At 37.7% G+C, this 141181-nt stretch overlaps 1 protein-coding gene and 1 long non-coding RNA gene across 3 annotated transcripts; one reads left to right on the forward strand and one right to left on the reverse strand.

Moving 5' to 3' along the window:
* Window positions 1-6365: 6365 nt before the first annotated feature.
* DIAPH3 (diaphanous related formin 3) lies at window positions 6366-115097 on the reverse strand. The gene is made up of 28 exons (XM_088139512.1): window positions 114786-115097; window positions 110788-110820; window positions 103290-103466; window positions 100136-100240; window positions 99472-99602; window positions 93121-93195; window positions 92958-93027; window positions 91137-91273; window positions 90125-90230; window positions 87828-87938; window positions 87456-87574; window positions 86901-87017; window positions 84586-84704; window positions 82894-82958; window positions 81201-81305; window positions 77890-78222; window positions 76810-76924; window positions 74287-74379; window positions 73092-73186; window positions 72438-72539; window positions 70035-70274; window positions 68297-68426; window positions 66562-66687; window positions 61561-61724; window positions 60382-60517; window positions 57338-57433; window positions 55793-55852; window positions 6366-7758 (listed from the first exon to the last, which is right to left on the reverse strand). The coding sequence occupies exons 1-28, from the start codon at window positions 114912-114914 to the stop codon at window positions 7496-7498; spliced, it is 3552 nt and encodes a 1183-aa protein (XP_087995638.1). The 5' UTR covers window positions 114915-115097; the 3' UTR covers window positions 6366-7495.
* Window positions 15276-74011, forward strand: LOC148216169 (uncharacterized). Of its 2 annotated transcripts, XR_015795919.1 has the most exons (5): window positions 15276-15348; window positions 26014-26174; window positions 53392-53516; window positions 71234-71395; window positions 73779-74011. It is a non-coding gene; the product is annotated as an uncharacterized LOC148216169 (long non-coding RNA). The 2 variants fall into 2 exon arrangements; XR_015795920.1 differs by lacking the exons at window positions 71234-71395; window positions 73779-74011 and adding an exon at window positions 69089-69225.
* Window positions 115098-141181: the final 26084 nt, after the last annotated feature.

Consider the following 141181-nt stretch of genomic DNA (forward strand, 5'->3'; position numbering starts at 1 on the left):
GGCAAGAACCTGCTTATTACCAGTAAGACTGCACTCTTCATATCAAAGGCAATTACAAAGACGACAGATTATTTAGACCACATTGGTGTTGACTGTAGGGGTGATGGTTTGATATGAACTTATATCATAGTTTTACTTATATTTACTAATTCTTATCTGTATGTTTACAATGGCTTTTTATTTTATTTCCTTTATACTTGATATGGTCAATAGACTAAATCAATAAAGTTAAAAAAAACAAAAAACAAAAAAACCCAATGATCTCTTCATCCCATGACCCATCTCTTATCTATAAACAAATCCATAATGCATCATCATTTCAGTCCTGGTGTCAGCAAAAGTCCATTAAGAGTTGTCAGAAATAACAACATATCTATTTTAACCTTGATCAAATAAACCAACTTTATATTCCTTCCTTTTACTTCTAACAATCTTAATCTTTAGTCCATTCAAATACTGTTGCAGAACTTGATTTCTTTTGATTTCTTTTTTACTCCTCACAAGATTCATCCAAGTTTTAACAAACCTCTTTTATAAATATAAATAAAAGAATTATCCACATCACTTTCTTGGTTTATTATTTGTTATTTTCTTTTGATTTTTAAAGCATCAACCAATTTCTTTTGTACATCCAATGAAACATCTTTGTCCATGTCATTCTCGTAGTCTGTCATTTGTAGATCCACTTTTGATGCCATCTCTGTCTTGTCAGATAAAACTTGTTCCTCTTTTTCTTCTTCTTTGCCATTTCTTCCAAAACATCTTTTGGACACAGTCTATCCATAGAAGCAAACATCACTATTGACATTGTTGATATTAACTTCTGATTCAATTTTTCAAAAGTATCCTTCAATATTTCCAACATTATATTACTGTAGCTGTTAATCAGGTTTATGTATTCTTCTCCTTTAATTAAAATCTTTAGTCCCCTCTAGTGGCCATTTTTAAAAATTGTTTATCTCTTTCTTTTATGTCTTAGAAAAAATTCAGAACAAGTTGGCTTTCCCAATGGAAGGATTCTTTATAATTAATTCCAAAATCTTATTTCAAATTTATCTGGACCCTTAATCCATTGACAACTTTTAAAAATCAAAGTCTTAATTAGCTTTTTGCTGTTTATTTCATTTTTTCCCCGTTCTTAAGCTTATAGTTAAATTTTTCTTTCATTAAGGATTGAAGGCAGACTCACCTGGTGTTTTCAGACTTGTTGATTAAAAGGTTTCTAATAGCTGAAAAGTAGTTAATGAGTAATTTCCAAGTGTGATTAGAAAAGGAAGTATGATAACCCAGTGTCCTTTTAAAGGTGCTAACTGTGGTTTGAGCAAGATGGCTATTCCCTTGTCTCCCAGTGCTCAAAACCTGCCAGAGACCATTGTCTTGCAGTCTCCTTCCAAGGAGCAACTGTCTGGAGTACTTGTGGACTCCTGTCCTCTCTTTGTCTAGAGAGGTTCAAAGAGCCAGTCTACTCATTGGTTCTTTGTTCTTTGCCACGGTTGTTGGCTCCACTTTTCACACAGCCATTTTCAGTCCACCATTTCTTCCTCCAGAAGTCCAGTTGCCCAAAGTTCTGAAACATTACTAACCATACTGATATTGCAATGTTAACTGTCCTTTTAAAGTTATGAAAATAACTCTTCGCTGTTCTCTGGGGAATGCTGCATTGAGTTCAAAAGGAAGTGTGCTCCAAGGATATCAGCATCCACAGGAGACATACCTGCATTGCATTTTGTAAAGTTAACAGAATGTTGTCACTGAAACAAGCCATATATTCTGTTAAAGACACAGAAGGCATTTGCATCTATTCTTAATTACTCAATAGCAAGTACAGGAGTCCCAGTTCAGATTGCAATCACTAGATATGTGCAAAACATACCATTTAAGGAACTGAACACTTGTTGAGAATAAGATGACCATAACAGAACTGTTACCTAGTCAAAGGGGCTGTAACATTTTTAAAGTCCATAATGTCCAGATAACATTCAGAAGCAGCTCAGGCAGACTCCTCCCTAATTCACTGGAGTATAAGAAGAGGGAGGAGCTACAGCACAATCAGACTTGCAAGAATTGTTTATTATAGCCAATTTCAATAAAAGTAGTTTGATCCTTCCTGTGGGAATTGATTTCCTGGTCTGGTCCTGATTTGACAATGCTGGAATGTCCATTTCTGTGTTAAAGCACACCAGTTTAGTATCTGCAGGAGCAATCCAGTGATTTTCTGGATGTGTATCTTCTGACTTGGAAACAGTGTGTCCCATTCTGGATCATGGTATTCTGAATGAAATGGGGTCAGAGCATGACTAAAATATCATGAAGTGTGCTGTTTTGAAAACGAGCTTGAAGGAAAATGCTGGGCCACCTCTGTAGCAATGTGGTTTACTTGGCCCAAAAGAGTAATGGAATGGTCTGGAATTGTCCAAAAAATTAAATATTAGATACTCAAATCAGTAGGCTTCTCCAGGTAATCCCTAGAAAGGATTTTAAAAAATAGCACATCCCTCACTTCTCTTCCATAACATGATGGATGGATGGATGGATGGATGGATGGATGGATGGATGGATGGCAGGCAGGCAGGCAGGCAGGCAGGCAGGCAGGCAGGCAGGCAGGCAGGCAGGCAGGCAGGCAGGCAGGAATTGGTGCTAATAATGGTTCCCATCTCGCATATACATATTTCTATGGAGTAGGGTATTGATTCTGGAAGGAGTAAGTGGGTAATTTTAAATCTTCCATGCTTATGCACAATTTCAGCCATCTTTCTGCACTTATTTATGGATATGAACGGACTCTTCAGTTGGGGGAAGCTTGTGATCATATTGCTGTTCTAAAAGCAAAACCAGAACATATCACTTCTTGTTCTTCCTTTCCTTATTATTGGAAAAAGAAATCTGTGGATTGCAGCCTTTGTGGCCTGGCAAGCTATAGAGAGAAGGTTAACCTTCAGGAGAGATACCATCAGTGAAGATCCTCCTCCCCATTACCACCAAGCAGGATCTCCCCCAAAGATCATAAGTTACCAGGACTCTGATGTAATTGAAACATTCTTCACAGTCACTGGTTCCAAATGCTTTGTGTATTAATATCAACAATTTGAGCAACTAGGAAACTTCATAGTTTTTCAGATTATAGAACAAGAACAATAAATTACTTAGACCTTTTTCTATTGAGAAGCAGTGCCAGGACAATGTAATCTGAAGCACAGAAAAGATGTGCTATAAGAATACTCTTAACCTTTCTATTTCATTTCAACTAGAAAGCCGAATCACCTGGTCCATTTATCCCCACCAATTATTACAGTTCCAAGCACATGCAGACATCTTATAACATAGCAGCTATTGGAGATCTAACAGTGAACAGATCCTTTTCTCATTTAACATACTAAGGTTATTTACCTAGAATACATAATTTAAAATTGCGTAGGATTCATTCTTATTGTGGGTTGAGACAGCCTAAGAATTTTGAAGGAATTAAATATATAAGTGGAGCAATGAACATGGAACTTCAGGAGGCAAAGAACCATGCTTTTAGATCTATGATATCAAAATCTATACATACTTGCTCTATACAGCCAAGTCCTCATCAAGTTTTTCTAATTCCATGTTTTATAGCTGGACAAAGCATAGAAATTCTGAACAAAAGCTTGATTAGGTGTCCTTAACTGAAACAATTGTGTTCTAAGGTTGACTGGAGTCGAGATTTCTGCTATAAAAATTATTGTCAAACTTCTTTGTTAAGTTGGTGCAACTTTTTTCCAGCAACATTTTTTAGCTCATTATAAGAGGTATTGGTACCCACATCACAAATCAGTCTCCCCTTCCTTATTAATAAGATTAGCTTTAAAATTTCCCTTTGATTTTACTTGTTTTCATGTGAACATTCTGATTCTGTTCATGTAAATCATAAGGTGCTTCAGTGAAATCCCTTCACAACACATTATAATTTAATTAAGCTAGCTGCTTGTATGCAGTATTTGTCCCTGAACAGAAGTGCAAGATCAGAAAATGATAACTTACCATTAATTCTTATTCTTTTATGTCATGGAGGGTGTTACAGTACCCTGATGGAGGGAGCATACATAATCTAACTTCTCCAGGGAGAAGTTTGGTGTCAATCCTTGAAGTGGAATGGAAGAGCAAGATAGCAATTCCACTTCAGATGAAGGAAGACTTCTTTTGAATAGAAGGTTCTAACAAGTGAACTTGATGAAAACGGAAGAATTGTAGAAAAGGGTAAAGAAAGGGAGAACCACTCCAGTGTTAGACTGATCATCTCCCCCTATGGTATAGTTATGACAATAACTGAAGTTTATTGTGTTTCATTTTAGACTGAATTAATATTATGTTTACATGTTGATTTTGATCCTAGAACCAAATAAACAAAAGCGGGGAATAAATTTCCATTGTTACCAAACTATTCTTCAGTAACTTGTAACTTCTCTGGAAGCAACAAAACTATACTATCAGAGGCTTTCAAGAAACAAAAACTGCTCTTCTACCTTAAGCTGGAACCCAACTAGGAATGTTAATGATAGAAACTGAATTTCTAAACTGAGATTCCATATTTTCCTTCTGATTCAGTTCTTCCTAAGTTAGTGGGGATAAATGTCTTTTCACTTGATTTTGCTCAAACCGATACCACTCTTGGGACTTTTCAATTACAGTAATTTAAAAGGCCAGTTGACAACAGACTAAGGAGATAACTCGGTAAAGGGGATGACCCTATAAAAGCTATAAAACCCAAATTTTATAGGAAAATTGGACAGGTAGATAAAATTAAAGGTATTAATCTTAATCAAATTGAATATGTGGATGAGTGCAAGAGGCTTTTTTATGCTACTTTCTGAAACCTTCAAGCTTAGAAAGATGAGAAAATGCGGTTAATTTTTCTTTGCATTTAAACACCTCCCTTCCTGAAGACATGGAAGAAAGCTTTCTATCACATATTTTGTACTTCCTGAATACAGATTTTTTCACTGATTCTACTTGAATCCAGGGTTCAATTTCCAAGCTCTCATTTAGAAGATCTCCAGATTCAATGAAGGAGAGAGTCTCAATGACAACACCTCTAGGAGGAAGCATTATTGGATATAGAATTTTCAGTGCATTAGATTCAAGAACCTTCTTCCAAGGAAAGGAAAATAAATAATCAGTATTTTCAAGATGCAAAGAGGTCTATAATGGTCTTCCCTGTCCCTGAACAATCATTTCCAAGTAATTATATAAACAACTTGATTTGCTTCATCCTAAACTGCTAAATAAAAAATTTAACTGGAATACAAAATGTAGATACACAATTTATTGCTCACTACAAATCTTCTAAGAAGTGTTCCAGTTTAATATGGAGATAAAAATTTGCATATTCTAATAAATTGATGTTTTCTTGTAGAATGATGATTTGTCAACCCTGGCTACTTATCTACGCTACAGTGGGGAATGAATACATTCCAGGTATTTTGTATCTGTTCCAGAAAGCATCCATGGAAAACCATAGATTTGTTTGAAACTCAACTTTTTTGGTAGGTGGATTTGAACCAAACCACCTTGAAAACCCCTTTGACATGCAAAGAGCACAGAGTACACAAAGAACCACAGAATGCAATCCAATTTTGAAGACTGTAAACTGTAAACAAACAAACAAAAAACCTAAGAAGCAACACAATCTCACAGAGATTTGGCAGGTTACTACTATAGCTTGGCTAACTGCTGGAGACAGAGAGAAAACAATAGCTCCATCCCAGAAGAAAGCAATGTTAATCTACTGCTCATAACTGCCTGTGAAGCCATCATAACTGGAGTTTCACTTGAAGGTGAAACTGTACCCTTTTACTGTACCCAATCGTAAGAGACAGGAGTGATTTGGAACAATATCACACCATCCTTGCAAGCATCTTCTAATGCTGATACACGATGTGACACCATTGTTTTAACTCTCTTATCACTGCCTTATTTCATTGTGGTTTACAGGATACAGGAAAACTCTCATCATAATGGCACATGGTCATTTTTAGAAATTACACTTCTATCCGTGTTTTTCAAACTTGGAAACTTTAAGATGTGTGGACTACAACTCCCAGAATTCCTCAGCCAGCAGAACACTGACTTATATAAGCAATCTTTTAGTATAGAATAGCCCAGCAGGAAAAATGTACAACACTTTTTGTTTTAAGAACAAACATTCTGGACACTTCCAAAACATTGTTTTTCGTTCTGACCATGGCAAATTCTTGGAATTTCTGGACAAAATAGGCCAGAAAGGTAAGCTTTGCACACACAGAGGCAACAGATTCTCCACATTCACAGACTTTTTCAAAAGCCTGTTAGTCTGTTTTTATACAATCAAGAAATACAGTAATGAATTAGTGTGGCAGATAAATATATTTAAATAAAATAAGTTTCAGCATTCTTTTATTTGTTTAGAAATAAATATGGCAAAGAAAAAGCTTAATAACGGCTTCAGTACAATACTTTGACTATTTGGTGACTATTCAATGTCACCAAATAACCTGCAATGGAATGCACTTTTACAACAATGATTAGCCATCTCTATAGAGTTGAGCAATTGACAAATGAATTAGTAAATATGCCAATAATAATTCACAATGTAAAAGTTTGTTGTCAAATCCAACAGAACTTTTCACAAGGCAAAGATATGTGTGTCTTCCAATGTGCAAACTGAAAAATTAAGGTTGTTATATGAAAATAACCAACAAAATTGCTTTGGTACTTATATTTGTGCTGTGAGCATTTTATGCTTCAATTTGAATAGCAGCTATATGTTGAATATAAATTTCAGGTTTATCATAGAAATAACAATACATTTTACATAAATGTGCATATTACCTATAGTGAATGCAGCCATCCAGCAAACACTACAAAATATTTATAAAACTTTATAAGATATATCATATTGTATTGCGTTTTTCTATTAAAATTTCAAAAAGCTAGTAAAATTGTAAACATATATAGCTTGATTTTCATTTTTAACATTTAACCAATAGCTTAAAATGTTGTATGTGAAAAAGCATGTCAGTTAATAAAAGGTGAGCAATAGAAAAAAAATCCATTTTCGTTGTTTTAATTGCCTCCCAACCAGTGCAAATTATGAACTCCATATATTATAGTAATACGACAATTTTAATTCAGACCCAATGCATTTATGAATCTGCATTTCAAAATGTAATGACAAATGTGCAGCATGCAAAGTGTATATATACTTAAAAATATGTAAACGTCGTGAAAATATTATTTGTGATAGCAATTAAAGGTTTTAAAAATATATTTTACCAAGATAGTGTCATGTCAGAAAAACAGTGGAGACTGGGAGTTTTAAATTAATAAGGAATACTTCTCCCTGAATGTTAGGAATATGCTAATATGCTACTTGCAGGTATTTATGATGTGAAGAATCATTCTGAACTGGTACAAAGTTATGAATAATGTAACCAAATGTTTTCTTGAATGTCTAAAGGACTCCACATTTTTATTCAATTGGTTAAAATATTTACAGCGCTCGTAATCTCGCGAGTAAAGCCTCCACTTCAGGAATCACTTCTCCTTTAGAAACAGAACCACCAAGTCCTATTTCGTCGCTTCTGTTGGTTCCTCCACTCATGACTTTCTTTTTTCCAACAGTGTTTCTCTTTTCCACTGATGAATTGACTTTTATTTCATGATGGGGGTCCTTCCTCACTGGGTTTCTGATTGAAGTTACATTTGTACTGTGGTGAGGATACAACTTTTCTCCTGTTGGTGGATTTTGATTTTCTGTATGAAAGAAAAGAGACTTTTTTTTTTGCTGTACACAACGGTGAAGGGCATAAAACAGACTTACACATTTACAACATTCTTAGAGCTTATCCTTATGGCCTGGCTGCCCCATCACCAGAACAGGCAGACAACTGTTTCTGAAGGGCAGAAACAGATGCCCCCACCCTCTATTAATCCCCACTCCCCTTCAAAGCAACCTCAGGGAGCATTTCTCTGGTTCATTTTTGAAGCACACTTGACCCTGATATATTACCTTGACTACTCTTGTTCATTTGGGCTAGGATGCTTCACTTAGTTGCAGGTTAACCACAGCAATTCATTGGTCACTTTGCAAAAGAAGGATCACCCCTTCAACTGAGCCAATGATGATTATGCACACAGAGTGTCCATGCCTCACTTTACCAGCATTGGTGAAATAGCATCATGGTTAAGATTTTTGCTTAGCCTAGAGAAGGTTGTTCATTTAAAACTCTACAGAAACCCTACAAAAACAATTATATTTTTTCTTCTTTTGGGTAGTTTTCCCCAGTGCGTGAGTGCATGTGTCCTTCTTTCAAACCCAGAAGTTTACCATTTTTTCCAGATCAGAGGTAGAAAAGTCACACCTCCAACTCCCAGATAGCCCAATGGGGTTCTGAGCAGAGAAACTACTCAAGAAAAGGAGAGGTAGAGAAACTATCAGAATGCATCCTGGAAAAAAATGGTATTTTTAAGCTGCTCGTTATCCCTAGATGTATCTACATTTTAATGCTTTTACCTAGAATATATAAATATAACATCTTTTCTGTGTTTGTGTGTGTGCACAAATTCACAAAAATATTTGACAACTGCTTTCCTGGAAAAGAACAATAGGAGGGCACAGCAATGGGGAAATTCTCTAGTGGGAAGACATGGCAGCTGGCAGTCTGGTGTGAATAATTTGCAAGTTGTTGCCAACGTGTCTTAGTTCAGACAGGATTTTTTCAAATCAGCTTAGAATTAAGCTGGCCTGAGCACAGGGCCAGAACAGCTTAAATGTAAGTGAGGATATGCACTTAGGTATAAGAATATAGTTTTGACTAGAATCAAAAGGAAGGAAGAATGTTTATATCCCTTGATTCATGCAATGGGTACAATATATTTTGGATCCTTAGTGGGTTTTGCCTATGTTGATATATGTATAATCCATTCAAACAGTTTATAGAAATTCCTGAGATATTGCACTGAAGGAGCTTAAAGATCTTCTAGAAGTATTGTAGGGATTTGAACAATTCTTCTCACCTTGCACACTAATAAAAAAGCCTGCTACATGTCTGCTAAACTAAAAGTACAGCAGCTAATGCTGGATTTGGCTGAAGCAATTCAAACAGCTGTATGGCAAAGTACAAGTCTGAACATACAGTAAATTTCTATAGCCTAAGCAGTGTGTTCTCAAGTTAACCTATGTCACAGTTGTTTTGAAGAAAATTTGGGGAAAATGCATCAATCTCTGAAAGACAAATTGAAAATGAGGCAGAGGCTGTCTTCAAGCAGAAGAAACTGAGAAACTTGTATATGATGGCTGATCCAACTGGCATCAACTGCCCTGAGGACAGTAACTATTGGGGCTTGATGTTTGTTTTATCTGGCATTCTAGAAGATGAGTAAAGCTTATTTTAGCTCTATGTGGAGTGAACAATCCTTTCAACTGATTTGTCAGTGTACAGCAGTAACAGCAATTGAAAGAAATGTTTGCTCAAATAAGTTTACAAATGTGACAGTGAGTCAATTAACAGGATTACCCAGTTCATAGAAAAGAGAAATTGAAAACACAAATAAAGTTATATTGGGAATGAAGCTACTGATGAGATTTTATGACATTAATTATGATGTAATGATAGGGATATTTTTTTCTTATTCCAATTCCTTTTTCAGATATAATTTAGTCTCCTACCAGTTAAAAAGTGATACTTCTGTACAGAATCTGACTGTGTGCCAGATCAGACTAAAGCTTCATCTAGTCCAGTACCATCTTCAAAAGTGCCTGTGCTGAAAGTCCTAGAAATGTCATTGTCTAACCCTTGTTTGTTCCCAGAATGTGCTAAGCAAAAAATAAAAATGAACTGCAGATTTTAACTTAAAACATGAGACCTTAAACAATGAGTCAATTCAAACTTCAAACAATCAATGCACTCTTCTATGATCTCCCTTTTTAATGAACCTTCTGAGAGATCTCAAACTTTTTTAAAAAGGAATATTCAATATTCATGTAACCTTGAACAAGGCTTGAAAATGGCTTCAACAAACTTGACATGACATTTAGAGTTTTTTGGTTATTCGCTGAAAGATGTTCCATCATCCCAATTGTAATGACTTTGGAGCACAGGCAGTCACTCATGACAGTGTGTTTTATGTGACTGCTGAAAATCCCTACCGAAAACAGCTTGTACATTAAAAGGCTGCTGCTGAAGATATTTACTGCACTGTCAGTCCCTGACCAGGGGCTCACAATGATGGATGAGTTTTTTACACAGTTTCTTGGGCAATCTTGACGAGGAAGTATGATCACCTTTTGGCTGTTAGGAGAAAATAAAAACTTTCTTCTACAGCTTCCTTTATCAAGGAGGCAGTTGTTACTTAAAATCTAATAACAGAGGAGCAATATTCATTTAGTTTCATTTACTGCATGATAAAATAACATAAACATATTGCCAGGATTAAACCCACACAAAACTGTTAGATGATGTGCCTTTCTGAATGTCTATAAATGTGTAAATGTTTTGTGAGTGTGTATGTGTGTGTTGTGCATGCACAGGCACACACAATTTCCTTCAAGAGAGAAAATATTCTGGAATGATCCTGTTAGCCTGAAAAATAATAGGTATATAAGAAGCAATTGGCAATTCAAAAACTTCATAAAGGCCCTGGATATGTTCTTGGGGAAGGAAACTGTCTTCCTGCCATGTAAATTCTCCATATGCAGAAAGATTTTGACGGGAGGGTATTTTAAACCTGCTACGTATGTAATACGTAATGCTGTGGTTCCTTTTCTTAAAATATAGGGGACAGGTAGTTCTGTGCCAATGCCACTTGCCCTTTGTCTATTTTTTAGAGTTTATTAAAAGAATGTTTGAATTTGGGTTTACATTACCCCAAATGTGACAATTCTTACTTAACGATGTTTCCTTTAGTAACAATGTTTCCTTAAACTAAATATAACTATGGAAGTATTACTCAACTTCTCTGAACAGCTACAGAAAAATATTGCTCTACATTTGAGTAGCACTTCGAAACATCCATAGGAATTTATCCATTTATACCCACTCCATCCTAATTTTATCCTTACAATAAAGCCGTGTGTTTGTGATACAGAGACAGGATCCAAGATCCATCTTCTGAACATCATGGATGAATGGGATCATGGACCTGGAGCTTCCCAGTCCTCACCTGATGCATCAGCCATCACCGTCTAGCAGTTTATGCTGGCTTGGAAGTATGGCTGTACATAAATAACATTTCTCTATAGCCATGACCCTGGAACATTTGGGGGGGAGGGTTGCCTTCAAGTCAGTGTTGACTCTTGGTGACTGCCGGGACTAGTTACTAGTTTTCTTGGCAAGATTTCAGAAGTGGTTTGCCATTGCCTCTTTCCTAGGGCTGAGACAGAGACTGGCCCAAGGTCCCCCAGCTGGCTTTGTGCCTAAGGCAGGACTAGAACTCAGGGTCTCCAGGTTTCTAGCCTGGTGGCTTAACCAGTACACCAAACCAGCTCTCTAACATGTTTTTAACTCTCCTTAATTACCATGTTTTAATATTGAATTAAACACACCATTTTTCTGGTGGCATTATTTAGACTTAATTAAGATGTGTTAGTTAAGATTTATTTGGCCTAAGTATTAGTGCAAATCACTCTCTAAAAAGAGAGCCAGTTTGGTCTAGTGATCGAGATGCTGAACTGGAAACGTGCCTGAATCATGTAAGCTAGCTGGGTGACTTTCTAGGACCTCATAGCCCTAGGAAGAAGGCAAACCACTTAAGAAAATGCTGCTAGAACACTGCAAGGACTTGTCTGTGCAGTTGTCAGGAATCAATCTAACTAATTCAAAGGCAAAAAAGCCATGCCTTTCTACAAGTCTAAAATACATGTCAGACATTACGTGTATTTGGAAATTGCAGCACTTGATGTGAGCCTTGAACTTTGCACTGATGGCGGAGCAAATCCAAATTCTAGTTAGACTAAATTGAATTTTCTTAGAGCTTTATTAAACATGATTGTAGGTTGTACATATCTGTTGTATTTCTTCTTTGGTAGCAATCTGAGCATTGGCAGTACTAGTTTTACTTCTAAATGAATATTACTTGCATCCCAAAGTTGCCTGTTTAGAACTAGATGAGTTGAGTTCATCAACTTACTGTATACATTTTCTGATGACTTAGTATCTTTCTTTAAACACACACACACACACACACAAAACAAGCACTATTTTCAGTTCCTGTTCTGCTGTTAAACTTTCAAGGTAGACTTGGCAAATTTTATCCATTGGCTGAATTGTAAGACGACTGCTGTTCTAGGCCCTTTAAGAATCAGAAAACTATAAAAGCAATAACATTATTATTCTTTTTCTCTCTCTTTTTAAAAACAAAATATTTGGTATGCCATTTTTCTATTTTTCCCCTTCCAAACAAATAAGCCATAAGGATCTCCAATAAGGAAAGTCTTCCATATTTAGCATAGCTGATACAATTTGCTGTATAGCTAAGAGTTTTTAAAATGATTAAAAATAAACAGGTATATATTCTTTAAAGAGTTGAAGCTGACGATAAATCCAAGCTGAATCCATCAAAATCTGAACATGCCTTAAGAGAAATGTCTACAACTAGCAATGGCAATCTTCACGTGCCAAAGTGGTATACATTCTCTCCATTTTTTTTCCCAATAATAATCAAGAAAAAAAATATATTTCTGGTCCTCAGGTTCTCCACGTATAGCTAGAATTAAGAACTCATATTGCAATATAGGTATCAAATAGCACTGGCTTGATCTGAGAATTTAATTGTTAATGGCAAATGATAAGGTCTGATTTTTCCATTTTAAGTCTGACGTGCATCATCTTTGAGAACTTCCAGTTCACCATAGTATATTTGGTTTTTGTACAGAATTTTATTTCCCCTAACCCTAAACCTGCCACTTCACTTTTGATTGCTAGAAATTGTGTCTGAAAAGGTTTTCTATATGGCTCAGAACTGATTCACCTTGTTTTTGTTATCCTTCTGATTTGGATATAATTAACCATGTCAAGAAGGGAGTGTTAAATGTTATGTGCAAGACACCGAATATTTTTCTTCCAGTATATGGATTAGGAAAGAGATAAATGTAATACTTTCCTATTTCCTTTAGAGAAATATATATTTGTTGAGTCATATGTTCTATTTTGCTAGCTTGCTTTTTCCACAGAAATGTTAACCATTTTGTTAGGAAAAGTAAAGTAGTTCTCCAACAGCAGGTGTGCCCATGTCCTTGTTCATAAATTGAAGTATGTGATGTCCCAAGCCCTTCCATAACATAAGCATCATTCCAAAAAATGATTTTTAAATAACATCAAATTTCCAGCAAGCCTATTAGGATTCAATTTTATATAGAGCACGCTGTGGGTTTAATGCCAGTCAAATTCCGTTACGTAAGCCACTCATCATCTTGTTTTTCAGAATGTGAAGGCTGAGCCCACATTTGCCCTAAGAGATGGCATGGGCTCTCCTGCCAGTGTTGCTTTCACAGTCTTCCATCAGGACAGCAGAGGATTTCGCCATTTTGGAAACAAGGACCACCAATACCACCCTAACTACTGCTTAGCAAACTAGTCCACCAACTGGGTACCTTTGCCCGGGGGCAGTGAAACAGCTGCTTTTTACCGAAGTTGTTTTTCTCTACAGTGGCAGTGACTTGATTGTGTCCTGCTTGTGCTGAGTTTACTACCTGCTGATTTAGCTCCTGTTGATTCAGGAGAAGCAGCTAGAATGGCCCACGAGGCACCTCCCTGTGAAACACCCACTTACCTACAGGCTGTTGGGTACAGAAGGGGGAGGGGAAAAATTATGCAATAAAACACTTAAAAATAAACTTCTCTTAATGTTCTGAGCTGAGCCAATCAATCTGTTCATTAGGCAGATCCCATTTGGGAGCCAGGGCACACTGTTCCTTTAGGACAGGTCAGATTTTTTAAAATGGAGATGCTCTTTCTGATTTGGGCAATGCCCTCCTCACTTAATGACCACAATTGGAACAGGAACATTGATCATTGAGCGAAGTGGTCATTAAGCGAGGCACCCACGTGACTGCTTCGCTCAATGACCACAATCCAGGCACACCTGGTTGCAGTCGTTAAGCAATCTCCCAGGTCCTTAAGTGACAGAGTGAAAGAGCTGCATGCTGAAGGATTTCAGCTCCACATTAAATCCTCCTGACAGGCAGCCCTTTCACTCTCAAATGTTCCTGAAGCCCACAGAAGGATTTCAGCTTCCCTCCCTCCCCTCCGCTTGCAACCTTCCCTGCCAGCTTCCCCATTGAGTTTCTAGGGAAGTCAGCAGAGAAGATTACAAATGGCAATCACATGATCACAGGGTGCTTGGCAACCAGTCATAAATGCGAGCTGGTTGCCAAATGCCTGAAATGCGGTCATGTGACTGCAGGGGGGGGAGTGCAACATTTTATGACAGCCATAAGTGCATTATGGGCCGTAACCACCCTTTCCGTGGCCATTGTAACTTTGAATGGTTGTAAAACAAGCAGTCGTAAGTAGAGGACTACCTGTAGAGAGCCTGAAGTGAATTCTATTTGAATGGATAATCATACATTCATTGATTAGACACATCCCAGACTCAACTGTCAGTTCCTCTTGCCCCCAACCACTGTTTCAGGTTTCTCAATACATGTTTAATGATAAACTATTCAATCTCAACTATCCTATAGTATTCCAGCACTCTAGCAGTAACAAATACTGGAAAAGAATGCATACATTTGTCATATCCAAGTTAAGGTCTATCTCTTATCATCCCTACTTTCTTCCACTTTAAATAGTGAGGAAGAGAAACAAAGAAGGTGACCAGGGTAAAGAAAGACAGCATAAGCCAGTGACTGCAATAACAAATAATAGGATTTTTCAGCAGCCAGCTCTGCATAACAAACTACGTTTACTGAAGCTCCATCTTTTATAGAACTATCATCTGGTCATTCTGGAGAAAAATGTAGAAGCCAGCCAAGTATGATATAAAAAACAAACTTTAAATAGCTTTCAGGGCATACTTAAAGGTATATATGGACTTGAATAGAATGAAGTTTACTGCAGCTGTATATAAGATTGTAATGTACAAGTTAACAGTTGCATGAACACTTAATATTGTAGCTGTAAGTCTGATGTCAGGTCAGTGTAAGCAACCTTGAAATGTTAGCACAAACCTCTTTCCCTAACACAACATTCTTTCTACATTGCTCACCAATCACCCTTCACCTAAACTAAGCAGATATGACAGAGTAGGTCACATTGTCAAAGCATTTCAAGGAAGAAGCTTTGCAAACTGTTGACAGAAAGAAGGCAACAGAATCAAGGTGGTAGAAATAGAGAACATGAAAAGGTGAGAGACACCGTAAATGGAAAACAAAATATAAATGGGATTCTAAAATAAGAAATATGTAACAAAACTAGCAGGAATAGGGGTAAAGCAAGCAAACTAATAAAGGCAGTAATGCAGATACAATAGTAATATGTGCTCTTGACAATGTGAAGGCACATTTGCTCAATCATAGCCTTTGATCAGTAGAAATGCAGGCTCAGAAATTATGGCAATTACACTGTAGTAAGCCATTCAGAAAAATGTACATACTTGGTTTTCTGTTTAATAATGTGATTGACAGTGAATTAATACCAAAGAGCATGACTCACGTACAATTTTAACTTATTTTCAGTGGCAATCTGCTTGTGGGATTCCATATTTTATTGGCTTGTGTGTATATTTTTGGCTTTCCTTTCAAGACAAATGAAGTTGAACAGTTTATGAGAAGCTCTCTTCCTTCCTCTTTTTCTGAACAAACCTATGTAGTAGGTAGGACTGGGGTTATAACTGGCTCAAAGTTCCTAGCCCTATACTTTAACACTGCTTGGAAATTATATGAATGCTGTAATAAATAAACGGGGTGAGTTATAATCCATAACATCTGAAGAGCATCCACCGGGGAAAATCACTGAACCACATATTTCCTGTCCTATTGAAAATCTACACAGACTCTCTCACCATCATAACAGCTGTTATGGCACAGATTTTTTTTTTTCTCTTTGTAGATTTACAGTGTTAGCCATGCAAAACATGTATACATAGTACCCAGTCTGTGGTCTTAGAGGAGTTGATGCTTCAAACTAATATTGTTCTTTAGGTACAGAATTCATTCAATTCAATTCTGTATCAACCATTCTCGTACGCAACTAACAAACCAACTTAAGCTTAATTCAAGATGGGCAGTTGCCTTTATAGCCTTATGTGTAACTTAAACATGTACTCAAAATAGCATCAGGGTAGCTTTCCTCCAGCTATTATTTATTAGCTGCATTTCAAGGGCTCCCGGGAAATATGATTCCTAGAAAGGATCTGCTCATAGGAGAACAATGATTTAAACAGAAAAGAAACTAGTTCTTGGAAACCATCAAGCCCTCCAATAAAGGACAATTTGAATAGGTTGAGTCTGCCTTGAGCAGAGCTCAACTTTTGGATGTTGCATGGAGCTGTTCACACAGTTTTCTCTCCAACAGTATAGAAGTCTTTCTATTGCCTTCTTCTGGTATATTTATTGAATCCCTTAGTCTAGCCTACAGTCCTGGGATTTTCTGGAAATCTCCTACCCAAACACTGACCAGTACTGAGCCTGCTCTGTTTCTAAGCCCAGAAAAGGTTGGCTAGGTAATTATCTAGTTAGGCGCCTCTGAGACACAATCAACTCCTGTGTAATCACACCGACACATCCATGTAGCTTTTGTTTGCAGAGCTATAGGAGTGGCTTATCACTGTCTTCTTCTGATATGATTTTCAGACTTCCTTCTTCAGCCTACAATCTGGAATTCCCCAGTGGTCTCTAGCAAAGTACTAACCACACCTGATTTTGCTTAGCTTCTGAGCTACACCAATTGGCCAGTTGTAGCCACTTAATGAGACAAATGTATGTCTTCATGGGATGCTTTGGGGGCTGCAAGATTGGTGGTAAATGACCATGATGCCAAATGTCATCAAGGAAACACTGTTCCCTCTCCTACAGATGCTTTAACGTAGTTCCTTCTCAACCCTTCTGTCCTGGGATTGTTAGTGGGAGGAGGAGAACATGAAAGTCTCTCTCCTTATTGCCAACAGTCATGATGAGGCCACTGGAGAAGAGGACAGAATGTTAAAACTTGCCTCTCCCGACATGGACTTCAGTATACCAGAGGGATCATGTAAATAAAGATTTCCTTTCCAATAACCCAGTGTCAGAAGCTCCAGCAATCAATCTATCCCCTCATTAGTTGCTTGCTTCGTTTCTGCCTCTTGTTTAGTAGGGGGGAGGAGGGAGCAAGGAAGGTGAGACTGTTAACCCAGATGGACTGTTATCTAAAGCCAGGAATGTATAAGGTTGCACCAACATGAGAACCCAGGACTGGCTGAGAGGAAGGAGGGGTAAACAGGAGGGTAAAAGTAGAGTGGGAAAGCACGGGCTTTTAGTTTCAGCAATGCTTTGAAGCTGCATGTACATCTCAATAAATGAATTTCTTTTTGAACCTAACTTGGGTTTCAAGAGATTTTTCTTTGTTGAGATTTGAACATCGTAGACCTGACACCCAGATGCAAACCATATAAAATGTTAAAGGTAATAACTGCAAGCTTGTACCTTGTCTAGAAATAAATACATTTTTTCAGCAGTGGTATGGCACTATCTCATTACGTCCTTCAGGAGACTAACTTGACTGCTGAGTTTTATACTAACTGAGGTTTCCAGATGAGATACAAAGATCGCCCCTAGTAGATAGAGCACATTATAGTAGCCAAACCTAGAGGCTACCAACACATGCCTCATTGTTTCAGGGCAATTTTCTCCCAAGAGGGGATATAATGGCATATCAGCTGAAGCTGATAAAATATGCTCCTGGCCATTGCTTATATCTGGGAAATTAGAGAAAACTCCAGGAACGCATAATCCACTTTCCTACTTTTTTGGGGCAGGATATTATCTCACACAGAACAGGGAGTTCTGCTACTTCCCTGGAAATGTGATTCTTCCATTTTGTACAGATACACCTTCAACTTATGATCCGTTATTCAATCATATCTTGTGTGCAACCCAATCATAGCTCAAACCACTCAAATGCATTATTAATAAAGCTACAATACATACTGGACAATGACACCATACTTTCTCAGGCACTGAGAAAGATCCATGCTTACATAAAGACAATCTCAGATCCATGCTTACATAAAGACAATCACCCAATTGGAACAGATTCTCATAAGCAACCAGAAACAACAGATCAGTTGTGTTAACGTAAGAACCAGACGGTGCAACAAATCCAGTTGTTAATTTCTCCCTCACATTTACACCAACAGAACCATCACAAATCCCAACAACTTTATATATACGTTTAGAAACACCTTCATATGTCCTTTCTCTACTGTGATATATGCAATCATCTGCCAGAATTGGACAAACAGGACAGCCTTTGTGCAAAGGAATTAATTGACACAAATCCGAGACAAGAGCTCAAGACAAAGACTAAGTAATATCAGAGCAGTTTACCCTCCTAGGTTGATGGGCTCTCCACTTACTACCTCATGCAGGCAAACATTCAGGACAGCCAGATTACAGCCTGAATGCAGATTTGGGTGTCATCACCATGCTCACAGGACCCAGCTCCAAAACTCTTGACAATTTACCCAGCAGTTTCATGTGGATGAATGAAAAACACAGGAACTATATAATATTCCCTTTAAGAGGAATTTTGAGATAGCAAAAACAGTGTACCCTGTTTCAAACTCCCAAGCAATCCAGAAAAGTATTATGATAAAAAATGCTGATGCTGGGCATTAAAAAAAAGTGGTATTTGAAAAGCCCCTCTGAAATCTGGTGTGGTTCTTCCACTTAAAAGATTCACAATTTCTTGCATATTTCACTTCATTCTGATAAAACAAAACAAAAGAAAAATAGCTTGGGTCAGGTGGTCCTTACATAGCCTATTTGCCATTAAGTGAAGAACAGGCAATGGCAGTTTTGATGTATTCTTCAACAATGTGATAGTTCTTTGCAAACTGTACTCATTTTCTGTTGCTTACTAATTATTTTACAGTTTCCAATTATTGGCCCATTTAGTATTATTTTTCTTCTTGAGTTGTATATGCCATAAAATATGATAAAATGTATAACATTTAGGCTGAACTAATACTTATTTAAAGAAATGGTTTGGGTCATTTTTGGTTCATCTAATGTGCTATATTAGTTAAAATTTTGCAATCACAATAATTAATGCTGTGATAAAAGATCCTTATAAGAACCTTTGAGCCTCCTTCTGAAGTTATGAAAGTTGCTTTTAGAGGAATAGCATCTGCAGCAAATTTGCTGACATAGCCTGGAACTTTTACACTGCAATGCAAGATTTAAAGCTTAAATATTTAGAGGATAGAAAATATTATTTCAAATAGGATATCAAATTAAGAATAATAAACACTTGAAGAGACACACAGACACACACACAAACACACACATCTGTGACTTAATTCAGACGTATTTTTAGCTGTTAAAAGAGTTCCATGCAAAATTTATTCAGTTTGAATAATTTACTAACTGCATTTCCATAACTACCATAAAAAGCGGTACCTAATATAAACACCATAATCATCCTATTGTCTTCCAGCAAATCACAGCTGCTGCTTTCTAACTATTAACATTATTATATTCTGAAAATTAAAGTCCTACTTGAACATTAGCCATGAATCATAGCTTCATTCTAACATATGCAATACCTTTGCCTAATATTCAACAGGAATAATCTAGACAACTGTTTGGGATTATTTTTATAAGAATACACTTGCACACACAGAGAGAGAAATAATAAAATTTAAAAAAGCATCCTTCAATGCAGAAAATGCTTGAATATTTATTTATTTGATTTATATCCCGCCTTCATTTTTGGTCAACTCAAGGCAACATATATACATATCGCTCCTGCCTCCTGTTTTTCCCAGAGATGGGTTGGGCTGAGAGAAAGTGACTGGCCCAAAGTCACCCAGCCTGCTTTCACCCCTAAGGGAGAACCTGAAGTCACAGTCGCCTGGTTTATAGCTCCATTTTCTTGATCTAGTTTGTTCCCAATAGCAAATTATACCAAGTTTCTAAAACTTATCAGCCACCCTTTGGATTGGCAGTTTTAAAACCTCTATCGCATGCAGTTTAAAGTTTCAGCATACACCCAACTACTTTTGAACAGCGTAACCTTAAAACTCACTAAAAATTGGTCCTGTACACAGTATCATAATAAAAAAGATTCTGTCGCATCACCTTCATTAGGCACAAACTTCTGCCACCCTAATTAAATTGCTCGTGTTGGACACAGCAGGTAGTTATTTAACAGCATAACTAAGGCAAGTATCTGTCTTTGCAACATAAAGAGATAAGACCCAGGTGTTTCAAGGAAATGATGCATTAAAATGGTCATAATGAGCTATTTGTCAGATACTGCCATTTCTAACCAACTGAATGTTTGGAACAGACAGACATTTTTGGACTTTTTTTTCTTTTAACTGTTTACTGCTGTATCTCTGTAATGACCTATGGTTTATTCTTTTGCCCAAAACTGTATATAGCTAATGGAATAAAGCTGACCATAGCCGAGTTTTTTACTGAAAAACTCAATTCAGGTGGTTAATACTGAAATGCAATATGGCGGTTTGTTATAATGAGCAATATCAATCTGTGATATTTGCTATTGCTTGTTAGGTAGCATTTTAGTGAAGGTCAAGGTTGTTCTTCCCTTAAAAATAACAAAAAGGATTTGACAACATAGAAATACCCCTTATCTGAAAGAAAATTACTGTTTGAACTTGGGCTAGCAATTAAAAAGATATGCACTAGTACGCTTCAGTATTTGAACTTTTTTTAAAATAAAAAAACACATTTCTTAATGTGCCTACGCAATAAGAGTGGTAACTTTTTTTAATTTTAAAAAGCAAACTGTATTTTAAATGACATGAAAGGCCTTGAATGTTAAATAAAGGTGATTTTCCATTTGTGATTACAACACAGTTTTGCTTTAATTGCCTTTAGGCTAATTGACTTCTTCCTGTGTAGATAAAAATGTCCTTTTTAGCAACTCTAATTGCTTTTAAGGTACCCCTCAGGAAATAATGTCACAAAAATGATGTATCAGAAGACTTCTTTGTTTAGAGGTGCATTCACCTGAAAACATAAATTGCATTTATATTTATGTAAGTATTTGGCTGATTACCTCCAGAATACAAGACAGCTATTACTTCAATATTATTAGAGGTTAAGACTGAGCATAATTTTAAAAGATGTCAGTTGGTGTTCAGTTTCAAAACATAAAGAATTGTTATTCAGGACAACAGTGACATGTTCCGTTATGTCAGAACTCTGTTGGGCTTTACATAAACACAAACAAACAGGAAAGCTACTATTATGATAGAGAGGATGAATATCTGCAGTGTAACTGAATTTCCTGATGGTGCGATCATTCATATTTATAATACATCTGCACAGTTGATGCAATCACTTCAGGCCGCACCATTATTTCAAACCAATCTATAACAGAAAAAAGACAGGCCGTTGACAGGAGTTAATGTGGGTTTTATTTTGCTTACAATTGCTTTCTAATCTACTAAATGGCTATGAAAATTGATGCACTGTTTGAAGTGCTTTTATACATTCCTATAGATAAAAGGCTGTGGTGCTATTCTAATCTCCGTCATGGTAAATTGAATTTGACCAAGTTCTTTGTTTTCTTGGTTTTAATGTAAACAGCTAAGCTTGCTGGTATATATGTTCAAATTAAATTAAAGTGTAGCACACTAATTGAAATGGAGGCTGGAGACTACTGACATGAGGATACTTAAAAAAAAAAAAAAAAAAACTTTAGATCCACAATCTATGCACAATAGGGACAGACAATTACTGATGCCCATACTGAATCAAAACCTATTACCAAACAAAACAAAACAAAAACAAAAACAAAAAACCCTAACTAAAAAATGCACAACAATACATTTTGATTCCCAGGAGCACCGTGCCTTGTGCATTAACTTTTTATATTTTTAAAAGACTCAATTTTAGGTACCATTTAATGCTATTCTAAAAGTGACTCTTCAAGACTGCAGGACAGCGTTGTCTCCAACTGAAAGATTCATCTTTATTGCTGCAATTTTCATCTGCTCTTATGAATCAGGCCTACCTAAACCCAGGACAGGACAGGACAATATGCCCCATTCTACAGAAAGCATTTCACATCTTTTCTTTTACATTCCATCAAACCACAGCTTTGCCTGGTGCTGGTGATTAAAATTAGAGCTAGAGGCGATGGGGGAAGATGTAAAATACCTTCGCCAACTAGATGTCTATGTGTGTGTCAAACTACGACTCCTACCACCAGCAGCCAGCAAAGGGATGATGGGAATTGTGAACAATATGCCTGTAGGGTACCAGATTGGAAAAGGCTGATTTAGAAGCATAAAAATTAGCCAAGAGACCTCAGCTCAGAGATACTCCAGCTTCCTCTGGGTATTTTCTAGTGTATACAACTGTGATAATTCTGCTTCTGAGCCAAGAAATCTGTACTTTGTTTATTTTTATTAATGCGCTTGGGAAAATGACTGCTCTGCCACTTTGTTAGAAGCATCAGGGGAAGAATAGAGGTGGAAAACTTCCTTGGACTTCAGGCCATCTCAATTTGCTTCTAAATTGTAAAGTAGCTTCTAAAAATATATTGGCACTATAAATTTTGATGGGTAGAAGACTTCAGATCTTCTCCTTTGTTTAAATGACAAGTAAAGGAAGTGGCAGACTCTCCTTTGGGACTGGCTCATATCTCAGCAGGGATGATCTATTCCATAAACTAGAAAGGGAAAGAGCACACAGAGGGAATAACAAAACTGGAGTAAGAAGGTAATGTTTATATGTATTAATCTAGTCAGCATTCCCATTACTCAACATTTTCTGTTTATAAAATACATCCAAGATGACATGCTGAATTTGCTCTTCACAGCTGGCTGATTCCCCCCCCCCCCCCCGTTTTGGGGTCTTCCCAGCCAATTTCTAGTTCTTACTCTTTTAGGCAGATCTACTAGCTTCTCTTCCACCAAATGGATGAGATGGCTTTGGACCCAAAGATTTCTCTTTCATTGGAGAGGTCTCTAACTATTCCTGCTTGGAATGAACTTTGCTTGCTGGAATCGAGAGGAGGAAAGGCAACACAAAGTGATGTTCATCTTCTCTGTTCACACTTAGAAATGCATGACTTACATTTTCTGCTATCAGACTCATAAAGTCAAATTTTAAAAAAGATCCTATTTTAAATTCCTTAACCCAAATTTAAACAATTGGATTAAATTTTCTAAACAATGATTTAATTGCTTTAATTAGGTTTATTATACGAGTCATTCTGATGGGGGGAGGGCACAAATCTTTATTTCTGAAAATGTGCTATTTAAAGTTTCCTGACCTCTTGCAGCATGGCAGGAAGGGAAAGCATGGTGTAGACATTCAACTCTGAGATTGTTCAGAGGTTGTTTCCCCTGCCCCCCTCCCAATCAAGATTCTGGTTGAAATCAGTTTGGATTTCCAAAATCTCTCCCAAATGCTTTGTTGTTAAAAACGAGAGAGAGAGAGAGAGAGAGAGAGAGAGAGAGAGAGGGAGGGAATGAATGAATGAATGAATGAATGAATGAATGAATGAATGAATATGAGCTAGGTAAAACCTATGGGTTAATCCTGTTAAAAGGAACTTAGAACAAGCCAAAAGGGGTCAACAGACCAAAGGGAAGCAGCTTCCTATTGACTGAAATAGAGAAATGTCAAGAAGCATGTAAGACTTGTAGCCAGCAGAAAGTAAGCTATGAAAGCAGGAAGGAGACTGCTAAAAAAAAAAAGTCGAAGAAATATGGGTTGTTCTTTTCTTATTCTCATACAGTTAACTTAAAAGAGACAGGCACATCCTCAGAAAGTGTAAAAGATAAATTTAAAGACGACCTATCTAAGATAGCCTAGCAGCCAATCTTCCTTTGTTTAAAATTTAAGTTTGAAAGGAGTTGTAAATCTTCCATATCTGTTCAAGATCCTAACCATTGTTTGCTTCCTTAATCTTCTGAATACCAGAAATTTAAGTTAGAAAAGTTAGAGTTTCTTCTACACAACTGTAATAGGAATGAAGAAAAATGCTTGTTATCCTATATAGTAATTTTGAATTGTTATAAGGAATCCTCTGTGTTTAGAACTTTACTTCATATGGAATTCCAAAAGAGGGATGAAGGGTCTCTTCCTATTCTTTCCATAAAAATCCTGACCGCTTATTTCAGAAATGGGAAATTCACTTGGTTTCTGGGAAGGAGGAAACTGACAGGCCACCAGTGTCATGAGCCCTATCTTCATGCAGTGGATCCCCTTCCTCCCCTTGCCCTCACATATACAAATATCCCCAAGTCCAATACATAGCATCTACAAAAAACAAACCACAGATTATAAGGCAATAAAACCTCATATTTTTTCATTCTCAGTGGAAAAATAATATAAATTTCTATGGTCATGTCAATTAATGAGCATTTATCAAGTTATTTTAATAAAACATTCACTTGTATATGGATGTAAATTTATGAAAATAAGAAATTACTTGATTTCACTGCATGAGTTATGATTGCTTGAATCTAGAATTAATGGAGATAATTTACAAAACATGCAAACTGCCAGGATTCATATTATTCTGGATATACATAAATGAAATAAATAAAATGAAATGTTGACCTTTGTGGCAAGAAGTATTATGGCTGAAAAGCAGACAAACTGAAGAATTTCTTCCTGAGCAACTTCAAAGTTTGTATTAGTAACCAGATGTGGGAAGGTGTCTGGAGTCATCCAGAATTAAATATATAAACTCTGGAACTGAATGTCAAGTTGAGTCCAGGTGATGTGTATAACACAGTACTGTTTTCCTTTGAGATTCCAAGCAACTTGACCTTTCTTCTTGATGTCGGTTTAAATAACCCAAGACATCATTCAGACATCTTTGGCAATTCATTCAAATAGCCAGGAACAAGTGGCAATAAACTCTCATTTCCCTCCATCTTCCAAAAGTGAATTAGAGTTCACTCTGTTACCAGACAAAAACCACTTCACATTAGTATTTTTGAGATGCGTTAATGAAAGTGTCAGTAAAAAATATGACAAACCCAACAAAGAGCAGAATTTTAGCTGATTCACGTCAAAGTTCAATATTATTACAAGAGTTTTCTATCATTAAAAATGTAATTTGCCACTGAACATATGGCATTGCAATGGATTTGACAAAATCCTCTAAAATTTAAATTGAACCCAGTCTTAAAATTGAGTTAAAATTAATAATATTTATTAACTTTAAATAGATGTTTGAAGACTGACAAAAAATAATACCCGATTGAGAAACACAAAACTTTTATTTTCTATTTAAGAGGAGACTCTACATTTATTAAAATAAGATCTGGAATTGACGGGTAGAAAGTAGCAGACAGGTAGTTCGCATTGGAAAGGGCCCAGAGTACCAAGAGTTGGTTCTTTCCTGGCACACTACTGGCATGCTGAAGAGAGAGAGAGAGAGACTGGTTCCGTCATTGTAAGCAACCAAGTTCATACCCAAGCCAAAAGATGGTCAGCTTCATTGGCATTTTCCATTTGTTGATTGTATATTGCTTTTCTTGTTTCCTACTTGGAAGATGGGTGTTTGGGTGAAAAGGCAGCCTATTTACTCAGAATGAATGAATGAATAAATATCCATTATCTACAAATCCCTGTTATTTTTATGGTCACGTCTATAAACACTAATTTGTCTCCTATATATTAAGACACATCATTATGTTAAAAAGCAAAATCTGGTAAGAAAGCAGATATAAAAGATATATTTTATATCTTTTATATATAAAATATATATATAATTTATTATATCTATATGTAATATAGTTTATTATATTTATTATAATATAATTATAATAAATAATTTTATATATGTATAAAAGATCAAATTTGCTTTTCTGTAGATGAGGTCCAGTTTGATTTGGTGAACCTGCAGTTCCTGTTCTTCATAAGACTATCAATCTTCCTTTGGAGAATTGATTAAAATGAAGGTCTCCATTATAACCAAGCTGGACCTGCAATTGTCTCCTGCCATGTGTCCCTAAGTCAGAAGTATTCATCCCAGGTTTGTAATACTGCACCGGGCAGTACATCTTGGGGCAGGAAAAGGCCATTTTATTGCTAAAAATTGAAGAACATAAGGGTGCACAGGGAATGGCAAATGAGTTATTTTCCCTTTCCTACTTCTTAACATCCTTGAATAATTCAAAGAAGGGACTTTAACTACATGGTCTATCTTCCCCAAACCGAATTCCTCCCTTCAGAAGAGAGGATGTAAATGGTCTTTAAACATAAAAAGGTTTATTCCTACAGCAAAGGTAAAGGGGAAAAAAATGTCCACTTCTTCTCTAGCTGATGAGTGTATGGGAATATTAAACCATTAAAATGAAAGTATTTTCTTTCTTTTAAAGTGCTGTAGGAAAAACCATGATACCTCAAGTGACATAGCAGATTTACTAATAAACACATATGAAAAGTTGTATGCTAAACAGGGTGCTTATATACATTGATAAATAAACTAAAATAAAATAACAAATGTGGAAGCAATGGGATCTTGACTTGCAAGATCTGTATTGCAAGATCCAATAATAGTAGCTATTCGAGAAATTAAGCTTTTTTCCCGAAAATGCTGAAAGATGGGGGGAGGGTGAAGAAAACCTGATGAGGCAGAATATGTCTTTTCAAATGACATATTTCTTTCACTAAAGCAATACAATACCAATTTATCCATCAAATCGGTTACCAAGATGTTACCATTTTATCATACCGTCTCTCAGACTATGTAAAAGAGTGTCATACGGTTGTTCAGAGGGTTGGACAAAAAGAATTACTAATTCTGATGCCAAATGGATAGATGAATATGTATAGGAAAATCGTTATTGAACAACACTTGAACCAGTTTATTGTTTTACAGCAAAGGATACTAAATTTCTTCATCATACAAGGAAATATATAGCCAATGCACTAATTCCAATTAGTACAGGGACAAGTATCAGACTTCAGGACAAGTAAGACAATAAAGCTTTATTCTTCCAAAAGCCCAATCCCCTACAGAATTTAACAACAGTAGAAATGTCAAGGCTTTGATTCTGCTAGATTAGTTAGTTCCTTTACTGCAAACAAGAAAGAAGCCGTACATACGCAGAGCATTTGCCTGGTGCAGAACAAACGAATCAAGCCTTGCATGTTATTTATTTATTGGACTTATTAGCTGCTCTAATCAGATGATTATCAGCAGTGTACAACTCCCCAAATAAGTAATCTGTGATCTGCTACTGTAAATCAGGTATCATTCAATATAATAAAAAATTGATTTATCACCTGGACAGATAGTCATAACAGATCAGCCCCGTGGGTTGGTGAAATAAACAGATTGTCACCAATTTTCTAAACACCAGAAGGGAGGGGACTGTTCAAATATCTGAATTTTGGTTTCATTTTTTCAGTTCAGAAATCTCTGATTCTTCAGCACAAAATTTCACAGAAGATAATTTTTTGCTGTTCATGACACTACTATGAAAGTGGCTAAACCTTTTGGATGAAAACCGGTATTTCCCCTCGTATGTTAGAAGGGATACTACATAATACATTTGCCATAAGGAGTCTCAACATACCACTCCTGATTATTAAGAATGGAACTGGAAGGCAGTCAGCTCAAAGCAACAAAAGTGAAACAGGCTAATAATGACCCAAAATCTGTTTCTCAGGATCTCTTGCTTCTGGAGATTAAGTTTACTTTTAGAGAAAAAGAATATAGCACCAGTAGTTCTGAGTTAGGCTTAATTCAGTGTGAAAATCTTGTAAGCAGTAACAATGAAAATGGACCTGTTCCAATACAACCTGAGCAAAAGAGTTCAGCTCTGAAACAGATGAGTGGTTGTCAACATATCATGCACATTTCTTTGGGTTCCGTTTTTTCCCCCAGTATCTTCTGTTGTCCCCTTCCCCAGCAAATCAAGTAAGTCCAGATATTTACACTAAAAATGGGTATATAACATTACTGGTAGGACACTGGGACTACATCATGATAATCAGAAAGAAACTACACATGCTAAATTAAACAACTCTCTGGAACCTTAGACATTTTTCTGAATCCAACAGACAATTTTCTTATCCAAGTTAGGTCCATCCACCTCTGGGATTTTTTTTTTTAATCTTTTAAATTAGTATTGTGGAATTTCTGTTTAGAAAACTTCATTTGCGCAGTTAAATAGATATATAAATTCTTTTTCACCTTTAAATCCTCCTAGAAGTAGAGATTAGCTAGGACCCACTTTTGCTACTGACAGGCTAGTGTCTTAGGAGTCCCTGTTCTAATGGCAGCATTTTCTGCCAGGGACAGATATCCTTTTCTCCCAAACCTCAAAACTTCTAATTCTGCCATCAGAACAGAATCTAATGCAACCTATCCGTATTTTGGTAACATTTGTGCTGAACTAATGTAATATATTATACATATGGAAACCATCTAAGATTCAGTTCAAAAACAGCATTTTGTTGAAAAAGAATAGTTGTATGAAATACAGGAATCTAAACCAGATTATTCCCCACCCCACGCCCGCTGTGCTAAAACTTTGATACAAAATCTGGATCATTATACCTTATTTTTTTTCAAACTTGACAATGGCAGCTGACATTAAACCTTTGAATGAAATCTCAAGTAAATAATTGTTTAATTCATATGAATAAAGATGCATGCTTTACGGCAGAAGTAACTGTGCATTTACTAAACTATGTATTTACTAAAACGAATTTATCAGGATATAACACACTTTTTTCCTTAAAATTTGGGGCTGAAATCCGAGCTGCGTGTTATACACCGATACTCAAGCCGCAGGGCCAGGAGAGTGGAGCCTTCATTTGAGCCAGGGCTGTAACCGGGCAGCTCCAGAGGTGAGAGGCGGGCGAACGAGCGAAAACCGGTGCTCCCCGGTGAGCACTGGTTTTCGCTCGCACTGGGGAGAGCAGTTTTCGCTCACGCGAGGTGGGGAGCGCCGGTTTTCTTTGTTCAAAGCGGTGCTTTTCCTTCCATATTACGTATTTACCTTATAAGTGGTATAAATATTAATAAGCAAAAAGTTCAGAGCTCCCTTTACTTTGCTTCCAAGTCATTTATTTTAAATTTAAGTTTTTTTACTCAAGCTTCCTTCTTAAAATTAAGGTGCATGTTATACGCCTGTGCGTGTTATAGGCCGATAAATACGGTATTTTACAATTGTTCATTGGGCTATGTATCACTTTATTTAGGAATGGCATGGCGGTGATAGGCCTACAGATAGCCTTAGACTGTTAGGAGCCTAAGAGTTAGGAGTTCAACTGGATTAGTTTTTTCAAAAGCTAAACACGTACACACATGTATTCCTTTTTTTCCCCCCATGCTACTCTCAGGCTGCTGTTTAAAGTTATACTATAAGAACATAAAGGCAGTTGCCTTTCTGGATTAAACAGAAGGCCTGTAGCTAGTTCAGTGTTTCTTTCCAACAATGATCATCCATTAGAGAAACCACATCTGTGCTATGAAATCCAGATGTGCGCTGGAAGGCAGCACAGAGTAAGATCTCTCTATGACCCCTCACTGCTACCCAATGGGTCACTTAGGATTCTGCAACTGAGATACAGCAGCTTTATATGCATAGAGCAGAGTAAGTTTACAGAGAGACTTTAGTATCGGTGCTTCACCATCTACCTGTAATCACAAAACCTCCTCTGGCTTACATTAAGCATCCACCAGCAGACTTAACTTCCACAGACTGCACGGGAGGGGCTATTGTATAAAAGATGGGTTGTTTGGGTTTTCATGTCTTTTATGAAAAAAATGTATTCTGTATTGCTCCTCATGCTATTTACAAGGATATAATACTGTACAAACCATGCGTGCTTCTTAATCTTTTGTTTAGAAGTAGGAGGCTCACAAAAATCATTTCGAACAGTGGTCCGAAATTACATCATTAGAAAAAGAATTAAAAAGGATGTGTGATTTGGATACTTCAGTAAGGTTACTAAACATACAATAAAATGTGTGTGATAAAGACCACTGTAATTAACAGTTGAATAATACCCAGAAATCAAAGCAAATTGTTTATGCTCAAAATACTAAAACTTTAAGCCTCTGTTTTATAAACTGAACTGCAACCCAACAGAAGCCATTCACAACTAAAACGTGTTTAATCAATGTAATACAGCAAGCATCTTTAGTTACTACAGCAAAGCCAAGAATGGCACATACCGTGTAGATATTTTGGAGAAATTGGCAGGATTAACTGTGCAGCAACGTCTTATCACCACTTCCTCTCTTCATAAAGGGAGTTATTTATCATCATTTACAACAAATCCAGTATATATTTTGATGTCGTAACAAAAAGGGCTGAACTGGCATGCAATTGCTATTTGCCAGCCACATTTTTCCTAATGAATTGCCCCTGTTGCTCTGCATCTCTCTGATTAGAGTCAACAGCTTTCATTAGTCATTGCAAATAAGGCTTGCAAATCCTATTGCAAATAATTAGAATTTCATATTATAATCATGGAAAAAGTTTTTGAACTGCAAAGGCTGCCATTTAATACCATGCAGCACTGCATTCTAGCTAGAATTAAGGTAAAACACACCATTCAGGAAATGGAGTAGTAATGTAATTCTACAGAGTCTCCCATTTCTTTCCATGTCCTCTCCACCAGAGTCACAGAGTGAGCTAAGGAAGGATGTGAAAAGCAACTATTTGAACAATAGGTTATCTTAGGCCTTTATAATTATGCTTTGAAAATTAACAATGCATATAAATCTCTGGGCAGAATCTGTGGGTAAATTAATATTACAAATGTGTGTTACATAGCATTAAAGAAAATCACAACTGTTTAGACACTGGCAATAGAATTATTACTCCCTGTTTTAAAATTAGTAGGACTCCCCCAGAGTGAATTAGCAATCAGTTACTGCTTTTAAGTAAGGAGCTGAACTTTATGACTCATGCTGCCCTTTCTGAACTTTAGAATTCTGTCAGTTGAAACAAAAGCTTGCTTTAGGCTTCTACAACCAGCTAATCATCACTGGGATTCTTAATCACAGTTAGAGACTGATGATTATTAGGAAATATTTAGTTGTTGTTATAGCTATCAGTTGTGCAACTCCTGAAGAACATCAAGCACGAGGAAATGGTCCAAGCTTTGGCACAATCACACTTAGAGATGTGTTCCTGTTCCTTCATACATATGCTACTTTGTTCTGGGTAGTGGAAGCAATGAAGCAGGTGGGGAGTTAGCTGGAACAGCAGCAGCAGCAGATTAATGATAAATTCATCAGAAGACAGCTAGGACCCATTTTATGTACATAGCTCTGGTAAAAGCTCTGGTAAAAGATTCAAAGCACAATTAAAAATGAAAATATCATCCTAAAACACCAAGAACACAACAACAAAGAAGATGGTGTAGTGCTTAAGTTAAGAAAACATCCTCTGGAATAATTCCATTTTCAGTATTTCCCTTTCCCATAGGAACAGGGTTAGCCTGATCTTGGTCTGGAGGCCTCTCCAAAGCATTGGTGCTGCCACAGAAAAGCAGCAGCCTCCAGTCTCTTCTCCTGGAAGTGTGGGACAATGAAGACTCCCCCCCCCCAGCTAATCTAGTAGAACAGGCACATTCTGCCTGGAGTAGGTGGTCTTGCAGGTACCCAGGTGCCAAGTCATAGGATAGTCGAAAACATCACTTTAAATTGTACCTGGTAAACAACTTGCAGCCCGTGCACAGCCTGCAGAATAGGTGCTATAGCTTCTGGTGCCAGGAAGCACACTGTATTTGGGACCAACTGCCATTTCCAAGTAGTCTGTGCTGTTTCTGAGTAGTAGCCTCCTGTAAAGCCCACTGCAATAGTCCAACCAGATCATAATGAGGGTGTAATTTATACTAATGCTTGGTCCTCCTGCACCAGGTTAAGTTACGCTTGGTGCACCAGCTGGAACCCTCTAGGTACAGCTTCCTGTTGTGCGAGAAGGAGCCATGAATACGGAGGATCTTACAATCATTCCTTTATGGGTACTGCTTGCCCATCCAGAAATAACACTCCAGGGTGCCAGCGCAACTGAGTTCAGCTTCAGCCTTACAGCCAAATCCTTGTAGCCTCCAAATACTATAATAGGACGCTAATGGTACCTCACCTACATTGCTGACTTTGACCTCTGTTGGGTGTGTGTTGCCGCTCCATCATGCAGCAGGGATAAAGAGTTGCAGTAGCAAAAATAAATAATTTTTGGCTTCTCTGATGTTCTTTCAGATTTCGCCAAGTATAGCTGAGAAGGTGGTTGGCAAACCAAATGAGGTTAGGATGTTGTCCTCTAGATCTTTAATTATACTAATTAAGCATTTTGCATGAACAATCAACTGGACTGAAAAAAGTTATAGTTCAGGTAAATACTTTGAAAATCATAGATAAGGTTCATCATGGTTGAATCAAGATTTCCTCAATGTTTATGGAGTCAATTCCAAGTATGATTTTTGTGGACCAAACCCCATACACTGCTTTGTTTTTTCAACTCTATAATTTACATACCATTTTCTTTTACTGCTGAAATTAGGCTTCTAGGAGGATATGGGTCCAATCATCCTTTAAGCTGCATGACTTCTAATTATTAATCAGGATTTAGTTAAAATCACAAGTATTTTCTGAAACTGATAGGCATTTTACAGTTTGTTATTAATAATGAAACACAACACTGGTTATCAGTATTTTCATCCTCTTAAGGATTCTATTTGTGTCATGATTATTACTTTTATAATATTGTAGGGAATGGGAAGGTTAAGGAAGAAATGACATTAGCACTCTAAATTTGGTTGTTAAACTCTATCCCATCACTCCTCTCTACTGTTCTTCCTAAATAGACAATACCTGCTATGTGTCTCTGGCCACTATTTTGAAACACCTTGGCCACTTTGTCAGTTTCTTAAAGATCTATAAAGGCTTAACTAAGCCTTTTATAAAATACCTTCAGTTAACTACATCAAGTTCATGTTGCTCCTTATTAGGAGAGAGGAAAAACAGACTACTGATTCCTAAGTTAACTGCCATTGCAGTTTTAGTCTGCAAATCGCTCATCAATTAAAAACTTGTTATTGCCAAAAGGGTAGGTCAAAAGGTTATTTATTACAGATTTCATTGCAATCTTGGAATACAAAGAAGGCTTGAGTACAGAATTCATACCTGTGATGAAAAAGTTGCTTCTCTGCCCTCTACTGTTGCCTGCCATTAACTACACAGCATAGTTGTTTTAAGACTTTGGAAAAATGCTAGAACATCACTTTTAAAGTAAATAAAACATTTCTACTCTCTGCCTTTGGAATACATGCTAGACAAAAATATAATTTTCTTTCAATAAAGGGGTTCTAGAACACATTACATAAAATAGCAATAAAAATACAACATTACAAAACCAACTATGATAAAGTTACAGCTGAAGTGGTAAAAATCTTAGAAACAATGCTTCTTGATTTATCAGCTATATAAACTGCTTATATCTTTGTTATCTCCTAATGAAAAGTTTCTAATTTCTCAGTAAAAGTAACCCAAATAAAAGTGTTTTTTTAAGAAGTGAAAAGTTCTTACTGAGGAAGTATGCTTACAATTCACAGGGAAATATCATAGCCTCTTATCCCCCATGTCCTCTGCCATTCCTTTTAATCTATTTCTATACAGATTCTTACACCCATTCTCATTCAAAAATTGGAAATGTAGTACATAGTAATTGCCACGGGAATCACAATTATAACTGTTGTTGTTGTTCAGTCGTTAAGTCGTGTCCGACTCTTCGTGACCCCATGAAACATATTGCGCCAGGCCTTCCTGTCCTTCACTGCCTCCCGGAGTTTGCTCAGTTTCATGCTCATTGCTTCAGTGATGCTATATAACCATCTCATCCTCTGCCGTCCTCTTCTCCTTTTGCCTTTAATCTTTCCCAGCATCAGGGTCTTTTCCAAAGAGTCCTCTCTTCGCATTAGGTGACCAAAGTATCTGAGCTTGAGCTTCATTATCAATCCTTCCAATGAGCAATTAGGGTTGATTTCCTTTAAGATTGATTGGTTTGACCTCCTAGCAGCCCAGCAGTCTTAAGAGTCTTCTCCAGCACCACAGTTCAAAGGCATCAATTCTTTGGCGCTCAGCCTTCTTTATGGTCCAGCTCTCACAGCCATACATTACTACTGGAAAAACCATAACTTTGACTATGCGGATCTTTGTCGGCAAGGTGACGTCTCTGCTTTTTAATATGCTATCTAGGCTTGTCATAGCTTTCCTCCCAAGGAGCAAGCGTCTTTTAATTTCATGGCTGCAGTCTCCGTCTGCGGTGATCTTGGAGCCCAAATAAATGAAGTCTGTTACTGCTTCCATTTCTACCCCTTCTATTTGCCAGGAATTGATGGGTCCAGATGCCATGATCTTAGTTTTTTTAATGTTGAGTTTCAAGCCAGCTTTTGCACTCTCCTCTTTCACCCTCATCAAGAGGCTCTTTAGTTCTTCTTCACTTTCTGCCATTAGGGTGGTATCGTCTGCATATCTGAGGTTGTTGATGATTCTCCCTGCAATCTTAATTCCGGCTTGTGATTCTTCCAGCCTGGCTTTTCTCATGATGTACTCTGCATATAGGTTAAATAAGCAGGGTGACAGTATACAGCCTTGTCGTACACCTTTCCCTATTTTGAACCAATTGGTTGTTCCATGACCGGTTCTGACTGTTGCTTCTTGGCCCGCATACAGATTTCTCAGGAGATAGGTAAGGTGGTCTGGTACTCCCATCTCTTTAAGAATTTGCCACAGTTTGTTGTGATCCAAACAATCAAAGGCTTTTGCATAGTCAATGAAGCAGATGTTTTTCTGGAACTCTCATGCTTTCTCCATGATCCAGCAAATGTTGGCGATTTGATCTCTAGTTCCTCTGCCTCTTTGAAACCCAGCTTGTACATCCGGTAGTTCTCGGTTCACGTACTGCTGAAGCCTAGCTTGTAGGATTTTGAGCATAACCTTCCTAGCATGTGAAATGAGTGCAATTGTGCAATAGTTTGAGCATTCTTTGGCATTGCCCTTCTTTGAAATTGGAACGTAAACTGACCTTTTCCAATCCTGTGGCCACTGTTGCGTTTTCCAAACTTGCTGGCATACTGAATGCAGCACTTTAACAGCATCATCTTTTAGTATTTTAAATAACTCAGCTGGAATACTGTCATCTCCACTAGCTTTGTTGTTAGCAATGCTTCCTAAGGCCCACTTGACTTCACTCTCTAGGATGTCTGGCTCAAGGTCAGTGACCACACCAGCATGGACATCAGGGACATTAAGATCTTTCTTGTATAGTTCTTCTGTGTATTCTTGCCACCTCTTCTTAATCTCTTCTGCTTCTGTTAGGTCCCTGCCTTTTTTGTCCTTTATCATGCCCAACTATGCACTAAACGTTCCTTTGATATCTCCAATTTTCTTGAAGAGATCTCTAGTCTTCCCCATTCTATTGTTTTCCTCGATTTCTCTGCATTGTTCATTTAAGAAGGCCTTCTTATCTCTCCTTGCTATTCTCTGGAAATCTGCATTCAGTTGCTTATATCTTTCCCTTTCACCCTTGCTTTTCGCATTCCTTCTTTCCACAGCTATTTGTAAAGCCTCATCAGACAGCCATTTTGCTTTCTTGCATTTCTTTTTCTTTGGGATGGTTTTAGTTGCTGCCTCCTGTACAATGTTACGGACCTCCGTCCATAGTTCTTCAGGTACTCTGTCTACCAAATCTAATCCTCTAAATCTATTCATCACCTTCACTGTGTACTCACAAGGAATATGATCTAAGTCATACCTGAGGGGTCTAGTGGTTTTCCCTACATTCTTCAATTTAAGCCTAAATTTTGCAGTAAGAAGCTCATGATCTGAGCCACAGTCAGCTGCTGGTCTTGTTTTTGCTGTCTGTATAGAGCTTCTCCATCTTTGGCTGCAAAGTATATAATCAATCTGGTTTCGGTATTGACCATCTGGTGATGTCCATGTGTAGAGTCGTCTCTTGTGTTGTTGGAAAAGAGTGTTTGCTATAACTAGCTTGTTCTCTTGACAGAACTCTATTAGCCTTTGCCCTGCTTCATTTTGTACTCCAAGGCCAAACTTGCCTGTTATTCTGATTACTCCTTGACTTCCTACTTTAGCATTCCAATCCCCTATGATGAAAAGGACATCTTTTTTTGGTGCTAGTTCTAGAAGGTGTTGTAGGTCTTCATAGAAGCGGTCAACTTCAGCTTCTTCAGCATCAGTGGTTGGGGCATAGACTTGGATGACTGTGATATTGAATGGTTTGCCTTGGATATGCACTGAGATCATTCTGTCGTTTTTGAGGTTGTACCCCATTACTGCCTTTCCCACTCTCTTATTGACTATGAGTGCAACTCCATTTCTTCTAAGGGTTTCTTGGCCACAGTAGTAGATATAATGGTCACCTGAATTAAATTCACCCATTCCCGTCCATTTCAATTTGCTGATTCCCAAGATGTCGACGTTCAATCTTGTCATCTCATGTTTGACCACATCCAGCTTGCCTTGGTTCACAGATCTTACATTCTAGGTACCTATACAATATTGTTCTTTACAGCATCGGACCTTCTTTTCGCTTCCAGATACATCCACAGCTGAACGTCCTTTCGGCTTTGGCCCAGCCGCTTCACTCTTTCTGGAGCTACTTGGAAATGCCCTCCGCTCTTCCCCAATAGCATATTGGACATCTTCCGACCTGAGGGGCTCATCTTCCAGTGTCATATCTTTTAGCCTTTTAACATTGTCCATGGGGTTTTCTTGGCAAGGATACTGGAGTGGGTTGCCATTTCCTTCTCCAGTGGACCACATTTTGTCAGAACTCTCTGTCATGACCTGTCCGTCTTGGGTGGCCCTGCACGGTATAGCTCATGGCTTCACTGAGTTACGCAAGCCCCTTCGCCACGACAAGGCAGTGATCCATGAAGGGCAAAATTGTACAATCTGAACCATGTACACACTATCTTTTGTTTGTAATGTTTGGTGAATGGAACCAAAAAAGTACAGTTGAAGATGAACTGCTAAATTACAGACATAATTAGTCCATGCAGTCTCCAGCAGTGAAGCCTGTCCTTTAGATGCTTCACTAAATCATGAGTTTAACTTGATGGATCTAAAGAAATTCCAGATGAGACTCTATGATGGCATCAACAAGCATTTATAGATTCAACAGCCCTTACACCAACATTGCCATCCGTCATATTCTATCTCTCTCCCTGTGGACCTCTAATTCTCCATCATACTGTAGCAGGGTGTAGGGAGCCATGGAGATGACTTTGGAGAAACTATTCAGAAAATGTTACAACAATAACAGGTGTGAAAACATACTTGTAGCCCAGGAAACAGGAAAAGTGTTAGGAAGACACTTTTCTGACTCCCTGGGGTATAAGAGGGAGGGAAGAGAAAATGCAGTCAGGATTGCAAGATTCTGTTACAACAGCCTATTTCAGTATAGTTTTAGTCTACTTGTAGAATCCATTTCCTGATCTGGACAGCCTCAAAGGACTAACACGGAGACTGAGATTTTTATATGATTAATCATTAGCATATGAGCACTTCTGTTTTGTTGTTTCTGCCCAACTATTTTCCTACCTCCCTCCCTTCCAGATTATAAGCCTGAAAACAGGGGCTAAACCTGTTTTACTGTAAGTTAAACCAGGAACTTTTGTAGCTGAAATAAAGGCATAAATGATTTAAATAAATGTATGCATAAATAATGAGCAATGTAAGTTTGAATTTAGAAAACTTCAAGGCATGATGGAGTTGTTTTAGGATCTTTAGGAGTCAAATTGCTGAGCCATGAATCTTAAAACTGCTTGCTCCATGTTTAGAAAGTAGAGGGTTATGTAAATAGAAACATACACAGTAGGAAGATCTGACATAATTTCGATCTTTGAAAGCTTATATGGAAATCCTAAGGGAAAGTGATAAGAAATGTCAGAAGAGGTTTTCTGAAAAGTAGCCTGCCCACCTCTGCGCCTTCCCTGAAATGGGCAGCTTCAGGAAAGCAATAAATAAGTTACTAAGCTATGCAATTGGTAAATACCCATTTCTCTAGCTGATCCATAATCAACTTCAGAGAATGAGATTCTATGGCAACCAAGTTATATCAATAGGAAAAGTCTTTCCTGAAGACAGAAAAATTGAAATAATTTTATACAGGCTAACATACAAATAGAGTGCAAAATATACCTCCCCTATATGACTGGTGACAAAAGGAATCATCTCACCTTAGGAGTTCAATAATCAAAAGCTCTTAAAAAATATATTTTTTCTTAAATTATGCAAATGTTTAGAAACAGCAAGCATTTTTCAGGCAAATGTAGCTGAAATATTTTGCAGGATTACTGTGTCCTACACATGGTATCCCTTTGACTCATTTAATTTTCAGGTCAATACTCTGGGCCAACTCCCTGCAACAATGCATGATGCCCAGTAGAGCTAAACTCAGTTCTAACAGTTTGCCACTGCCTTACACCATCACAAGGTGATTGATAATACAACCTGCCTACTTTCTACTCCCAACTGACAGCAGCAAAACACTTTGTGATTGCACTCATGGGTATTTATCATATGTCAATAGCTAATTTGTCATTCACAAAGATGCTGCCAAATCTGTTCAGTCCATCTGATTTTACTTCCACCTCCATTTTTATTAAAACAGCCGATGTGGCTTCTGTTTTCATGAAAACAGAAGCATAGCATCAAAGCTCCATTGTTATATAATTAAAATAAAAGCTAGAGTTTATTGCCTTAGTAATGTTTCAAGCAACTCTATTAGGTAAATCTCTTTCAAAACATTGCAGGTGATGTGAATGAGCCCATAGCTGATCTAAGCAAACTAGTGAGATTTTTAGAGTTATGCTATATAATAAATTGCATAAATACTTCTGAATTCAAAGTATTTTATAGTCAAAAGGGCTCATGTCAAGGCTAAACAGCTGTTCCAGATACAGGGTGGGCTATTCTAACTTTACATGGCATTTCATTCAAAATATTTTGTACTCATCTAATTTGTATTTACTCATCTAAAATGCCCACATTATAACACAAACCTTCTATTTGCATGGATTTTCTCCTCTGATAAGCTAGCTGATCTATAAGGTACAGGCTGAAATTCCTAGATTTATAAGCTGCCTATTAAGACAAGAATACTATTAAACATTTGGTTAAGACAAGATGCATTTTCCACTTAAGAAACAAAGGGATGCAAAGGGATAAAGAGTCAAATGTAATAATTTGATTTCCATAAGACTTTAAGAACAAGTTATAATGCAGCAGAAAAACTAGTAATTTGCTACAATGTGGCATAATCATAATTTAAAGTTGCCAAATAAAACGCTATATACAGTAGTCCTCACCGGAAATGGCGATGTGGTCATAAAGTGAAACATGACATGGCTGTGCCTGACTTACAACCTCAATTCTGGCTGCAATCGTTAAGTGAATCACCCATGGTCACTAAGTGCAATGTCATGTGACTGCGACTTCCTGCTGGCTTCCTCATTGATTTTGCTGGTCAGAAGCCGGTTGTGAAGGTCATAAATGGCAATCACGTGACCACAGGACACTGCAACCATTGTAAACGTGCACCAATTTATGCCCGAATCGCGATCACAAAATCATATTGGGAATTTATAACCCAAATAAGGATAAAGTACTGTTGTATAAAGGACTTATGGAGCAACTAATAGGTTTCTCTTATGAAAATTGGTGCTTGATGGGGGATTGAAATGGAAAGGTCTTCGTACAACTGGACAGAACTTTTGAGAAAAATATTAAAATTACTCAAGGCAAACTGCCAAAAGTTTTTATTATTACTACTTCATGGATAATTTAGGTTGGCTGATATATGGAGACAGAACAATGGAAATTCAAGAAAGCACACCTACTTTCTGAAAGACATAGATCCTTTTCAAGAATAGACATGATTTGGATTTCAGAGAACTTGGTTATTAAGGTTTCTAAGGTAGAGATATTATCAGACTTTTTGGGATCATAATCCTGTGAGTTTGGTTTATAAAAGGAAATTCTTTTAGATGGAGAATAAATGAAATGTTGCTACAGAAAGAAGCAATAGTGGAGGATTGTAAAAACAAATCAAAAGAATTTTTTTGAAAATAATTTAGAAGAAGATACTGATTTAAGAATAGTTTGGTATACAAGTAAAGCTTTTATTAGAGATTATTTTATACAACATAATAATGAAATCAAAAAGAGGACTCAAGAGAAAACACAAGCTATTTTGGATGAGATAAAGAGAAAAGAGGAATTAAAGACATTTCCAGAGAGGATAAATGTTTCTCAACAAATTAAGCTTTTATGACAGTTATCTGTTAACAGTAAGAGAAATGGAAATAAAAATGAATGATGTAAAGGAAAAAAAAAAGAGTTTGCAAGCAAACGAGGGAAGTGAGTGGCATATAAATTATGAAAAGAAAAAGTAAATAAAATCATATGGAAATTACAAGAGGGACATATTGTATTAATGGCTATAGCAGCTATACAAAAACATTTCATCAATATTATTCCAACTTGTATAAAGGAAGTGACATCTCTCTAGAGAAAATAGATGAACATCTCAAGAAACAAAATTTAGCGAGGATTACAGAAGAACAATAACAGATTGTGAATGGACCCTTAACAATAAAGCAAGTTTTGGAAGCTATAAAAAATATAAAACTAGGAAAGGTGTGTGGACCAGATGGATTATCAGGTTCTTATTATAAATGTTTTGAGGATGAACTTTTAGAATCTTTACAAAATACGATGGGAGGAAAGATGCCAGAGAGCTGGAAAGAGGCCAGCATAGCACTAATACCTAAAGAGGGACAAGATTTGACTTGAACAAGAAGCTATAGGCCGATATCATTATTAAATAATGACTACAAGTTGTTTACAACGATTCCAGCTGAAAATATTTTTGCAAGAATTTATTCATGAGGATCAATGTGGGTTTTTACATTCAAGACAGTTAAAGGACAATGTTAGAAATGTATTGGACATTTTGGAATATTTGGAGCAACATAATAAAAAACAAGCCACACTGATTTTCTTAGATGCAGAGAAGGCCTTTGACAATTTGAACTGGACTTTCTTGTTCAAAGTTTTGGAAGACATTAACTTTGGAGAGAACTTTATAAAATGGGTAGATTTGATTTATGCTTCACAGAAAGACAAATAATTGTTAATGGAGATCTAAAAATACCATGTGAGATACAAAAAGGAACAAGACAGGGATGTCCACTGTCTCCTCTCCTGTTTATTTTGGTTCTTGAAATACTGAATAGAGATATAAGAAAATATGAGAGGACTGTGGGAGTAAAGATTAAAAAAAGAAACTAATAAGTTAAGGGCTTTGGCAGATGACTTGGTGTTGGTTTTGGAAGATCCTTTACAGCGAATTGAAATATTAATGGGAAAACTAAAATCTTTTGGTACATTAGCAGATTTTAAGATCAATAAACAGAAGATGAATCTGTTAACAAAAAACATGAAAATAGAAGATCAAACAGAATTAATGAATAAAATGGATTTTAAGATTAAAAAGAAAGAAAATATTGGGTATCACTATGACAAATATGAATCGGGTGTTATTTCAAAATAACTAAGTTAGGACATGGAATGAAGTTAAAAAGGGATGTTAAGATGGGGAAAAACTACAACTGTCATTGCTGAGGAGAAATTCTGTGATAAAAATGAATGTCTTGCCTAGAATGTCTTTGTTTCAGACAATATCTGTTTTGACAACTGATGCACCATTTAAACAACGGCAGAAGGATATATCTATATTTTTGTGGCAAGGAAAAAAAACCATGGGTTAAATATAAGGTGTTAAAAAATGCAAAGGAAAGAGGATCAGTCTACCTGATTTGAAACTGTATTTTGCAGCTTGTTGTTTGGTTTGGATGAAAGAGTGGGTGATGCTGAGAAATCAAAGTCTCTTGGAGTTAGAAGGACACGACCTGAGATTTGGGTGGCATGGATATTTCTGCTATGATAAAGTCAAGTTAATCTGGATTTCAAAAATCATTATGTTAGATGCGCTATATTGAGAATATGGAATAGATACAAACCCAGGCTGTGGCCAAAAATACCTTTGTGGCTGAAATAGAATTATGTACAAATGATGAATATGTAGTTACTAAGATGTATAAACTTCTGGAACAATGGGAAAATATGTGGTTGAAAGGATTGAAATTATAACCTTAAAGAGAATTTTCATAGAATTATGTCTAGAGTGTCTAAAGGTACTTCATATTTATGTTGGAAATTTGAACAAAGAGGGACATTTTATCATGCTTGGTAGATGTGTAATGCTAGAAAATTCTGGATTGAAATACGTATGCTGATTCAGAGGATTTTAATGATTAATGTACAATTGAGACCAGAGGTCTTTCTTTTGAAATTGATGGACAAACAGCTGGAAAAAAGTCATGGAATTCTGTTTTTGTATATGATAACTGCAGTGAGATTATTGTATGCACAAAGATGGAAAGATTCAGCATTACCTACAATGGAGGAATGGTTGGTAAAGATGATGGAACTTGCTGAGGTGGCTAAATTGACTTCCTTGATCAGAGAAAAGACAATATCTATGTTTATGGCTGACTGGAAACCTCTTATGGACTTTTTGCATAAAACAGAAAAAAAAATGAACTTATGATTTGTGGTTTTGATGATTAGACGGGATAGATTATAGAAAGAAGGGAGTCATGTTTTAACCTTAGAGTAACAGATTAATTTATAATTGTACTTACAATTGCTGCAAAAATCAAAAACCCTTCTTTGTACTTTTTTCTTTTTTCGATTTTTTACTTTTTGTTTCCTTTCTTGCACTTTTAGCTTTCTGATTTCTTTCTTTTTCTTCTTCTTGCTTTATATTAGTTTGTATTAGTTTTTGTCTTTCTTTTTAAAACTTTTAATAAAACTTTATACACATACATATGCATATATGATACACACAAACACACACACACTTTTAGGTGTGTGTATGTATGTATGTATGTATATATGTATGTAAACACCTAAAAGTAGCAAGCTAGAGACTGAACTATCTGTTTCAAGATACCATATGGTATTTGTTAGTAGTGAATAACAACCTATGGCTGAAAATGTCTGTTGTTCATGCAGGAACAAGACATTTCATGCAAAAACTGGAACAAACGATGCTGGTCGGTCCAACTGCCATCAAGCTGTCAGTTCAAAATAAAAAGGTTATCAGCTAAGCATGCAAAATGAGTGTCTGACAATGAAGCAGAATGAATGCTTTGCTTCAAGTTAAATAAATCTAAGAGCTAAAGCTTGAGATACAACAAAAACAACTCAAGCATATCAAAACAAATTTTACATTTAAGTTCTGTATCAATGTGCAGTCATGTAATACTATTGACTTACACTAAAAAGTTGGGATAAAGGAAGTTAATTGTTTTTTACATGTATCCAGATATCATTTGCGATCCTTACAAAGATATGGATTTTGCAATTTACCTTGTAATCTTTAAAACAACCACAGACAATATCTTTATGTGTGTAATTATGTTTTGTATGTATATCTGAATGTCTCCTGGACCAAATTCTTTCCCCCTCTCAAGAAGTTGAATACATTTATCTTTATTTCACTGTTTACCACATTCTCAAATCAAAGAGATAGGGAATCTTTCTGAAGTTGAATCATATGGTAGCACTGGTAAAACAGTATGCATGCCCTTTAAAATGTTAGCACTGGGTTAGAAGGAAAAGGCTATAGAGATACCTTGAATTTCCATCTTATCTGTGTGGATTTTAGAAAATTAAATTAGTCATCTTTAGTTTGCTTACTGCGTACTAAGTAAGGCATCCATAATCCATGAACTCATGAATAATTACAGAAAACTGACTCTCAATTTAACACTAAGAAGAACCACATTTCTGCAGAACGTTCCTACTTTTTCATACACTCTACTGCAATATTTTAAACAAATCATAATAGGATTCATCCCACTAGCATGACCATTCATTTACCACTGTCCTTAGAATCATACAATTGGAAAGGGCTTTGATTGTTTTTTAGTCCAACCCCCACCCCCCACCCTGCACAGAAACCCTTGAAGGGCATTATTTTGATACACAATTTTATATTCTATATATACACAATTTTATATTTTATATATATATATATATGCTTCACATAATGTATAACCATACCTGTAACAGTGCACTCTATTTTATTTCTAAAGGGTTAACTTGCTTTTGTTTTGTAAAGAGCACTGGTTTCTTCCCCCCTTATCTCTTTGCTGAATGCCCGATTGTCTTCGAATAAGCAATTAGCCAAGTACAAGCTCAATGTTGTACCAAGCTTTTTGCAACAGTTGTGAGGCCCTACATTCTAGAGAAAGATAAGAAGAATCTGGTATGCCATTCCCTTGATAACCAGAAGAAAAAGTTACATTTAAGTTTACCTTCCCAAGAACCACCTTTCACTTGCTCAGACCGTCCCAAAAATCCCTTGTATGGGTATGAGGGGATGTACTATCTGATTACAGATTTAAATGTCTATAAAGCCTCTGATGTTTGTTTTGTTCCATCAACATCTCTTGTTAATGTGTTGATTGGGGTCACCCAGCTGTGTCTTGATCAAAATACATCTGCTATTCATCAGAAGTCTCATCTCAAGTCTTCTTATTGGCATTTTATTGAAACTTGGGAAATAAAAGTGCCATACACCCTCATACCATCCCAGACAAATGGCTGTCCAATCTTTTCTTGAACACTTTCAGTGATGGAGCACCCAGGACTTCAAGGGCAGGCTGTTTCATTGCTTAATGGCCGTCAGTCAGGAAATTCCTCCTTATTTCAAGTGTGGATCTCCCATTGTAAAGCTTCTTCCCATTAGTTCTTATCCTACAGGGACACAGTGACCAGAAGTGGACACAGTATTCCAGATGTGGTCTGACCAGTGCAGTGCAGTGGTACTTCCAGCATTCTTGACACTATACCTGTATTGATGCAGCCCAAAATGCACCCCTTGCTGTTTTGGCAGCTGCAGCACATTACTGGCTCAGGCTTAATCTGTGGTTTATCAAGACACCCAGATCCTTCTCACAAATGCTACTGCTAAGCCAGTTACTGTTAATCTTGTACCTGCGCATCAAGTTTTTCATGCTTAAATGCAGAACCTTACATTTCTTACCACTGAACAACATTTTGTTGGATAGGACTCAGTGTTCAAGTCTCATAAGATTCTTTTGAATCTTGGGCCCGACTTCTGGGATGGTAGCAATCCTCCCTCCCCCAGCTTTGTGTGGTCCACAAATGTTATAAGCATCCCTTCTATTCCCTCATCTAAGTCATTTATGAAGATGTTGAAGAGCACTAGGCCTGGACCAAACCCTAAGGACCCTACCACATACCTCCTTCCACATGGACATAGATCCATGAAGGACCATGAGTTAATTATGGTTGTTCAACCAGCTATGAACCCATCTGGTAGTGGGACTATCCATCCCACATTGTTCCAGTATATTAAGGAGGCGGCTATGGTCTATTTTACCGAACAACTTACTGAAGTCTAAGTACGCTGCATCCAGAGCATTCCCTTGGTCACATTCTAGTCACATGTAAAAAAAGCAGTAAGATTTGTCTGGCACAGCCTGTTTTAAGCCAGTCTGTACCAGCTTCTGTTAATCACCATGTTTGTTTCTAAGTGTCTGCAAACTCACTGCTTGATTATTTTTTCTAGGACTTTCCCAGCATCTCTTCTCATGAAATCATGGAAATGCAGGAGCTGTTCCCCTATAGGAAAAGGAAGGGGGTGGTTCCCTCATAGGACTGGTTATGAGGAAACCACACAGGTAGCTTCTGTTGAGTCAGAATCCTGCTTCAATAAAAGGCAGTAATGAGCTTTGAAAAATCCACATGACTTTTTCATTCACACACTTCTAGTACAGTATTCGAAAAACAGAGCTCTGATTTTTAGCATTACCATGGAATATCCACCAGCTACAAACAGATCACCAAAATCAGCAAAGACTTTTCAAGGGACTTTCTCAATTTATGAGGCCATGTCAGAATCCAGACCGGGTGGCTCTGGTGGTAGCTCACTAGAGACAGCAATCTTAACAATGGGATGTTATCATGGTATCAAACAGTTATCATTATATTTCCCAGGTTTTAATTATCAGTAAAGGTTTTTAAGCATGCAAAAATACACATTATGAAATAAGAATGACATGTCTTTCTGCATGATGGGCCCAAAGTCACCCAGCAAACTTTGATGGGTGAAGGTGGCCCAGAACCTGAATCTCAAAGAAATGCCACACTACTTCAGTTAGCCATTCCTTAGCAATGGGTTCCCAGACCAAGGAAGGTTTTTACCTTGCAAAATTAGGGACCTCTCCCTAACCTTTCACTCTTGATCTCTCCTCCTTCCTTATATATCACAAGGGCCATGAAGTCACCTTGAAAGTGCTACCACCAAATTATACGACTTGGCTACAGAGAAAGAACTTGCAGCTGTAGGGCCTTATTTATGGAATGCCCTCCCTAGAAAACCACACCTCATGTCTAAACTCATGCCTTTTGGGGTGCTGGAGACTCTCCTCTTTTTCCAGGTATTTTTAAAGTTTTCTAACTTAACCTCATTTTAAGTATCCTCCTTGGACAACAATGGTGAATCTCACGTCTCCTGTGTTGTTAACTGCATTTTGTTTTCTCTCTTTCCTTCTTTCTAATATCTTTAAACATTTTTGTAATATTGTCCTCCACACGGAACGCTGTGGTTACCCAATGAACTGGAAATATATTAAGTAATAACCTTAAAGTTGATTTGGAGGTCTCAGCTCAGTTCTGTTTTTTCTAGAGAACCGGTTGTTGGGGCACAGTGACATATCAATTTAAAAGGTTGCTTTGGTGTTGTTGCCCAAAGGTCAGAGCCATCTCTCTACAGCCAGCTTTGAACTCAGAGTTTACCTGGCTCCACTCCTCACAGCTTCTTTGCTCAATACTGTCGGTCGCTCTGCTGTTTCTTGCAACGGTTACCAGCCATAACTATGAAAGGAAATTATTAAAGTGTAAAAGCTGTGTTAGGGAGGGCACGCAGCCTTCCTTTGCCAAGGTTTCAGCACACAGAGAAAGCACGTATAGATAGCTAATAATAGGGGTGATGGGGGGAAAGTTCTTAAAGGGAGATTATAAAAGGAGAAGAGGCAAACAGCTTAAGAATTATATACAGAAAGAAAACTTCATACACTGGTACAGATCACAAAAGATGTTCTTGAGTGTTGAGGTCCCTATGGAGTAGCATCCAATCTAGAGAGACAGGATTTAGTTTAAACTGATAGGAGTCTTTGCATTCGCAGACAGTAGCTTGATAAACAGAATCGAACTGAAGCAAGAAGATGGGGCATGGGTAGGGAAAGGTAATTCAAACTACTACTTCAATAGATTATTTTTCTAAAAGGTAATGGCATTTCATTCGGAGAGATTGCGTACATAGAAAATGCAAAGCGTGACAGATAAAAGCTATTTGGCTTTATTTGAATGAAGTTAAAGGTACATACAGCATAAGGAATGTACTCATGTCAGATAAACATTTAATTTTTATTCAAACTCTGTAACACCTCAGTATCTTAAAGCAAAGATACACCATAAATCTGGCATAAGCACATTTCATCAGCTACCTGATAATCAGTGCAATGGAAATGAATTTTAATAAAGACATTTCATTTCAAGTCCACCTGAATTAATATTCCATGCTATTTGGAATCTCTTTAACTGCATTAAAATTACTGCTAAATCAGACCCATGTTCACACAAGCCAAGTCCCTTCTGTTCTATGTGAATACAAGCAGCCTTGCTCCCTTATTGAATGTTGAAGTTCTCCACCTCCTTGAAAGGATTATGTAGCGTTTTCAGAATACAAAATGGAGAATTGTGCTGGATGTTTCCACATCCAGTCAGAGCAGAACAAAGCAAGCATGCCAGAAAGATTGATACATCATCTTTCTGACATCCTAGCACACTATAAGTAAACTTTTTTATTATTTTTGTGGGAACATTCAATTTTTCCACTTCCTATACTGCCAAGGACTACTGAGACCGTAAAAACTGTTCCCATCAGAATATGACGTACCTTCATAATTTAGCATGAGGTTCCTTTATTTGTGATTGCAGTGTGTGTGTGTGTGTGTGTGTGTGCGTGCGTTTATTTATTTATTTATTTAAAAAAGCACCTTCAGAATCACCTCCAAACCAGGGGGTCAAAATAGCACTAGGAAATTCATCCATTTTGCTACCAAACTCAGGGCAGTGGACCCTCAGATGTGGTCTGGGGGTTCCATGCAACTCACAGGCTACCAACCTGGCTTGGGGTTTAAGAGACATACTTGGTTGTTACAACCCCGCCTGGTTATTAAATAAGAAAACATTTTTCTTCTTTATAATACTGCTGTTTTACAAGCCTGTTTCTTAGAAGTATGAGGAAAGTCTTTTTCCTTGGTTATCCCAATTTGTAACTGCCACTCCTTCCCCATCCTTTGGCAGCCAACCTGAAGAGGTGCCGTTTTGCATTATCCTACGCGCTTCCTCCACAGTTCTCAACCTTTTCTTTTATGTGGACCACCATCAAAAGCTTTTGTGGCAACACTTTGTGGTTGGGTAATGGCATCTATAAGACCCAAAATTAAATAAGGATGAAATCTCTCACCAAATTTTGACTACACTCACTTGTACCATGGCCCAGCATAGGGAACGATGGTGCTAAACGATTCTGGGATCCTTAAAAATTAATTCATAACTGAGTAGTATCCATGTTAATTGAACAGTTGCAAATGCCACTTCACAGAATCCTGCTCCCCAAAGATGTGAAAATAGTCCTCTTTTTAAAAAGGATTGGAGGGGAGAGGGCACCATGAGTTGCAAGCCAGTGAAATGGGCTGTTCCTATTTATATAGTATTGAACAGCATGTTAGAAGGAAAAAAACAATAGCCAAGCTTACTGAAGAACTAGTCTTCTTGAAAAGAAACCGAGATGGCTTCTGCAGACTTAAGTTTTGTCTTCCTAAGGTCATAGACTATACTGAGAATGTAAGAAAATATGTTGACATTATATACTTGGACTTCCTGAAAGCCTTTGTCAACATGCCCTCATTAAAGGCTCGGGGGGGGCAGGGGGTAGGGGAGAAATTAAAACACTCAACAACCACAGGGTAGGAAGAAAGATCTCTAAGGGATATGTACTGGCCAGAGAACCTGAGAGAGTAAGAATGAGTAGACAGAGGTTCAAATTAGAAAGGTGTTCTAAATATTCTTCATCTGTTCTTAAAACAGTGAAGAGGGAGTGAGTCATGAAATTCTTTTGATCTCACAGTATTGAAAGGAGACTGTGAAGTAATGCTCTAAGTGGCTCCAGTTCTACAACATCATGTGGCTTATGAAACATGGCAGAACCCGAACGAATCACTTGTGTTCAGAGATCAAAGCAAAGATACTGGCCATATCCAACCAATTTAAGTGGTTTTGTGCCCAGGCTCTTTTCTTTCACTATGAAAACCATCTTTATATAAGCAGACTTTCCACAACGGTTTTGAAACTCCTGTTCAGCTCAGCGGCTCCCTAGGAGGATGCATGCTGACGCACCCAGCGGTGTTCTCCATACCGCTCCTTCTCCTAGGCTTTATCCAACGTGAAGCCTCCACTTGCCTTCTACAACACCCAGGACCGTCCTGGCGCCTCTGCAACGGCGCTACATAAAAGAGGACATGGAAGGGAGTACTAAATGGTTGCAATTAACATTCACCCTGCTCCTGCAACTGAGTTCCATTGCTATAGCAACTGGAGTTGCCCAGACGACACAAGGGCTCTGGCTTCAGCTTGTGTACAACATAATCACAACTGAACAGAATAGCTCCAGTTCTGGCCCATGCATTTGCCTGCTGGCACTTTAAAATGTTCACTTTATTTTTCAGGATTAATTAAGAAATTATGTCTTGATTTTCCTAGCATTCAGTACCTCTAAGTGTAATTAACGAGGAAGATTTGAAAGAACTCAATTTCTGCTTTCCTTTAGAAAACGATAAAATAAAATAAAAACATGCCCTGGAATGCAGCCAGAAAGCCAAACAGGAGTTCTTTCAAATATGCAAATTCTCACAGGTGGCTAATATTTTAAAGCAGCTCATAGAAAAGGGGATAAAATATATTTATTCCCAAGCAATAGAGCTGGTCCAAATGTAGTCTACAAGCTTTTCTATGGGATGAGCTTGGAAAGCCAAGATAAGAGCGCACAACCATTTAATTATCTCAAAGTGTGTGATTTTTAAATTGAAACGCACTTACGTTAACTGAAATTATATCAGGAATCAATACATGATAAAATAGCCATTTATTTTTTATAAAATTCTACTGAAGCAAGGAAATCTGAAAGATTGAGTGCCATTTTGGGCTGGAACTTACACCATGTTTAACAAAAACTGACACCAAATTTCCCAAATGTTTCAAGTATTTTGCCACTGCTTTCTTGTCAACCAACAGAATCCTTCACATAATAGTTAAATAGAAACAGTTAAAAACAACCTGCACAAGGTGATCTCAGAAACCTAAAGACTGAACTGTTGGCAATAAAACATGAAAAAAAACGGGATGAAAGAAAAACCCTTCAGATACTAGCTTCTCCAATACTGGGTGGGACAAGATACAACTGCATAAAATCCAGTTATTTTACTGAACTGGAGCCAAAGTATCAACACTGGTAGGTAGGGCAAGCCATTCTGTTTGGTTTGCATTAAGAAAACCAAAAAGGATAGGGCATGAACACAGCCAGCTCTTGTTAGGAAACAGGCGCCTCATTTCACTACAGTTTCTGACAGACTGAGAAACTTCAGAGGAGAGATGCAAGAATGTTAAATAGTAGAAAGGGTAATTATAGGTATTGGAACATCTGTCCATTTAGAGGTTCAAGGCAGTTAATACCATATTACATGAATTATAAATTTGCACTGTCCAGACCGTTACACACACCCTTTACAGCAAAGCATCATTTGGTTTATATATTTTGCTAAAACAAGGGCTGCTGAAAGGACCACCTGATACATTTCACAATCTTCCATTCAAATTTATGGCCAATTTACAGTTGAATGCACCTCTTTCATGCACTGGTGACACTTTCACATGCTGTATTTTAAAAAAAAGCATGTTAAAAGGACATTAGCCTAGAGTAAACCACTTTCTGTTTAGACCGGGGGGAGAAATTTATGGTCTTCCAGATGTTGAACTACAACTAGCATTTTTCTCAAGATAATTCATCTTTAAAATGAAAAGGTTGTCTTAGGTGTGCTGAGATTATGGTAACAGAGAAGGTTCTATGGGAGAAAGCATTTTTTAAAATTCAGGGCTGTCTTGTTTTGCACACTATTCACACCAAGAATATACTTATATACTTCTCTGAAGATATATAAGCATAATATATGAAGAGGCAAACTGATTAATAAATGGACTATACGACCTGAAGCTGTTGTATAAAGTGGTTTTCAATTCAGATTCTGCAGATATGAAAGTAGTTAATGTTCAAGGAACAGACCTTTCTGCTTTATTTGACACATGTAAAATAAATGAGTGAATAAAGTAACACTCAGCAAGGTTTAGAAATAAATGCAATTTTTCTCCTTCTGTTGAAGTCTTATCAACCCTATTTTATTGGATTTTGTTTGATAACCCTCTTCAGGGTGAAAAGTGGAATATAATTGTTCTTTTCAATAAATAAAAAGGAATCCAGGTTTTCATAGCTAATGAAATTTGGTAAACCAATTATCATCAGAATAAGTGGGAAATTATGCACCTTCCTTTTCACAGAACTGTGAAGATACAATGATTAACTTCAAGGCCAAAACAGAGGACGTCCTAGTGAATATTCCGGGGAACAAAAAAGATACGCTATATGCAAGCTACAGGTAGTCCTTGCTTAACGACAATAGAAACAGGAAAATTGCTCATAAAGCAGGACAGTCATTGAGTGAGTTATCATGTGACCAGACCTGATTTTATGTCCATTTTTATGATGCTCGTTAAACAAATCACCATGGTTGTTAAGCAAATCACGTGGCTGGTAAGTGAATCCACCTTCTCTAATGGACTTTTTTTGCAAGAATTCATATAACAACCATGTGATTCACTTAACAACCATGGTGATTCACTTAATGACTGTCATAAAAGGTCACAAATTGTGAACATGTGACCACGGGCTGCACCAGTTTGCAACAGTCTTAAGTACGAGTACAGGTCGTAAATCACTTTTTCCGAGGCTGTTGTAACTTTGAACCATCATTAAACAAACAGTTGTTAAGCAAGGACTACCTGTATAGATAAATCTCAGGTTTTAGATCCAGCTGAATTCTTGAGCCTTACGTATCATCTGGTTTAACTAGAGCTACTAGACCTGGGCTGGGAAACTCCAGGTAACCGTTGGGTGGCAGTAAGGAGCTAAAAGTCTGCTGCGATCTATTGGTCACATGAAGGTTTGCAGCCCAACTCTGACAGCCCTTGTTTTATCTATGAAACATTAATGTCATAAAAACCTATTTAGTAGCAGTAACAGCTTTGCTCCACTGGCCTGGCTTTCAACTGCATGCCTCAGTCAAAAATAACTAGCCTCAGAATAACATTTTCATTTCTCTCAGTACTGATGCCAAACATACAATATTGCACTGATTGATTGATTGTGGTACGAATGTATTTATAAATGTTTATAGATTTTCATGTTTTTTTATCTCGAGATGTTTAAATTATCCACACAGTTGCCCTCCAATTCAGTAAGACACAGGCTTGTGAATGCTTTAGTTAAAGAGCACTTCAAGTAGAACCTAATTTCACAGCAGGGAGGAGTTGCACCTAGAAATAAAAGGGCCATTATGATTGTTTGCTGGATGCCATGAAATGGGGTTAACTCAGAGATTCATTGGTCGTGTCCCATTTTCAGCCAGGGCCAAGCAAACAGAAAAGGGCCCAACTGAAAGCAGGGTGTAAGCTGGAGACTGATTAGTTAGGAAGCTATTGCTAAAGGCAGCCAGAGCGCAATCTGTCCCATGAGCTCTCTCAGAGCAGTTTTCTCTGCCCTGAGAGACTCCACTGGAAATCCCTTAATGCACTATGCCCTTCATTTATTTTTGCTACTGGACATTTGAGAGCATTTTAGAATGCTGCTTTCTGAACAGCTGCCTGATGATGGATTGTACTGAATTAAATATGTTTTTATTTCCCCCCGTGGTATGAACAGGCAAAGACTACCATCTACAGTGCGACTGTGAAACTAGATCTTTCATTTGATAAATTCACACTACTGAATAATATGGAATAATGCTGAATAATCCAAGTACAGTTCAACATCTGGATTCTACTTAGGTGAGTCTACGAATATGGAAAGTGCTCAATATTCATGACAAAACTGGTTTAGCTTAGCAGTATAAAATTACTTCTGAGTATCAACAGAGCTACTATGATTTATGTAATATAGACCAGGATGAAAAAATATTAACTTTATGTTGTTCTTTAAAAATATTTGAAAATTAAAATTACTTAAGTGTTATCTCTTTATGGCAACTTAGATACAAAATCACACAAATAACTGAGTTTAAAAAAATCCTTGTAAAATATACCACCAGTCTTCACATTAAAACAAAACTAAACCACTCATTTCATTCCGATTTCAGAAAAAAAATTGCTACATCTATTTTCCAAATTGTGAGTGACTGGCACCCCCTAGTGTTAGACTTAGAAGACAAAGTGTGTGAGGGTGTGTGTGTGTGTGTGTGTGTGTGTGAGTGTGAGAAATACGTTAGGAGAAAATATGGCTAATGCTGTAGAACTTGTGGAGGAAAGTGTAGAACTTCCTATCACCTTTAGAAAAGATAATTCCTTATATAGAAACAGAATTATGAGATTAGTACTGAACTCATAACAGGTTTCATGAACAGGGAAGCACTGATCTGGAAAACAACCTGTTGGGAAAATCTAAATTAGCCTAAATTATTCTATTTTCAGCTTACTTTCATTACTTATTCAGCTCATTGGCTTTATGTTTTATAATAACGTTACCTAGAATTCGTATCAATATAGCCACTATTATTTTTATATTTTACAAGACTTACCATGTACATAATACACAATTAGTGAAAATAAATGAAACAAGTTCCAGAGAATCTCCACAATTTATAGCGGGTAAATTTCTGGTTTGTCTACTGTTGTCTATTTGCTATAGGGAATAAGGCTCCTACAGTTCCTAAAGACAAGGGCCCAGAAACCCACCTTCTTCTCTACAAGACGAGGAGTTAAATACTACCTTAGTATTAACTACGTAAGCATGTAGTTTCAGGGTTCCAGCAGGTGTTTTTCGAAACTCTTCCTGGAGAATTCACAGATTAAATTTTGAGTCCATATGGAGTATGTCAGTATATAAACAGATCTGATAAATAAACCTTCTCCATGTAAATCATCTATTCTATCAATGGGCTACAGAACTTCCCCGCTGTTGACTAAAGTACACTTTGAGGATGGGGTGAAAGAAAAAGACTGTAAACAATTTACAAGAAATGTGAAAATCCCTTTTATCCCCTGCTTTACTTTCTCCTACTTAAAATTAGATAAGCAGGAAAAAAAGTACGCTGCTATTCGTATATATTCACTTCCAGAATTTGCTTTCATAAGATAATGACCTTAAGCCATCAAACATTCATGACAGCAAATGGAACATCTGTGTCCAGGACTAGTATACCTCTGATTACCTCTGGTTATAAACCAATGTAGCCTTGCTTGTGAGTGTTCAGAAATATCTTGGTTGACTGTTGTTAGAAACAAATACTGAACCAGATGATCATTACTCTGAACCATGCTACGTAATCCACATGTTCTTTAGGGACCGCATTTCCAAGATTAAAACCAAGAAGAATCTTAGGAATGTATATTTCAGCTTGTCATATTTATTCTTAAAGGGTAATTCACTTTGATTTTATTAAAAAAAAATGGTTTTGTAATTTAAAAACATGAACACATTCTGATCAGCTTGCATAACATCTGTCAAAATAGTTTAGTTATGCATTTTCTTTAGTTATCCAAAGAATAGTGTATGTCTGTATAATAGAAGAACATGTACACATATTCCTCCATGGCTAGGGCTTCCAAGAGGTTGGCCAGTAAAGCATTGACGGGATCCAGATTTGATTTATCTTCAACAAGTTTACTGTGGGACCATGGAATATATAGAACTTTAAATGGAACAGCTAACTCTCCTATAGTTTATGCATATGTATATTATTGTATGTTTAAACTTTTGAAACTGATAATTGAAGAATGGGGGAAAAAATGAATTCAGAGTAAAGCACCATATCTCCCCATCTAGTAAGTCAAGAAAGTCCATTGACCAAATGTGTCAACTTCCATGTTGGTCCTGTGTCAAAGCTCAACATCAATTTACCTATTTTTATAAACAGCACAATCTGTTTCAGAGATTAAATACCTGCTTCTCCAATTAAGAGAGCTCATATATAAATCAACATGCACTTTAAAAGAAGAGAAAATGAAAGCGGGACAACTAAGTCTCATGCTTTATTATACTAGTTTAGTTGCTTACGGGAGTACAGATCAATACAAACTGGGATAAGAAAATGTGATTTATGAATTACCGTGGTTACAAGGTTTCAAAACAGGCGCTGCAGAGGTAGAGCTGAAATTCTCTGGTACATCTGCAGATTTAAAAAAAGCCAAATAAACTAACACAAATATATTTCCAAAGGGTTAAAAAAAAATTAAATAAATAAACGGACAGAAAATTTACACTTTATCTATTTTACCAGTTATCACTTTTTTAATGCAAAGGGACCACAGAAGTATCTTGTCAGAAATAAATCCATAGTTTCTCTGGGGCAAAAGTTACAGAGCAGAATGGAAGGAAAACTTGGGGTAGAGAACCCTGATCTACAATGCAAATCTGAAGGCTGACATTTCTCTTAATCTTGACTCTGAATTACATTCTGTTCTTGGTCATGCTGCCAAACACAGGGAGAGAAAAGGTGATACTTTCAGTGGCTCATGACACTGTACAGCTGTCTCTAGACATTTTTTCATGATATCCTGAACCTACCCTCTACCAACAAAGAATTCAATTTTAATTCCAAGGGGATAAGATGTCTCCTTGAGGCTATTTAGCCAAGAGAAAAAAAGCCTAATAGCTTTTTTACCCTAACTTCAGGCCTTCTTTTTTTATTGTACATATGGGTATTTTCCTGTCATCTTCTTCTCTGGAAGAAGAAAACAAAAAACTTCATTTTTAGATTCTTTCTTTTTTTTTCCCCCCCCTTTAGAATAACAATTTTTCAACAGGTTATCTTTCTGTTCCCCCACCACCATCAATGCACACTGTTCTAACATACTCTTTTGATACCCCTAATTCGTTTTTGATGTTTCTTTTAGAACATTTCACTCTTTTGAAATTCTGAGAGCACATGACCTTTTGCTTCAGATAGGAAATCAGAAGCTTCTTCCAATAAAATGTATGCATGGATACACAATATTTTGGCACAGACACAAGGTCTTGCATGATATGCCTGGAGGCCCCCAAGGGGCCAGAAAATATTGCTGATCTGCTGTGAGACTTTTTCACTTTAGGCAAAACGACTATATTGGTAGAATCACAGTAATTTATGGAAAGCAAAAGGCAGTAAAGGATTCATAAGGTAAAGTTTTATAAATGAGTCATCACCACAACCCATTTTTCCTACAGCAAACCACCTATTTATGTAACTTGTCCCGCATAATTTCATTTAACTATTTCATTATCTTTAAAGATTGTAGTATATTTTCATTACAAAAATTATTTCTGATTTTATAAAAATATATACAGCCCTTTATACACAAACCTGATTTCTTGTTTATCCGTTATGCTTTAAATCAATTTTTCAGCAGCTTCTAGTCATTTCTGGCTGCATCCTCTTCCCACCAGGGAATTTAAAATAAAACCTCATTTTTATTGTCTCGTTGACGTGTAAAATATACTGCTCAAGTGGATGTCCCTGCTACATTTGCCTTTACTATATGAAATGGATTAAAACCACTCCAAAGCAGTTTTGGCCTGCATTTTTCCACTAATGGGTGGGTTATTTTAAATTAGGCTTGTGGCATGATTCTATAGAAAATGAGAGAGAGAGAGAGAGAGAGAGAGAAGTATTTACCTTTAAACTTGGGTGTCCGCTTTCTTCGGTCACGGAAAGCAGCGCCGGACTGCAGAGCCTCCAGCAAACTATCCATCACGCCTGTCTCATCATTCTCTGTAAAAAGAAATGGAGGGAATTCCTTCTGCTTTCTGGGTTACCATAGTAATGCCAAAGGATTTACAGGGATACAGGAAATACTGTAGCAATAAAAAGCTGACAATTCCAAATTCAGAGAAGCCTTTAATTTACTCATAAATCAGATTTTCAAGAAGTGAGCTCAGATAGTTTTACCCTGCAGCTGCTAAAGCAGACTTGACTTAATTTGATTAACCTCACAACAATGCATTCCAAAATGAGATACAGCAGTAATTTTAAGTGCAATGTAACTTTATCCTTATGCCTTTACGTCCCTCTAAACCTGGTATGAAACCAGGGATCATCATAACCTGAGCTTCTCTTGCAGAAATTTATCTGTAAGGACATAACCTTAGGTTAAACCAGGCATTCTTAACGTGGGGACTACCCGTACATTAAACTGTTCTCGTTCTGCTTTTTTATGGATCAGGGACGGTGGATGGATCTCTAATGCTTCCACTCTAGACCTGTAATTTATTACACTTAACTTCTGAATTATTTTTTTAAAGTAACATTGCAATGAAAAGGAAAATTCTTCACAGGACTGCCAGATATGAAGCAATAATTTCTCTCTTATAATGCTGGAGGACCTTATAAAGCTACTTACAATCTCAAGACCAGCTGAAAAACTATGCACATATAATACCCCTTGACAATAATTTCCATTTGTAACTGGAGTAACTTTTTTTAATACGCATGTATACCGTACCTGTTAAATAACTGAGCAACATCTTTGGTTTCTCAAACACAAAGGGTTGATTATACTTTTAAATGATTAGTTACCTTGGTTTTAATTGAAAGGAGCTTACAAGGAGAATAAGATTAGTACCACAAGGTTAAATGTTACAGCCATTTATTTATTTAAATATCTCTAGAGCTGTGTGGCTTAGCCATCACAGCCATTTACTTTGAGAGTAAACAATCTAGGAGTTGCTTAAGGTTTGCTTTTCTTAAGCGAGTGGTAGGTAGAAGTCAACAAGTTAAGCCTGAAATCTGGAGCAGCAGGAAAGGGCCAGCAAATACAAGTATTCATAGTTAAACTAAAACTACGTCAAGCACAAAGTCTGCCAAGTATCAAGACCCTCTGGTTGCTGATTTACAACACTGAGAAACAATAAAAGAATTTCAAACATTTAAAAATCCTTACTTAAAAAAATAGCTAATGAAGTTGCTGATAGCTTTCTGAGCTTCGTTCAAGGTTCTTCCTGTGGTGAACAAAGCCTTATGCAGTTGAGACCCAAACTGCCTGCAGGACTGTCTACTCACTTGCAAAACCTTAAATTCTCCAGCTTTGAAGAAGGCATCTTTGGCAGGTTCCAGCCCTTAGGCTGACTAACAGCAAGAGCAAATTTCTGCTTTTTCCACAATGGGAACTTCACTGGAATAAACTGTCATTGGAGTTCAGGAGGGGGCTTAAAACTTCTTCCCTGCCTCAGGCCCATCAACGTTACTATTTTGTTTGTACGTTTTTATTGTAAGCTGCCCAGAGCTATTAACAGAGTGGGTTGGCAAACAAATTTTCTGGATACAATAAATAAATCCAAGGCAAGACTCTTGTGTTGATTTAAATAATTAGTAGGAATCGTGATGAAGTAGGTGTTCTCTTACTCAAGCCAGACCTAAAGGGTTTAGAGCTTTGTCGGTAATCACCACTACTTTGTATCTCATCTGAAAACAACCTGGCAGCCAGCATTTCTTGCCAATTACACACATATACACTTGAAGTTTATAATTACTTTACTTGGAATCAGAGGCTGTCCTGTTGACAATCCTCAGGCTGCATTAAAAACCGAGCAACATTTATCTAAGAAATTATTTCTGGAGTCAAAAAGTAAACCAAGCTCTTAGTTATGCATAATCACCAGGAAACTCTCTGGGCAGTTGAACATTTAGTAGGAAGATCAAGCACTACAGAAGCTGGATAATCTAGAGCTGCTTTTGCCCTAGGATACAATTTCTTCAGGCAATACAGCTGCTTTATAGTCAAAAAGCAGAAATATATGACTATGCATATATAGACAAGAGAAAAAGAAATAAAGTTCAAAATGTTAACTACAATGGTGGACTTCAAAAAGACACAGGTTAAAAAAAGAAAAGAAAAGAATGTGTGCCTCTTGGCCCCTTAACATCATAGCAGAAGCCAAGAGGCACTTGTAACATTAACACAATCACAGTGTCCTACCATTTTTCAACCTATATTTTCTCTCTTAAAGGTCCGTTTTTTAAAATATCATGTTAAATAAGATCTATCAAAGAGCCTACATCAGTAATCGGCATTGAAAGCCTAACCTTATGTCAACCTATCAATGTTATTAGATACGCTTTTCAGAACTCCGACAGATGTCCTGGAGGACTCCTAAACCAGCCTTACATATTCATCTATTGTGTTAAGATTCTGCTGGACTGTTATATGGATGGCATTGTCTTGTTCCACCTTTTAATTTTGACAGGTTTTTCCCCTAGTTTTTCAATTATTTTATTATGTTAAGTGATTTACGGAGCCCATGAATTAACCCTAAAATGCAGATGATCAATCTTTTAAGTTTCCCGTATGTACCTGCAGCCGATCTGCTCCTCAGTGTTACTTTCCTGCCACTTCACTTTCTCCTTGATTGAGCAAAAGAAACTAATTTTGCAATCCAGCTTCCTGTTATAGGTATGAGAAGCTAGGGTTTGTTTCTTGCAGGAAGCAAGAAAGGGTTAACTGTGGGTGGACATCCTCAATTATTAAATCAGCATTTGTCTAACAGTAGCTACAGTCTGAGGATGAGGAAAATGTGAAAAGAATCCAGAAGGGATCAATCAGACTTAGACACAGCAGGGCAACCAAAGTAAATGGCCTCTTCTGCCTTAGCAACCAAGACGACCGTTTATGAAACAACTGCTCTTAATGCCATCTAGAATAATCAGGTTGCTGACCACATTACCTGTTTTCATTTCTAGCAGGTGCTTCTTCTTTTGTTGCGTTTCCCGTTTTTCTTTTTCTGCTTTTTCTTTAGCTATTCTAGCACGTCTCTGCTTTTCTTCTGCTTCTTTCCTTCTCATATTATCCTTTGCTGCTTGCTAGCAAAAACAAAAAGTTTCATCGTTACTAAATACGAAGATTTATTTTTTTAAGATTTTACTGCTTAGGTAGAATGATGGCAATTTTTTATTTGGTCCACAGAGACACAGTTCCCTTAAGGAGTGTCATCATTAGGGACCATGGGGCCAAGACTGCTCAGTTGCTCCCCCCTTCCCTGGAACAGCATTCCTTCTGACGTCAGGCTGGCCCCCAACCTACTGCTGTTCTGGAAAGCCATTAAAAGCTGGCTATTTCAGGAAGCCTCAGGAGCGGAGTTGTCAGCTGAGGAAGGCTCCTGTTATGGATTTTTGCATGCTGTTGTTACTCTTGTAATGTTTACTTTGAAACAGTTCATAGTCCTACTAGGATTAGAAAGATGTACTTGCAGTAAGCAAGCAAGTACACAAATTAAAAAATAATTTTGTTCTGTTGTGCAAAAGTAGTACTAATATTTTCGAACTTCAAATCCCCACTTGGTCACAAACTTCACAATATGCCCTTAGATGACTTGTTCTCCGAGCCTGTTTTATACACTAACTTAAAACGATGACAAGGTGAACAAAGCTTCAAATTTAGCTTTGGTTCTCTCTCACGTTTCTGAAAGAAGGATTTTGGTATAACAGTTCAACAACTGCAGAATATGCCCTACCCAGACTGGTCAATCCCATTTTAGTCTAGCCAACCCAATTCATGTAGTTCCAAAAGGCAGCAGCAATAAACAATTCTGTGTTGCTGTCAAGAAAACTACACAAGAATGTCTGCGTAATCTTCAAGAGTTGACTACAGCCTGGGGTGGAGGGGAGCAGAAATCTAATGAATGATATCTCTTAAAAAGTAGGCAGAGGCTAGGACAAAAAGAAACATAAATAAAATGTAATTAGATTTAATACATAGCAGGATTACTTATCCCAAATGATTAGAATTAAATACTATTTTGGGGGCAAAGATGGGAAATAAAACCGAACAACGACAGCAACAGTATGGAAGCACTTGAACATCTGCTATTCCAGCACAGTATATAATTTTGTTATGTGTTCTTTACCTTGAACATTGTTCTGAAGTTGTTCAAGTCAGTTAGAAATTCTTCTACTGAAACTTTCTTTAAATCAATGGCATAATATTCCATGATGTCCCGGTATAGTTTTTCCATGCTATGGTGTATCCTAGAAAGTTTCTGGAACTGCTCTTTTGCTTGAATGAGAAAGCTGTGTTAGGCTTGTTAAAGGTTTATTCAGAGTAGAGTCATATTAAGATAAGTCAGACTGAGACAGATTTTGAAAAAAACATTTCTAAGATTATTCACAAAGTACTAAAAAGTGCTAGAAAAACAGAGTGCAATAACAGATCACCTTTTCTGCTCCACAAAAAGACACAGCAGCATGTCTTTTTTCCCCCTTTTGCAACAATAGCATTTCTCTCGTGATTATGCTTGTATTTAGTATCTTTCAGAAAGGATTTCTCCTAGGAAACTAATGCAACCAGTAATTAAGCATGCCACAAACAATCCTAGCAACTTATCAAAGTGCTAACCCTCTATAACTTTATGGGGAAAAGATTGCTTATTTGATACTAAATTTACCACACAAAAAAAAAATCTTTACCATAATGCTTGGGGTTAGATTTCTATTGAAGTAAATATTATAAAGGATATGTACATATTATCTAGTACAACTGGGGGGGGGAGTTGTATGTAAATCAATCTTTTTTATTTATTATAACCTTTAGCCAGCAAATAAAACAGAAATTTTTTAAAAAGAGGATAGTCAAAATAAACACAAATAAGCATCTACAGCAATACATCATGCATCTTAAATCTTACTATGGATCCCCTGTCGAAGCCTTGATGCCAGATAACAAAATGTTGCAACATTGTTGGTTGTATAAAAAGCCTTATCAGCAGGTAGAAAATCGTCACAGAAACAGCTAGGGATTGCTGCTAGAAGGGAAAGAATAAGATTTTGATGCAATGTCGTATGCATCATTTATTCCAGATAAATGGCAACTATTTCAACTACTGCAGATGCTTGGGTAAAGAATGTGTATTTTCATGCCAATTGCTGTCAGTGTTTGCAAAAGCCAGACAATGTTTCATCAAGGCTTAAAATTGTGGGATTGATTTTGATACACTATTAGGAAAAAAACCTACATAAATCATTTAATTAAAAAGTCCCCGTTCACGTAATTATCTATTTACTTGTTGCAAGTGCTTAATATTTTTTCTTATGCAACATTTTCAAAATGATTACAGTGCCATGATTATTTATTAAACATGTTGTACAGAATTTATTTAAATTTATTACTGCATAGAACACTTCTATTTTATCAGTTCTACTGCAGCACTGGAGGCTTTCTTGTCTCTATACAAAACCCAATAATCAATCTGAGCTATGTTTGGCTTTATTTGTATGTTTCAACTCCCCCCCCCCCCACAGCCCCAAAACCTGGAGCTTTACAAAATCTACATTAAGTATCATGCTCAGAAATCATGAAAAGGTGCAGCTACTAATGAAGCAATGTTTCTAAACTGAGTGCCTCCAGGGCTTTTAGATTGTCAGCTGTTACCAGTTCACTAAATGTAATAGAAAACCTTCATTCAGAGGACATTTATTACCGCAAGCCTTACTGGCATTTTGATTTACTGTATTATTCACAGGAATCTTCCCCCCCCACCCCAGAGTCATTACCTTCAAGTGGGGAAGTGGGTGTCAAAAGACTTGCAGATGCCTTTGAAGATTAATCCTTGACAGTAACCCTTTTTGCAACAACTAAACCCAGCTTCTCTGCAGAACAGAGGCGTCTTTCATTTCTTTCCCTTTTTTCCCCGTCCCTTGTTATTGTGGTTAGAAGGGAGGGGAACTCATGCACATATTCATGTATTTCTAAGTACGAGACTGGCTTACGTGTCTAGGATAGAGTGGTTAAGAGTGTGCAATAAATTCTGGAAAAAAAGAAGTGAAATATAACATACTAATCTGGCCATAAAATCAATTTTCAATTAAAAATGGATTTGCTATCTTTAAATAGCCCTTCAAAATAAGAAACAAGATATAAAGACAAAAGAAAAGCTAATGAGTAGCATTAAAATAGTACATCCTTTTTTTGCTGTAATTTACTTTGTAAATCATATGTGCGTGTTTGTGTTTAAGTTTTTAAATACTTTGCAAAAAATCTTTGTTTAACTTAGTGTTTAAATCCAGAGAAGCATCAGATAGCAGTAGAGCTACAGAAGACTGACGGCCCCCTACAGATGGCCCTGATTTTTGCTACCCAGATAGGATAAACCTAATCTATATTCTGATATAATTCTGACTTCTTTCTCCATTATAGTTGCATGGACTTAATGTCTGAGCTGATTTCTCTAATTTTCCATCTACAACCAAATGCCACAAAAAAGCAGAGCTGTACATAAACAGGTCTGCAAAAACCTGAAACACCGACAGATGGCCGCAGAGAGTATTCAGAATCACTCTGCTACCATCCACTGGACTTGCAAGTCCAGATGCAATGGCCCTAATATAAACAGAGTAGTGGGTCATCTTAAGATATTGTAGCTGAGTTGCCTATAGAATACAAGCTTATGCTGAATGAAACTTTAAAGGAACCTCATCCTGCCTTTCTTTAATTTCTGATGGTGCTTCTTTACCGGGCACTGTTCTAAAAACCAAACCATTCTGTTTGCCAGCCATAACAATAATAGCTAGAACAGGTTCTTCAGGCTACGTAGCATCACCTCAGCATCTCGCTTGCTGACAGGGACCCACTGGCTTTGATGAGAGACAGTCTCTACGTTTATTGCTGACCGGAAATCCCTTATGGAATTTTCACATAAAACTGGGAAAAGAGTGAACGTGTGATTTATGGTTTTGATGATTAAATAGGATAGATTATAGAAAGAAGAGAGTATGATGTAACCTTAGAGAGGTTGAAAAGTAATTGTATTTATAACTGCTGCGAAGAATATAGGAAGCTACTTCTTTATACTTTTATATCTTTCTTTATATCTCTTTTTTCTCTTCTCTGATTGCACTTTTAGATTTTTCTGTTACTTCTCTTTTTCTTTTTCCCTGCCCTAATTTAGTTTCCATTCGTTCTTATTGTTCTTCAAATTTTTTAAAAATGATGGATGGATGGATGGATGGATGGATGGATGGATGGATGGATGGATAGATAGATAGATAGATAGATAGATAGATAGATAGATAGATAGATAGGCAGGCAGGCAGGCAGGCAGGCAGGCAGGCAGGCAGGCAGGCAGGCAGGCAGGCAGGCAGGCAGGCAGGCAATGTAGGATCACCCTACATTTACATCCAATGCCCCAGTATTCCTGGACATATTTTTTTTAATTAGCAAGCATGTAGCCATTACTAGAAACTAATGTAATTCCACTGTTCCCCAATTATTCTCTGTCTACAGAGAATGTTAACAGGAGGCTATTACATTTTAACAGTGTTTAAAGATCAAACCATCTGTTTAAGTGTCACATGTGGATTTAGCTTAGAGTGCTTAAGTATTTTTGTGAAGTTTCCAATAATGTTCTGTTTTATAAGCTTACCATTTATGAATGGCTCTGTTGTCTGTGTTACAATTAGCAAATATTTCATATGACTATGTATTGGAACAAAGTATTGTAAACAGCTTGCAGTGTTACAAGTTTTCCAATGTGGGAATTACCTGTTATATACAACTATCTTTTAAAATGAAAACAAAGAACATTTCACATTCTATTCCAGAGTTAGAAAGACTAATTTGCACTTTAAACTCATAACCTCTACAAATTAGAAATGGAAGAATCATTAAGCCTTGTTGACTGCTGGGGGAAAAAAAATCTTCAATGTGGCACTTTCAGGTAAAATTGTTTTAAAACAGACCCAATTTGGTCTAGTGGTGAAGGCCCCAGGCTAGAGATCGGGAGACTGTGAGTTCTAGTCCCGCCTGAGGCATGAGAGCCGGCTGGGTGACTTTGGGCCAGTCCCTCTCTCTCAGCCCAACTCACCTCACAGGATAGGAGGAGGAAGGAGTATTAGGTATGCTCGCCGCCTTGAGTTATTTATAAAAATAATAAAGGTAGGATAAAAAATCTAAAAAACAAAAGTGGACAGGGAAATACATTCTGGTGCCATAATTTGCTAAAAGCAATCAATATAATTGTTTGGAAAATAGTGTATGATTGTGATCAGGAAACAAAAAAGAAGGAAAAAGAAAGAAAAAGTGGTTGAAAGAGGATGTGAACTGTAAGAGGAGCAGGTGATTTCTTCTTTGTACAATCGGACTGCAGGCCAGAGGGAGACTTTTTGTAACAGCAATCTCAATTTTACTATTTCAGACCCCAGTAGCAACATGATGATAAAACTAAAGGTGTTGAAGATGACATTTTCAGCAACAGTTTCCTTCCTTCTTAACCTTCATAAGCATATTATGCCTAACAGCTGTTTAGCATAACTATTTTGTTACTTGCTAAAAGTGACTGAAAACCTGGGAGTTTAGGAGCCAGAGAATAGATATTCGGTGGCTCTCCGTAGACTGACTACCTCAGATGTGGGCCAACAAAAACATGACACTTTATCCGCTTCACGTGTGTTCATTCCAGGGTTTTCCTTTCATGCAAAGGGGATACAGAACACCCTTTGTAGGTAAGAAGCAGAATCAAAACCAAGCAGAACCCAGCAGAGGAACTACTGGAAGGAATTAGGATAGTTTATGTCAAGCAGAAAAATTATTTTAGATATCCTTTAAAACCTTGAGGAAATTAAAGTGTTACTTGTACAAAAAACTAACCAGCTTTAGCTCAAACAAAAATTCAAGATGGGCAAACTGAACAGGTATCCCTCACTGGAGAGTTCCCCCTCAATTCTCACAAAGCCACCATCTGACTATCACCAGATGGCAGCAGAAAGATGTAGGATTTAGATTCTTTCTAATTTAAAGAATAAGACTAGAGTTGTCAAAACCGAGCACTGTATGTAGAATATAAGTTAGGCAAATACATTTAAAATCTCTTTCAAAAACAAAGTGATATAAGTTATTTAACAACAACAAAAGGATATGGACATTTTTGTCACAAATTTGTCACGTGTATCTTCAGATTGAGGAAAGGTCTCCAAATCCTTCTCAAGTTGTTTGAGCTGCCCTTCCATCTGTTTCAGGCTCTTTTCCAAGCTCTCTACTGAAACTAATTGCATGTGACACACACACATACAAATAAATCTTTGATTAATAAAATATTTTTAAGTATAAATTAATACACAGCCTACTCCAGTTTCATAAATTACCAGACTAAAAACTTAGTAAAAGCATAAACAAGTTACTTTAATCAAAACAAGATAATGCATACATGCATCTACTGCTTTAAGAAATGAAAACCTTTTTCATGGCCAATTCAGGATTATAGACATGCATCATAGAAATCAAAGATGGCTTCAAAACATTCAAAGATAGTAAGATAAATACAATTCTACCCATGGAACTCATCCTAAGAGGAAGAATGTTTTCTAAAGAGACCTTGTGTCTAAAAAGACAGTTATCTATCACCTACAAATATATTATTATTTCCAGGACTCAAACATAAGCTAGGGTATACATTTGGGTAGAGGTCCTGACCTCATATACCCACTATCCTGATCTGACCTACTTGAGATCTTCCAGTTGACGTGTTAGCTCTAGTAATTTTTTTTCCCAATTCGCTACAAATCTGTTGAGTCTGATTCACGGTAGGGTATCTTGAATGTCCTGAAATACCTAATTCTTTGACCATCAGCAAATCAAAAGTCACTATTCCTTATCAGAATATCACCTATATCCTGAGCTATCCCATAGCACTACTATCTCTTTAAAGTGGATGAACCTGTGAGACCAAATGCCAACATCCATGAAGTGCCTGCAACAGGAAATAGTGCAGGAATGGTCAATTAGATAATCCTTTCAGAATGTACTGTATATGGAAAGTTTCTAAAATACCTATGGATGTCAGAATATTCTCTTACAACAATAACATACTGTCATGGATTTCAAGCTTTCCATCTCAATTTTTTTAAGGAATCTGAGTCTTTTTATGATTCCAATTTTATTCACACCAGGAAACTAACAAACAACAAAGGCCCACCAACCAACCAACCAATAGGGACTAACAAGAAATGAAACATCTACGCTAGCTGATTACTGGTTTCACTGCCACAAAACTATTCCTTCTACTTGTAGGCATTATCACTCGCCTGCTTTCTTTCTAAATGAAAAGATAAAATAGAAAAACTTCGAGATGAAACAAATGCACAAAGATGTTGCGTCTGCAAAGCATTTCTTGGATGTGTCACAGGGAGGAGTAGAACAAATGCAAGATTTAAAAGAGGCAAGATAAAACAATGTGTAGTGTGAAAATATCATATAGATATTTAGAAAATATGACTACAGGTAAAATCAGATTTCAGATTTAATTTCTTGAAACCTTTTGCTCCAGCCTTGTAATTTTTAACCTTTTATTTCAAAGGCATGTATGGAATCCATGAAGAACATTTTAATCCCCAATTTGCTGCTTGTTGTATTGTAACACTCTTGTACTTTGGATGGTGTGATATGAAACACAATCACTTTCCCCTTAAATATTCCCTGCTAATGTAAGATAAGGGAAAATCATCTTGAAAGAAATGCAAATAGCTGTGAATGGAAATTCTTAACTGCAGGCAGAGGTTAATGCATATTGCAAAGTTAAACTTGTCCATTCGGAAATCATTCATTTTGGTCAGAGTTTAACAAAACAAAACAAAACGATCAATTTTAATACAGACCTCTACTTGCTTTGTCTAAGTGCTGCAAGTCTTCAAGAAAGCTCAAAACATTAGGATACTTTTCTTCACAGATTTCAACCAGAAAATGAAGCAGTGTTATCGTCTGATCAACTGATTTGGTATCCTTTAACTAGGCAACAATAAATTCAGAGTTAGAAGAATTAATGTATTTCAGTTTCATCTTACTACATGCTCACTTTTTATTCTCTAACTCAGCATTAGATTTAATACTGAATTCAGACCACAAGTTAAACATGACTTGGGGTGTAGACAGGTCTTAGAATGGAGACTATCTGATAACTCATAAGTTTCTTTGAGTTCTATCAGGAAAGAAAAGAGGCTGTACATTGAGAGATGAATTATGATACCTAAGTTTAAAATTCACCTGTGGGGATGATATTAAGATGCCCATCACTCTGTAACTTGACCCAAAAGGTACACATCCAGCTAGTGGCATCCATTGGGGGAGTCAAAAGGGGGAAGATGGCACATGCCTTTTCACCTGTTTTGAATACAACATGCACACACATACACACATTGCGGATGCTACTGTATCCAGTGTGAACATCAGTCCGTAATCTCTGAAGACAAAGTTAAGGCAGATATATTTCAAATTTCCCTCAAAATACTCTGCGCTTTAGAAACCTGAAGCCTTGAGAATGTGCTTATTTGCTCAATTGAAACCTTAATATTATTTAGGTTCTGAGTTTTATTGCCAATATACTACTAACATGTGGGGTACATAATGTTATGCAAAGCACAGAAAGAACTTTTATTTTCCCCCCTACCTAGTGTTTTCCTGCAGGGAAAGGGTCTGCTTTTTTGGAACAACCAAATGCTGATCCGTTGGTTGCGACAGGAATTGACCAACCAAGCCTGATGTCGTGGGCTGAGAGAGAGGGACTGGCCCAAAGTCACCCAGCCAGCTTTCACGCCTAAGGCGGGACTAGAACACACGGTCTCCTGGTTTCTAGCCTGGGGCCTTCACCACTAGACCAAACCGGCTCTCTGGCTCTCACAAAGCAAAGCACAGAAAGAGTACACCAAAGAAAGTAAACGTATGAAGAAAGAAAGTGAAATATACTTCAATCTAGGCAGCACATCAGTGCCTTCCTTATAGCAATCCATACTTTTCTATCTTTGCAAGCCATCCTTGCTTCCACCACGTCCATACACCAGCTCATGCATTATCTTTTTGAGGATCTTACCAACTCCATTCAGCCACCACCTTCTCAATCTTCCTCTTTCTCTCAATCCATTCAGTCTCCCTTCATATGCTTGTTTTGTGATTTGATCCTAATTCAAACTTAGGATAACCAAAGCCACCTCAACATGCTTCTTTCATACTGGTCATTCACTTTTGCATTCCATCTGCACTTACTCAGCATCCATTCATTCATTCTTGACCCTGCCTCTTCTCCATTTTCCCAACTTTAGGAAAGGCTACTAATTTACTCAAATCCACATATTTGCTCTAGGTAGCAGCAGCATTTTTAACTGAGAAAATGAGCAATCGTAATTCACTAAAACCACATTCATCCTGTCTGCTTCACTGAATGAGAAACATAAACATTAATTGCATAAACATTCATGTGCAAACTCTGTCGCAGTTGGTAGACAGAAGAGATATTTACAAGTACTGTATTTGCAAAAAAAGAAGCATAAACAGCGTCAGCAATATGTAAAGGGCATGACTACAGCACCAGATTCCACACCCATAGTTTGCTGAAGCACTCACTTTACATAAGGAACAGAGGTTAAATCCAAAAGTCTGTGCATTTCGCGATCCAGCATTCATATAGTTTCCCATTAACAGGACTAGTTCCAGAAGCTGACTGAAACTTCTGCTCTTCTTTATCTCTTCACAGGCTGCGCTGACAGCCATAATATCAGGCGTGATGTTATTCACTTGTTCCTCAAACTGAAGCTTAAAAAGAATAGCACTCAACCGTGGTTTCAATCTCTTTACATCGCTCATCTGGTTGAAAAGGGAAGGACAAAACCTATGTTACACTTCAGCATGGAGCAATTTTGTACAATCTTGATATATACATATGCCAAACTTGAAGCTGCAAATTTGCATCTATACATTTATTCAGAGACTGGATAAATCAAGAATGCTTGTGTGAATGCTATTAAGAACTCTCTTCCACTTCAAGGTAATTAGAATGTGTACTGTAATATGTCAAGTTTAAATTAAATATACTAAACTCATCTGAGTATTATTCATTGCTATTGGTGAATAAAGAATAAAGTTTTTTGTTACAGAACATAGTTTATTTCAAACATCTGAAAATGTGACTAGTATATAAATAATAAGTTGTATAAATAATCACAATCGGTTACTTCAGTTAATTTGTTAGGAATTAATAATTCCTATTAAATTTGTAATTTCAAGCTACACTATACATAAAATACAAAGGACTATCAACAAGTAGTGTTCAAGAAAAATGGTTCTTCCTTCCCCAATTTAAACATTCAGCTTACAGAAGTTTAAAGACACAGATATACAAAGGCATTCAACAGAAAAAAAGACCAAGTTAAGGTAGCAGGATGGTGGTACCATCTTCTCCATCAAGCGTAGAAGGGCATATCATCCAACTATCTTAGCATGGTCTTCACCCACCTACTTGCCCTCCCCCAGGTGGGTGGGCAAAAACAAAGTACTGGCTGTGTAGCCACTCATAACTGTTATTTTCTAAGAAAAGTGCCACACTATTCTTTCCCAGCAGTAACCTACGAAAATTCCATACAACTTCATCTTTATTCAACATACAAAAGTAGTCCTTGAATCTTTAACTAGAGACGTATCTGGGCTGCAAGAATCCAGTGACCATTAGATGAGTATCTGGTATCTCTCTGGTAATATCTAGGGGTTGTCTGGTTTTTCTGCAGACCAGATATTATATGCCTACTTAAACATTTCATATGATGAAGTTTTTGTCAGACTGTGAATAAATGCCATGAAAAGAACCTGGAAAACGTGGAGATACTTGAAGCCCTGAAACCTAGTATGAGACAGCCCAAGGAGAAATATCATGCATGCTTCTCTATGGATAAGCATCTTACACCTATATGTCTTCAGAGTGGCTCCATAAGGTAAGAGGTAAAAAAGGCAAACACATTTATTTTTTACTTATATTTAGTTTGTGAATGATATATGATCCATGTCAAAGAGCTTATTAGTCATTTATTTCAAACTTACTATTTATAGGCTTACTTACTTTTATAGATTATAGATTTTAATGTCATAGGAACTTTATAGTAAACACATTTTATGTATATACTTGTATTAACCAGATTATAACCCTTACTCTCATAGGTATCTTATAGTAAATTAGTTTTATGTTATAATCATCTAACATTATAGGTTGTTTCCATGTTACAGAAATATTTTATATTGTTGAGATTAACTTTGTATTGGGCTATATTTTATGTTGACCAAAGAGCAAAATAAAATTGAGTGATCGATATTTCAACCTTACAGGTGCTTGCTTACCAAACTTCTATCAGGACATAGTTGCTACAGCATTGGTGCTATGCAAGCATCTCAGATAAGATCCAAGAGGTTGTGCACAAATGAACAGTTTCCAAGAAAGTTGCACAAACCTTGCAAAAGACACAACTGCTTAATGATTCGAAAAAAGGTGCCTTGTGTGTGCTCTTACATGTTATGAAACCCCTTTTCCAGTGCTTTGAATAGCACAAGAATTTAATATAATTATTAGCATGTTTACTGCGAAACAAGTCTCAGTATGTTATAGAAGGCTTATTCTCATGTAATTATTTTAAGACATGGTAAGGTTTCCTCATACTTTTCCTCTCATACTTATAATTAGAAATTGAAAGGCAAGCAGAGTTTGTTAGCATAGCAGTAGAAGCATAGAGGCAGAAATTCAGAGATGTCAGAACTACCTCATTCACTGTCTTGATGACAAGGGCAAAGCCTTAAAATTGCTCATGTCAGGAATTAATGTTTAAGACGTTGGTTAAAAATCATATCAGAAACTTAATGTGACAGATGATTAACTCAGTCCTGACTACCAACAACCACAGAGAAGCAACTAGAAGACAACAAGAGACTCACAGAAAAGGACCAACATGAAATTCATGATATTTTGAAGAGAAGCAATCTACTTACCACAATAGCAAACTGCTCTGGTTCAGACAAACTCTTATATTCATTCTTCAACTTGGATAATTCGTTGAGTTGTTTTTGTTCAGGAAGATGCTTTATTAAATTCTACATTCCATGGAAAGATATGAAATTAAAACTTTGATAGCCTTTTCTTCACAAGTGGTTCTGTGAGGCTTTATTTTGCATAATTAGTTGGACAAACAGAAAGGAGATAACCTTCTCTTCAGTCTCGTAAGACAGCAAAGCCGAAAATATACAGTAACGGAAAAGTATTTATTACTTAAAACTTAAGTACCCCTTAAAAATCCTAAGAAATAAATGCCAAACTCAGTAGGCTATTTGTTACATTTTTTAAACTCTCCAACTGCCATATCTTAGAGAAATCTGCTCATACACACAGTATAAAAGAAACAGTTATTAAACCTCAAAAGCTTCATTGTATTAATAAAAACAGCAAGTGCAATAAATGCGGTAGATATAATCTGCCAACTTTGGTGATAATACCAAATTGTGTCGGTGTATGAACACAAAATTATGGTTGTCTGTATAGATAATAACTTTGTGCATTCTTATATTTTAATGCAAATGTGGTAGATTTTATGAAGACCTAATTATTATGAATACTTGTTTATAAAACTGTTCATCAATTTACTGCACCTGGATCATGGATTCTGATAGCTGGGTTTCATCTATTTCCAGAATCATTATTTTTATTTCTTCATAAGGTACTCGAAAAGAACCTAAGAAAATAGCTAAACACACACAGAGAGGTATTTCAGTATATTTTTATTTGAGAAAGACAAATCAAACTTAAGCACTAAAGTGTTTCTAGGAAGAACATCTTGATGTTGGAGGAGTCCAGCCTGATCGCAGTGTTTTTCACTGACTGTGTGAGAACTTACTCTCGCATCTGCTTTGGGAGGCAATACAGGTCCAATTCAAACGGGATGAATATGCCCCAAATAAATAATTATGCAAGTGAATTAAGAAAGCAGGCTGTGGCTTCCAAACACTAGGAGGGAGGGAGGGAGGGATGGAGGGAGGGGACATCGACAGGAATAGCACGAGTGACAGAATACTGGTTAGGGTGGACAGGTGGAGGAGGAGAAGTCACGGGCTGACTGGTGGCAGCAGGAATTTTGACTCCCCCCAGTGTTATCAAGGTGCACCTCATTAATTGGGGAATGAAACTAAAAGTCTTCATCAATGTCCAGAAATGTAACAAAATCCTGCCCTTAGGAGGCTTGGGTGTGATTCTTATTTGGGGTGGGGGAGTGCGCCTGCTTATTTCTAGTGGCTTTACGTCATTATTACCAATCTCTTTTACTGTGTTCTGTGTTATAGGTGTATTCCCCCACCCATTTGCGGAGAGGAGTCCTTGACCATAAATAAATCAAAGTATGTGAAGACTTCATGTATGAGTCCCTAGATTATCATCTGGCACTGCATCAGAACCAGGCTGAAATATTAGGAGGATGGGAAAAAAGCACCAGAAGGAAGGGACAGAAGAAGAAACAACTGTTGTAATAAGAGCAAAAAAGCAAGAATATTCACCGAATAAAGGTGGAAGTGCTACAAAAAACGCAGCCTAAAAAAAAGCTCAAATTTTAAAACCAAATTTAAGTTAGTGTTGTTTTAAAATGAATACTAAATATATATATATATTTTCCAACTTCTGTGCCTTCATTTTCAAGGCTCTGTTCTTTACAATACAATGTTTCCCCATTTACTCATTACTTGAAATTATTTCTGCCAAAGCCATATTACAAAGCAGAATTATATTTAAAATTTGAATTTCAAAAGTAACATTAATGCACAATGTTTCTTCAAATAATAACAGCTATTCACTTACAAAGGTTTTGTGCAATCTTTGGATCCAGGATTTTGAGTTCTTTGATTCGTTTCTTAATAGGTTTCTTCTCTTCAAAACCTTCATGTCTCTTTGCTGTCAAGAGAAATGGTGTGTGTCAATATATAGCAATGTTTATATTACTACACTTGCATAGAATTTAAACTTCCAATATAGTTTCAAATTAGGTATGTACCAAAATACTCCATTCCATTATACAATGCTCCAATGTGCTGTGAATTACTTAAGCCAGCTTCATTTATAGGTAATCCTCACTTAATGATGGTAATCAGTACTGGCAACTCCATCATTAAATGATGTGGTTGTAAAGCACATCACGTAACCGCACTGACTTATGACGGCAGTTGGGGCAGTTCCAGTTGTCATTGTTAGGCGAATCCTACGTGGTCGCAGTGTCCCATGGTCACGTGACTGCCACTTGCAACATCCTGCAAGCTTCCCTGTTGACTTTGCTTGTCGGAAGCTGGCAGCAAAGTTTGCAAACGGTGATCATGTGGCTGCAGGACACTGTGACCGTCATAATTGCAAGATGGTTGCCAAGCGCCTGAATCGTGATCACGTGACTGTGGGGATGCTGTGACAGCTGCAACTACGAGGACCAGTTTTAAGTCCCCCTCTTTCAGCGCAGTTGTAACTTTGAACAGTCACTGAGCGAGGGCTACCTGTATTCAAATCTCAGTACTGAACAGCAAACAGTCCTTCACATTGCTCTGTCATTGTACTGATGGCTTGTGATGCATCAGGCCTTATTCAAGCAGAACCATCCTACCTGCTGCCACCTTTATTTCTCGTTTCAGCTAGTAATGAACAAGAGCTATATTGTCATGAAGTGGGCCACTGAGAAACAGAAGCGTTATCTGCATATTTACAGAAAATCTTTCACTTGCCAATGCTGTTTGTTTTTAAGATTTAAGAAAACAAGCCAGTCCAACAAATACAGTACCGAACAAGTTGAAATGCTACAAAATACTAGATTACAAAAAACCAAAAACCCTGAAAACATGAGAAGGATGATTATTGAATGAAAAATACACGAGTACTACCACCTGACACCTTAAACATGGGTATTGAAATTATAAATATAGCACACCAAAGCCCTAGGGAATCAGTGACATGTTATTGTTAGATAAGTATTCAAATTTTACCAGTTGCTGACAAGGCATCTACAGAATGTTATCCTGAATAAACTCAGGGTAATGATGAGGTTTCTTAGGGATGGAAAATGGGATCATATTTCATATTTGGAACTGGGTATTCATGATTAGCTGGAATATTAGGTTCACTGATCGTGAATGAAGAATTCCACACAACCTACTTCCTTAGAAGAATTCAACTGACACTCTTTGTCCAAGGAAAGTGTTTATGTCTGTCTATAGGCGTATGGGTTATGCACAAGTTTCGAACTCTATTCATCTTTCCCATGAAGATTAATACTATCTAATGAATGATCATGTTAATAAAAATATAGGGCAAAAGGACAAAATAGAAAGGAAATATAAATTATCTTCACACCAAAACAAGTCAACCATGGCAACAACTTATTCCTGTTTTTATTTATTTACATGTATTTATATATGGTTCAGCTGCCAAGATTGTTTTGTTTCAACAAACCAGTTAGTAGAATATGTAGAGCTGTGTTTGGCTACCACTTACATATTAGGTAGAAGGTTTGATCTCAACTCTTGCTTCTTAACAAGTTTATGGGGAAAAGACAGCCAAGTGATAGAATGATGCACATAAACACCAAGAGGAAAGATAGGCAGAATGAACAAGCACACAGAAAGTACAAGCACAAGGTCACTAAGCAAATTTTTGAACCTGGCCACTACTTCAGTTATAAATGTCTACAAATATTTGGGATTCTTAAACTGAACCATAATTTCAGTATTCATTTGAACCAAGCCAATATAATTGAATAGTTACCACCCCTGAACATCACATTTTCAGAGAACGTAGTGATAGAATTCACTTTTTGCATTTTCTGTACTGAGGTCCTTAAACTATTTTCAATTTGAATGTAACTTGTAATACTCTCCTTTGGTCATTATTCCTTCTAGGTTTCAGTATATTAGATGGGAGAATTATTTTTCAAAAGGGCTTAGCATACCTTAAAAAGAACTAGCACAGCACAATCAGATACCCCAAAAATTATTGGTTGTAACCAAAATACATGATATGTTTTCTCAACTTTGAGTCATACTTTCCATAGTCTATAATATATTTTAACAGTTCAATGAAGATATTTCTGCAGTAAATACATGCTTGTCTTAATTGCATTATACAAGGACAGCTTAAATGGAAAAGTGAATAATACTATTGGCTAAGTTCTATTCCATGTGTTGCAATTATAAATGATTGTAACCTCAGTTATGAATGTAACGATTATCAAGTGACATGGATAAGTACTCATCAACTGTAGTGACAAGTGCTGCAGATCTTTATTGAAAATAAAATAGGCTCATTTTCTAAAAGAACAATTTTAAATCAGAAAAATCGGTTAGTTACCATTTTTCTGACAAGAAAAGGTAAGTTCCAGCTTGCATAGCAGATCAGTACTTTCATACTTTCCATCATTTGCCATTATCCAGAAACAGTTTTCAGTCATTTCATGTGGTCTAATCTGCAAAGGCAATATAATATGATAATTTCATGTTATCTTTAATGCCATACTTTGTAGGGGTGCAAAAAGTGTCATTTATGGCAATGTGAAGGCCACCAGCCATCTACAAGCTGCATACATTTCTCAGTGGAACTAAACTGGTCTCTTCTGGAGGATGTGGGTAGATTTATAGGATACAATGTGTGTTTTTAACTCTTTCAGAGTCTTTAAAACACCTAATTCCCCATCAAAAAATCAGGTTTACTTTTAGTGCTATCACCACTCCCTTTTGAAGTGTGGCTTTCAACTGGTTGTAGCCCAAAAGAAATCAGAAGTTTGTTTATATATTTAAAAATATTATTTGATGTCCAACTCCCAGTGACTCTGGGTGGTTTAAAAATTGTTACAAAAAACATTAAAACAAGTTGTGTACTTCTGACCTAATTCCAAATGATCAGCTACAGAAATAGGATATTCCTCAACAGATGAACACTATTCATTAGAATGCTAGTATAAGGGCAAAAAACATACTATGGATATTTGGATTGTTGAGGATATCTAAACCACAATAGCATGGACATCATCATCTTTAAATAGATTCATGAAGGATTATTACTGAACCGAAAAGTCAGATAAGTTCAAAGCACAAAGCAACAATTGCCTTCAAAGGTATCACAAAGTGAGAATTATTTATAATGGCAGCCCACTGAAAATTAAGAAGCTGAGGAACAATGAAGGGGGAAGAAAAGCTGATGTCCCTAGCTGTGAAATTGGAACTGCCAAGTCAGTATCTGCATGATATCAACCCAACACCCACCAAAGAATAATGGCGCTGGTAAGCTGCAGCACTTTCCTCCTCTCCAGTGTAGCGTCTCCGTTGCAACTGCTTGCTATGTCTTAGATTAAAAACTAAGGTGTAATTGGTTAGCTTCTTAGAATTTATTTCCACAGTGCAGTGTATGAGATACTTTGTGTCCTTGTCTTACCTTGGACCAGTTGAGTCTTTTCATGGTCACTTCAGGCTTAAACTCTTTTTTAGGCTTCAGTCCAAAAGGCAGCACGTGAGGAGGAGGAGGAGGAGAGCACTGGCCTCCAGGCAGTCCATGTAACATAGGTGGGGGTGGGGGAATACCCAAAGAAGGATGGTTTTTTGAACCATTAGCGAAGGAAGGTGGTAATGGGGGTGGAGGAGGTGGAGGTGGAATACTCCCAGTGGACGATCCTAAAGCTGGTTGTAAATCTGATGGGGCATCAGCTGATGGAACCAGATGTGTGGGTCCTTCAACAGATGTCAGCAGACAAGCATTAGTTGAGCCATTCTGAAAAGAAGAAATTGTTGATGTTTTGAATTTAACACTTTGCATAGTAAGTGTGCACTCACACACTGTCTCTTTCAAAACAATAAAATACAGATCAATAAATTCCACCATAGGTAAATTCAGTTCAAGAATGGCTCCCCTATATATAATACATTACACAACAAGGCAAACAGACATTTAGAATATGGTTTCTAAGGGAAAAGGAAAATTGAATGGATGGGTGAAAGGATTCAAATAGAAATCAGAAGTTTTCCTAATATACTGGTTCCATTCAACAGCCAGGGTATAATGGGGTGGGAGGACACAGGACACAAATTGTAAGCAAGTAGTTTTTAATAACTGTAATGTTCTAATGATTCTAACTCTTTATTTTTTCTTACTTTTATATTCTTTACTCTTTCTTTTATATATTAAGAGTAACCTTTATTCTTTTAAAAAGAATTCATTGCAATTTATAATTTCATAATTTTATTGTGTGATCCCTACTGTGTTATTTGTTATCCTGATATTTGTATTGTGCATAAAGTTTAATAGTGAGTTTTGGGATCAAACATATCAGGTATCTTTAATCATTTATGAATGTGGAAAAACCATTAACTTAATCACATTTGTAAATTCCTTGTTATTTACCTGATTCTATTTCTATATTTTTCTATTTTTTCTTTCTTGTAAGTGTGAGTATGAGTATATATCCTAAATAAATTCTACCATAGGAATACTCAAGGACTATCTTGCCCTAAGGTGAGAAATTATGTATATTTCACCTTTTAATTTAGCTTGTGTTGGTTTTTAAAAGAAAATGTCAATTATTGTAAGGTTTCTATCTAATCCATTTTGTTTGGTTCACTGAAAAGCAACAAATAAGGATATTTATTTTATAATTTTTAAATATATAAACTAATTTAAAATATACTGTTTCAAGAAAGCCCTAAACCTCAATGTACTGCCTCATAACCACAATAGCCACTTCTGTCTGATCTGCCCAGGGGTACAACTTGACTTTTTTTTTAAAAGAAAAAATCATATTTCACTACAGGGCTTATAGCATTTGCATTTCCAGACTCACAACAGACAACATCCCAAAAGGGAATATCATCCATCAAAAGTGCAATTAATTTGAAGTAGCTCACAGATGAGATGGGATATCCAGCAGACCAACAAGGAAGGAAGGGAGGGAGCGAGGGAGGGAGGGACGACAGTAACTGATCACAAACTGATGACAAATTCTTTAAAATAAAATAACAAACATAAGTAAGAGGAACTCAAGGGACAATCTTGGCCAGTATTCTGTTACATAATGGCCAAGGAGGTACATTCAGGGAGGTCACAAGAACAGAGGGCAATAACTCTCTTTCATCACTACTAACTACTAGCTGGTATTTAAAATGTGCCCTACATGAAGATAAGCCACTGAATTTGTATAGCCCCCTTTTAAGACTGACTAAATTTGTAGGCATTGCTATATCTGAGATAGCATCTTTCATTGTCTAGCTACATATAAAAAAATAAAAAAACTTGTTAGCTAGCAACAGTCTAGGAATCTTCAGATAAAGCAGAAAAATGCTGTCTGTATGCTCTTACAGATGTGTAAGTCCCATTCACATTTAATGACTATTTCGCTAACAGACATTTCCCCCTCTATTAGTCCATTAAACCAAGGGGTTACTGTACTTCCATTTTATTAATCTTGAACCTGCCTGCATTTGGTTTAAGCAGTGATCTGGAGTTCTAAGCACTATAAGAGAGGGAGGAAAATGCCATATTTTCTACACTATGCATGCTTTTATATGCATGGATCCTCATTCCTGTTACAGAATGCTTCACTATAAAACAGAGCAACTCCGACTACTGTTGTCTTTCTTCATACAGGAGCAATCCAGCACTAACACTTCCAGCAATACCATATCCTGTGTTGACTCTTGCAATGGACTTCACTGGGGCCACTGCGTCATCTACAATGTCTAAATGAGCAGTCCTAGCACAGACTGCTTATTCCAGGCTACATCTGACTGAGGAGGTGGACACTAACACTCTTTGGCATATTATGATGAAAGTCAGCTTAGGGAAAAAGCCATTTTCAAAGAGCCAGTGAAGGTGATAAGGGAATTGCTTAATATTCCCATTAGTATAGTTTTAAGGTTAAACGTAACTATGCTTCTTCTAAATTCTGAGAAACATACATAATTATGAGATAACTGGCATGTCTCAAAAGATGGTCTTCTGTCCCATCAGACAGCTCAAGATAATCCTTTTTCTTCTCCTAAGACTTATCCACCTGATTATTTTTTCTTCTCTAATGGAAAGAGCGCAAGATGAGCAAGATGTTGGTAATGATGAAAATGAAGATGAAGGACAGAGATGCAAGATGCTACATTCCATCAACTGTACATCTGGACAAAGAAACATAAAGTATAAAGTGTCACTAGGCTGAATAACAAGAAAAAAAATTGTTATACCACCTCAGAAGATGGAAAACAACTTGCAAGACTCTTTAGAAGCCAAGAAGCACCAAAAGGAACTAAACTGTTGCTATCTGTGTCACATCACACTACCAAAAATATGAGAGTCTATACAAACAATATTCTGAGGAATTTCTATTATGAGAGATGTATAACAACCTGGACCATTAAAATGGAGGCAAATTAATTTAGAGCAAACCACTGGAGCAATGTGTCTGTCAACCAGTAGCTATCCCCTCCTTCCCATTTTCACTATTCTACAACTGCATTTCAAGTGCCATAGCCATCATTCTCAACAAAAGAGCTGCTTCCAACACAAGCCTTTCGCACCAAGGCCAGAGGCTGGAAGAACTGAAAAATCACCACCATTATGTACTTCTTATTCAGAAATGACAGAACATAAGGAATGGAAGCCTTTTATTAATTTTCATAATATTAATATAGTAGCATAACATATAAGCTTCTTGTTAATTATTCTAACTGCATAAACAGTATATTATGAATACAGATTTTTTTTACCTCATTTTTATAAGCTTTTCTTCCAGCTTCAAGGAGACTAATCTTTTCTTCAGTCTTCTGAAGCTGTGCCTTTGTCTCTTGATGAGCTACAAACTCTTTTTCAAACTAGAACATAAATGAGAAGGTACTGTATATCATTAAATTTACTGGTGTAATTGTTCATTGCCTTGAGTATTTCCATGCTATATTGCCTAGATTTACATATTATGCAATCTTAAGTGGCTCTGGGGAGGTATGAAATATCAAACTGACTTTTACTTCAAAACCAGGGAGCGAGATGGATTGGATTCTGCTTTCCTCTTGACAAGTACATTGATTTTCATAGTCTTTTCTTAAAACTGCATTACTGGTGTCTATGCAGGAAAAACTGTTACACCAGTTCCAGGTTGCTGTAAAGATATTTGTTGGATATTTTCAACAAATTAATCCACTGGATTCAAGACTACTTTCATCTCATCCTTAATATTATGCTATTTTAAATGCTAACCACCACTTCCCTAAAGGACACCAGTTTATTAGATTGGAAACTGGCACTTACTCATGGCACTATTAGGCAAGCAAAGGGTTTTATTACCACTGTGATTTTCTTCTTTACCAGAAGACAAGTGCAATGTGTGAAGACTTCCATAATTAGTCACACTAGCCACTTTTCTTTTCCTTGAATTTAATATGAATCTGGGGAAGTGACATCTAACAGCCGTATCCTTTAAACTGCTACATAAAGACCACACCTTATACAGTTTAGTCCAGGCATGGGAAACCGCTTGCCCCATTTTTAATTAATTTGTACTAGATAATAATTGGCCTCACCCCTTCAAGTGACAACATGTTTCTAACCATATCCTTTTTGTCCCTCTTTAGGAAGTTCTTAAGGATCAAGGCCACCAAACCTCCCAACAATAGCCAAAAAATTTGGACCTGTCCGTTTCAGGGATGCTCTGGGGGGCACAACAGAGGGTGCTGGGAAGCCACACGTTCAAATTCCCTTGGTGTAGCCTAATAATTCCAGTAACAAAGACAATTTATCTTGCAACAGGTCCTACTGTAGAATAGCAGATGCCTGGCTTTTTTATAGCAATGCTGTTTTTGACACAGTACATAAATAAGAGTTATATTGGTGGAACATGACTGAGACACCTGAGAACTGTAGTTTAGTAACAAATGGAGGGACACAAATTTTCCACCCAGGATTTAGAAGAACTGTTGAACCATCATGATTTTTCCTTAGTGAAATTTCTTAAAACATTTCCTCAATATTTCTTCCAATCATAACAATATCTGTTTGTTTTGCATCAAATAAAAGGAAGCAAAGATGAAAGCTAAGAAGCTGATGTACAAACACTGTTACTGATAAATGCACACTCCAAGGGCCAGAAACACATAATAAACTGTTTGATTGAACTCTTGATACTTTATTGAAAAGCAGCTGTAGCATCCAGCTGTGGATCAGGGCAGCAGTAACATTTCACAATCAAAATCCCTTCCAGCTATTATGTTTTAGAAAGGAGGGGGGAAAAGTGGCCATCTATTTTGGATCAAACAACTAGGTTTTAAACTAAAGCTAAAATGCAGAACTCTATTTTTGTTATCATGCCTCTTATAAAATAACCTTGTTTCAAGTCTGAGAGATTAGAAGTCATCCAGACATTAAAATCTGTAGGTTTGTAAATAAAACTTCTCTAAAATTACTCACCTTTTTCGAGAATTCTGAAGCTTTTCCTTCAAGTTCTTCCATTTTCTTCTGTTCAATACAGATATCTAGCAGAAAACAGTCTATATAAATCTTCTACATAGCTTTTACTGCCTTACCAGTCTCAGAGAACAGTCAATAGCAAGAGTAAGATTTATGTTAACTCATACCCAACCTTGAGATCAAACAAATCTGTACAGTCAGTATATCAAGAAAGATTACTTAATTATTTTAAGTAGAAACAAATTTTTAAAAAACCTGCTTCCATTAACGACTGACAGCTATGCAGCTAGTTTCAAACCCCAATGACTAAAATTTTCATAAAGCACTTTAAAAATCATTGTGTAAACAAAAAACATGTTAAAAATCATATTTTAACCTATGCAAAACTATTGGCTTGGAGAATACTTTGGGGCGAACAATTCAGGAAGAGCAAGGTGGAGGCCAGAAATATCATTTTGGATGTATTTCCTCCATAAGTATCAGAGAAGTTCGGCAATAACATTATATATTTTGATAGATACTCAAGGAAATGGCATTTGTAAGTGTGTCAGGATCACGAAAACATGTATTGCAAGTAGGTACACTGAGGTGGTGAGGATCTGGATGGGGAACAACAGGCTTCAGCTGAACCCTGGCAAGACTGAGTGGCTTTGGGTTTGGGGGCCTCATGGTTCTAGGACTATGTCATATTTGGTGCTGGATGGGGTGGCACTGCCCCAGGTAGACCCACTGTGTAATCTGGGGATCCTCCTGGACCCACGATTCCTGCTCGAAGAGGTGGTAGTCAAGGCTAGGAGGGCCTTAGCACAGCTTTGTGTTGTGCACCAGTTGCACCCATTCCTAGATCGGGAGGCCCTGCTCATGGTCACTCATGTCCTAGTCACCTCCAGATTGGACTACTGTAATGCGCTCTACATGGGGCTGCCCTTGAAGAGTGTCTGGAAGCTTCAACTGGTACAGAATGCAGCAGCACGGGCAGCTATGTGCACTTCCATAACAGCATATCACACCTCTGCTCCGCGAGTTGCACTGGTTGCCAGTCTGCTTCCGGGTCCAATTCAAGGTGCTGGTTTTAATCTTGAAAGCCCTTCATGGCATAGGGCTAGGTTATCTGAGGGACCACCTCTCCCCGATTACATCTGTCCACCCCATCAGATCTGGCAGAGAAGGTATGCTTCGGGTCCCATCTGCTAGAGACTTACATTTGGCAGGTCCTAGTAGGCGGGCCTTCTCTGCCATATGCCACCTTATGGAACATTATCCCCCTCAAAGTGAGGTTAGCTCCATCCTTGTTATTGTTCCATAAATCCCTCAAGACCTGGCTATGTCTGCAGGCCTGGGGATCCCAGAGGATTGGTAACATTTTAAGATGGGTCATATCTACTCTCGCCTGTGCCTGGTGGTTTGTATTTTTAATAATTGATTGTTTTACATTTTTAATAATCCTTGTTTTAAAATATGTATTGTTTTATTTAATTATTGTATGCTACCCAGACTCACTTTCTGTGAAATGGGCGGCTATATAAATTTGCTAAATAAATAAATAAAATAAAATGGCCTCCCATCTCACGAATGTGACCCTGGGTGGCGTACAATGATACAATAACAGTCCCTATGAAATCTGGGCAGGAACTCATTTTTTAAAAATATAATCTTTCATATGAATATAAATATGTAATACAAATAACCTACCCAGTATGTGACTGAAATTTACATCCAGCCTTTTTCGGTAACTAAAATCTGGGTCCAGACCACTTCGATGTAAGACTACCTGTGAAACACACTCTTCGATTAACTTGAAATACAAAGGTCTAAAGAAATGACAAGAAAAGTATGTATTTTAATTATACACTTCTGAGATGATATTACTTTTAATGCAGCACAACTTATTCATACTCTAAGGTTGATATGAGCTAGGATTTAAGACTTCTGTCAGTCTTCTCAAGACTGAACCCTGGCTAACGTTAACTGGAGAATAATTAAATATGTCTCAGAAACAGGACTAAGCAGGATGGAAGTTTGCGAACCCATGATCCATCCTATCACTTGACAAAGCGCCTACAAAATCTGACAGAATATCAGCATGCCTCTCAGTGGGGAATGTCAGGAAAAATGAGCTTCCCTTACGTCCTGCATAAGAGGATTATGGAAGTAGGACAACTGGACATGCTTTGCTCTGATCCAATACAGCTCTGTTTATATTGATGTTTTCCTTGGATGTCTGTAGGCATCTAGTTCATCATTGTTCAAAACAGGATGCTGGATTAGATATACCAATGTTTTTCAAACTTGGCAACTTGAAGATGTGTGGACTTCAACTCCCAGAATTCTTCACATCTTCAAGTTGCCAAGTCTGAAAAACAGAAACAGACCATTGGCCTGATCCAGGAGAGCTCTTATTAGGCTGTGTGAACCAACATTTCACTTTGCAAAGCAGTCTTGACTTCAATTGCTGGGGTGAAGTTTTGCCACAAAAGAGAAAAGCAAGTAGCTTTGCTTTGGTGCTCCACCACAGTATCATGGCCACTCACTTCATTTCAGTGGGTGTATTTTCTGTGCCCACGTGCAAAGGATTGCTGAAAAATGCCGTTTTGCTTTGCAACTAAGGAACACTCCACTGAGGGCTCAAAGCACAGTGCCCCCACATATTTTTAATGTTTCTTACTCTCTTATGTCTACTCCATATACCATTTTCTTTGGTAGGCTTCTCTGCGCTTCTTCCTACTTCCATTTATTTTTGCCATGTAAAAATCTACTGATTCAAGACTTGAATCGCAAGTCTTTATCCCACAACATTTATCTCACAACATTAATTAGAACAATTACAAAAGTGCTTATATGAAAAGACTCTTGTTTCTACCCATTTCTACCCACAACATTTTACAGTGAACACCAACTTCTATCATACAAGGTTTAATGTTGGGTAAATAACTGGGTAGAAAAGCACTTCAAAAAGGAAAAAAAAAAAAGTAAAACCAACAGAGGAAATAAATATGCTATCTGTCAGTCTTCAGGGACACTGATCATCTGTGCGATAAACATGTTAACAGAAATTAATGTTTGAAACTCAGTGAGCAGCAACTGGCAGTCTTGAACAAGAGATTTACACCTCTGAATGTCAAGCTGTTTTTTACTTTCCAAGTGTTCTTGTTCCTTTATATATGAATGCATTTAAATGGCCTGCCTTTTCTCTGTGAGCTCAAGATGGCCTAGGTTGGGTTCTCTTTGAATGTTACTTCATAATAAAGATCCTGCAAGGTAGGTTGGGAGAATGTCTGGCCCAAAGTCATCCCTCCCCAGTAAGATTTTCGTTCAAGGAGAGGCCTGAAACTAGGTGTCTTTAGTCAAAGTCTAGCACTTCACTCATCTCATTATAACACCTTCTCGCAAAGTCACTGTTTTATTTAAATTACCTACTCATACAATCAGCGTAACGACAGAAGAGGAATATTTCCAGAAAAATCAGTTTGGTTCCACCACAGAAATCTCTTTCTTTCTCAAAATCATAGCTAAGATTATATTACCCATTAAGAAAATTAATCACAAATACTTCCTTATGCCAAACCCAAATTATAAAAACCCAGCTCACTAGCAGCCTTAGAACCAAGACAGCCTTTCTCTGGCAAGTTTCTCCACTATCCTGAAAATTAAATCCAGAGGCCACATACACAGCCTGCCCACACCTTTCTTGTGACTCCACACCATTGGGAAAGCCCAACATTTAGAGACCTATTTCTGTATTTTGGGGGAGCTACAAGATTTTAAGGAAGAACATTTCAACCCTTAAACATTGGGAAATTTTCTCTCAAATTAGGCTATGGCTCTTGACCTGCCACACTTGACTTGACAAATGTTGCACAAATCTACTTTAAACTTCAGATTTGAAAGTCTTCTATGAAACTTTATGTAATGAAATGTGTAATAGATTACATAATATTTGATACTCCATAACAAATATCCAAATAGGAGCTTCAGCCAATTTTCATACTATATGATTATTTCCTTACCGTATAAAATGATCGTTTCTTATCAGCAAGAGATGTTGCAGTATAGAAAGGAAGTGGCTCTCTGCATTTGTATCCTTAACAGTATTCCACAGTATATTATAAACATCATTTGCATCAGTAATCAAATTAAGGATAAAATATCAAACTTGGTTTATAAATTATAGATTTCAAGATGAATTTAGATTTTTGCTGCAGCTGTTACATAAAATAATGGAGTTAGGTAAAATAATTTACATAAGTTGTTATGTAAAATAATAACGTGAAATGTTTTAAGTTTGTGAGGAAAATTGATTCATGTATTTGGCCCAAAATGAGGCATCCACCACAAACTATGATTTTTTTCCAAGAACTTCTTGGAACAACATAGCAATTCTTACTGTATATCCATAATTCCCACCTTTATCTATCACAAGATAATGAGAACTGTTGTCAAAGTTTAGTTGACCACATAAGTTAATTCAACTAAGAATCACAAAAATGATATCACTGTTTGGATGCTTGCCAGCAAGTCTGGTTTAATTGTCTGCAAATTTCCAGTTTTTCTTTAAAGGATATTCGAATTCTGATCTGATATCATCTAAACGGTGAGAAAATTCAATCATATCTTCTTCTTTGTGTTCACTGAACACTTTCAGCTGGATATCCAAAGCATCATTCCTTATACATCTTAGCATCTGCAGTGGAAAAGCACCAACAATACTGTAATTAATAGCTGCATATTAAAATGAGTTATTTTGAACAAAATTCATGTATCAAAAGCTAATATATTTGGGGAATATATGCTATTCAAATATATAGTTTGTGAAACAATTTTTACAGGCTAGAGTTTGTTCTGTCTTAATAAATAATTCCACAAGACATTTCACACAGCTCCTTCTCATCCCAATCTTCTAATTTAAATATTAATTCACACATACACATACTTACCGGCAGTTGCTCTTTCAATCCACATCGCATAAATTCATTTCGAATATGGAGTCTGAAGTCCAGGTCATCAGGAGTTGTAATCAGGGCATTGATGAACTGCATACAAGCTATCTACAAAATGCAACCATTTTAATCTGCAGAATTTAGCCTTCATTTGTTTATGTTATTGCCTTCATAGTATGTTCTGACTGTGAAACATCCAGAAAAAACAGACCATTCAGCCATAGCCACCAATGACTTAATATTTTATTGCTATGAACGTTATGAAATTTTCATATCATGAACAAATGTCTCTGTATAGTTGGGAGAGTGTTACCTGTAAAAATAATGTTAATAAAAAGAGAATGCCTATATATAATTTCAGGGGCTTATTCAACGTTTCCATTTTTATCTGTCAAAAGAAAATCAGTCAACACATCTACAGACAAACTTAAGAAATGGTAATGAATATATTCAAACTTCTTTTTATTTTAAATCCAGGTTATTCAAATTTCACAAATACTGGATAAACACAAAATTCCAGTGAATTGTTCTTTATTTAAAACAAAATATTATATTTAAAACAACAGAAGGTGCCCCTGCTATTACAGTTAAGAGAATTTTAAGGGCTAAAACTGAAGTGTAGCTACTGCATTTTTTAGGTAATCAGGTGGCATTGTCTGTCTTTCTAGATGACACCGATAGGCAGTATGTATAGGAATGTTGTGTTCAAAAAAGAGATTTGATATCATATCTCCTCTGCTGAAAAAACAAAAGCAATTAACTGTATCTTTCATAGAAAAAAATGGAACCAGTGTCCCTCCCCTCCAAAATCATGATAGCACAACCTTAGGATGAAACCTGAGTTTGTCACGTCATTATTTAACTGAAAGTATCTATGCAGTTAGTTTTTCCAACCTGGCAAGTGATTAATTAGAGAAGTTGCATAGGACAGACCATTCCCATTTTCTGAGTGTAACAGCCAGTTTAATGAATGACCATCCCACTGCTAGGAATTCTAGATACAGTCGTGTGAAAAAGAAAGTACACCCTCTTTGAGTTCTATGGTTTTACATATCAGGACATAATAAAAATCATCGGGTAATTGATATGATGATCCTTCTGTTCTGATGTCCATCAGCAACTGTCTGTCAGATTCCATAATATCATCCTCATCTGGTGTCTGGATGTAGGCTTCCCTTGGTTAAGTACTAACCTTAGGCCGAAATGTTTTCTTGTAAAAACCCATGATTTAATCCATAACTGCAATTCTGGAGTCAGTTATTGAAGTGGGGCATGTTGAAAAGAAAAGTATTTGTAATGTCCAAAAATTTCTTTTGTAAGGTAGCCCTGATCAACAAGCAATAAGCATTTTGAGGGCCACTGCAGCAGCTGCTTCTCAAACTGGAAAGGTGGCTTGAGAATTAAGTCCTTAGGGCCACCACCAAGAAATATAATAAACCCTACATCACCGATATCTTTCTTTCAGTAATTTTCATTTTGGGGATATGGTCCTTTGTGTGACCAGTTCTGGCACTGAAAAGATTTTCCCCGTGTACTGGACAATTCTCTACCTTTTAAGTGATTCCTGCCAAAAACATTGATGCATGATTTCACAAAGCAACAGTCTCACTCAAGACATCAGTACTGCAGCCTGCTACATGCTTCACGATGCTGATCTTCTGATTCAACTTCAGACTTCTGTCATGAATACATTTGCTTATTCTTTCTTGTGTGTGGAAAGCGAGCAAAAAAAAGAAGCAGCTGCCTTTTCCCATGAAAGATGCTGGTACCTTAAATGTGTTATTTATCTGTTTGAAAGGAGAGGGATTTAATGGAATTCACCACTAACTGCATCTAGTTTGTGACCTTCCCTCACTGGCTCTGAATGCATTCTGCTTTTGGTTCAGTTTTGAATATTGAATCCTGGAACAGGAACTGACATTTTCCCTGTTATTTTATAAAGAAATTCCAATTACTTAGTCATGAGGAGTAATGAAACTACTGTCTGCCCTGCCTGCATGGCAGACTACTGGACCTTAAATTCTCAAGAAAAGATGTTTTTCTGAGTAGTACAGCAGATTAGAAGGACCAGATCTCATATTTGTTTTTAGTTAAGCTGATTCCATAATATTTGTATTAATAAGTATCAACATTCCATTAGTCCCACAAAGTCAACATAAATCATTCTACAGATATTTGTCTGTCTAGCTACATCCAGGATTGAAGAATTGCTCTGGGCTTTCTTTTTCTTCAAGTCCACTTACTAGATTAGTGGCATTTATTGGCTTTAAAATACCACAAAAAGTATTACTTACTTGCAGATGGACTGAATTCTCCTCAAGACCCTTCAGAATGGGGCAAAATCGGTCAGTACCTCTCTCTTCTGCAGCTGTAGTCAAGGCTTTCAAAATTTTTTCAAGGCTGAAGGGGGTAAGTAAATAAATAAGAGGGAGGGAGACCTATTATTATGGCTGATGTGGGTCTTCCGGGCTGTGTGGCCGTGTTCTGGAAGTTTTGGTTCCTAACGTTTCGCCAGCATCTGTGACCAGCATCTTCAGAGGACAGGAGCACAGACAGGAGCAGTTCTGTCCAACCCAACTGCACAGAGGGAACTGCTGCTGTCTGTGCTGCTGTCCTCTGAAGATGCTGGTCACAGATGCTGGGGAAACGTTAGGATCAAAACTTCCAGAACACAGCCACACAGCCCGGAAGACCCACATCAGCCATTGTATTCCGGCTGTGAAAGCCTTTGACAATACATAGACTTATTTATTAGTTGACAATTAAACAGACATGAATACTTAAGCCTCACATCTTAAATACATTTACTTCAAAGGTCTTGCGGTCAGGAATAAATTATCAGGCCATCTCCCAGAAGCTTCCAATCACCAACCAACCACACTAGAGTTCAAATTCTACACAGACTATAAATCCTGCAAGGCGATTCCCACTTTGGAACTGTAGTGCCAGGAAACCCTCACTTGATCACAAAGCAAAACATATGCAAAAAACACGATCCCTACTTTGATACCAATCCCCCCAAGCATGGAGAACCCCAACTAAAAGTATGTAGAAATACTTCTATGCGCCTAGAATTCCTCACAAAACCTGTCCAGAAGCATAGGATCTTTATGAAACCTCTTTTGAAGGTTACACAGATATTCAGTTCTTCATTCTGCTGTGTTTATTATCTCAAAACTACTAGTACTTTCAATAAATTTCAGGCCTTTGTTTTTAACATAATTATTTCTAATTAAAGTAAGATTTAATTCCTTAAAAATGTTCTAAATTAACTGACTACACCAATGTCATCAATGTTATACTTACATGTTTTCCTCTCCAATAATACATATTGCAGACAGAAGTTTAACTGCATCAGTCATCATGCTGATTTGTCTGGGATCAATTGTTTCGGCCAATAATGAAAAACTTCTTTCTTCACCCATTATTCTTTCCAAACCATACTAAAGGACAAGTAATAAAAGTTAATGGGAGGCAGGAGGTGATCATTAACAAGATGCATACATGCATATACCATAAGTTGCCTAGCCATGTTGCCACATACAAAGAAAACCCATGAAATCCTACAAAATTATGAAGATTTTCGAAAGGCACTTCCACAAAGAAGAGGAATCAGCAATGTTAACTATGTAACAATTTGAAATTTTCTGAAACATTCATTTTTATTTTTATTTAATAGTCTTCCTCCCCCTCCATATATGTTTTTACAACCCCACATTCTGTTAGGCAATTCACTAATATCATAATATACCATTCTTGTTTGGAATAGTTCCCACATATGTACTTAACTCTTCCTGCTTTGTTCGAAAGGATTTCAGTTGAAAGAACAGCATCCCAAGATTTAGTAGCAAGCTATACCTCGTAAATTCTCATTTCAAATTCTCAGTTCCAGAATTTCACTTTGTGTCTCAAATCTGCATGTTATTCTGTAATAACAGGCTGTCGTCCTTAAAGATAACCCAAACTGGGCTTTCCAAATACTGATGTACACCAGCCTTTGCCAACACGGTGCCTTTCAATTGTGATACTTCCAGGGGAAAAAAAAAGAGTTCCAGCTGTTGCAGAAGCCATGAATGGAGAGTCTCCATTTTGAAGCAACAAGCAAGGGAACACAGAATTTAGACTGGTGCATTGCCAAGATGACCTCAGGACTCCACTCAAGTCAGTGTCAATTTTGACTGACGGTCAGCATTCAGGAATGTTTCCCCAGGAATAGAATAGCCAGCACAATTTTTTTAAAAAAATCTTCTGCATTTTACAATTTCCGAACATTATAGATTCATAATAAAGCAACATTTCATTAATAATAAAGGTACTTATTTCGCAGTCAGAACAAGGTGAACTAATCTTGTTCTGCCAATTACTAAACAATTGCTAACAGTGACAGGGTTTGCGCTGTTTACAAGCGATTTAATAGACCACAACCTGCCCGTTTCGCACCGAGCCTGGTTCTAAATGCCTTATTTTCATATGCATAGGCAGCTATCTCTACCACCACATGGAGCTATCCTTTCACAAACATAATGTTTATACGGCATTTGGATAACCCCAAGGAGAGATGATTAAATTACTACACCACTGAGAAAAACAGTTTACCTGCTACTGCTTTTAAAACCTGCTTAAATCTTATTAGGGAAATAATGAGATCCCACAGATACAGAATTTGACTTGGGTTTGAAAAAAAATACAGGCCTGATGCCCTTCTGCACCATCGGCAAACTGTGCACTCTAACTATCATTAGAATCAATCTGAAATTTGAGCCAAAAAATTGCAAACCAAATAACGATTTTATTAAAGTGCAGACCCACAACAGAGGAAGGAAATAGTTTCTACTGATTCTGCTTCATGATCCTGCCTTTCCTGCAGTTAAAAAAATACTGAATATATTTAGTTAAAAAGTATTTAACTACTTTTTAGTTAATAAAAATAACTAAATAAAGGGCAGGACTTGGATTATTCCAAAGACAACCTTCATGGAATCTTGATTCTTTCCATGACTAGAAAAATTCCCAAATCTGAAACTAGCACTATAGGCCATAGAGTCTTGCGCCTATCTCATAAATCTCACTGAGTTCCATATGGGTAGAACTGCAATTTCAAATAATTAAGTAAATTAGTGTACTGACCTTGTTATTCATAAATGCTTTCAAGCACTGAATTATCTTATGCTGTAGCTTCTTCAGAATCTTGTCCTGTCTGAACGCAAGAAAATAAAGATACAAAAATTATAACATGTTGGTTATTATCTATCCTTTCTGAGAATTATATACTGGCTAGAAGAAGACTTACTGTTTTGTTTCAACCAGTCTTTCCAAGATGTCCAATAATAATCCAAGTCCTTCATGTCCAAAGGTCTCAACCCAACTGCAAAAATATATTTCTATATTAATTTTAGGTATTACCAGTAAAGACAATCAATGGGTGGATCTAAGTCAATAACCACGTTAATGCAATGGATACACAGGGCCCCAACTGCTCAGTTCCTGGCTGTGCCATTTAGTTTCTATGAACTATGGAAAGAGTAAATTGATGGGACATCTGGGGGACCTGAAGATGCATAATATGATTCTGACATACATCATTACAAAATAACTGTCCATTTTCTCTTTATGCGCCTTGTTGTTTAGTATCATATTTCATAACAGAAGACAGCACATCAGGCTTAAGAATATATTCAGTATTTTTTTAACAGCACTTTTTAAATAATGCAGGATTTCTTTCTGGAGACACTCACTTTCATTCCTGATAGCTGGAGGTAAAAAGAAAGTGCTCTCTTTGCCTTAAATCAGCTTCTCTTCTATCTTAGCTTGCAAAACACTAGCAGGCTACAAGTTGATTCTGGAGCTCTCTCCTGCATGGAGGTTAACAGTCAGAGCCTACTGTTTGTAAATTTCTCCCTCAACTCTTCAAGTTTCCTCTTCTCTGCCTTCTCACAGCCTTTCCTCTCTTCCCCTCCATCATAATTCCCTCCACAAAGTGAGGGCCAGAGCTTTGCCAAGAAGCCTTCTGCCCTCCAGCCATGATTTCTCTATCTTTCAAAGGCAAAAGCAGGTGCTCAAAACCAATACTAAGGCCTCCAACTGGGTTTTCACTGCATAACACTTTTTAGTTAATTACTCTGAAAGGGAATAAAGAGCATGATATGCATGTCTGACTCTCTCAAAAAAAAATGCCAATTGCCCACAATTTATCAGGAAAAGGCTTACATGTTCTAGAATAGGAACACAGGAAACTACTTTATATAGGATCAGCTGTTGGTCCAGCTTATTCAGTATTGCAACAGTTCTACAGGATTTCAGACTGGATAAGGCCAGCTTAGGACTCAATTACTGAACCCATGGAAAGCTGGATGAGCAAAGTGGAATCTATGTGGATGGCTACTTGGAGGACATTATTATTGTTAATTATTTATCTTTGTCAAGTATATTGGTGGCATCTGTTACAATATTTGAGTTGGGGTTATTTCTTGATTTTACTGTTCTTGTAAACTGCCCAAAGAATTTGGAGTTGGGTAGAATACAAATGATGAATTAGTTACCTTTTTACAGCATGTATGTAAGAATAGGCATTACTTGTACACATTGGTTAGGATGCTTTAAAATATTTTTAACTCAGAAAAATTACATATTTTTTACAGTAAGTACTGAGTTAGGGTTATTTGCTCCAACTTTTGCATTGGATAGTCATGCTACTCCTTAAATCATAGCTATACCAAAAGCCTGGACTTCCTATTATTATTAATTATTTTATTATTATTATTATGAACCTATTTTTAGTCTTCCCACTAAAGAGGTTCTTTATTTAAAAGAAATAATAATCTGTAATTATGCATAAATCAATTAGTGCAAGAATTCATTTGCTACAAACACCAGAGAGCAGAAACAACCCTTTCTTACAAAACTAGCAGAATAGTAAATATATCTTATCTTGGCATCTTATCACTAGAATGACTACAGACTAGCTCTTTTTTCAAATGTAAAATGGGAAATTTTGTTCATCTGGAGGAAAGGCAACACTCCCATACAGCAAAGTCACACATACCAAAGTGCATACTTTTAATTACATCATATCCTAAATAACCCCTTCATGGATCACTGCCTTGTCGTGGCGAAGGGACTTGCGTAACTCAGTGAAGCCATGAGCTATACCGTGCAGGGCCACCCAAGACGGACAGGTCATGACAGAGAGTTCTGACAAAATGTGGTCCACTGGAGAAGGAAATGGCAACCCACTCCAGTATCCTTGCCAAGAAAACCCCATGGACAATGTTAGAAGGCTAAGAGATATGACGCCGGAAGATGAGCCCCTCAGGTCGGAAGGTGTCCAATATGCTACTGGGGAAGAGCGGAGGGCAATTCCAAGTAGCTCCAGAAAGAGTGAAGCGGCTGGGCCAAAGCCGAAAGGACGTTCAGCTGTGGATGTATCTGGAAGCGAAAAGAAGGTCCGATGCTGTAAAGAACAATATTGTATAGGTACCTGGAATGTAAGATCTATGAACCGAGGCAAGCTGGATGTGGTCAAACGAGATGACAAGATTGAACATCGACATCTTGGGAATCAGTGAACTGAAATGGACGGGAATGGGTGAATTTAATTCGGGTGACCATTATATCTACTACTGTGGGCAAGAAACCCTTAGAAGAAATGGAGTTGCACTCATAGTCAATAAGAGAGTGGGAAAGGCAGTAATGGGGTACAACCTCAAAAACGACAGAATGATCTCAGTGCGTATCCAAGGCAAACCATTCAATATCACAGTCATCCAAGTCTATGCCCCAACCACTGATGCTGAAGAAGCTGAAGTTGACCGCTTCTATGAAGACCTACAACACCTTCTAGAACTAGCACCAAAAAAAGATGTCCTTTTCATCATAGGGGATTGGAATGCTAAAGTAGGAAGTCAAGGAGTAATCAGAATAACAGGCAAGTTTGGCCTTGGAGTACAAAATGAAGCAGGGCAAAGGCTAATAGAGTTCTGTCAAGAGAACAAGCTAGTTATAGCAAACACTCTTTTCCAACAACACAAGAGACGACTCTACACATGGACATCACCAGATGGTCAATACCGAAACCAGATTGATTATATACTTTGCAGCCAAAGATGGAGAAGCTCTATACAGACAGCAAAAACAAGACCAGCAGCTGACTGTGGCTCAGATCATGAGCTTCTTACTGCAAAATTTAGGCTTAAATTGAAGAATGTAGGGAAAACCACTAGACCCCTCAGGTATGACTTAGATCATATTCCTTGTGAGTACACAGTGAAGGTGATGAATAGATTTAGAGGATTAGATTTGGTAGACAGAGTGCCTGAAGAACTATGGACGGAGGTCCGTAACATTGTACAGGAGGCAGCAACTAAAACCATCCCAAAGAAAAAGAAATGCAAGAAAGCAAAATGGCTGTCTGATGAGGCTTTACAAATAGCTGTGGAAAGAAGGAATGCGAAAAGCAAGGGTGAAAGGGAAAGATATAAGCAACTGAATGCAGATTTCCAGAGAATAGCAAGGAGAGATAAGAAGGCCTTCTTAAATGAACAATGCAGAGAAATCGAGGAAAACAATAGAATGGGGAAGACTAGAGATCTCTTCAAGAAAATTGGAGATATCAAAGGAACGTTTAGTGCATAGTTGGGCATGATAAAGGACAAAAAAGGCAGGGACCTAACAGAAGCAGAAGAGATTAAGAAGAGGTGGCAAGAATACACAGAAGAACTATACAAGAAAGATCTTAATGTCCCTGATGTCCATGCTGGTGTGGTCACTGACCTTGAGCCAGACATCCTAGAGAGTGAAGTCAAGTGGGCCTTAGGAAGCATTGCTAACAACAAAGCTAGTGGAGATGACAGTATTCCAGCTGAGTTATTTAAAATACTAAAAGATGATGCTGTTAAAGTGCTGCATTCAGTATGCCAGCAAGTTTGGAAAACGCAACAGTGGCCACAGGATTGGAAAAGGTCAGTTTACGTTCCAATTTCAAAGAAGGGCAATGCCAAAGAATGCTCAAACTATTGCACAATTGCACTCATTTCACATGCTAGGAAGGTTATGCTCAAAATCCTACAAGCTAGGCTTCAGCAGTACGTGAACCGAGAACTACCGGATGTACAAGCTGGGTTTCAAAGAGGCAGAGGAACTAGAGATCAAATCGCCAACATTTGCTGGATCATGGAGAAAGCATGAGAGTTCCAGAAAAACATCTGCTTCATTGACTATGCAAAAGCCTTTGATTGTTTGGATCACAACAAACTGTGGCAAATTCTTAAAGAGATGGGGGTACCAGACCATCTTACCTGTCTCCTGAGAAATCTGTATGCGGGCCAAGAAGCAACAGTTAGAACCAGTCACGGAACAACCGATTGGTTCAAAATAGGGAAAGGAGTACGACAAGGCTGTATACTGTCACCCTGCTTATTTAACCTATATGCAGAGTACATCATGAGAAATGCCAGGCTGGAAGAATCACAAGCCGGAATTAAGATTGCAGGGAGAATCATTAACAACTTCAGATATGCGGACGATACCACCCTCATGGCAGAAAGTGAAGAAGAACTAAAGAGCCTCTTGATGAGGGTGAAAGAGGAGAGTGCAAAAGCTGGCTTGAAACTCAACATTAAAAAAACTAAGATCATGGCATCTGGACCCATCAATTCCTGGCAAATAGAAGGGGTAGAAATGGAAGCAGTAACAGACTTCATTTATTTGGGCTCCAAGATCACCGCAGACGGAGACTGCAGCCATGAAATTAAAAGACGCTTGCTCCTTGGGAGGAAAGCTATGGCAAGCCTAGATAGCATATTAAAAAGCAGAGACGTCACCTTGCCGACAAAGATCCGCATAGTCAAAGCTATGGTTTTTCCAGTAGTAATGTATGGCTGTGAGAGCTGGACCATAAAGAAGGCTGAGCGCCGAAGAATTGATGCCTTTGAACTGTGGTGCTGGAGAAGACTCTTGAGAGGCCCCTGGACTGCTAGGAGGTCAAACCAGTCAATCTTAAAGGAAATCAACCCTGATTACTCATTGGGAGGATTGATAATGAAGCTCAAGCTCAGATACTTTGGTCACCTAATGCGAAGAGAGATCTCTTTGGAGAAGACCCTGATGCTGGGAAAGATTAAAGGCAAAAGGAGAAGAGGACGGCAGAGGATGAGTTGGTTAGATAGCATCACTGAAGCAATGAGCATGAAACTGAGCAAACTCAGGGAGGCAGTGAAGGACAGGAAGGCCTGGCGCAATATGGTTCATGGGGTCACGAAGAGTCAGACACGACTTAACGACTAAACAACAACAATCCTAAATAAAAGGTTGAACATGTTGTCTATACTAGCATTCAGTATCTAGTAATTTGGAATCCCTTTGCATACCTTTACTATTTGCAAATTAGTAAAATAATTTGCATAGATTAGCACTACAAGTTGTTTAGCATCGTAAATTCCCTGTTTGTGTATTTGATTAAAAAAGGATTCTGGTCTCCACACTATAACTTCGCTTGCAAAAAGATGCCTCTCGAGCACCATGTTGTATGCAAGTAGAAATACTTAATAATGGAAACATTTCTGAAAAACACCCTTATGTTGTGATTTAGATACTACTGGTTAGAAAGAAATGAAGTTTGTGTTCATAAACATGTACAAGCAAATTATCTAGATATTGCCATTAAAAAATCTGATAGCCACTGATTTAATCAAGTTCTAATTTGAGTGCCAGAGATGTCCGGCGATATCATGATATGGAGATCAATTCAAGAACAAGTGAAAGTGCAGCCAGATGAAATACATCAATAGCACAGTACTACACACAAGATGAGACCTTTCTGGGTTGTTATAGAAATTTAGTTTCCGGAATGCACAGAAATATATATCAAGCTACCAAGTCTATATTTTTGTATACAGTGGTACCTCGGTTCACGAACTTAATTCATTCCGCAACTCTGGTCGCGAACCGAATTGGTCGCGAACCGAATCAAATTTTCCCATAAGGTTCAGTGTAAATACGGTTAATCCATTCTGAACCATATCTATTTTTTTTAAAACCACAAAAATATGAAATAAAATACATTACAGTACAGTATGAAGAGAGAGAACACTAACCTTGCTTGAGGCGACTTCTGGCGTGGAGGACAGGAAGGCGGGTGGGGAGGCAGTTATTGTTTGGAGGGAGAGTCCCCCTCCGTACAGGAAGCCACGACCACGTGTCACAGCAGGGAAAAAGGCCGCGGGTCATGTTCGTCACCCGATGCGGAATTCGCGAACAGAAGCAAAATTTTGCGAACGGTGCTGGTCGCAAACCGAATTGTTCGTGAACAGAAGCATTCGTGAACCGAGGTACCACTGTGTGTGCATTTGACCTACGACTGTATATTTTAATAAAGTTATATTCTATACATGTGACCTCACTTTCAATATTGGTTTGTGCCATTTGTAAATTCAAACAGTCAGAAATGAAATCAAAAATACCTGTGACAGATATATGAAAGCAAGTGATGATTGTCAGTAAAGAATTTTCACAAATAATAACAACTTATAAAACTTAACTTAAAATGAATGCAGTGCCTTAATGAAAGACAGCTGCAATATACAAACCCGGCTTTGTTGGATTCAGCTTTTTCTAAAAAAAAACTTTGTTGAACGGCTTGCATTACCTGACAGGGTTACTAGTCAACGACACACGAAGGGATTCTAAGCAACTGACAAGTTTTTCATCCACTGTTCCAGTTTTCAGTTCATATATGAATTCCTGTGGCAGAATCTGCCTTCTACTCTTGAGGCTTCCCTGAAAGAAAATGATCACACATATTATGAAATGAAAGAATCACTTTTTTATCTTTTATAATGACTGCTTTTATCTATTTGTTATTTTATTTAATTGTTGTATGTTGCCCAGTAAGATGGGCGGCTATATAAATGTGACATATACACACAGACATAAATAAATAAATAAAAACAATGTTCACGTGCATTTTAAAACACACACACACCAGCCAATCTGGAACCTTCTTCAGTTCACCTGTTCCAAAATAACCAAACTAAATGCATAGGTCTATGCTGAATATGAAAACTGTATCATCATCTTGAAAGTGGGCTTAAGATGTACGCACATTTTAAAATGGTACCATTGGGTGATTAATACATGCAGATTTAAAGGGACCATATATGCCATGTCAGAACTCATTTACAGAACTGGAGCTCCTAATTAAACCCAGCAAAAATTATAAGCAGAACTAAATCTGTTTGTTTTTTTCTGCTGATTTGTATCAGTCTCTTTCAAGAGCATATGCTGTGGTCTCCTCAATCCCAGGAGCTTACCGGCTTTGAAGCAGTACTAGTATACTGCAAAACCATTTCTTTTTTGATACTGAAGTCTTTTTCTCTTAGTGGAGCTTTTCGGTCCTCATTTAAATTCATATCTTCCTAAGAAGAAAAGGTAACACAGGCGTTATATCTCAAACTTATTCCAAAATATTTCAAAGCAGTGAGAAATAGGATGAGGTCTGCTTTAAAAAATCAGAGGCCATAACAATAATATTAATGATCGCTCAAAGGTCAATTGAGTTTCAACAAACAGCAAGGCACAGAAAGGAAACAAAAGGCAACAGCAAGGCAAGAGCAAACAAACAAACCAAAAAGGAAGCTTTTCCAGAGGGACGAAGTGCCATTTGTTAGCATGAGGTAGTGATCTGGGATCAATAAAAACCTTGGCTTTCATTTAGTTCTTGGGCCACCTTGCCTGGTAGCCACCAATAAATAGATATTCCATGCAGGAAGTGAGGACAGGGAGGGACACACCTTTCCATTCCTCCTGTTGAAATAAAAACCACTCGCCTTCCATTTTCTCCTCTTTTTCTCAGTCCATTGGGTGAAAGGCAACTTTTTAACTAGCCTGCTAAATAGGCAGTATCCTGCATTTCCATTTTGACTGTAGAAAAACAGACTCCCTGTTTTTTACAGCCAGCAAATAATGACAGAAACCAACATTTCAACAAAAACCTTGACATTTTCCATCTCCTTAAAAAAAAAAAAAAATCAATATTTTCATCAAGCTTTCCATCACAACCACCAAACTCAGCCTCCCTCCTCTCTTATTGATGGATTGAAATCTACACTGCAAAGCCAGCTCTTCCTGTGATTTAGTTGCCTGTTGAACAGCTACTCTCGTGTGCAGGAAACTCACAGGAAGTGATCCAAGCCCCTTAGAAATTCCTTTATTTGGTAACATTGGCCTTTTTTCCCCAATTGGCTGAGGTGTCAACATTATCAACTATGAAGATTCAAGAGCCTCTCTTCCAACTAGTTTAGTAGTGTATTCTTAAATATTCAGGTGCTTAACCCTCAGTTTCTGAATTTTTCAATGTTTAATTCTTCAAGAAATATAGGCTCCATTTTCTTTATTTTAAAAGCAACTAATCTTTGCTTGATTGCTTAATAAATATTGCTAGGTTCATACGTTGCATAATATAGTTTGATTTTTGACTTAACATGTTGTATGTACTCAGCTAACATGGTTGACAAATTGTCTGGTTAGCTATATGGATCCAATCATTTATTCCATTAACCATGTTTACACAAACTAAGTCTTTCCATATTCAGTTGAAAACTAAGATTGATTTTAGTCCTTTTGCCTAGCATGAGAGTGGTCTAAGTCACATGACAGACCTCTGAACCTCTGTATTAACAGTTTTCAGGAAAGAAAAGAGCTCTGGAGAAGCTTCATCTTCTCCATAAAGATAAGTCAGAACGCTGGAATTCCTACAGATCCAAGTCAAGACTTCTTGCCATTATTGCTCATGACAGGTTGGAATGCAAAGGTCCAGTGCTACAGTCAGTCATTACCAACTCCCTCAGTATGTGTAAGTGAACCATATTTGGCCTTTTAATGTTCTTTTCTTCAATTCAGAAATAATGTTTGGATATTGTGGTTCTTCCTTTTTGCTTTAATCAGCTTAAATAATTTGGTGTATTCAGCAAGCTTGGTCTTGCACTAACAGATGAAGAAGCTCAGATCCCAACATAGAGATTAAGTGTCAGTTTATTCCTGTCCTCTTTTCCCTTACCAGTTGATAAGAGTGTCTCATCTTTCCCACAACTAACTTTGCTCACTAGTCTTTAGAATGGGACTATCAAAAATCTTCCATAAGTCCATATAAAGACCACCTTACTGTAAATAAGTTGCCCGAATTAATCCTGGGTTGTTTTTAAAATGTATATAAAACATTTTTCAAGATCTACATTAATCTGATTTAAATTATTAAGTCTCTGTCATAGATACATTGGAAAATCTAGGACGTGCTATTCTCACTCAGCTTCATTACTCCATATATGCAGTACTGTAAAAGGGATACTGTTACTGATTAAAAGATTTACATAAGGAGTATAATGCTATAATATAACATTATTTTATTATTTGTAGTGAGCAACATCTTTTTTAATATAAAAAGTAACTTCACATATTAAGAATACAGTAAACTGCTGCCAAGGAAGATCTCTATCTCTAATCTATTCTTGCTACCATAGGAGGAAATTATAAATGCCTACTAATGTTTAGGAACAATAGTTTGCTTCTCCACCAAGGAATGCAGATGTACATTATGGCTTCACATTTATACCTGTTAAGGTTCTATTAATTCAAATGTACCAATTCTATTCTCCATATTCAAGTAAGTGCAGGGAGGGAGGTGTTTGCTTTGCCATTAACTGAAAAATTACCAGTGTTAACAATGTACCTTTCAACCTCATTCTCTACAAGTGTGTCTCTCTTCCCACTTTATCTCTTACCTAATGGCATCTGATAGAGACTTCTTCTCTACCATTCCATGCCTCTTGTGTCACACAGCAGCTTCATTACTGTCCCTTAAAAAATACATATGTGACCAAAGACAGGGAAGGGGAATACACTACAGCTGAAATGCATGGTTTCAGTTCATATATGCATCCTTAAAAATACTCTTGGAGCAATGCATAGTTGTTGCATGAATTTTGTATGGAAGAATATGTTGAAGCATCTTCAGAAGTTGCACAAGTCTTAACCAGCTAATTTAAATTTATCAGCCCCAAACAATAATATCTACATTAAATTGGTATTGGAAGTGGGCAAAATTATATCGGTAGCCCTGTTTGGTAAGACAGATATTTATTCTGTGGATCAATACTAATCATCACTGTTCATTTTCAATCTCAACCAACTGCAATTAATTGACTCTTCTTATGGAAAAAAAGCAGAAGTCATTTAGCACCAGCGTATTTCAGAAATATTCCATAGGGGTCCCTTTGACTTCTTATCTTGGAAAAAAAAATACATTAAACAATAAAATGACTTTTTCAATTGATCCTCTCTTGTGTCTGCTGCTTTAATGAGCTGATGAGCAGACAATTTTTATCAATGCAGTTGTTTTTCAGGAAAAGAATTTTCACAGGGCAGTCAGGCATTACATATCCAATTAGGAAACAGATCTGTGATTCTTACCATCATTTTTTCAAAGAGTACAAGGATCTCTTGATCTGACAAATGGGTAGGCATGGAGTCATCTACCTCCACAGGGGTAGTACATTCACTAGATGAGCAATGTGATTGTTTCAGATGCAGGAGAGCTGGTCTATCCTTTTTGCTGCCTGGAATTCGTATGCTGGAGAATTTATCAAACTGAACAAAAACCAAGAATAAGCATGTTTCAGCAGGTACACAGTTAGCCAAAAAAAAAAAAAAACCCACCTCCTTAGCCCCAAAAAGATCTGGTGTAAAGAAATACAATTGATTACCAAAGAACCTTTAAAAACAAGCAAGAAAACCTGATTATACAGCATGCCAAGCACCATTTTATTTCTACCACTAGACTAGAAACTTATCATCTACAATTACAGACGTGAAAGCCTGGAAGAATAAATGAGAATGGTAAGAGAGAACATTTGTGACCTCCAAGAAGAGGAGAGAGGTCAGTTGCAGAACACTTAAGATTCCCAGCAAGTCCTGAAGAAACCTTCCATGCTGGACACCGTATCTATTATGCAGCCATCTGCTTTTTCTCTTTGGTTAAGGTGGGGAAAAAAACCCTTTCATTCATCTTCCATTACATGGTGTAAATTGGGACTCTGCCAAGCATACAGTTCTTACACCTTTACAGCCCTGTTTGCCAGGCTTCTCATTTACTTCAAACTCCCTTATCTTCTATATCTAATGAAATGAATTGCTGACTATTTAAGGATACACATATATGCAGTTAAGGCTTGATTCTTTAAAAGTATAGGAAAAAAATATTATAAAAAAAATTCCAATGTCATAAACTTTATGAAACTCAAAGTTAGACGGCATTGATCTAAAATATCAATTCTAACTAAAAACTAGATTAAAATGCTGTTTCTGCAAATAACATATTAATAAAGTGGCAAGAAAACTGTTTTCTATATCCTAAGAAAAAACAGCTCCTAGATTTTTTTTCTTCCTAAAATTATAGTTGTTTTGTAATATTATATTATAGCATAACACTGAGCATCAACATTTCTTTCCTTTATCATTTTGTAAGGTTATTTTCCAAGCTTTATTTCTTGTGAAACCAGAAGAGGACGTTTAGGCACTGAGTCCAACTTTCAGATCAGGGCATGAATCCAATTTAATACAGTACTTGCAAACAGAACGAATGCATCTTTCGCCTGAACACATCCTGCAAAGAGGAGTTCATCCTCTCATAATCAGGTCTACTAGTGAATGGGCAACAGTAAGTTACATTCAGTCAGAATCTGTTTTGCTATAACTTAACATAGTTACTTTTGCCCTGTTTCCTAGGATGGTAGGAAATAGGTTTAGTCTCCTTCTTTATGGAAGCTTTTCAGGTACTTGAAGAATGTCATCATGTTCTGAGTCATCTTTTGTCAAGGTTAAACCATTTCCTTATTCCCTCTTAACAGTCCTGTAATCATCTTCCTTGCCTTTATCTGAATCAGACAAACTGTGTTGTCTAGTTCCAATTTTAATTAGTGGAACTTCACAAATCCCGAGATTTTGAAATTACACTTCTCTAGATGCAGCCTACAATTGTTTTTTGTTTTTTTGGCAACAAAGTCACATTGCTGACCTTTGTTCAATCTGTGATTAACTACAAGTCCAAAGTTCTGTTCATGTGTCACCATCACCGAGGCAGGTAATCTCCTTCCACACTTTTGATTACTTTCAACCTGCTCCTCTAACCTATCAAGGTCACTTTTTGCCATCTGCAAATTTATTAAACATTTCCAAATCTGTCAACTTTGGGAGGTATTCCAGACGGGAAGCACACCCAGAAGTACAAATTCTAATTTTACTGTAAGGTTACATTAACAGAGTCTGAAAGTACATCTCTCCCCTCTCACCTTTACAACCCAAGAAACTAGGAAGGGTCCTTTTTGAGATATTTGCCACATCCCTATTGCTTCGGCGGGGTTAGCCGCTGCTTGTCTGATTGTTGTCTAGTCTGCCGCTCTTCCTCCCATCTCCCAAGGTCATTCCCACAGACCATTACAATATCATCAACCAAATCATTAAACAAAATGTTGAAGAATATCAGCCCAAGACCAAAATCTGTGGCACCCTACTCGATAACTGTGTTGGGATGAGAAATCAATTGTTGATGAGTGCTATTTGGGTATGGGTACCAAGACAGTTGTGGATCCAGATAGCAGACTTGCCATTGGCCCATAAATATCTGTCTTGCTAATCAGGATATCATGACATATTCATCAAATGCTATTAGGTCCATAGCACTCCCAAATTCTAATATTGGTAGATGTCCAATGAAAAAATGAAATACTCTGACAAAACTTGTTCTTCACAATCCATGCTGACTTCTTGTAATCACTGTACTGTTTATAAGGAGCTTACATGTTGACCACTTAGGAAGAATTCTAGAATCTTGTCAGGTATCAGTTTTATAACTTCCTAGATCCATCTTTCCATCCTTTTCATAGATGAGGAAGGCTCTTCTAGTAATCTGGCACTTCACCAGTTCTCTGGGATTTCTTAAAAGATTTGGTCAGGCCATCAGCAAATTCCTTCAGTACTGTAGAATGCAGTTTAGAATTCAATTTAGCCATGGAAATCTGAACTCATTCAATATTTTCTTCTTCCAGAAGCTCAACCTGAAATCCTCTTCCTTCAACCAGTTCATCACAATTAGCCAGTAGAATGTCCATCGTCTTTTCAGAAAAAAACTGAATCAATAAAAATTAATAGGTCTGCATTTTCTTTCTTTCCCCCTTTTTTTTTAATTGGACACTTTAAAGAAAATATATAAACAAGTACAAGAGAAAACATATAATGGTTTGAGTTGAAATCTGTGCTAGATTAATTTTTAAGGTACAACATCATTTTCAACATGAAAACATACTCCCACTACTTGGTTACCCATTCTTCTATTGGGGATCAGACGATCTTTCCAGAAGAACCATACAGTATCCTGGACGCAGTTATCATATATAAAAGTAATTCAGTATATTTTGAGGGGATAACAGGTAGTCCTCACTTAATGACCATAACTGGGACTGGAATTTCCATCACTAAGTGATGTGGCCATACAGTGAGACATCACATGGCCACATCGCTTAGCAACTGCAATCCTGGCACTGTCTTGTTATGGGTAACCAAGTTGAATCAAGGGTCATTAAGCGGAGGGAGTCCTAGGTAAAGAGTTCAGGGATGCTGCAGGGGTGTGGGGGGTGGGGGGGTGTGGGGGGTGTGGGGGGTGTGGGGGGGGCCCGGGGGGGGCCCGGGGGAGCAGCAGTACCAGGATTAAAGTAGAAGCCTGGGGCCTTGAGCAGTCTCAGCCAGCTACCACCGGCACCAGGTCTCTACTTCAGCTCCAGCACTACTGCTGCCACTGAGAAATGCTGCGTCAAGCCCCGCACCGCAGCCAGCCAACCCAGCACCACTGCACAAAGCCCCAGTTGCCTTGTACTCCACAGGTTCTGCTGCACTCACACTGTTTTCTTGCTGCTGCTGATGACCCTACTGTATATATTGTATCAGTCTGACCCTACTAAAAGTGAGGCAGCTGCTGGCCTCATCAGGCCGCTCACCCCATTCCTTCTCTATATCGCATGCCCCATTCTTATGAACCTTTGGAACCCTTTCAGTCTTCCCAGATCTTGCAAGGATGGGCATGCCATTTGGAGAATGAGGTCTTCTGAAGCACCACAAGAATGGGGCTTCTGCTGTTCTCCAAACAGCAGCCAAAAGGCATAGACCAGGGGGCAGATAAGGGGCGGGGGGATTGCAGCACACCTGCAGTCATAAGTGTGGGTGGGCTGCAAGCACCCGCATTTTGATCACTTGACTGCAGAGGTGCTGCAACGGCCATAACTTCAGGCATGGGTCATAAGTCCATTTCTTCAACACCATTGTAATTTTGAATGGCTGCTGAACAAATGATTCAGTAGCAAGGACTACTAGTATACAGTCTGGTAAATTTTAATAAGAATATTGCAGGTTGAAATAGGATTTCAACTAGTAAGACTTATTTTATTCTAGTAATCATTTTCCAGAATTGCTGAGCTTTATCACATTGGCACCAAATATAAAAGAATGGTCTGTCCTGCTCATTTTATTCCCAACAATCTTTTTAAATGAATTGTTCATTTCAGCAATTAAAACTGTATATAGTACACTGTTGTCATAAAAAAACATTAATATTTTCTTAGCTCCTGTTCTTCATAAATATTCTATATCCAACTTAAAAAAAAAATAGAGCTGCAACATATCTTGTTCAAATTGCAAGAATGAAAGGCCATTCAAAATTGTCAAGAGCTTTTTTTGCATCAAGAAAAATCAGGGGTACTTCTTGTTTTTAATTTATCTTGTCAATAACATTAGGAATATGTCTGATATTGTGTTTCATGTAGCTTTTTAGGCAAATTCAGTATGCTCAGAATGTGTAATTTCAATTTTAAAAAATTTGAAAGTATTGCTATGAAAAGCTTATACAGACTGAATATATGACTGATTTATAAAGAAGGAAAAGATAAAACTTGCACAAAGAGATAAAAGCTTCTTTCCATGACAAAGGAAGTTCTTCACATTCCTGAATCTCATTAATTACTTAAATAGTTCTGCATTTGTCATCTTCTCTATACTTCAAGTATTTTGTGGCCCTTTTTATTATTCGTAGCAGTCATCAACAACTCATCTAATTCTGAGCTTTAGTTTTCCTGACAATGCTTCTAAAACACTAAAGGACCTATGTATATTCTTCCATACTGACCTGCCTCCTATATTTTCATTATTTTTATATACATACTTACATATATTTTAGTTAAGCTGAAGAGACAAACTACACTATAGCTCAGTGTTTCTCAACCTCAGCAACTTTAAGATGTGTGGACTTTACTTAGACTTTGTATATAATATTAAACTGAGGTTAGATTAAAAACCAAAGTGAACACTTTCAATCATCTCTGTGCAACCATACCCACAAAGCAGAGAAATAGCAGTCAACCTGGAAGGAGGCTCAGGTGAATTGTTTCATATGAACCTACAGTCAGGACCAGAAATATTGTAACAAGGATAACTGTTTTAGCATTTGGCCTCTGTACACCACCACATTGAAGTTGAAAGGAAATATACCCAGATGGCAGCGAAGTCAGGACTTTCAGCTGTAATTCAAGGGGTTTGACAAAAGTGGGGCACTAACTATTCAGGGAGTACAGCCAGTGGCATACACACATACCCGTCGTTGGTGGCTCATAAGTAATGGAATGAATGGCAGACAAGCAGCTGCATGGCCAGGTGTGGCCTGTTTCCCCACCTGGGGGTACCCCATGACCAATCAAGCAGATAAAAGGCCTGAAAGTGGTTCTGAGTGTTACATTTGCATTTGATAGTTGTTCAGTGGAACTCTCAACATGAGGTCCAAAGAGGTGTCCATGTGAGTGAAGGAGGACATCGTTAGGCTGAGAAAACAAAATAAACCCATCAGAGAGATAGCAAGAACATTGGGAGTGGCCAATACAACAGTCTGGAACATCTTGAAAAAGAAGGAATTAACTGGCAAGCTCCCAAACAGCAAAAGGCCTGGAAGACCATGGAAGACAACTTAAGTGGATGACCACAGAATTCTGCTCAGGTGAAAAGGAACCCTTTCACAATATCTAGCCAGGTCAACAACGCTCTTGAGGAGGTAGGCATGTCATTGTCAACATCTACAGTTAAGAGACGGCTTTATGAATGTAAATACAGAGGCTTCACAACAAGGTGCAAACCACTGGTAACGCTCAAGAACAGAAAGGCCAGATTAGACTTTGCCAGCAAACACCTACAGTAAAAAAGCCTGCCCAGTTCTGGAATAAGATTCTTTGGACTGATGGAACCAAGATTAACTTGCACCAGAATGATGGGAAGAGAAAAGTATGGAGAAGGAAAGGAACAGCTCATGATCCAAAGCATACCACATCATCTGTCAAACATGGTGGAGGCAGTGTTATGGCATGAGCATGTATGGCTGCCAATGGAACCAGGTCATTGGTGTTGATTGATGACCTGACTGCTGATAAAAGCAGCAGGATGAATTCTGAAGTGTATAGGGGTATACTTTCTGCTCAGATTCAGTCTAATGCTGCCAAACTGATAGGACGCCGCTTCATATAGCAGGATAATGACCCAAAACATATAGCAAAAGCAAAAGAATTTCTCAAGGCAAATAAGTGGGACGTTCTTCAATGGTCAAGTCAGTCACCTGATCTCAGCCCAATAGAGCATGCTTTTCACTTACTGAAGACAAGACTGAAGGCAGAAAGACCCACAAACAAGCAGCAGCTGAAGGCAGCTGCAGTAAAGGCCTGGCAAAGCATCTCGAGGGAGGAAACTCAACGTTTGGTCATGTCCATGGGTTTCAGACCTCAGTCAGTCATTGACTGCAAAGGATTTTCATCCAGGTATTAACGGTGATCCTTGTTTGTGATGATGTTGGTTTGTTCCATTACTTATGAGCCACCAATGATTGGGGGGGTATGTCACTGGCTGTACTTTCTGAATGGTTAGTGCCCCACTTTTGTCAAACCCCTTGAATTACAGCTGAAAGTCCTGACTCCGCTGCCATCTGGGTGTGTTTCCTTTCAACTTCAATGTGGTGGTGTACAAAGGCCAAATGCCAAAACAGTTAACCTTGTTCCAATATTTCTGGTCCTGACTATACAGTTTAGTGTTTTATCTAACAGAATTTTTTGATAAAAATTAAGAGTTCAAACTGCCATTTGCGACTCTGGGGGCCTGGAATATCCAAGTATAGCTGACACATAGGGCTGATCAATACACTTGAAGCTGCTGCTTTGGAAAGCAGCATCTACTTGTAATTTATTAAATAAGTCATGCTCTTTTCTTGGATCTTGCAGCTGCAACAGACGTAACCACACAATCTTGGGAAAAGACATAGTTATTTTAATGAGTTGCAGGCAAGTACTGCATTTCGGTTGCTACATGTTCGAAAGTACCTATTATACATCATTTTTGAAGCAGTGGACAGTCCTATTATAGTAATCTACTTAGAAATAAATTAGCATGCCAGGAGATCAAAGCCTACCAAATCTTCTGAGGCAAACAGTAAATCAATCCAAATTGGGGAAACCATACTTAAGCAGGAAACCAGAACTAGATGCCACATTCATATCATAATTCCAATTCTAGTCTCAAGGAAGTCTGCCTAGCTAGGATGTAAAAGCAAGCCATAATTCATCACAGCACAGAAAGGATGACATAGTGATTGTGTTTCTACAGCACACAAAAATAAGACAATCATGCAATATCTCAATCTGTTGTGTGAACACTGCTGAAATGATAGGAGGAGGGGAACCTGGAAGCCAGAGGAAAGTTCATGCAACACAAGAGTTTGGCTTTATATCTGAAGTAAGCTACTATGTCAATAGACAGCTATATCCAAATAGCAAAGTATATAACAAATAAATTCTCCTTAAGTTTATAACATAACAACAAAAGCAAAATATCTTACCACATCATCTGTCAAGATCTTGAGGTGCAAGGGCTGTAAATGAAACAAGCAATCTGTTAAGGTGATTTAAACTATTAAAAGTATAAACTAAAACAAAGGAATGTTTTAACAAAAAAGTGATAATTCCTATTACATATTTCAAATTTAAGTAGAATATAAATATATATGACTAGAACTATGTGACCCAATACATGAATAATCCAAAAAGCTTCTTCAAAAGGTATTTGTCAGTTCATAAATAATTAAACTATAGTATGTTTTGTTTCAAAGGATGGTTTAGCACCATATGCTAAGTAAGCTAGCTGCTGGTGTGCTTCACCATAACTATAATAGTATATGAATGAAACCATTGCTTCATCGCTGGCATATGCAGCAAATGAAAACGTTACAACTTCCAACTAACCTTCCCTTTTCATACAACAACTGTTATTTTTTGCAGCTTGTTAAGTAATAGCTCAACAAATCTATTTTGCTGTCCATGTTTTCCCTTTAGCTTAAGCTTCTCAAATGTGGCAGCTTCTCCTGAAGATTTGACTTGCTCCATTCAAACAAAACAATATAAAGATTTTAGCATAATATTCTTTTCTTCTAGAAATGTCATCATCTGGAGAGATAAGCTAAACAGAAGTGCTCAAACTGCCCACTAGTTCTTTCAGATTTTTCTTCTCTTCAAATACTGAATATAGACAACAATTTATCTAGTGGAGATTATGAAAGCTACAAAGAATACTTGGAAACATTTATTAAACTTGTCTATTACAAGACAGTAAGCACCTACTTACTATATTAAAAATATTTTTTTAAAATACAGCCTTTTAAGTTAGTTTATATTTCCACTTTATGTGGCTGCTTTTCAGTGAAAGCTCAGACTGACTGACAATAAAAGAAAAACCCCAACAACAAAAATATGTGACTAAATAATATACATCAGAACAAATACAAACTGAAGCACAAAGAAATACACCCCATGACGCTAAGCAAGTAAGACAAAACTTTCACCCAACATCGAAAAGGATACAATAACAGCAACAAACAAAACTCCTTGGGGAGATAAATGAGGTGTCTGAATTCTTCTATCTGTCACCAGTCAACATCTGCCTCACCTGCCAAACTCAAAATGTAGCAATTATCACACAGGAAAAGACAGTCCTTAACTGTCCTGGATACAAGTTGCAGCAAAGAAGCTAAGTCACGATGGCTTTCACACAAATACTTTGTTAGTATTATCCAAATGCCTTAAATAAAATTGGCTTGTTATTTATCATAATGGAAAGGAACGCATAGGTAAGGCCGTGGAACAATGTCATCTACTATTTATTAAATTTATATTCTGCCTTTCTATTCATACTATACACAATGCAGTTTTAAAATGATTGGTATGCCTTAATGACTTCATATCATGATTGATATGAACTTGACTTCAAAGACATCACCTTAGATAAGCAGTCTCTACAGTAACTAATCAAACTATACTGAGTCTGAAATGTCATTCTATCCTGAAATCTTGTTACACCAAGCAGGATCAGCAAGTAAAAGTATTATGAACCATTTATTGTTTCTTTCATTCTGAGAACTACTTTTTGTCCCTTAGAAGCTTAGCTTTTATAATGCTTTATCACTCCATTCAAATTCAATCCTGAATCCAGTAGTACAGCAGTTAGTAGGGTTTGCAACAATCTCTGAAATCCCCATGGGTCTGAGTAGAGAAAAGTCCATGTTCTCAAGAAACCAAGATGATTTTGAGACCTGTTCAGAATTACCCTCCTGCTGTACCAGTTTCCTCTCTTCATCACCAAAAGAAAGAGATGAGCCAGGTCCCATAGACAAGAAGGTGGGAGTATAGTTGGACTACGGTTGAAAGTATTGAATCTTCAACCCAAGCTCTCCCTGGTTCAACTTTCACTTAGTAATAAAAATTACAGGAATGCTTCCTCTAGTGTGCTTTATACTTTATAGATACCCATTATGATCAGGGCCCTGAAGTGCAGGCACATCCCACCTGACTCCTCCAAAATGGAGATGTGATTCTATGGAAAAATAATAGCCACTTCCCAACTCTGAGACACTGAATGTTAGTAACGGCTCTCATTATTTTGTAGCAGACTGCTAAACTGTCAATTACAGGGGAGGGCAGGACTAAATGACCAAGCACTTAAAGTTGCATTGTTTGAAATGCTGTCAGTTTTGAAGATTCAGAGAGCTTGAGTCAACCATATTAGGTCATTGTTTCTTCAGCTGTTCTTATTGCTAATAGAAACAGAGGCAAGCTAAGCAGTGACACCGTCCTGCTGATTGACCAGCAAGAACTGAGCTGAGAGAGCAAGTAAAAAAAAAAAAAAAAAGCCTCTTAAAGTGATCATGGCTCCTGGGACACATGCCCATTATGACCCTGAGCCATGATTATAACTTTCCCAATTATCCAATAAATGTCCCAAAAAAGTGCTGAGCTTTCCCTCTCATCCCCTTCCATTTGAAAAATCCAGTGATATACACAACAAAAGAAATGATAGAGCTCCATGAAGCATGCCAAAGCTAGACAAAATAAGCTAGAAGGGAAAAAATGCTCACTGTATTTTAATCAAACCTATCAAACAAGAAAGAAGAATAACCCAGTATTCATGATATTCTCCACTGTAGAAAACGGCTCATTATACTGGATGAACTGTAAAGTGTCACTTTGTACAATAGCTACTATCACCTGAGAAATAATATCATCTAATACCAGTCTTAAGCATTTTACTCAGAAACACTGAATTTACTAGGATTTATTTCCAGATAAGTATGTATAGGTTTGCAACTTAAATAGAAATCACCATCCAATTTCTCTCAAATGTTGGTGCATGCAATGGATTTTATGATCTTTTTCATGGAAGCATTGAGTATACTAACAGATATTTACTGGTAGTACATACATGACTGCCTGAACATCCATTATATAGTTGACCCTAACTCCAGGTGTAGTTTGGCAGTAGAATCAACATTAGAACTTTACCAGTCTTTTTGATCATGAGATCCACTGAGAAAACATTGTGTTTAATAACCTTATTGAGACTTGTCCGTAGAATAACTGAAGTCTACATAAAACGGTGTCCTTTAAAATATTTGCTTTATCAAATACATTGACCTTCCTTTGCTGCTGCCATGCTCCATGACTCTCCTAGCATTTTTCTGAGACTGTTCCAGTTTAAAACAGCTGAGACCAGAGCCTAAGGCTGATTTCCAAGAATATTTCTGGGGCCTATACGTATGTCGAAGACACAGAATAAAAAGCCAAGTCCATGCACATCTCCTGGAAGGCTAGCTAGAACATTGGAGACACAACCAACCAATTTCTCTTCCACCACACCACGGCAGTGACCTTGCATATGGCCATCCCAAGCCCCACCAAGGTACATCTGCCCCAAGAGGTCAGAGATCCCTTCTCCAGCCCTGCTGCAACCCCAAATGGTTTATCATTCCTGCCCAGGAACAGGAATGTTCCCTTTCCAATAAGAAGTTGTTTTGCAACCTGCCACCCTTCCTTGGTGCGAGTGGCCACCCTAAGCCCCACCGAGGAAGTCGGCCATCCCTTTCTTACCAGGGGCAACCCCAACTGCTTTGTCCATCCTGCCCAGGAGCGGGTCAGTTTCCTTTCCGCCGAAAGGCCGCGTTGCAACCACCGCGGGGAGCCCCTTTGCGGCGCGCAGGTGCCCCGCAGCCCCTTCCCTAGGCCCTCTTGCAGCCTCAATCGCTTTCCCATCCCTGCCCAGGGGCAGGCAATTCCCTTCCCCGTAAGGGCCGCTCGGCAGCCCGCTGCTTCCACCCCACCACGGGGAGCCCCTCTGCGGCGTGCAGGCGACCCACAAGGAAGCCAGGCGCCCCTTTCCTGCTCCCCAACTCCACCCAACCGCTTCCGCGCCCCTGCCCAGGAGCAGGTCGAGTTCCCTCCCACCCAAAGGGAAGCAGGGAAAGCCAAGCCCTCCAGCGCGGCAGAAACCCGCCCGAGCTCTGGTACTTACGAACTTGGCTTTCTTGCTGCTGCTGCTGCTGCTGCTGCTGCTGCTGCAGCCCTCCGAGCCGAGCGCCTCCGCGGCCTGCCTGCGGGGCGGCTGGTTCTCCCTCGGCTTCCCGCGCAGGCCCTTCTCCATGGTGGGCTCGGCGAAGGTGCAGAGGCAGCTGCCCGGCCCGAATTCTCCCGCCGCTCTGGCCCCGCCCTCTCCCGCAGACGCCGCCAATACCTGGCCGCGCGGCTGGAACGCGGCCTCCTGATTCGGCGCGCTGGCGCCAATCGCGCCTCGCGTCAACCGTCGTCTCCAGGACGGAGCCGTGGCTCGCCGCTGAGGAGACTCCGCCTCGGAGGCGCTATTCCTGAGTTGCTGCTCCTCGGAGTAGGGCATGTCATTCTCCCGTCCCGCTTGGGGTGATCCTGTAGGTGATTTATGGCTGGTGTGGTGTAGGGTTGAGGTAAGTTGTGTCTTCGTGAAGAGGAGAGGACCGCCGACTACGACCGAAGGGGAGGAGACACACCGTACCCCTCAGGCACATTATTTAAAAAGAAAGAAAATGAAGCATTTTGCCTTTTTTTTTTTTTTAAACTCTGAGAAAGCCCAGAAACAACAGCAGCAACTACTCAGTGGAGGAAGAAGCACGGAACTTTCCAGTGGAGACGTGAGGTAACGTCTCCACTGAGGTGAAGTAAATCCTGATGACCTTGTTCTTCTAGCCTTCTGGGCAATAACATGGAAGTGATTCGTCATGAAAAGTCTTCCAGGATACTTTCTTGACCTCTTCCTCTAACCAAAGACCATTAGGAGTACTAAGTAAGCCAGTCGGACCTTGATTTGCTTTTTGGAGATCTCCTCAGGAGGTCCTGACATCTGTAACCGGATGCTGATAACGTGGGGAAAAAAATTAAAATTGCTATTGCTGGAAGTAAGAGTCTGACTCAGCAAGAAAACAAAGCTCGCCTTTGACCAAGTCTACCATCTTAATTGAAAAGAGCGTTTGGAAATGTATAAATTCCTTCGGTTGGTCCAACTCAACCTAAAGGGGGGAAAAAAGATACATTCTGAATACTTCCTAATAGAAAAAAAACAAAAGAAGAAGTCAAAGTTGGTCCATTGTTTTTTTGTTCTAGAGTTGCAAGAATGGATGGAGTGGTGTGGAATATGTTGAGAAAACCATACACAATTTGCTAGGGAATTATTAAAAGGAATTAATTCTCACGACAAATGATGGAAGCAGCGGTTTTCACATAGTGTTTCCAGAGAGAGACAGCCACAGAAAAGACACAACAAAGAAGCAACAATGATGGTTCCACTTCAATAATACAGCCTATGAAAAACAACAGCAGACTTCTGATGGCTTATTCATAAAGCATAACAGTTGCGCCATGTGTGCTTTTTGTTATTTGGCCTTGCAGAGAAATGTCAACAAACAAAACAATGCTGTCTTTCTTTTAAAAAAAGGAAGATTCTACAGCATTGTAATAAGTGCATACTTTGCATTTGTCATTCTACTAGTACAGCAACAAGAGCACAGCAATGCTGTTGGTAATGTTTGTAGTATGCATTTCTGCATTTGGCAATTTTCCTAAATAAACAAGCCTAGCACATATTGAGAGAAGATTATGTTAAAACCCTTTTGTTTCCTCTTAATGTAGAATTGAAGAATAGCAATACATCCACCTACCAGGGCAGCAACAGTTTTTGTAATATCCAAAAATGGTTCTTAGCACACAATTAAATGATTTTCCTCACTCCCACCTCTGCTTCCAGCCAGCAGCAGGGATGGAACCAGTTTTATTAGCTAATTCGCTCTCTGTAGTTTCTATTATTTGAAGAAATTAAATGAAAGGCATGTCAATTATGGGATGTTGGAACACTCAAAACATGAAGTGCATTACCTCAGCATGGTACTGACAAAACTTTGAGCCATGATCATTGCAAACTTGGAACATTATACACATTCCTGGCTAGGACTACTTAGCAAACAGAGCTTTGTGGTTAAGCAGGAATATGATTTTCAGTTTGTTTCTTTTTATTCAGCTATCGGGTCATTCCCAAAGGCCTGGGATAGGAAGATATTGTTGTTAAAGGTATCGTCACAAGATGTAAGCTGTTCCAAGTAAAGCTGCCTTCTGCAGTTGATTGATGGTGATTTTGCCAATGCCAATCGTCTTCAAGTGGTACTCCAGATGTTTTGGGATTGCACCCAAAGCGCCTATTATTATTGATACTATCTTTGCTTTCTTTTGCCACAGTTATGGCATTTCCTTCTCAAATGTCTGTTGTAGTTCAGGGTACTCAATAAATTGAACTATAGTGAAATGAACCTATGGAATGGCAAAATCCTGAATAGAATAGATAATGGGAGTGCACCTACTGAATTCACTGGAATGAGTTTGAGTAAAGATATAGACTTGTTCATTATATATTGGCCTCTTCATATTTTTATCATTTATATACAGAGATATTTACTCCATCGGATATCAAGAGGCATTTTATATTATTAAAATACAATAAAAACATTGAAGTGTTACTGCATTCTTCTTATATCCATTAAAATCTATACCATCCTATTAATATAGAACAATTTGAATCTGGATTCACCAACAAAAGCAAAAAGGGAAAACCATAAAGGTTACCAGAACTGGTTTAATGGATTACAGAAAGTCAGCAGGCTAGGGGTCAAATGGGCTTCAGAGAGTAGGCTGTTCCATAATGTTGGGACTACTAGTTGGAAGGTCTTCCTCCAGTAAAATATATTTACAATATTGTTGCCATATATTTGAAACAGTACATCATGAATGGCAAGTGCAGATAAACTTAGCATACTAAGCCATAACCTGTGATTAAGAAATCACAGTAGCTGGAGTACATTAAATCAAACCCAAACAAGTAATGTTAGAGCTAAGCAAATTATATGAATTTGGGCTCTGGGTTCCAATGCCACTCTTAAGTTTAAGTCTGGCCAAATAGCTGCGTACAAAGGAATATAATGGTATAATACACATTCTTCACCTTGCAGGGTGTGATGTGTTTAAACACAGCCTATAGCTTAGTACATTGTTCAAGCCAACCACTGAGAGACATTTGATAATACTGTCTTTTTATCTGTGGAGCATTTCTGAATGTTACCCCCGGGTCACCAAGGAAGTGGCAATAATCACTTCTGGAGACTTTGAGGCACTAGTGTTGAAAAGGTCCACTAATGAACTCAAACATCCATCTATTCCTTAAATCTTCTGAGAGTGACCAAGTGCCTCTCAAGAAATCCACAAACAAGATACAAACAACAGTATTCTTCAACTGTCATATAGCAACTGATATCGGCAGTGCTGTATTTTTCTTCATTTCCATCTTGGCTATCATCACCAAAGATTAATCTTCCATGAATATGTCTAATTGTTTGTTTGTTTATTTATTACTGTAAACTAATTCCCCTCTCAATTTCTGGTAATAAATTACATATCTGAACTATGTGTTGTGTAAAAGGTACTATTATTATGTCCTCCCAGTTAGTCATCTGTTAAAGAAACCTCAAGCACTCCAGCTTTTCATCATAGACATTTCCTATGTAATCTTTGGGAGAAAGGCATTCTGGGTGAAGTTCTATATGCAAAGTGGCAAGTGCTAAGATTGGGATAGAATTAACTGGCTTAAGGATCACTTAGTTACCTTTGATGAAGGCAAAAATAATGTATATGTGAAGTTACTTGTATAAAACTACTCAAGAAATAGACTTGGAAAAAATATCTGTTTTGTTTTTTGTAATACCACATTCTGGTATTAGTTCAGTGCTAAATACTAGAAGACTGGACTTGTACCAGATCTTATTACTACTGCCATTTGGTGGAGCCCATTTTTAATGAGCAGAACAAGTTAAACAATCTCACACATGCTGTGCGAAAAAAGGAGCATCTGCTATTCCTGATCATTACTAGACTACTCAGGCTTATACAATAATTGTTTTGTTCCATGAGTGTCACAAACCTGTCACCTTCCAAACAACAACTTTGTAGGGAAATCCCCACTTGCATATTTCTTTACTGAGATACTCTTTTTCCTACTGAATTATATAATTTAAACATCTGATCACATTTTGGGGGAAACACATATCCCAATTTTTACACTCAGTCCTCAATAGATTTCAGAACAGGTGTCTCATACATACAGAGCAGATGGCCTTCAAAATGCAAAGTTTAATCTTGCTGGAGAGAATAAGGATAGTACTGTGTAATCATTCATATGTGCCCTGTTTGTATAACCAAAATCCGCATAGCCCCATTTTTTAATTATTTGTGATGAGATACATAGCACATGCTAGCAAGGTTATGCTCAAAATCCTACAAGCTAGGCTTCAGCAGTATGTGAACTGAGAACTACTGGATGTACAAGCTGGGTTTAGAAGAGGCAGAGGAACTAGAGATCAAATTGCCAACATTCACTGGCTCATGGAGAAAGCACGAGAGTTCCAGAAAAACATCTGCTTGATTGACTATGCAAAAGCCTTTGATTGTGTGGATCACAACAAACTGGCAAATTCTTAAAGAGATGGGGGTACCAGACCATCTTACCTGTCTCCTGAGAAGCCTGTATGTGGGCCAAGCAGCAACAGTTAGAACCGGTCATGGAACAACCGATTAGTTCAAAATAGGGAAAGGAGTACAACAAGGCTGTATACTGCCACCCTGCTTATTTAACTTATATGCCGAGTACATCATGAGAAATGCCAGGCTGGAAGAATAACAAGCTGGAATTAAAACTGCAGGCAGAAACATCAACAACCTCAGATATGCAGACAATACCACCCTAATGGCAGAAAGTGAAGAAGAACTAACGAGCCTCTTGATGAGGGTGAAAGAGGAGAGTGCAAAAGCTGGCTTGAAACTCAACATTAAAAAAAACTAAGATCATGGCATCTGGACCCATTAATTCCTGGCAAATAGAAGGGGTAGAAATGGAAGCAGTAGCAGACTTCATTTATTTGGGCTCCAAGATCACTGCAGACGGAGACTGCAGCCATGAAATTAAAAGACACTCCTTGGGAGGAAAACTATGGCAAACCTAGACAGCATATTAAAAAGCAAAGACATCACCTTGCCGACAAAGATCCTCATAATCAAAGCTATGGTTTTTCCATTAGCAATGGATTGATTGATTGATTGATTGATTGATTGATTGATTGATTGATTCGGCTTGTATGCCGCCCATCTCCCCCACGGGTGACTCTGGGCGGCTCACAATAAAAATGAAGAAAAACAATTCTCTCCAAGATGGCTAAAAACTATAAATAATTTAAAAACATATTAAAATACCGTAAAAAACCTCCTCTAATTTTGGCCCTATAAAAATCTGTAAGATGCTGGGGGGGGGGCAACCCATCATCCCACCAGCCATCTCCACAGGTGCGAGCCCCCCTCTGGCCCCCAGGCCTTCTGGCAAAGCCAGGATTTAATACCTTTCCTGAAGGCCATGAGGGAGGGGGCACACCGGACCTCAGGAGGCAGGATGTTCCATAGGGCTGGCGCTACAGCAGAAAAGGCTCTCTGCCTAGACCCCACCAATCGAAATTCCCTGACCGGTGGGGTCTGCAACCTGCCCGTTCTGCTGGACCGAGTGGGATGGGCTGAAGTGACCAGGGCAAGGCGGTTCCTCAGATAACCTGGTCCCGTGCCATGAAGGGCTTTAAAGGTGATAACCAACACCTTGAATTGGACCCGGAAACAAATTGGTAACCAATGCAGCTCGTGCAACAGCGGTGTTATATGTGCCCTCCTAGGGGCATTAAGAACTGTCCGCGCCGCCGCATTCTGCACCAGCTGTAGCTTCCGGATACTCTTCAAGGGTAGCCCCATGTAAAGCGCATTACAGTAGTCCAACCCAGAGGTGACCAGGGCATGAGTGACCGTGCGGAGGTCCCCCTGATCCAGGAAGGGGCGCAACTGCCGCACAACACGAAGTCGTGCAAAGGCCCTCCTGGCCACGACCGCCACCTGCTCTTCGAACAGGAGTCGTGAGTCCAGGAGAACCCCCAAATTACGCACTGGGTCTGTCTGGGGTAGTGCAACCCCGTCAAGAACCAAAGATGACAAAGTCCTAGATCTTGAGGCTCCCTGTATCCACAGCCACTCCGTCTTACCAGGGTTCAGCTGAAGCCTGTTGTCCCCCATCCAGGCCCCCACAGCCTCCAGGCACCGCGAAAGGGTAGTCACAGCATCACTTAAGGCACCAGGGATGGAGATGTATAGTTGGGTATCATCAATGTATGGCTGTGAGAGCTGGGCCATAAGGAAGGCTGAGCACTGAAGAATTGATGCCTTTGAATTGTGATGCTGGAGAAGATTCTTAGGAGTCCCTTGGACTGCTAGAAGGTCAAACCAGTCAATCCTAAAGGAAATCAACCCTGGTTGCTCATTGGAAGGATTGATAATGAAGCTCAAACTCAGATACTTTGTGAGAGGTTTTTTTTTTTAATTTAAAAAAATGTATATGGTATATTCCAAGTAAATCAGCAGATATTGAAAGAAAAGTTCAATAACTCTCATTTACCATATTTATGGCTATAAAGTAGTAGAATAGATTTCATGTTGTAAAGAAATTAAGAGAACAAAAATAGGCCAAGATATTTATACTATTTTGCCTATGTGGAATCTATTATCTTCCTTTAATGGTTAAGTTAATAGTATTTGGGTTGTTAGTGAAAAAGTAAACAACAATAAGCATTATTTTCTACATAGTGAAGCATTGGTTGCAAATACAGTTGGTGCCATGATAAGAACTAAGCTATACAAAGTCATGAAAATGGTGGACTGTTTTAAAAGTAAGGTACTGAAATCATACTTGAAGAAATTGGATGCAATTGTGAATCCCCTCCACACAGAGGTCAGATGGTTATGAAGAAAAAAGTGTCAATATGAGTGTATGAACTGAAGAATGATATGATTACTTTTTTACTCTTGAGGAAAAAGAATTTTGTCGGTTATTGCAATGGTAAATGACATTTGGTCTGTGAAATTACCTTATTTAATGGATATCTTTGAACAATGAAACAAGGTAAACTTCAGAATGCAAGGTAAAGCTGAAAATGTTTTATCTTTTTCAGACAAAATTAGTGATCTGAGAGAGAAGAATTCGGGCTGTGAAAGTAAGGGAGGGCAATAAGGACATATTTCCAAAATGTTACTGCAACAAACAACGAGGAGATGCCACCAGGGCTGGTTCTAGACATTTTGGCGACCTATTCTGGCAATCCTCTGGTTTGGCTCATCTTCCTTTTTTTTTTTTTCCCCTCAGACATTTTTACCCTATTTACTGCAAATCAGTACATGATTTTAATGACATCAGCACCCTTGTCATATGGCAAAAAATCTGTGAAATTATATTTAACCCTTGAGTGGGCAGGCTGGTGCACAAAGTGGGCCATTACCACTTTTCTGGGTATAACTTTGATAAGCTGATAGTTACATAACTTGCTTGCTCAATACTTCCTATCAGACCTTTCTCTTGCTTCAGTAATATTATCAGTTTCCCGAGGGACATAGCTGTAATAATAACTTACAATGTCTGGTTAATGTGCTGTTCACTACCACTCGACTAAATTTGTGGATGTTTTTGAAAAGTGTAGAAAGAAAAAGTTCTAAAGCAACAAGGAAAGATTATTAGATTTTATACTCATATTGTGTATTTCGGAAGTCTTTTCAATTTTGGCGCCCCTAAAATTTGGCACCCTAGGTGACTGGCTGGGTTCCCTGGCCCTGGGTGCCACCAATTTCTGAGTATCATGAAGTATTGGAAAAGAAAAAAATTAGTGTTTTCTAAATATGTTCATTGAAAACAATGACTAGTTGAGAAACCTCTTTATTGAAGCAACAACAAATCAAAGACCTGCTTTTTCTCTTAGAATAGGTGGAATTATTGATCAAATGCAGAAATTTCAAGTGTAAATGGCTCTTACACAATGAAGTCCTTCAGATTCTATATTCTCTAGTAATCCTTACACAATTTTCAACATATCAGATTTAGCAGTAACACTATCAGTCCAAGCAACACATCTCTTAAAGACCAGTTTAATTCATTTTATTAAAAAAAGGTTAAATTAACAACCTAAGAATTCTGGCAAGTACTTAGCTTTCCAGATGTAAAACTCGTATTTAGGTATATTGAGGCATTTAAGATTCTCTTTCTTGAACTCTTGCAATGTTTGAGAAGGAGACCTATCTTTTTAAGAAGGCAAGCCAATATGCATTTGTAGATTGTTTTAGAAACACTCAGTATCCTTTTTTATATGAGAACCACTCCTATAACTTCTGACCTTTGCAAACAGAGATTGATTATAAATGACTCAGGAAGACATGAGTCTGTCAAAAGGCTGTGGTATCAAAAGGCTGTGCAAATCCCTTCAAGCCCAAATATAATGCTAGTTGATAAATGGGAAATAAAATCTCAGTAAGTTTCTTAGTACCTTCATAGAATATACTGCTAATGAAAACATGTATACTAATAAACCAATTATGAAGGCTGCTGATTTATTTGCAACATTCCTTATTAAAGTTGTAATTGCTACAAAGTGTCTTTTGACAAACACTATCCTTAGGCTTAGCCATAGATCCTTATAGACTCAATTTTATTCAGTAATTCAACTCATGATTGCAATATACATTCTTAAGGCAACTATACTTAGTAGAAAATGGAACACAATGCCATAGAGTACAGTATAAGAATTTAGGCTGCTATCGGCAAAAAAGGTTGAGGACTACAGGTCTAACCCATAGTATGGTTCATTTGACTTTGACTGCTAGCCAATCCTGTAGTTTGTAATCCATAGTTTATGGCTTAAGATGATATAATTGAATCCTACAGAATATAATGCACACAGAGTAAATGACAATATAGGACTGAAATGCTGGAGTAGAGCATGTTTGCACACATAAAGTTTCAAGTTCAGTCTGCAGGATCTTCTGGTGCTATCAAGAAAACCCTCTGTGTGAAACCTGAAGAAAGACTGCCAGTCATTGTAGCTCACAGGGGCATAGCCTGAGGCTCCAGGATGGCATGAGGGTCACCTGAAAAGTGGGGGTGGGGGGGTGGGAATGCAGTTCTTTCCAAATTATAAATGTTAACATGATAGAAGGTGAAAATCATTAAATGCATGTCTGGAGCGGAATTACAGTCACTATATTAATTTGATGGAAATGAAATAAAATTAAATTTTCTTTTGTCTTAAACCCATCTACTATTTTAGAGTGCAGTCTTGGACATTGAAAAGCAAAGTGCAGCTTTCAGCCCAAGAAAAATTGTTCAAGATTAGTGCTTGTGAAATTTAGCTAAATAAACCAGTGATCATTATAGGAGAGGATCTGTCTTAGTCTACAGTATGGTAGGCAACAATCAGAAGGAGTCTGGCAGTACTTTATATAAATGTATAAGGCCACCTAACTCTACAACATTGTGAAATTTTATTTTACAAAAATCATGCAAATCCCTAATGGAGTAATGTTAGGATATAACTATTAGAAGTATACTCATGGGTCCTCCCTGCTACCCTTTAAGTTTTTCCGTGTCGGAGTGCATTCACCTTCCCAGAGAAGAAAAATCCAAAAATTGTCTCAAATCATTGTGAAGATCTTAATGAAAGTAACATTAACATTGGCATATGTGCCAAACTGCAATGATAATAAAATGGCAATATGTATGTGGTGATGTCTTCATGTATATGTTCTCCTAGTGTACTTACGTCCTGCACTTTCATTAATTTTGCCCTGTCCCAAGGATGATGATGTTGATTTGTATCAATAAATGTCTGATTAGAAGGCAACAAGAAATGCAACCCTAATTTATACTTGCACGTCATGACAATATCATGTCCTTATATTTTTAAATTAATGCCTACCTTACAAAGAATCAGATTTGCCATGTAAATTGAGCTACAGTTATGAGTTGAAATATTCTGCATGCAAAGTATTTGCTACATTAATGAGCTGAATCTCACATGTTGTATAATAGATATTCCTTTAATCTTTTCATCTGTTCTTCTGATTATCTTCTGAAGCCCAGATGTGGATGTCATACCACAGATGTAGGCAAAGAAGGATAAAAGGGAAGGACCAGTTGTGCTTAGCTCATTTTCTGCTTTATGAATGAGATTCCAGATAAAAGCATCCAAGGTTCATCTTTAGATTTCAGTAGTGGAAAGAAACCAGTGAAACTTATAGTTGGGAAGGTGGAAAGAAGTCAGTGGCAAACCAATTCTGTATGGTTATCCAGAGAACAATATGAACATGTTCATGAAGGACTTGAAGAAAGTTCAGTGCAGTCTGTAGAAGACTTCACAGAAGACAAAACTGCTGCCTTTTTATCTTTTTTGTTAGCTTTGCAAGAACATCACTTTTCATAAATTCTTATAATTAATCTGTTGTCTATAATTATTTTCCCAAATCAACCAATGTTGTTTAGTTACAATGTTGTCTGGATATACTTAACTTGGGAGAATCATGATATATAGCTTCCACAGCAATTAGTCTCTAGTTCTCTCCAAGTCATCCATCCTATGCCATTTTTCTTCCAAGAATATTTCTTATTCCTTTGGTCTTAAGCTTATATCAAAACTATAGTATTGGAATATAAGTTTCAAAATACCTGATAAGTTCAAAAGAAAAAGCAAATTTTCAGTTGCCCATATATTGCATAACTTCACGAGTTCAAGAATTTATTGTGTTAATATCACAAATGTCTCGCCACTTTCTATTAACCACTCAGAATACCTATTTGTGTTCATGAATTCATTTATAATGCTTTAGGGTATTTATTTGATGAGAACCACTCAGTCTTCTAAGAAGGGGGCTTAATTTCCTTCAATAAAAGAAGAGAGAATAAATGATAAAAATGATGATATGGCTATGCATTACTCTTGTCTGAAACACTTTTCAGAAACCGCTCCTTGTAAATGCTAGTGCCAGAACAGGAATAGCATATGCATTAGGCTGACAGGATTTTAATACTGAAGTTATTTTCAAGAAAAATCAAACACTGTATGTGTGTATGTGTCAGACCAAGACAGACAGAGAGAGAAATAGTTTGATAATACTTCCATGTTTTGAGGAACTCACTACAAATAAGTGTTCATGTAATACTGATTTGAACATCATGGAGCTTTATGTTGAAGTCATTGATATCCACACAAGTAAGTTCTGCCTCACAGAAAAGATACTGTCTAGTCAAAGAAAGGATGGCAGGGAGAACCTAAAGAAAGTCAGTAATCTAAAATTCCTGCAAATCCTATTGGCTGTGTTCATACAACACATTTTTAAAATTCAAAGACTGAAGAGTTGCATTTGACTTCTAAGCTTGGTTCATTTTACTGTTGCTGCTTCTTCTTTCCCCCTTTGGTGGTTTTGGGGGTATTTTGGGTTAAGGATCAATGTATTAGACCAGGAAAATGGGTTTATTCAGTAATTAGATTCAGTGTGAACTCAGCCACTGAGTCAAGGCGGTGTGCATACTTAGCCTATATCATAGAGAAGATCAGCTCCCAATTTGTCAAAGCTCAGTTAATGGCTGGAAAATTGGTGGACCTATCTGAACAGGAACATAGAGAATGTGAACATACATCCATCAGCACCAAACACATTAAGAGGAAATGCAAGTCTCTTTTTTCTGAGGATTGAGAACGTTCTCTACTACCATTCATACTACCTCTGAAATGTTAATTATATGAAAACCTAACATCCTTAAGGTGGAAACGCTCTGCTTCTGAACCATGCTTTTGAATGATGCTAATTTCCTGCTATACAAATACAAATACAATACAAAATACTTTAATGACCAAGTATAAAATATATACAAGGAATTTGTCTTCGGTGACGAACAGCAAGATAAACAGTAGCAATAACACTGCCCAGTAAAATAACTTTTCCAAAAGAAGAAGCCACTGTCCAATACATATCAAATCATATAGTATTTAACAGAGCAATGGCACAAGGGAAAAAACTATTCCGATGTCTAGATGTTTTAACATATGGAGCTCTATAGCGCCGTCCTGAAGGAAGAAGTTGGAACAGATAATATCCAGGATGAGAAGAGTCTGCAGATATCCTCTCTGCCCTCCTTATGACCCTCACAGTATACAGTTCTTCTATAGAAGGCAGGCGGGTTGCAATTATCCTTTCTGCAGACTTAACTATCCGTTGGAGTCGGAGTCTGTCCTGTTTGGTTGCAGAATCAAACCAGACAGTTATAGAGGAGCAGATAACAGACTCAATGATTCCCCTGTAAAACTGTACCAAGAGCTCCTGGGATAATTTAAACTTCCTAAGTTGCCGCAGGAAAAACATCCTTTGCTGTGCCTTTTAATAATGGCTGTAATGTTAAACGTCCATTTCAGGTCTTGGGAAAGTATAGAACCCAGGAACTTGAAGGACTCTACCTCTGATACTAGGCTGTTGAGTATGGGAAGGGGTATAGCTCTCAGGCAAGGTGGTGAAAGTTCAAGATCAGAAATTTAGAGGGCTTTAAGTAGGAATCGTTATCCAAGGAAGTCACCAGCCATGTGTCTAGAAACAACATGGCCTTGGAGGGAATCAATTCCATCATTTTTGGAGTCTCTGCAGAAATGCATCAAGTAGCTGTATCCTGAGATCTCTTTCCATTTCAGGATCCTTGATCTTTCCAGGCAAGTTTATGATGAAATATACCTCAGATAAAGTAACTATACATATGCAGTGAGAATTTTTCTGAAATGGTTAGGCTTGGACAAAGGGAAATTGTATTCCTAAAAACAAACAAACAAACAAACCAAAAACCAAAATAAAGGTCTGTCCATCTGTAAGAACTTTGGGAGAAGGACTGATGAGGAACCTCAAGCTGAATGAGGTTGCACAGAGCAGGAGGCTGGCCTTTTCTGTTGTGGCCCCCACTTTGGAAATCCTTGGCCCCAGGCTTGTGCAGCTCTCTCCCTCCGGGCATTTCCTGAAGCCATTAACACAAAACTAGTTCAGCCTGGTTTTAACCAAAGGTGATTATTTAATAGCAGTCATCTTGGTGGGGAAAAATGGAAATGAGTGCCTTTGAGTCAGTGTTGACTCCTGGCAACTGCCTGGACCAGCCCTTGCAGTTTTCTTGGCTAGATTTTTAGAAGTGGTGTGCCTTTGCCTTGTTCCTAGGGCTGAGAGAGAGTGACTGGCCCAAGGTCACCCAGCTGGCTTTATGCCTAAGGCGGGACTAGAATTCAGTCTTCCGTTTTTTAGCCTGGTGCCTTAACCTCTACAACAAAGTGGGTCCATCTTGGTGGTAGGGGTAATTTATTTTTATATGGGAGGGATAATTAATTTTTATATATTTTACCATTTACTCCAGAGGGCATCTATGGGTGGTCAAAAAAGTCAAGATGGCAGCAGTAACTGTGCTACCCATGTAAAAAGAGGCAGGGCTTCAGGTCCCTATCCCGCCCTTTTTGATCTTCCATGCTGTCAACCCTCCAAGATAGACTAGCCTAGGAAACCAGTCATGTAGGCCAATACTACTTTTATTGTAAAGTTATAATAACAGAACCTTGCCAGTCTGAATGTGCCTCCCCCACCCTTCCTTTATCTTTGTGTGAACCAGGGAGGTGTTTATCTGAGATGTCTATGTGCATTACATTCCTGCACCAAACACAGGGTTTTTTTTTTATCTGACCATTGCCTTAGCAGCAGCTCTTCCTCCTGTCCCTCAAGGTCACTCTCTCTTTCCTCTAAATGTGCACACTCTGTCTTACTCTGTTGTTTGTAGATTGGAGTGCACTAGAAAAACAGTAAGATAAATCACCTCAGAAAGCAAAAGAATTAACCGATTGGAACTGAGTCTGACATGTACAATTCAAACTTTTTGTATTGCCTGGTTTTGTAGTATGTCCATGTACTTAACTAATTCATATGTATTTATAGACTTCTGCTGCTATTAATGCTTGCTGTAAGATAATATGCAGTTGCATGGTGTCAAGCTGATAACCAAGGCTCCTTTGCCTATGAACAAAGGTTTCATTGTTTTGCCAGTTCTGAAGTAAATGATAAAAATTATAAACTAATTTGCATCACAGGAGATTAGAAAATTATCCCTTTATCCTTATTAATATATTTGCCCTTCCTAATTATAAAGATTCAAATCTTTCTTGAAGAACTTCACACAGAAATATTCCTCAGTATAAACTATGCATTAAGCTCACTTTTGAAAAGACATTTGCATAATGGAACAAAAAAGATAAATTGCTTCTGTTTAATAATAGCTAGTTTTAGAAGCACATCTTTACTAAAACTGAAGTCACTGGGATGAAACATTTTTCCTGAACTTGATGAAGGAACTTCATTAGGAGTTCTTATTTAGAAAGGTACTAGTCCGCATGGAGAAATGATAATGCATTTCAGGGTCTGGCCAGCACCCTTTTGGAAAAGGGATTTGAGTAGGGCTAGGCAACATTTTTTTGGTCTGGAGGTGGCACTTCACTTCATGGCCAGTGAGTGAGTGGCTCACAACTTGCAGTAAAGAATATAGGCCCATTACTTCATGAGAGCATGTCTGGGCAAAGGTGGTTGTCATAAAAGGATGAAGAGATGATCTTGGGGAATGAAGGAATGAACCATTATGGGAGGAGAAACAGCAACTCAATCCTGAGAAAGTAGAAAATGTGAGAGGAAAAAAAAAATCACAACAACCCTGCCTTGATTTTGTCTGGTATAAGATGGGGCAGAAAGAAACTCTGACAGGCTTTCAACGTTCTGTTATTACACCTTGAAGCAATAAAGTAGTATTCCCGAAATCTCTGTTGTGTCTATTCCTTGACCCTGCATACTTCAAAGTTCTGATAGTTACACATCCATTAGATATGGGCAACTTTCTCAGTTATTCCTTAGCCAGTTGCTGCTTTGGCAGCTGTTTCGCTCATGTCCTGAAGCAACTAACACAGTATTTGGATGAAGAAGAAGCCACAAAGCATCAATGGATACATGTTTGTTTGTTAGATTTATCTCCTGCCTTTCCTTCAGGAGCTCAAGGCAGCATATATATAGCACTCCAGTGTGTTATGAGCCTGCCTGTCTGCCTACCTATGAAGAGGGTAGGATAGAACCAAACAGAATGTTTAGAATTAGTGAGATATATGCAAGACATCCTGGAAATGTTGGTTTCCTGTTCCTGATTTAAGGTGTAGCAGACTCCTCTTTTTCTCTTGGTGCAGACTTTGGACCTGAGTCAGGAAACAGTTAGGTTCACACAATGTGCTGGTTCATCCAAAGGAATGCCAACCATGTCCACCGCATACTGTTGATTAACCAGGGACAGATCCTTTCTGTGCCACCCAAGTCCTGAGTGGTCACCATTTCTGCTTTGCAGAATAATGGAAACTGAAACCAATCACAACCCTCTCTCAGTTTTCAGAAATGGAAAATGGTGGCCGCATGTGATGGAAGACATGAGTGAGGAGGTCCAAGGTCATAGGGAGTTGGAGAGTTGGAGTTGGAGAGGAATCTCAAGCCTGCAGCCGGAGTGTGTGAAAACTAAAAGACACCACCCTAAGGAATTCAGAGTGTTTAGTTGCTGTTGTTGGGGGTTAGAGTTAGTCTGGCAAGATTCTGTCTAGTAGGTGTAAGCTAATAAAGTAACTGAACTTTTCCTGAATTGTCCCACTGAGTTTCTTGGGCTGAACCTGACACCACTCTGGTCCTAGAGGAGCAGTAACCTTCCCTCCTGATTAATAGAATCCCAACAAAGCTGATCAAACCCAAGTTGCGTTTTAGTTGTCACTGAGCAAACCATGTTATGACCCCAAATGGGGTCAGTATTGAAACGAATTCAGGTGCCTCTGAGCTTCCAAGAATGATATGGCTGGACACAGAGAATGCTGGGGGAGCTGGACCTTTGGAAATGTTGGTTGGGAGGGAATATAAATTTGATAATTAAATAAAGTCTCCCAAATGAACAACCTCTCTCTGTGCACTGGCATTTCCAGCAAGTAATTGTAATGGCTGGAATATGGGCTATGCTAACAAATACCTCAATATGCAGAATATGCAGAGTAGAAATAAATCCAAGTATCTACAGTACACAACTCATGTTATGGCATAGCTTATGACAGATGGATATTGCCATTCTGCCAAGAAAATTGCTGCATAAATATAAAGAGTAAGTAGAGCATTTAGATATAAATCCTCTTCATATTTGGAATTCAAGATGTGCTTTAAATGACTAATGCATGAATAATTCCATGCACTTTAGTATCAACCCAGGTACAAACTGAATTTGACAAATAGGATAAGCTTTTCCCTCGCCCACTTCCCACTCAAGTACAAGATGGAAAGAAAATTGATTTTATGCAGCTTTGAGTAAAGTTGTTGGTATGGAAATAGAGGTCCATTACAGCATGGGTTTAATGTAATATGGTTTGCATCTTGCAGTCAGGTAGCATCATTAGTTATTTACACCCACAGCTGGCCTGTGATCACACTTAATAATAATAACAATAGTAATACCTCAAGGGTGGACAGATTTTACTTTTGTGGGATCCACTTTATGTTTTTAATAGCACCTGTATCCGTGAGATACATTCTTGGTTATCCCAAACTTTTAATAAATAAATATCATTTTAGCAACATTATTTAGAGTGGAGGTGGCAAGGAATACTGAAAGCCAGTCATATGTGCATTTGGTAGTAAATCTGGTGTAACAGTAGATCCATATTTACTGTACCTTTTGACCATCCTTGAATGGGACCAACCGAGAGATAACGAGCAACATAAAAGTTTGTGTAAGCAAATATATGATGCTGAAACTGATCTCCCCATTTCTCACAAATTTCCTCTCCTTGCAAAAGAGACTTTTGTTTTTCCCAGTCTTGAGGATTCTGAATCCCACCTGTTCATTTGCAGAAAACCTTTTGGGAGGAGCTTTCTCATGACCTCTTTCCTTTGCATTTTCCTGAAGCCAAGAAGGATGAGAAGTCTTGGGCAGTTAAAATAAACAATGACATAGCCCCAAGTAACCTACAAACAAGAATCCTGTATTCGTCTGTAAGAAATTCATCAAACTTTCCTTCCTCAGAGAAAAAAAGAAAAAGAAAAAAAAAATTCCCCTCTCCATTAAACTGAGTAGTTGGGTAGGAAAAACAGTAAAAGAATACAGTTTTTGTTGCAACAATAGTAACCTATTCTCAAGTTCTTAGATCCTAAGGTAGGATGTGCATATTTACTTACTTACTTTTGATAAATATATTCATTTATATACCCTATATACCTGGCCTACCAAGTAATGAAAAGAGGCCAGTCAATAACAATAAAAATAAATCCCTTTTTCCAAGATGCTTTTTGATTTCCTAGGGTAGCCTCAATTTCTACGATGTCCTGTTGGTCTCCCATCCAAGTACTAACTAGGCCTGACTCTGGTTAGCTTCCAGGCCCTTATAAACAGCCAAACAAATGTTAATATCTGTTAGGCTTCACATAACACACTAAGCCAGTGTTGTCCAAACTTGGCCACTTTAAGATGAGTGGACTTCAACTCCCAGAATTCCCCAGCCAGCATGGCTGGCTGGGGAATTCTGGGAGTTGAAGTCTGCTCATCTTAAAGTGGCCAAGTTTGGACAACACTGCACTAAGCTGTAAACAAGCAACCTTTATGACCTTGCAATGTGTGGAATCCAATCAATAATAATAATAATAATAATAATAATAATAATAATAATAATAATAATAGTTGTTGTTGTTGTTGTTGTTGTTGTTGTTGATGTTGTTGTTGAAGGTTCCTATCCTTCAAGCGGGATTAAATGCCACATTTGGAAAATGAATCTAAGTATAAAAGTGACCATAAGGTCCTCCGTTGGTAGGTAGAAATGCAATGACAGTTGGTGCTGGTCTCAGAATAAGATGACTTTAAATGTGCAAACTATCTGCCAGATTGTAAAAACATTAATAACCTCCTGCAATATTGTGTTTATGTTATAGTACCACTTACTGTTTAGTAGAAACATTGAAAATGCTTGTGTTCCATCTGTTAACAAATGTAAAGAACACTTTATAAACATGGGATGTAGCTTTCTGTAAAATTGAATTTAATACAACTCTAACGTAAAGCAAGATTTACAATATTCCTGTCTCTTTTTTAAACTTTAATTGTGGCACACTTTTGAATAAATACATAAATAATACAATTTTTCATTCAAATCACTGCCTTATAAGAGTGAAATATACATATGTACACACAAACAATATGAGCAATAAAACAAGAAATAAAACAATACAAGAGCTGTGAATCACTGCTGTGTGCTGATGACTTTGTGGTAATGCAATGCCACAGCATGCTTCAGCATTGGATGCAAATATGAAAAGTACACACCAAGTGAGTAGGGATAAGATTTACAGCAAAACAAATCTGGTCCCTCGTTGTCCTGACAAACTCTTCTTTTTGCCTTCATCTCATTCCCATCCCATGTATGAGTCAACCTTAAGTCCTCTTTAGGTGTATCAATATTAAAAGGTATCTTCAGCAGGTCAAAACTCTGTTGGCTTTGCTACCCATTGCATTGGAAGACATCAGGTAAACAACAGTGATTTGGAAGAGAGGCAGGATAGGGATTGGCAGTGGGGACAGTAGCTTTTTTTTTACAATTTTTTTACAAATTCAAGGACAAGTAGAAACCACTTTAACTCAACAGCGGGGAATGGCTATGAAATAAGAAGCTTATCTGTGAGTTTCATATCAGATGATGGTCCTAGTGGGGTCTTCTAGTACCTACTAATATTCTAGGCTGGAAGAAATAAGACCTGTGATGTCTCAGTGTCTGAGCTGTAAGTGTTTTGCCTTCTCTCTTCTCCGGTTCCTGGTGATACAAACAGACAGGCTTGCTAACTGAGAGACAAAGCACTTCAGGAATAGCACTTCAGAACTCCTGTCGGTCACTGACAAACGTTCATCCCTGTACTAAGCCACTTTGTGGAATCAACATTCATGACTGCATCTCTTTCTCACCCCAAAAGTAGCTGTTTGCTCCAACCTAGTGTCAGGGGAAAAACCTCGTTAAACACGGGAGACAGACACATCAGAACATAAGTCACTTCAAAGTTCTAAAAGCTTTATTAAATGTTAGTTCAATAAGCAAGTAAAATTCAACCAATAGCGTACAAGGTACTCACTTAGATTCACATTGCAATGAGGACCAGCATGAGCAAGCAGTCAGGTAAGACAGCTTGGCCAAGTGGCCCCGACCCCCTTTTTGCAATCCTTTTTATTCTCAAAAACCGCAGACCACAGACATGACTCCCAGGATTAGCAACTGATTCATAACGTCCTTGGTGCTAATTTTACCATACTTCCCTGTTCCATTTCTCCTGTCACACTCCTTCTATCAGCACTTTACCTTGTCCATCTATTTTCCGACTTCCTGTCCATGACTGAAAACTTTAGTCCACATAGCAATTTTATTTATTGCTCTATAAGCTTGTTTTATTTGTATGTTACAATTAACAAAGGCCTTAGGTATTAATAAATCAGTTTTTTTCCTCTCACACTAGTAAAAGCAGATAATCAAACCTCATGTAGTAACCTTGGAAAAAGGTATTTTACCTGTGCGCAAAAGCCCATCTGCCATTTGGCACGTGACAAAAAACAAGCCCCAAAGCACAGGTATGAGAAAGCCTTTGAACTCTTTTTAACACTAGCAGATACGTGCAATCGTAGGATCATAGACCCCAAGGGATACCTATATACCTAAAATCCTCTCTGTATTGAAAGTTGACTGTTTCACTTTTAGTCCAGCATGCACACACAAACACACACACATGGGTGTTTTGAAATGCCTCTGACACCTCTTGCTAAGATGCAGCCATGAAAGAATGTGATTGATTTTATGGAAAACAAGCTGAAGAGCTTAGATCAGTGTTTCTCAACCTTGGGAACTTGAAGAGGTGTGGACTTCAGCTCCCAGAATTCTGGGAGTTGAAGTCCACACCTCTTCAAGTTCCCAAGGTTGAGAAACACTGGCTTAGATGGTTCTTTGGGTCTCATCAAAGGGATATATTCATATTCCTAAATGGTCTCTGTTTTGGATAGCTACCATTATAGCATTTTCTCCCCCACCCCCATTTCTTTCCAACACATCTGTCAGTTCATACCCTCCCTCCAATAAATGGTTCCTGCCTATTTTTCCTTTCTTCAGCTTTATTTTCAGCTTTACTATACCCCTCCCCACTCAACAAGATTGCTGGTTTGTTGGCAGTTGATGACTGATTGACAACTATTTTCAAGATAACTCTGTATTGATAGACCCTGTAGAAGGAGAGCTGTGTTATTCTGTAGGAACCAAAAATCAGAAGGAATCTGACTGAAGTGAGCTGTACCTCACAAAAGCTTATGACTTTGAATAAAATTTGTTTAACTGAAAGGGTACTACCAGATTCCTTCCAGGTTATATATTGATAGGTGATACTCAGCTGACTGATTCTATTACTGTTCCCACACATTAGTGTTCTTCTTTGGAAATCTTTCATAGAATGTATTGCTTCACTATGACACTGAGTACCCCAAAAGGAAGTGCTGGCAACTCAGTCTGATAGCTCTAAAAAGTGGCTCCAACAAATTCATAGATGAAAATCTCTGAATCGGTAGTAATCATATTGGAAGATTAGATAAAGGATCCATGGCTACTAGTCATAATACTATTCCACTACTTGGAGACTGTCCTGAGCCTCTTCCTCATGCTTTCTACTTTTCCAGGACTTGAAAATCTTGAAATTTTCTCTCTGTCTCCTCTTACACTAAACAAAATCAAGGTGGGGTCATTTTGAGATTCTTTTGCATGCTTCCGTCAATCTCAGGACTGAGTAATAGCTTCTCTGAAATCCTCCTTTTTTTTTTTTTTTAGATTTTTTTAAAATCTTGCCTTTATTATTTTTATAAATAACTCCTATCCTGTGAGGTAAGTTGGGCTGAGAGAGGGGGACTGGCCCAAAGTCACCCAGCCGGCTTTCACGCCTAAGGTGGGACTACAACTCACTGTCTCCTGATCTCTAGCCTGGTGCCTTAACCCCTGGACCAAACTCCTTAATGATTCTTTCCTTCTTTTCCCCCTTAATGACTCTTCCATACCTTCCTCATGGTCAACCCTCAATTCCTTTACATTGGTTGAATCAAACCTGTGTAGGTTCAGTCAAACCTGGTCAGCTCTTGAATGGAAAACCAAAGAATCCCAGGGCTTTTAGACTAGGAAGTAAAAAAACATCCAGAATAAAGGCAATGGGAAGCTACTTGCAGGAAAACTGCATAGATGTGTCAAGTCACCAGAGACTGAACTCAACTCTGTACTCATAACACTGTTAAAAAAAAAAAAAAATTGTTCCCCATAGCTCACTGTGCTTCTCTTTCTCTCTCTCATCTATATATTTATCTCTCTTAGCTATAGTCTCTCTCTTTCTCTCTCTCTCTCTCCATCTGTATCTAATCTATCTTCTATCTATCTATGAATGAATGAAAAAGTCAATATGAACGTGGAGACCAACAGAAAGGCATTGGATGAGGGTGGGAGCCTTTTTCTTCTCTCTTCCTATGTGCCTCCTTGCCTCTCTTCCTTCCCTGATTTACATGAAGCAGCATAATTTAGAAATAATTTGCCCACTACTCTGCAATTCCTCCTTGTATGTGCTACAGAAAAAAGCAAGACAGCACGGGGGAGAAGATGGCTTTCATTTTCTCACTACCATTCTTTCATTCCTACTTCAAAGCAACAGGATTCCCCTTTCATCCTTTGAAAAATCTGCATAACCAAGAACTTGCTACATGTTCTGCCAATTAAGACAAGCCATGTAGGTAACTAACCTTTGCTTGGTATATATGTGTGTATACCCACATACACAGTTGTATAATCCTTTTTGACTGGTAGTTCAAAGAATCTTTCACTGTAAACATCCTAAATTTCCCAGTGACAAAATATTGAAGATTGGGAGTTGGGAAAATGGAAACAGAAAATAGTGCTGTATTCAGAGAAAATGTCAGAAATGCCTTAAACCAATGTTGAACAGCTTCAACTTTATTGCACAAAAAGCATCCATCAAATGGCAAAATTAGGAGAAGGTCCTGCTGTGTAACAGAGGGTAAATTTATTGTTGTAACCATGGGTCATAACATATAACATACCATAAAATACAATGAAATAACAGTAGAATAGTAAGACTGTAAAACAAAGAAATAAAAAGAGTATTAGCTGTAAGAAGGTTAAAACAAGATAAAGCCAGAGCTTCAACTAAGAAGTTAAGTGTTTCTTTCTAAGTTTAAATGACAGCAGAGCAAAAGTTAATAGCAACTTGGTTGCTGACAGTTGGGAACACGTCTGCAAGAAGATAGTTTAACTGTTCAAGCCCTGAGCTCCTGTTCACCTACCATCAACAATTTGGACCTGATTTCATTGCAAATGGGGCAGTGGAGGACATAAAGAACAATGTTCTCCACTTGACCAACACCACAAGGACAGAGATGTTGATCAACAGGGTGCTTGCAAAGTCTCCCTTTGAGATACGCGAAGGGCATGGTCTGCAGGCGAAGGGATGTTAAAGCCCTTCTCAATGAAGCACTGGCTATGTTAACCAGGTTCTGGGAGAGACTTCTATGTTTTTTATAACGATGATACCAAGATGAAAATTTGGTTGATTGTACTGCAGGGGCATCTTTATTAGCATCCCTTTCAAAAAGCCTATCTCTGATATTTTCTCTATTCCAAGAGATAAGTTCTCTCAGAGATGGTAGGAAATACATTTGTAGGATGGGCAACAAAAGTTTGGTCCACTGATTCATTCTAGTTTCTTATGATGCGCCAGCAAATAAGATGTATTCTTGCAGAGATGAAAGGTGTCATCCTTAAATAAGCAGCATGGATGCCCTGGGGGAGGCCCAAGATCTTCCTTATGAAGTTGTTTTGGACTACTTCCAATTGAGCAATAACCAATTCATCCCACCCCATTCAAGCATCAGAGGGAAAAAAGTGGATACTAGGTTTGTGGGCATGTCTTGAAGGTGGCTCGTTTATATGCTAAAGGTTCCGAGCATTAAATTACATGCTAAATATCATGATGGAGACACCACAGAAGAATGAGTCCACCTATCATACTGAATCATGATGTGTTTTCACCAACCAAGTACATCATAACTGGCTAAATCCATTATCCCAGTCAACCACTAACTACACTTCATCAACCACAATTCATCCAAGAATCTAAGCTGAAACCAAGCAAACTGCCACATGGCTTAGCATGTAGCATGAACCAGATCATTACTTGAATGGAAATGTCCATATCTGATAGGAAAAGAGGGAACCAGGGATTCATTTATTCTTCAGTTTATTTAAGACTTCAGTCATAGGCACCATTACCCGGAATTAAGCTTTACTTGCCTAGCAGCCTGTCTGGAATTGGCATTTAAGCCTTGGTACATTTGCCTAACTCAGTTATCAGCAAATATACCTGACCTCCTGCATTTCTAACATGACTGTACTTGACAAAAGCTGTAATGCCTACAGCAACAAATAAAATCAGAGGCAAATCTTATTTTCACTTCCTAAATTAATTTTATTGCTCTTCCCAGCTTAACCTGTCAAAACTTGTCTTAGCGAGTTGACAAATATTCAGCAATTACACTTAAAAACCACATGTGGTAACTGTATAAGAGATCTGAAACATTTCCGTGACAGACACTGCCAAGCAACTAGATGATAAATATTGTTCTCTTTCAGGCAACCTCGGTGCGTATATAATTTAACCAGGATTTTCTTCTTCCTATGCTTGCTCTGTTGCTGTTTGGAAGAATCTGTTGCCTATTAATTTAATTAATTTCTAAGGGAAGACCATTAAACTTCAGGAATGCTGTCAAAAGTCTATCAACATGTCACATAGAGCAGGATTAATAGGAGAAACTGAAACATGGTTTCTACCCAAACTACATTCCACAGGGTAACTTTTCAAAGTATTATTGTTATATAAGCCAACAAATTAGTTATCTGGACACATTAATTAATTCAGCAGGAGAACTGTGAGACATTTAAAGATATTGGGGCAAAAGGCCACAGAATACAGAGCTGCCCAAAATATGCAAATTTGGAAATAATGATTATGATTTTAGGTTTGACAGAAAGGCAGCCATTTTCCATCCAAACCAGCCTAAATCAACTAAAACCTCAAATGAATCTGTATCTCACCAGAAGTCACCTCAAATAAATCAATCCTTTTCGATTACCATTAATTTGCAAAGAATGCTGTGCAGAAAAAGTCTGTTTACTGAATGATTTTTTGGACTTGTCAGTGCTATAATAATGTGTTACAATCCACTTTTTGCTTGCCGCCTCAGACCCAGAATCTCTCTGACTCTGCCTCTCATCTCCTTCCTTCCTTCCTTCCTTCCTTCCTTCCTTCCTTCCTTCCTTCCTTCCTTCCTTCCTTCCTTCCTTCCTTCCTTCCTTCCCTGTCCCTCCCTCCATCCCTCCCCTCCCCCTCCCCCCTTGCCTTTCATCTTTCTCTTTTTCCTTTCCTTTCCTTTCCTTTCCTTTCCTTTCCTTTCCTTTCCTTTCCTTTCCTTTCCTTTCCTTTCCTTTCCTTTCCTTTCCTTCTGTATCCATCCATCTAGGTGTCTATGTTTCATATGTGATTTATTGGATTAGAAAAAAAATATGTTCCTCTGTTTCTTGACTGGCACAAGGTGGCTTCTCTCATTCTTTTAAACAGTGTTTGAAAATGAGAAAGTGATTTGACATTGGCACACTTGGATAGTGATAGTATTCATTCTTTCAGGCATGCCTAAAACTGGCAATGTTGCTGCTGAAGTGGAACTACCAAAGTCACAAAGGAAACCAGGGAGTGATTAATTTCCCAGTTCCCATCTGAATTCTACTCCAGCATGTCCTCTTTCATCTGCCACTGTGACTATTACCGAGGAAAGGACCAGAAAATAGGGCAGAGAAGGAAGATCACCACAAGACAACTTTTTTCTGGCTGGGAATTGTACTTGGTGGGGTCAAGAGTGGTCTCTAAATTTAACATACTCCAACTTTAATATTAATGTTATTTAAATGTTATGAATTATAATAATTATTATAAGAGTTGGTTTATGCTGATCATTGGCAGAAAAACGAAGGAGTCGCACAGAAGGCCCTGCGAACCGAATCTCATTTCATGGATCACGCACCATCTTCAGGAGATCAGTGTGGCATACAGACAGTACAAGCAATATTGATCTATGTATATTTATTAGGAACATAATTTCCATTTAATGGAGCATGCACAGAATTCAATCTCATGCAGAGAGAGATGGGGATCAGCATGGATATAGAGACAGACATAGAGATAGGAAAGCATGTTAAATTCTTCACAATTTATCTTACAGTGAACCCGCATAGGAATTGGCTGCTCAGTAGAATTAAGTAGCGTCTACTGTTCTAAAGCTTTAAACAAACAGATGGCATCTTTGCCACCTGACAGTCAAGCCTGTGCTAATTACAGAAACACACAGATAAACACACCACACAGTTTTGAATGGTGGGCTCTTGTTAGTACTTGGATGAGAGAAACCACTAGAAAATCCCCGGGCTTTAGACTAGAATGGGAAGCTGAGAAGTATGTCAGAAGAAAGCAGAGGGAAAACATTTGCATAATTTTGCCAGGAAGACTGCGCAAACTCTGTGATGCAGCCCTGAGGCTTCTTATCTGCTTTAATACATCTAAATTGTGATGTTCAAATAGAAATTGTATTTTGAATTACAATTAGGACCTTTATATCCACCGCTCCCGATGTTACCTGTTACTTATGCTGAACAATTTATTATTAAAGCAGGAGAGTTTACAGTTTGAAACAGATCCTATTGGTAAACTCCACTTACCTGAAAGGGAAGTAATGTAAAAGAATTCCCAGGGCAGATCTGGAAGTCAGAAAGGATGAACAAAAACATATTTTAAAGAAAGAAATAGACCGCTCCTTGCTTCTGTCATGGGCTTGTTTCTCAGAATTTTAGAAAATGTCATTCAGAGACTTCTCTTAGAGACTTTTTAACAACACTATAATGACAAAGGTTATTTGGAGGGAAAGAAAGACTATTAAACGTGGAAAAGTCCATGATGTGTGGATATCAGATTTAATCAGGAAGGTTGAAGTGGGGAAAAACACTACAGAGAACACTAGCTCTTGTAATATTTGGGCATATTCTTTTTGCTTCAGCTAATATTTTCAGAGGTTTTTTAAAAATCCTACACACCATTATTATAATAGGCGCAATCACTTATCCTAGTTAATATCAAGATTATTAACATAAATGACCTAGTATGTGCTAATTCTGTCTGCTCCCTGCTCCAACTCAACAAGGCATCCAGTTTTATTAATATGCATTTGACATATTTAATTAAAATATGACCTACGTAAATAGA

Source organism: Python bivittatus, unplaced genomic scaffold (genome assembly GCF_059951505.1).
Source record: "Python bivittatus isolate LINGU-HERP-01145 unplaced genomic scaffold, Pbiv_v1 ctg000210_np1212, whole genome shotgun sequence".
Classification (NCBI taxonomy): Eukaryota; Metazoa; Chordata; class Lepidosauria; order Squamata; family Pythonidae; genus Python; species Python bivittatus.

What these genes read in the sequence shown, in the direction of transcription:
- DIAPH3 (XM_088139512.1), bottom strand. Translation starts at nt 114,914, where the DNA reads ATGGAGAAGGGCCTGCGCGGGAAGCCGAGGGAGAACCAGCCGCCCCGC. An exon ending in AGAAACGATCATTTTATACG is followed by an intron (nt 84,705 to 86,900) that starts GTAAGGAAATAA and finishes TCATTTCTTTAG; the next exon opens with ACCTTTGTATTTCAAGTTAA. An exon ending in CTTCAGAATTCTCGAAAAAG is followed by an intron (nt 81,306 to 82,893) that starts GTGAGTAATTTT and finishes TTTATGTTCTAG; the next exon opens with TTTGAAAAAGAGTTTGTAGC.